This window comes from Oculina patagonica, chromosome 13 (assembly GCF_052425735.1).
Source record: "Oculina patagonica isolate OP01 chromosome 13, crgOcupat, whole genome shotgun sequence".
Taxonomy (NCBI): domain Eukaryota; kingdom Metazoa; phylum Cnidaria; class Anthozoa; order Scleractinia; family Oculinidae; genus Oculina; species Oculina patagonica.
Genome location: NC_135770.1, coordinates 20,461,616 through 20,599,928, shown reverse-complemented (window position 1 = coordinate 20,599,928; position 138,313 = coordinate 20,461,616). Strand labels below are relative to the sequence as shown.

The window sequence follows — 138,313 nt, the reverse complement described above, 5'->3', positions numbered from 1 at the left end:
CAGCTATAAAACTCGACTTAGCTAAATGCAATTGCACACGTCATCTTATATACGCACGGCCGTACCTACATAGAGTTCAGGCACCATGATCGATCAACACGCTCGCTATGTTATAATTATTGTTAAATTTTCTTACCTTTTCCTTAGAACTTAAGATGGATCAGATGGCAATGTTTCTTTCTTCAAGTACTGTCTTTGACTGGCGAGAACCGCTATGCTTTGAACCTTTGGTGGCTGTCTTTTTTTCGTGATTAAAATCACGAGACATTAGAGATAATGAATCATCCTCTCTTCTAATGGCATATACTAAAAGCATTCCTACATGTTAATATTGTTTCACTGACAATGAAACAGTGAAGTTCATTGACAGGTCTTGTTTTCAAATCTTACCCACTGACGCCTGCTTCAAATTTTAAGTTGTCTCGAAACGGAAGGAATGCTATTCCTTTGACTCGTCTTTATTTCAATACTTTATCGGCGTATTGTTTAAAAAATTAGAACCCGGTTTTGTAAACCAACTTACTTCAAATATAACATAAATGGAAATTGTTACATTCCAGTGTTGGTAAAAGCGAATGACAATTATGAATGGCAAAATATAGAAACCGTAAATGATCGATTAAGCGCCGCTACTCGAATAAGCGCCGCGGCGCTTATTTGGCTATTTACAAAAGAGTTTGTTCGTAGTACGAGTCAAGTTCGAGCCCGAGTCAAGTTCGAGTCACGAGTCAAGTTCGAGTCAAGTCATTTTTTTGTCTTATAATTTATTTTCTGTGTTAAAGGTAAAATGATGTACTATAGGTACAAGAACAGCAAGATTAAACTGTTTATCAATGCCAAATGCGAGAGTTGATTCCTACATCGGTTTGCAGCTGTTTTCCAAGTAAACATTCCTTGGCATCCCAGTTAATTTTTAATTTGTCAGAGATTCTTACCTGTATTAATGTACACACAACATTTATGCATGGGTTCCATTTCAACAACACCGTTCTAATTCGACTAAATCGACTAAATCACATCTAAAAAACTCGTTAGGGAGCTGAAACATTGCCTGCGTATTAAAAGTAAAACGGACAAGCGACGTAACAAACACCAATCGTGGCGTGACGTCTAAAACAGGCAAAAGTCACGCTTTTTTCAAAGCTTGCTTGGTTCCTATAAAATTGAAATGTATTACTCAGCAAATGTATGATATTTGTTGTTTCTTTTGACTGGATACGCAACGAGTCAGGATAAAATCAGTTCACTGAAAAAACATTTCCAGCATTTATGAGAGTCCGAGTACTCCGAGACATACCCCTGCACACCAACGGTAATGCAAGTGCTCTATTTCTCTAAAGCCGCAAGCAAGGCAAGATTGTTGCCGAATTCAGAGCCACCTGAGAAAAAAGCTATTCTGAATCGGATAAAAATATTTTTCAACCGAAAAATATACCTATTCCAGCTGTGCGACAAAATAAACACAGATTGAAATAGAGTCGCTCGCCAATTCTCGAAATAGAACACGATGGGTATTTCGCGTGAGGGGAAAATACCAGTATTCCTAGGTATAGCCCTAGAAAAGCCACCAAGAAACTAACAAACTACTGGTATTTATTGTGGAAAAATTATAAAATCACCAGTTGAATGACGGTGCGAGAAATGCAAATGCAAATTCAAAATGAAATGCAATGGGATCTTCGCGATCGCGTCTGTATCGGAAAACTGAGCGGTGTGAAAAACCTGACTGCTTATCATATGACATCTTTATTTTACCTCTGTGACATTTTTTGACAATAACAATTCTAGTCAAAAAATCATATTGAAAAGAAAAGGTGACAAAAAAGCATTTGACTCGAACTTGACTCGTGACTCGAACTTGACTCGGGCTCGAACTTGACTCGTGCTATGAACAAACTCTTTACAAAAAAACGAGAAACAGTGTTCATGTTACCTCTTGTATTTCATTCTAAGTAATTTTATATTTAAGTTGTGCATACCTAGTACGCGCATAACTTAATTCTCTCTATATTTACCTCAGTGTTTTACCGGTATTTGAAATAAGCGTCGCTCTCGAATAAGCGCTGCACCATTACAAGGGAAAATAAAATAAGCACCGCGGCGACGGTTTAATTGATTATTTACGATTTCTTAACGTTGTTTTTTTTCCTTATAAAGGCATTTTAACTCATATTTAGAAAAATGTATTAAGTCGGAGAAACTGAAGTCGCAAAAGCTACTGTAAAATAAACACTGGAACTTTAGCATAATTACTTTTGAGAGATTCAGAGATGTGACAGTGTATTTTGCTCTCGGGAAACTGTTCTCTTCTCGGAACAGATTATGTCCGCTGACAAATATCCGTGCATGTTTTCGCGCTAAATGGTGGCTGTTGTTATGTCGTTGTTTACGTAGCCCAAAAACATTTTTACATTTATTTCAAGAAGAGACTTTGTTCTTTTTTGGGGGTTACATTTCATAACACTAGATCATAGACAAAATTCGATTTTAAAGTTTCAATTTTTCCATTTTACAGATGGCAATACCGTGACACGAAATAGCGAGTTGTGAGCTCGGTACCACTACCTTTTCACGCTGTCAAATTTTGTTGTTTCATGAGCCAAAAAATTTTATTGCATATATATTGAAGAAGTCGTGCTGCTCTTTTATTGAGATATATTTTTATAGTACATCTACATGTATAAAGTTGATTTTTCCGCTCTAACTGTTACCATTTTTGTCGGCAAAGTAAGACGAAAAATTATAAAACCTTGAAAATATCATGTTTGCAGTCAAATTGTTCATGTAACCATTTTTAATCTGTTCAAAATGTCTTCTTTTCGATGATATATTATTAGTTTGACGGCTTTTTGTGTTCATTTGTGGTTGATTTTTTAAGTCGTGTGTTGTATGCCCGTCCTTTGTGTCAAACCGTCATCGTCGTACGCGAGAAAAAGAAAAATCTGATTTTTTAGAAACAGTTCGCAAGACCTGCATTCTGGCCAAGTCTGAGAATTTTCGATTCGTTTTTTTTTTTGTTTGTTGTTGTTGTTGTTTTATTTTTTTTTTTTTTTTCACGCCTCCAGACCATATTTGCTGGCGCCGACTCTTAACAGTAATCATATTTTCAGTTGAAGTACTAGACGAAAAATCATTTTCGCGCGGAAGCGATAACCTCCGGCACAAAGCAAACTGTTATTAACCTGCTAGAATCTTAAAAGACGTTTCTGGACAAACCTTGAGGTATATGGAAAATACTTTAGCAAAAATGTATCGCAAGGTAATTATAAGTAGATTTCAAATACTGTAAGGTTAATTTCATCGCATTTGCGCATGGACAGTCGGCGGTCTTCAGAGATGGCACAATGTAAACTGAATAAGCTTATCGTATATTTTACCTTTCGTAACAAGAAATTTCTAATGCGGGCATGAATCTCCTTACGGCCTTGATCAGGGCGAGGTATGGGGATGTGGGCTAGGTTGAGAGATGTTGCTTAAGTGGCGAAATTCTAAAATCTAAAGGAACCCTTTCTAAGCTTTATTTTGAGAAATGTTTTATTGAAAGTTCGCAAGAGCTGATTACCAAACACGTATCGGTAGTGGATTATTTTAGAAGCAGGTTTAAATAAGATCAGTTGTAAGATCAAATTGTCAATTATACTTATGCACAGACAATCGTCAGTAATCAGTCCTCGTAATAATTGAACGTGAATTTGATTGCAGTTAAAGGCTTGCAGTTGTTACAAATATAAACAACTTATACAACTTATGAATGAATTACACTTTCAGAAACTCCCTATGTCAGACCTCATTTTTTTAATAAAAAATTATGGGGATATATTGGATGTGGATGTGGAAGGCGCGGTGGCCTAATGATTTGCGCGTGTCTGGACTCTAGCCCTGACCGGGACCATTATGTTGTGTTCTTGGGCAAGACACTTACAGGACCCTAGTCAGCCACGCCTTTGTTTTTTGTTTACATACGAGAATTTCGGTATTATATTTTTTGCGGAGTGTGTCTAATTAAAGGAAAGAGATCAATGTGAAACTGCCAAAGGTAATTAAACAGACTTCAAGCTTCGCCATACAGTTTTCAAAATTTCGATGGCATCGAAAATGGCGGAGGCTGGCTAGGATCCTTTAAGTTCAACTGATAAATTTCACTCCAAACAAACAAATGAATGATAGAAAAACTAGTCAAAGATAAGCATCGATAATTTAAAAAAGTATTTATGGCAGTTTAAGACCTCAGTAAAGCAAACGCACGATGATGGACGAGGATTTCTTTTTTTAACATGCGAAATGTCCGAATTTAGATGGCAGAGAAAATGGCAGAGGCTGACTACAATCCCGGACATAACCAGTTAAGACAGACGCATTTCACAGATTTTTGTCGCGAATGTCTTGCCTGGCAAGCTTGTTAAAAACATGTTATCCCCCTCTCCCCCCACTCAATGTTGTTTTATGGGGTTTGTAATTCACCAGGCTTTGTTTCCAAAAATGAGCTGTAGTACCAAAATTGGTGAAAATTAGCAAATGAAAGTGTCTCAACCGTTTTGTCCGGGATTGCAGGATCCTTTAAACCTCACAGTGCCTCTCTCTACCCAGATGGGTACCGGCGAATTTTTGAGTAACCTGCGATGTACTAGCACGCCATCCAGGATAAGGTAGCAATACTCCTGCAGGCTAAAAATGAGGGTGTTTTTAATAGGCTACACTGTTGCTATTGTAACCATTTATGTCAAGAAGATGATCACAATTTGTCCACCAGTGCTTGGGCATTTGTTTCGTACATTACTGTAATAGCAACTGACAAATAGTTATAGTACTGACCTATCAAAGTATAAGGTCTGGAAAATACCGAAAACCTTTAGTACTAGTTTAATCTTCAGTAAACGTTGCAAAGAATTGAATCCTATCTTTCTAGTCCCATCGGATTACTTGAACTTTTCTGTTTCGATCACTTCGTCTCCAAATGCTATCTCGGGACAATTGTCACGCGACTTTTCTATCGTAAGACTCGTCACTGCTTTGCTTAGTATACTGATTTTTGTCTCGTGTTTTCTATCTAGATCTGTTTGGCCACAATTTTGTTTGTCCTGAGATTGCTGAAAGTTGATGTTGTAGCCATTCTAGAGATAGCTGTGTTTATTATTATAATTGCGTTACCAAACAGATAAAACTCTGTTGTGGAACAGAAGGATGTTGCTTGCCCTTGAGAAGGGAACATGAGACAGAAAACATAGGCCTTCTTTGTTGGATCAACAAACGTTTTATTCTTCTGCTTCCAAGTGTACAGCTGCAAACAACTAACTGACTCTCAAATGCAAAAACTGATGATTAAGTTCGCTCACATTGCGTCCTCGCTCTGAGCTGTGATTGGCCAATACGTACATTCTCTTGAAATTCACAAAGTGCCTAGGGACAGCGGCTTTTTTGATACCCAAAGCCCGTACTTCGAAATCAAAGAAAAAAACTAATGATTCTGGCACAAGTCCAATGTTCGCTCAACTAAAAATTAATCTTCAAATCTTTACGTTTTGGTACCAATCACAGCAGTGGTTAGACAGAATGCTTCCGAACCAAGACGAACGTGATCCTATTTTTTAAAGCAACACAAAAGAAAAAAAAATATATTATGAGACTTGAGTAAATACTTTTGCTTTTGCTTACGTACTCATTTTAAGAAAGTTTAGTCTACAAGCAATCACACTAACTTCGGATCATCAATATCACACTAATTGCTTCTTTTTATTAAGACAAGTCCTTGCCACTCGATCTAAAATCAATGACGGTTTTGAAAATATTTGTTGAAAACAAAGATTGACGAAATTTCAACGGAGGCTTCGAGAACACGAAGTAATTACGCTGTCAACTAAGAGATCGTCTATGATATTTTCTGCCAAGTGCGATACAAATCAACAGTAGGAAAGTTTAGCAAAAGTTTATTAAATACGTGAGTGAATTAGAGTGGCAAGGTGTATCCTTTAAACATCACACGCACACATTCCTTTACCTATTACATTTACCCTATCCAGACTGGGGGGGGGGGTGGTGGGCGAAAGTGCCCGCGCTGAATTTGGACGCTTATAACTTTTTCAAGATTCAACCAAACGCTGCCAAACTTTGCGAGTTTATCTAAAATTTATCTGGCAATAATTTTGTAGGATAGATTGTTGTGTCAGAAACTTGACGTCACCATGGCAACAGCATTTTGACAGGAATGTTTTCCCAAATTTGTAATTTCCGTGTTTTTATTAATAAAAATGACTTTAATGCATTTATTTTCAACATTTCACGGTTTTTGAGCACAGTTTTATTGATTTTTAGTAATTTGCAGTAATTTTGGGCCGTTTTCTGACGTTTTGGAAAAAATTTCGAAATCCAAAATGGCGGATCCAAGATGGCGGCTGTTTTGACATTATAATGTAATTGTCACGTGACGTGACGTCATCATCCCACGTGATGTATACCAAAAGATAGATTTTTGAACATACTATATATCAGCTAAGTTTCATTGTGATAGCTTAAATATTCTGGAAGTTACGGAGGGGGGCGGAATCCGCTCCCCCCCCCCCCCCGGTCTGAAACGATCCAAAAAAGCCCGGTCTGAATAGGGTTAAAACACTCCAAACTCGTAAAATTGATAAAATATACTTCAAAATTTTATTCCAGAAGCGAATAATAATGAAGGGACGAAAAAGGTATATAAAAATACGAGTAAATACTTTCCTTTTTTTATATTTTTATATCTTTTTTAATTTTTTTGGGGGGGTTGAAAATACACTAACACTCGAGTAAACCGCATAAGAAAAAAATATAAAATCTATATTAAAATAGATAGATAATGCAAAAGGAGGACCCACTAAGTATACTTCAGTCTGGTTCTCATATGATCGCCCCGATCGTTTCTATCGCATCGATCGTTTGCAACAACTGAGACGATCGTAGGCGATAGAAGCGATCAGGGGGTCCTCATATGATCGTCCCGATCGCCTGGTATGAGCGAAGACCTACGAAATACAGTCATTTTAGCCCTAGATCCAGCACAATGACAGCATTCAATGAAAGAGAAAAACTTGTGACCTAGCTCCTATCTTCTCAGTTATTGCATTTTTACCAGGAGTTTACGGCGAAGAAGGGAGGATAGAACACGGGCGATCCAAACGATCGTAATCGCCCCAATTGCCGCAGCCGTTAGCGATGGTCTGTGTAATGTTCTCATATAATCGCCCCGATCGTAAGAAAACTTTTTGAAGTGACAGAGGCGATAGAAAAGATCGGGGCAATTATATGAGAACCAGGCTTACATTTTTTCCCGTAAAACCGTGAACACCCGAGAAAATTTCTGGAATGTTTATTGTTTCGCGACCGATCAGATGCGAGATGAAACCGCAAAAGATAACCGCCAAACCGCAGCATGGATTAGTCACGACTTGACACGGAACAACAAGCTGGCCTTTTTTCCAGGAGAAATCTTCGATTTTACCGTTTTTCAAATACTGAAATTGTCCTCTTTCTATTTAAGCTTATGTATGAGCAAAGTATAGACATGAACGATATTTTACGGAAAAGTGATGTTGAATCGAGCAGACAGGATCAGACACAGCTAGACAGCGCTTCTGAGAGCAAAAAAAATGTACTCTCCTCTCAATTTTATTTCGGTGTCTACAGTGTTGTGAATTATACGGGTAAGTAATTCTGGGTTTTAGCTTTGTAAAAAAAGAGCTTTACATCGCCTCACATGATAATGTGAATTCTACGGCTCAAGATGTCACGCAAACCGTTAGCCTATAAAAATTTGGTGCTGTACAACGATTCTCAAATTCCACGAGTTGATTTCCTCGGTTCGCAGAGTTTATACCCTTTGGAAATATCGAAAACCACCAATCACAGCCCACTAGCATGACCTTTTGAATTGCACGTGAAACAAACACCGGTCAGCATCGCTTGTGATTGGCTCATTTTTTTGCTCTCAGACGTGCTGTCTAGCTGTGTCTGATCCTGTCTGCTCGATAAATCGTTTTTCCGCATTAAATATCTCGTTCATAACTATTATTTGCTGATACATAAGCTAAATAGAAAAAGAACAATTTCAGTATTTGAAAAACGGTAAAATTGAAGATTTTTCCTAGAAGAAAAAAGCCAGCTTGTTGTTCCGTGTCAAGTCGTGACTAATCCATTTTATTTTGGCCAAGAAATTTGGACATCCAATTTAGCCGTGTCTTTATCAGATATAAAGACACTCATTAAACATTAATTTCCTTTGTATTTTCTTAATGAATTATTGATGAGTTTTTGAAAGAAAACTGAGACTACAGGTTGGTCTTCTTCTAAGAGAAATGCCAGAGAGCGGAAGCATGAAATCTACGTGTTTTTGTTAGGGCGTGTAGCGTGCACCGTAGTGCGCTAAAAATTTAAAGAGAGGGAACGGAACAAAATGGAGTGAGGAACGTAATGATCGTTTGGGAACGTGTCAAAATAATACAACAGACGTAGAGTAAGAACATCATAACCCACTTTCATCATTTCGAAAATAATTTTAACTACGTAGTAATCTACATCCCTGATGTACTCTGGCCGACACGGCATTGAAACGCTGTACACTACAGCAGTAATCCTGTGTAAATGATGTTTGAGGTTTCTGATTAGATGTTCGTTCGTAACGTAGCATTAAAGCGTACGCTTTAGTAATGATTTTCCTGGTCTTGGGTGTTAGGATGAAGAGAAATCAATGTTTAATTACGAAAGAACCAAGTTAAACTACTGTTAACTACACTGATTGAATTGACATGATATGTGAAAAAGTTGCTACCACACAAAACTTTTTAAACGAAGGGTATGAATTCGGATATCAATTCCTGACTTTTTTTTCAATAAATTCGCAATTTCTGTGACCTCTATAAATTACAGATCACAGAAAATGTTTCTATAAACTAAGATAACTACAACGTCCTTGTCAATCTAACACAATGATAAGTTTTAAAAATACTTTGTTTATCCTTTAGCAGCATCATATCACTCGCACAGATTCGTTTATGCACCTATTTCATTAAAACACTCAAACTCTTACAGTTAATTAATACAGATGATATACTTTAACAATATTATGAAGTAAACATGTCAAAAAATGTATTATTAATGGCTAATTTAATCTATCTTGTCTGGCTAACCGTCTTGTAATACTTATGATTATTTGAGTCTCCTGAAGTATTCACCACCATCATACGTTCTAATATGCTGTAGTTGCCCTTCTAGGTGCTCTTAATGGCATTCAACTTGGAGTTGGTGTTCAGTTGGCGGTGGTGGCTCTCTCGAACGTGGTGGCTTTGGCAATCACAACCTGCGGACTAAAGTGGAAAATTGACTCATGAGCATATCGTCGTTGTTTCCTTCCTTAGCTTTTCTTAAAAAACTCTTACCTTTCTACTTCGTGCATTTTCTTACCAGCTGCGATGATTTCATCTACAGGAATAAAATAGTTACAAACGTAATTAAAAATATATGACTTCGCAAACATAAACAAAAACCTTAAAGCCTGTAGCTACTTTAAACTTAGAACAAATTAAAGAGAAAAGCAAGGATTACAAGACCACAAGAAGAAAATTATATTGGGCTTCAACATTTAAGCTATCTTATATTCATTGCTGAAAAATGTCATCATTGCAAATGCACTATACCTAGAGCTTCATTCAGATTTTTGCCATTGTGCTTTAGAGAACAAAGTTTATTTCTCATTTCTTCAATCTTCTCTGTGGAAATGACATCGTTCTTGTCCTCAGAGGCTGACGTGATGTTCATAATGATCTCCTTCTTCTTTTCATATGTCTGCTTGTCCTTCTTCAGCTGCTCGATCCTCTTGTCGTCTCTAATCAGCTTCTCCTTTGTCTCCTCATCCTTGATCAGCATCTCAAGGTACTCGCTGAAGGAGTCGTTGTAGGGGATCAAGGCATTTTCCTTGAGAAAGACACCAAAGTAGCTGGCACTTTCATAAATAAACTCGTGTTCTTCTTTAAGTTCCTCCATGCTTCTCTCCAACTCCGCGATGAAAGCTTCCTTCTTAGACTTTGCGTCGGCCTTCTGTTGGATTATATCCTGCATCTCGGGAGACAAGAATACCTTCTCTACAGTTTTAGCAGTGTAGGTTTGATGCATGTGAAGTCTGTAATTGTGCTTGCATTGTGTGCAGTTTTCACCACCAGCCATTGCCTGACAGCCACGAAGCTGCTCGTTGTTGGTAGTCTGAACTGGAACTCCTTGAAGGTTGCAGTGATGATGGCAAATTTGTGGATAAATCGTATTCCTCTCGGCTGAATTTCCAACATATACATACTGCTTGCACGCTTCATCAGTACAAACGGTCATGGGATAGGGGAGATGCTTTATTTCCAAATCGAACCCCTTGAACTCTAGTTTTTTCTCGAATTTCTCCATGTCAGCATCTGCCACCTTGCACTCGTCTTTAACTTCGTTTATTTTCTTCAGGTTCATTTGAATCAGATGAACAGCTTGAGCCATTGGTTTGCTCATCGCGATTATGCAACTCCTAGCCTCGTTCAGGCTTAGGGTCTTCTTAGCCTCGTGAGGCTTCAAAGTCCTAGCGAACTGGAAAAGTTTTCCAGTTGCCTCACACGACCTGTCCCAGCTCAATGAGCAGAGGTCAACTTCCTCAGGTTTCAACTGTATTTTATTCTTACTGAGGGCAAGACACCTGTCAATGAAAAAAGGAAGAATCAATTTCACAGTGAAGTGGATTGGACTATACAGGGTTTCCAATTTGAGTCCTGACGCCTTCGCTTATCCTTATCTTTCCACTATACCATGCGCTTTGTCGCTCATTGCATTAGTGCTATTTTTAAACATATTGTAATCGATTGCATAATTGACCTTAGGTACCTGAACATAGAGATTTAGGGTACACTAACGTTCCCATCAAAACCGTTTAAATTTCAACTGAGTAAATATGCTTTGATAGAAAGCTTCATAGTCTTAACATTTTGTACAAAAGGATTCTTTAAATACTTAAGTACCTGAAAGCTTCGTTGTCAAAGCAAAAGTAGCGTTTCCGAGAGAGCTTGATGTCAATTTTATACTTTTTGAGGAGCTGTTTCAGAACTCGAAAACTATCTCCTGGTGTGTATGAGGTTCCTCTAGTGTGAGTAAAGGCAAAGATGACGTTAGCCACCACGGACTTGTGGAGATGGGTCAACAACTCTAACACACAGAACTTGAAGGCTACAGTCAGCCGTGAGTTAAATGGCTTTAAAAGAACAACCACGGCATTAATCTTTTCGTAGCTGGTAAGGAAGGCCAAGATGTTGTCGAACTTCTCGTTGTCCTGCTCAATGCCTCTGCTGTCCCCAATTCCCGGGGTGTCAATAAGGTGGAATCTTGTAGTGTCTGTTTCAATCACATACTCCCGAGGAAACTGAGTAGCAGACTGACTATCGGCGAAAATCTCATTTTCAACAGCTATGGAGCCAACTATAATTTCTTTACTTTCATTTTCATCTTCATCTTCATTTTCGTCTTCATCTTCATTTTCGTCTTCATCTTCATCTTCATCTTCATTCGGGACAATGATCCTAAATTGAAATTTTATTTATTATGTGTATTATTGGGTTTCTAAATCCAAGGGTTGTAAATCTCTTACACCCAGTGGTTATAAATCCTTACATCCTGGGTTTATAAATAATTATATGCAAGAGTTGTAATTCTCTCGCATCCAAGGATTATAAAATTCTTACATCCAGAGGTTATAAATCCTAACATCCAGGGGTTCTATAACTCTCTTACATCCAAGTGTTATAGATCCTTACATCCAGGGATTATCATTGTAAATCCGTAGACTATATAAGAGAGATAATCTACATAAGGGTTTTTTTCTTTAATTTTCATGTTTTTTTATCTTTTTTATTTTCAAGATGACGCGGGGGAGACTGAGGTGAAACAGAGGGACCCTGTCTCTGACCCCTCCCACTCTCCGCGTGGCTACACCGCTCGTTGTTCGATAAATCGACGACGTGAGCCACTTGCAATATAGCAATTTTTCATTCGGACTTTTAACGAATCTATTTTACCTTGATGGAATCAAGACAGTGAGTTCTGGATCATCCAAGGCATCTTGGAGGGTGTTATGTTTAGCATAGTTGGCAATAGCGTTGATCAAAGTGGACTTGCCTACTCCAGTTTCTCCCAGTAAGAGAATGTTGACGTCCTCCTTCTTATCCCCAAGCATTTCCTTCAGAATCAAAAACAAGAAGTTAATCAACAGATTAAATTTAGAGATATGAGAATGGCAGTACAGTACTTGCCAACCTTGGCCCGCGGTCAATGCTATTGATGGGTAGGATGGGTACAGTGTCACGAATAAGTGCACCACTGTGGAATTGGCCGTTCCGAAGTTGCGCAGGGAACTGGGGCGAGTTTCAAATTTTAAGTAATCGATAATCTCCTTGAAACATGGTTAAAAATCCATACAAAAGTCTCTAATTGTGAGCCATCGTCCCCCCAAACCATACAAACTCTCTAGAGGTCTAGACACTGCTATAAACATCGTTTTCGTCAGCAATGCTGTGATGTCCATAAATCTCTTAAAATGAAAACCTATGCCTACTTTAGAAAATCGGGTTTTTTTGGACATCAAACGTCCTTAAATCGGCCTAACATTTTGTAATAAATTGTCAGAGCGTCGCTTAAGATGAATAAAACATAATGAAAAATAAGCTGACAAATTTATAACCAATGACAGAATTTTGAACAAGGAATTTTTCACATTTAACTCACATTTGATTTGGAACTTTTTGCTTACTAAATATTCTTTTTTGCTAACTTGTAAAATATATGTAAAATTAAAAAGCATTTAGGTCCCATGTGCCAAAAAAATAAGAAAACAAATCTTGCCAGTATAACAGAACTTGTTAAAAATTCCAACTGGTAGGAGGCAAACTAGTTGTCTGTTATTTTGCAAAGCGTGGAGGAGGTGAAGTTGGGACCACCGGGAAAAAATAACATCTAGTGGCAGAGAGGAGTTTTTGGACATGTGACTTCCAAATACCACTAGTCAAAGCCAACTACACTAATCTAGCGAGAGGCCTTCGACCGAATTTGGTAGTGGCATGGGCTCCTGGTAGTGGTAAGGTAGGGGAGGGGAGATCGTATAGCTGACGATGAAGGGACCCAAAAGATTTAATAACCTTTGGGAAAGAACCTGAAAATCGGATTAAATAATGCGAACAACATTTCCTCACACGAAAGGATTTTTATATTCTTAACCCGGCTAAAACGTGTATGAAAAAAGAAGTTGGAAGTAATCGAGTAACGCTTTGCTAGAACACGAAAGCGAATTCTAAATTTAGCAATTTAATGACGAGAGATAATCCAATAACATCCATCACGGGTTGCATTGAGCATTGCATATTTTTGCTTTCCATGAATGTAGCCCAAGCTTTAGCGTGCAACCTCGTCCTAGGCCTAATCCGTGCATACGGTAAGTCGGTCGGTTAACAGATTTCTGTTAGCTATGGGGCAATTCTGTCTTCCTGCCTTAATCATAGTTTCAATTCCTTTCGTGTTTCGTCACAGGATAGTTAGAAGTAGATAATTCAACGCAACAACATTCAAAACATTCTCGTGACCCGCACCTGTGCATTTCTTTGATTAAACCTGTTCATTACTCTATCTATAGAACAGGTATTTTAAAGATTTAAAGAAGCTTTCTGCAAATGAAATCTCTAGCCTTTGTGTCTGTCTCAATAGTTCCAGGTGTTGCACTCCGGATTCTATTTGTGTCAAAGTCAAAGTGTCATTAAAGATATTAGCGTTAAAAATATGTAAAAGACGAAATCTGCTTCTATGATCATACATTGCAGAATTTCTTCAGTTAACTAACAACAATCGATTAAGCTTTTGTATCAGTTGCTACTTTTCTTTTCTGTTAATAAACATTTGTACAAAGTGCCATCAAGAAGATGTTAAATTGCTAATTATCTCGCTTCAGTAGTAATTAGTGTGACCAATTTACGCTATAAAGATGGATCTTTGTCGAAAAAGACAGATAAACTGGCACATACAAATGGCTCAAAATTTAACAAGTATAAATAGTACAAAGATTTACTGACAACAGGCACGTGCACCGAAATTTTACTTAACAACAGTAGCTGTCTATTATTTCATTGCTAGTCCCTCGAGGAACATTCGGGATGATATTACAATAAATTGTTGTCTTTACAGTTATTTTTTAAGCAACAGCCTGACTCTCACGCACATATCTTCGGAAAAAGAATCCGGTTTCATGTATAGTATGCTGTCTTTTGCTGTGGTTGCAGGAGAGAAGGGAGGGGAGGAGAGCGAAGAATCCAAGCCGGTGGACTGTGCAAGAAACACTCAAAAAGTAGACTACACTGAATTAAAAAACAAACAGAAAAAGTGAACTTGGATCAAGACAAGCCAAAAGTAAAAAATATATATATCCGTGGCTTGATATGGTTTTATCCCGCCTGACAGGGATGAATCACATGATTATGTCTTTTACAAAAACCTTTTTTTACCTTTTACAAAACCTGTGTTATTATCGATACGTTTCCCGTCGCCGACATTTGATTTTTACTTGCTTTTTCCTTCAGTATATACACTGTCAAAGTTCTAACTGCTGTTACATTAAACTTGTCGAAAGTCAATCTCTCTTGTAAAAACCGACACCGACTTTTTAGCAAACATGTTAATTGCGCGCAGTCAGGTTTCAACCAGCCGAGAATCAGAGTAGCGTGCACAGAAAATCAGTCGTACTCCACTTATGATCACAAATGTATAGTTTTATGGCCTCACTAATTTAAAACACAAAAATGGTTATATCTTTGGTAGATTTTTTCTGAGAGTCAGCTGACCAATAGCCGGTTTTATACTCGCATAGACGACAAAACCTTTCAGGTTTCGTGTTAGCGATTGTCGACTCCAAATTTCAAATTTTAAATAAACAATCCAATATTTTTTTAACCGGAGAAATATATTTGAAAAACATTGCAAAATCACGATGAGCTTTTGATCAAACTAATACGTTAGTCCTAGTTACAGCAGAGCTTATGCAAGTCTAAATAAATAAAAGACAACAACTTGCGCTCACGTAAAGGTAAAACACGTTTGCACTCGAAGCAGCACTGTAGGGTCTGCACTCAGCACAATGAGTTTCCGTGACAGATTGGTTGTAGGACATGAAAAAGCTTTGTAAGAAAACAGAACTTCTTTACGCCTTCTTAAGAGTGTTACTTGTTTGTTTCTTACTGAGATTTCACTTAGTTTCCATTAAGTGTGCTCTGTCTTCCTGTTTTGATCGAAGCTCGTGCTATTGTGGTCTTCGCCACGTAACTGGATTTTTAGAAGTAGATAACTAAACGGCACAACATTGAGAACCTTTCTTGTCAGCCGCACCTGTACATTCTTTAAAGAAATTCGATAATTACTATATCTACAGAGCAAGTGTTTTGTGGATTTTAAGAAGCTTTCTGCTAATAAAATCTCTAGCTATCATCTCTGTCTTTATGTTTTCTAACGGTAGTTCCCAGTGTTTCACTCCTTTCCCCCAATCTGTTGTATTTTTCTTTCTTGTGTCAAAATGTTTTGAAAAAAGCGAACTGTGGAGATGTGATAGAAACTTAAGCTGAAGCGACACAAATTACGGTCTTTCAAAAGGAGAGATCCACTTCCATGACCAAGTATTTGACAAAATAAAATTTGAGAAGCATATAGCCAATATATGCAAAAATGTCTCCCAGCAGATTGCTGTACTTAAGCGAATGAAAACGATCCTTCTATTCGAAACATTTTTTTCATTATTCCCTTCATTTATAATAAATTATTACTTTTACAGTTCCTATTTTTAATGAGCATCAGCAAGGACATTGAATGCAATATTTTCGGTAATTTTTCCGTTCTCATGTGTAATATGCTGTCTTTTGCCGCGGTTTAAGAACGAGTTTTAAACTGTTTGGCAACCTTGGGGGAAAGTTGCCACGCGTATAGACTGCGGCATACAGCGAAAAAGGTTCAAAAACGAATCAAAAGATGGACGCATTATTCGCCGCTTTTATAGTTTTTTTTATTTGCTTCTCATAGTTGGCTGTTCAGTGTCTTTTAAGCTTTGAATGTCAAGGAACTTCTTCCTTTAAGAACCAAACAAAGCAACTTTGTGGTTAATAGTTGACGGAAAAATAATCATTCCGGCCTTAAAATTCTGCAGTGGAGATTTAACTTTTTTAACCATGAAGAATGAAAGAGAATTAGTAACCGTAACAAGAAGTTTTCTACGTTCTGTGTTTGTTTTAAATATCTAGAATAGTTGTTTTGGCTCCAGAATTTTTTTTTTCATAAAGAAGAAAGCAGGCAACACTGAAAGACTGCGGAATTGATCTTTAGAATACGAGGCTTCAACATTAACATATTTCTTCCTAAATCTGAGCCAAACAAACAAACGAACAAACAAAAAATAAACATGAGAGAACTTGGTTCAAAGAAAACCAAAAGGAATACCAATTTTTCCTTCGTTACTAACCATATATCCGTAGATTTATATGGTTTTATCAATCTCAGCAGAGCTGAACAACGTGATTATGTCTTATGTGATATCTAACTCTTACAAAACGTTCGTTATCATCAATTTTTTTCCTGTCGCCTACACGACTTACTCGCTGTTTCCCGTGTGTATACATTGTCAGAGTTCTAACTGTTGCTTCATTCAAGCTTATCCAAAGTTAATCTCTTTCATGAATATACCGCCTAACTTAAACAATCATGTTTATTGTGTGAAATGTCAGGTTTTAACCAGCAGAGAATGAGAGTAGCATGCAGAGAAAATCAGTTGTACTCCAGTTATGTAACAAAATGTATCGTTTTATGGCCTTACTCATTTCGAACACAAGAAATAGTTAATTATCTCAAGTTTAGTTAGTAGTTTTTCAAAGGGTCAGGTGACTAATGACCAGTGTTATACATACAAATGCGACAAAACCTTTCAGGTCTCGTGTTAGCCATGTTAGCCATTAACGACTCCAAATTCAAAGATTTAAAGCAGGTTTTGTGGTTAATAGTTGACAGAAAAATCATCATTGCGGCTTGAAAATTCTGCAGTGGAGATTTAAGTGGCAGTTTCTCTTAAAGCGGTCCATGGCATTTCGGGTCGGAAAAAAGTTTTCCCTCAAACTTTGCCCAGTGAACTATCTTAGGTTGTAAGTAAATGCAACGACTTTAGTTTTTGGAAATACGTTAAAATATATTTTTTAGAGCTCTCAACAGTGAAGGCTGCAAAAGGCCTAATTTTGAGCTTGGCCAGAACGAGAAATTTCATCAGTTGACGAGCTTGCCGCTCAAAAACAACCAAACGCACCAAATTATTATTATTATTCCTAAGTTAAGTGGTCCTTCAAAGGTTGGAAACGCATGTTAATTTTGATACATTTTGATTTACGGGTCCGTGAAAATTTAAATATCAGCAACCGTTAGATCGCTTTTTGTAAACATGCAAAAGTATGGTGTCTTCGCCGGCCTTTATTTCACGAGTCCAGACCAGACCATTCTAAATTCCAACTGAATCCTACTAAACAGATGTTAAGAAAGAATAGAAATATAAAAATACCTTGCACTTTTTATCTTCCTTTGCCACAGCGACTTCGAACATTTCGTGCTTATGCGAGTAAGTAAGCTCATTTGCATAATGTGTATGAAATACTCGCATAAGCACGAAATGTTCGAAGTCGCTGTGGCAAAGGAAGATAAAAAGTGCAAGGTATTTTTATATTTCTATGCTTCTTAACATCTGTTTAGTAGGATTCAGTTGGAATTTAGAATGGTCTGGTCTGGACTCGTGAAATAAAAGCCGGCGAAGACACCATACTTTTGCATGTTTACAAAAAGCGATCTAACGGTTGCTGATATTTAAATTTTCACGGACCCGTAAATCAAAATGTATCAAAATTAATATGCGTTTCCAACCTTTGAAGGACCACTTAACTTAGGAATAATAATAATAATTTGGTGCGTTTGGTTGTTTTTGAGCGGCGAGCTCGTCAACTTATGAAATTTCTCGTTCTGGCCAAGCTCAAAATTAGGCCTTTTGCAGCCTTCACTGTTGAGAGCTCTAAAAAATATATTTTAACGTATTTCCAAAAACTAAAGTCGTTGCATTTACTTACAACCTAAGATAGTTCACTGGGCAAAGTTTGAGGGAAAACTTTTTTCGAACCCGAAATGCGATGGACCGCTTTAAGAGAAACTGCCACTTAACTTTCTTTACCATGAAGAATGAGAAATATTAAAGAGAAATATTAAATAGTAAACGTAGCAGGAAGTTTTCTATGTTTCTGTGTTTGTTTAAAATATACAAAATTGTTGCTTTGACCCCAGATTTAAAAAAACAAAAACAAAAAAGAAGAAGAAAGCAGGCAACACTGAATACCAAGCTTCAACAAAAGCGTTTTCTCTTCGCGGCTAAATCTGGGCCAACCAAAAAAAAATACAACTGTGAACTTGGCTCAAGACAAACTAAAAGGAATACGATTTTTCCCTTCACTACTAGTCATTACATCTTGCCTGACAGGGTTGAACAACATAATGCCTGATGAGCCTCTACCCTTTACAAAACCTGCGTTATGATCGGTTCTTTCCTGTCACCGACATTTGATTTTTACTCTCTGTTTTCTCCAGTGTGTACACTGTCAAAGTTCTAACTGTTGTTACAGTCAAGTTTATCCAAAGTTAATCTCTCTCGTGAAAACACCGACCAGCCTTAAACTATCATGTTCGTTGTGTGCATTGACAGGTTCGACCAGCGGAGAATGAGAGTAGCATGCAGAGCGGAAAATCAGTTGTACTTCAGTTATGTATCAAAATGTATCGTTTTATGGCTTCAACCTCAGTGTGGTGTATAATATCCGGTGTTACACATGCAACGACGACAAAACCTCTCAGCTTTCGTGTTAGCCATTGTCGACTCCAAATTTCAAGATTACAAATAAGCAATCCAATCTTTTTTGGAACCGGAAAAATACATTCTAAAAACACCGTGGTCGTAAAATATTGATGTGCTTTTGATCTAATTAATACCTAACCTAAATACAACAAAGCTTAATGCAAGTTTAAATGCGTAAATGACAGCAAAAATTAACTTTGCGCCTACCTTGAGGTAAAGCACGTCTTCACTAAAAGCTGCACTTGGTACAAATGGCAAAAACTTCAAAACTGAAGCTGGTGTTATCAAGGGATTGGGCAACTTACCAGTGACATGCGGAGGGGTAAAATTAAATAAGACCAATATAAGGCATGTTTACAATGAACCATGATTAAGAGACTTAAGGTTACGGTTTACTAAATGATCATGCTCAAATAGTTTCCGTAAAAAAACTCTGTACTTTAAAGTTATACACCGATTCAGCGCAAGCCGGAAGTTTCATGTAAACGAGGCCTAAGGGCCCTCGGCGGCTCAAAATTATAAAGTTTTTATGAGCGTGTGGGGCGTTTCGAGTTGGTAAAAGCATTCCCTTTGCAATTTAGCCACGAATCTTGATCCTTATAACTTCAAAAGTATAAGAAGAAGAAATTTAAGGTCTAGCAGGCTAGAGAAGAAATTCTTACAGCTTACCGGTAAGATTTTGTTGTCATCTTCTTTGGAATCGAATATTTTATATTCGCTCATCAGCATAACCTGAATGTCTGCCGTTCTCTGGCTACACTGAATTGTGGATTTTGTTAATCAATAAAACGAACCACCTTATGATTCACTGAATGGAACTTTTGAAGAACAAATTTGGTTTTGAGAGACCCTTAGGTTTTCAATCCGAATAAAAATTTGCAGGTGTCGACATAGAATCGTACAGAAAGTCACGCGTAAACATGTCTTACAAATAGTTTCAGTTATCTAAATTATGTTAGTTTGTTTCGACAGAGAAGCTCACGTAAACATGTACCACAGTTTGTTGTAACATTTTCCAATCATAATAATTAATAAACAATCGAAAAGCGTACAGTCAACCCAGTTAAATACAGGTATGTCAGATTTTTTTCACTGAATTTCTTTACGGACCTGACTTCATTTGTGAACTGGATCGAATTTGACCAGCAAGAGAAGGTTTCATTGTTTACATGTAAGCTTCCAGGTCGGTATAATTTTACCGGTAATAACAACCGAGTCTGCTTTGAATACACTGCTACATTTTGCTACTACTCTAGAATTTGTGTGTTTAAAAAGCATCGATGACTTTAAACACTATATAATATAAATAAGCTTCCGTGTATACACACAACTCACCCATTGGCGTCGAAAACGACGTTGTGTACTTTATATAATAATTCTTTTGATATGAAAGTTGGCTTTATTTTATTATTAACCTGATGAATCTGCAACTCAAATACATGTACAATTCAATTTACACCTGAAACAGTTCATGCCAATCACAAATTCAACTGAAAAAATCTGTCAAATTCTGTAACAGAATCAGTAGACTGTCTTTAATGATGTTTGCGTGATGTTTACGTAATATATCAAACACGAGACAGCGTTTTTCATCACATTTCCAAACACCGAGAAGAGAGTTGAAAGTACGACGCGCAGCGGAGTATTTTTGACGAACTTCGAGGTGTTTTGAAATGTGATGAAACACTCTGTCGAGTGGTTGATATATCTTCTCAATCGAAACTAAAACTACAACGAAAACGGAAAAATAAAATCGTCAAAATCTATGCTAATTAAGATCAGATTTCCAAACTCCGTCACGGTTCTGATTTCCTTTGTTTTAACTATGTGAATTATTAATGAGTTTGAGAAGCGAGTTTCTCCATTAATACTAGAAAGTTTTCATGCAGATCGAAAACCGAAGGGCTTCCTTCCTACAGAAAAATCTGTTTCTTAAAAGGTATTCTGGATTTTAAAGTGGTTTCATTTTTTTGATTAACAAAATTCAAAATTGATTGTAAACGGATGAAATTCAGCCTATGCTGGCGAGGGAATATTGAAGTTGGCAGCAAAATCTTACCGCTAAGCTGTTAGAATTTCACCTGTCGCCTGGTAGACATTAAAATTTCTTCTCTTTATACTTTAACACTCATAGGGATCAAGATTCGTGGCTAATTTGTAAAGGAAATGCTTTCTTTCGACTCGAAACGCCCCAAACGCTATTAAAAACTTCATTGTTTTTAGCCGCCGAGGGCCCTTAGGCCTCGTTTCCATGCAACTTCTGGCTTACGCTGAATCGGTGTATCGTGGAGCACTCTCTAATGTGTTTCTGTGACAGAATGGTTTGAGTACATGAAAATCTTTGCAGGATGCTGAACTTTTTTGCGTTCCTAAGAGTGGTATTTTATTTTTTTTATTTCTTTTCTGTTGATATTGAGCTCTCACTTATTTTCCATCAAGTGTACTCTCTACCGTTAACACGGAATATTATAATTATGTCTTCCCGTTTTGATCAAAGCTCGTGCTATTATGTTTATGGCCACGTCACAGGATAGTTAAAAGTGGATTATTAAAGGGAACAACATTCAGAACATTATTGTGAGCCGCCCCTGTGCATTCTTCAAATAAACCTGTTCATTAATCCATGTACAAAGCAGGTGTTTAAAGGATTTTAAAAAGCTTTCTGCTAATAAAATTTCTCGCTATCTCTGTCTTAATGTTTTTCATCGCAGTTCCCGGTGTTTCACTCCGCTCCCCGATGTGCTGTATTTTGCTCATGTCTCGTGACAAAATGTTTTCAAAGAAGAGAAGTGGTGTTATTAGACGTAATATAAAGCCGAAGCAGCACAAATTACGGTCTTTTGTAACATGAACATGAAATCCATTTTTATGACCTAATATTGCAGAATTGAGTTAAAGAACTTTAGTGAACTAACAATACTCGTTTTGGCTTTTGCATTGATATGTTGTCTCTTTTCATAACAACAATCAAGTTTTATTGCTAATTCTCTCTCTTCAGTAGAAGATAGTGTGTGTAAGCTGGCGTGTAAAACGCTTGATATTGGGTTGAGTGTTACGTCTCAGTCGAGGTGATCAAGTCGGATTGAACAGTGAACAAAATTTTAAACATTTGAAACAGACTGATCCTAATATTTATTAAGATCAAGTCTTGTGTCAATCTCGATCTACATTGACAACTGACAACTGAAACAGGCAAATAATCCGAAATTTCACTGACTTATGCACCGCGGCTGTCCATTCTTGCATTCTAGTCCTTTCTTTGTAAGAAAAAAACAACTCTTTTGGTCTTTTCAAAAGCGTTATTTTATTTTCCTTGGTTCTTATCGGTTGATACTGAGCTTTCATCTAGTTCCCATTTAGCACGGTTTGCACCAACTTAACCGGCACTACTGTCTTCCCGTTTTCACCAATGGTTTTGCCATGGTAGTTCGGTAGTTCTCAGTATTTCTCTCTAGACCCCGTTCTGTTTTATTTGTTACAAAGTCAGAATGATAAAAGCTGAAGCAGCACAAATAACACCGGATAATATAATTCTGTCTTCCTGTTTTGATCAAAGTTCTAATTGCTATTGTTTTTATTTTTTGCCACGTCACTGGATTGATAGAAGTAGATCTATAGATAATTGAACGGAACAACATTGAGAACATTTTTGTGAACTGCACCTGTGCATTGTTCAAGACAAACCGTTCGTCACTCTATCTAAAAAACAGGTGTTTGGAAGATTCTAAAATGCTTTCTGCTAAGAAAATCTCTGGCTTTTTTCGCCTTTATGTTTTTCACGTTAGTTTTCGGTGTTTCTCTCCAGGCCCCGATCGGTTGTATTTGTCTCAAAGTCAAAGGTGTTTAAATAAAAGATTGGTGTTATATCATATAGTTACATGAAAGCTAAAGCAGCACAACTAACACTTTTAATTCCAAACGGAATCCGCTTTTACGATCATGTATTACAGAATTAAGGTTCTTCAGTTACCTAAAAACACTCGATTTAGCTTTTGCATTAGATTTTCCTTAATAATAATAATAAACGGAAAAATTGCCGTTGAATAAGATGTTTGATTGCTAATTGTCTCGGTTCAATAATAGCCGCTTGTGTCCAATGTAAGCGGCCAGGATGCATCATTGCCGGAAAGTGGATGGACTGTGGACAAACAGCGAAAAGGTACATCTTGATAAAGTTGAGAATTTTTGCTATTCGTTGTCAGGCTGTTCAGTGGCGTTTAGTAAAATGTATCAAGTTCATATTGCTTTTATCGTTGGTTGTCAATGAGTTATTTTCTTGAAGATCCAGAGGAAGCAAGTTTGGGGTCAATAGTCGACACAAAAACAATCATTACATCCTTGGAGTTTCACAGTATAGATTTATTGTGTTAACCATCTGATCAAGATTGAACAAAAATTAGAAAAAGTAACAGTATCTTTTCCATGTTTTGGGTTCGCTACAAAATATCAAAACAAATTTTGGCTCGAGCTTTGCACAAAATAAAAAATTAAAAGAATCGAGAAGGCAGGCAACACTGAGTTAATGGTCAAAAATACGACGCTTTAACATAGGAGTTTTCTCTTCCTAAACTGTGGGCTTGCCAAAAAAACACAATTAGAAATTTGGATCATGAAAAACCAAAAGGAATACCCTTCACTACTTAATATAACTGTGGCTTGGTATGGTTATACCTCGTTTAAAAGAGCCGAACAACCATGTGCCTGATGAGATATCTAACTGTTACAAAACCTGTGCTATCATTATTTTTTTCCTGTCGCCGACATTCGATTTACTCGCTGTTTCCTCGGGTATACAAATTCAAAGTTCTAACTGTTAATCCATTAAAGCCTATTCAAATTTAATTTCCTGTTTAAACAGTGACCGATTCTTTAACAATCATGTCCTGGGTTCAACCAGGACAGAATGAGAGCAGCGTGAAAACAAAAAATCAGTTGTACTCTACTTATCTACCCAAATATATCCTTTTTCGGCTTCACTCATTTCTAACACGAATAGTGGTCATATTTGGTAGTTTTTCAAAAACGCAGGTTTGTAATGCCCTGTGCTATACATGTAAAGACGACAAAATGTTTCAGGTTTCCTGTTAGCCATTGTGGACTCGTGTTAGCCATTGTCGACTCCAAAGAAATAAACAGTCCAATCCTTTTTGCAACCGGAAAAATATACATTCGAAAAACACCGTAAACTCTTGATGAGCTTTTGATTAAATTATTATTTTTTAACTAAAATGGCAATAAAGCAGAGCATGTAAATGCAAGATTTAATAAATAAATTATGGCAAAAATTAAACTTGTGCTTACCTTGAGGTAAAAACACGTCTTCACTTGAAGATGCACTTGACAACGTATGTCATTGGCCACTTATGACCGGCAGGGAAAATATGACCACAAGAGGGCATGTTTATATTGAGATACAATAAAGAGACTTCAGAATTTATAATATAGAAATCGTCTCAGTAAGAAACACTGAATTTTATAGTTATCATTGACAGGTCGCCAATGCGTGTGCATGAAAGATTGGCTGCAGTACATGGGAATTCGTTTTTTATCAGAACTTCGTTCTCCGTTCTTAAAGGTGTTATTTTATTTGTTTGTTTCCTTTCTGTTGATATTGAGCTTTGACTTATTTTCCATCAAGTGTGCTCTCTACCGTTAACACGGAATATTATAATTATGTCTTCCCGTTTTGATCAAAGCTCGTGCTGTTATGTTTATGGCCACGTCACATGATAGTTAAAAGTGGATTATTAAAGGAAACAACATTCAGAACATTCTCGTGAGCCGCACCTGTGCATTCTTCAAAATAGACCTGTTCATTAATCTATCACCACAGCAGGTGTTTAAAAGATTTTAAGAAGCTTTCTGCTAATAAAATCTCTAGCTTTTTCTGCCTTTATGTTTTTCACGGTAGTTCCAGGTGTTTTACTCTACTCTCCGATCTGTTATATCTTCTCATGTTTCATGACAAAATGTTTTCAAAGAAGAGAAGTGGTGTTATGTGACATAAATTACAGCTAAAGCAGCACAAATTACGCCCTTTTATAATTTCTGCTAATGAAATCTAGGCTCTCTCTGCCTTTGTGCTTGTCACAATAGTTCCGGGTGTTGCGATCAGTTGTATTCACCCATAGTCAAAGTGTTATTAAAGAAGTTATTGATGGTATATCATATAAATCAAAGCTGAAAGAGAACAAATAATACTCTTTGTTTCCGACGTAATCTTCGATAAGGCTTTTGTATCAGTTTCTTCTTTTCCTTTTTTTTTTTTTTTGATTACTTATTTATTCGCTTCAGTAGTAGCAAGTGTGGTCAAACTACGCTGTAAAGATGGATCGCTGTTGGGAAGCGCGCACGCACTGATCTTAATGTGTCTTAATGTGATTAACTCGAAGGTCTTAATTTTTTCGCACATGAAAATTTCAGCTAAAAGAGATAAATAGTACGAATATTTACCACTAAATCAAGTTTCAATGAACGGCCGAACGCTAAACTGACAATAGGCCAACCCGAAGTTTACATATTAACTGTGGCTATTGTGTATCACTTCTTGTCTCTCAAGGTACGCTCAGGATGAAATTACAATAACTTATTCCTTTTACAGTTGTTGTTTTTGTTTTTTAATAACCAGCAGCCAGGACTCTCAGTGAAATATCTCCGGAAAAAACTTCCCGGTTTCATGTATAATACCTAGTGTCTTTTGCAGTGGTAGCAAGAGAGAATTGAAAATTCAAAATTTGTAACCTAGGGCATAGCGGGCAAAGTATCCAGGCGGGTAGACCGTAGACTGTAGAAAAATCCAGGAAGCAGGCAACACTAAATTAATCTTCGGAGTAATAGGCTTCGAGAAAAACGTTTCCTCCTTCTAAATCTGCGCCAAACTAAAAAAAAAGCGTTAACTTGGACATAGAAAAATCAAAAGGAATGCTGTTTTTGCCGTCGTTACTAGCCATACTGATACGTGGCTTGATATAATTATATTTCCTATCTTCCTTCTTGAGCTCGCTTGAAAGAGCTTAATAACGTACACAATGCGTACATTGCTAGTGGAATATCTAACTCTTCGAAAGCCTGCTTTAATCATCAGTTATTTTCTTGTCAGCAACATTTGATTTATACTTGTAACTGTTGTTACATAAAAGCTTATTCAAAGTTAACCTCTCTCGTGAAAACCTGACAATCATGTTCATTGTGTGCATTTTCAGAATCAATCAGCGGAGAATGAGAGTAGCGTGCAGAAAATCAGTACTAAGGTAAGGTACCCAAAGTATATAGTTTGATGGCCATACTCATTTCCAACAAAGTGGTTGTTTTTGTAGTTTTTCAGAGTCAGCTGACTAATGGCCTGTGTTATACATGCAAAGACGACCAAACTATGTTCAGGTTTCGTGTTAGCCATTGTCGACGGCAAATTTCAAGATTAAAAATCAACACTCCAATCATTTTTGTAACCGGAAAAATACATTGGATAAACGTTGTAAAATCTTCATGTGCTTTTGATCAAATTAATACGTTAATCCAACAACGACAATAAAGCAGAGCCAAGTTTCAATAAGTAATAGAAAGCAAAAATTAAATTTGCGCTTACCTTAAAGTAAAAACACGTCTTCACTCGAGGCTGCACTTGGCACAAATGACAAGAATTTGACAAATGAAGAAGGTACTATCACTTGAGCGAACAAGTTACGACCGGCAGAGGGAGGGGTGAATTAAATAAGACCACAATAGGGCATGCTCGTTTTATGTTCTTAAGAGTGTTATTTTCTTCGTTTTTTTCTTTTGTGTTGATATTGAGCTTTCACTTAGCTTCCATTAAGTGTACACTCTACCGTAAACACGGAATATAATGTTATGTCTTCCTGTTTTGATCAAAGCTCGTGCTTTTATGTTTTTGGCCACGTCACAGGATGGATAGAAATTGATAATTGAAGGGAAGAACATTCAGAAAATTCTTGTGAGCCGCACCTGTGCATTCTTGGAATAAATCAGTTTATTACTCTTACTACAAAGCAGGTGTTTTAAAGATGTTAAGAAGCTTTCCGCTAATAAAATCTCTAGCTATCTCTGTCTTTATGTTTTTCACGGTGTTTCACTCCGCTCCCCGATCTGTTGTATTTTGCTCATGTCTCGTGACAAACAAAATATTTTAAACAAGAGAAGAGGCGTTAAAATAAAGCTGAAGCAGCACAATTTATGCTTTAATAAGATGAAATCCACTTCCATGACCAAGTATTGCAGATTTGATTGAAGGGTCTTCGGTGGACTAACAATACTCGATTAGGCTTTTGTATTCATATGTTGCTACTTTTGTTTTTCTTTTATAACGAATTGTACAGATTTCCATAAATACGATATTCGATTGCTAGTTTTCTTGCTTCAGTAGAAGTTAGTGCGTGTAAGCTAGCGTGGATCTTGGTCGGAATATAGTTGATGTTGGATAGAGTTTTAGGTCTTTGAAATAGTCGCCTTGAAGAGTGTTCAGAATTATAACTAATTGCAACAAATACTGAAATGATCCTTATATTTAGTAAGTAGTCTTCTCTCAAGCTCAATCTTTATTGACAGTTGACAAACTGTCAACTGTTTAACTTACAACTGGTAAATCAGTAAGCCGAAATGGACCGTATCAGTCCATTATTTCCCGTACAGGATCCATTAACAATAAACGGTTGTTTTAAAAAAAAAAAAAAAACAACAAAAAAAAATAAATAAAAAGGGTCAGCTTCGAGCCAAAGTGGCGCATACTGCCGGAGCTTATCCCGGTTTCCTTAGCATTAAGCAGCTAGGAGTATTTCTACTCCCCCCTGGATGGGATGCTAGTCCATCGCAGGAAACCCCCCAGCATTATTTCGCCGGTACCCATTTATACACCTGGGTGGAGAGAGGCACTATGAGAGTAAATTGTCTTGCCCAAGAACACAACACAGTGACCCCGGCCAGGGCTCGAACCCGGAACGCTCGCTCCGGAGTCCGGCGCGCTAACCATTAGGCCACCGCGCCTCCCACAAACGGTTGTTTTACAGTCCCGTTATTTTTTTAATGAGCATCAGTCACGACACTCAATGCAGTATCTTTGTGCAGCTTTTCCGAGGTCTCAAGAGGAAGATCTTAACTAAAGGTTTCCAAGCGGATAGACTGTGTAAAACATTTCATTGTGTGTGTGTTGTTTGGTTTCAACCAGCTTCAGTGGAGAATGAAAGCAGCGTGCAGAAAATAAGTAATCTAGTTATGTACATAAAATGTAAATAGTTTTATGGCCTCACTCGTTTCGAACAAAGAAAGTTGTCATTTTTGGTAGAGAATTTTCAAAAAATAATCTGACTAATGGCCGGTGTTAATACATGCAAAGAAATCATAACGGTGTTCAGGTTTTGTGTTAGACGATATTTTGTCTCCAAATTACAGCTGATTACAAATAAACAATTCAATATAGCAATGATTGATCAAAAAAATTGGATCAAATCTATGCTATTATCCTTAAAAAATATAGCAGAGTATATGCAAGTATAAGTTAGTGAATGAGGGCAAACATTAATCTTGCGCTTACCTTAAAATAAAAACACGTCCTCACTCGAAGCTGAACTTGATACAAATGACAAGAACTTGACAACTGCCCGTGAGGTGGGTGTACACAGAAGAGGGCAACTTTGTGACTGACAGGAGGAGGGGTGAAATTAAATAAGATTATAACAGGGCATGTTTGCACCAAAACACAATTAAAAGGCATCTAAAATTACGGTTTAGAAAAGGATTATGCTCAAATCGTCTCAGTAAGAAACTGAGAGATGGCTAATGTGTTTTCATGACATATAGCTGCAGTACATGAAAATTATTTGTATGAGAACTGAACTTCTTTTTGTGTTCTTAAGAGTGTTATTTTATTAGTTTGTTTTTTTGTGTGTGTGTGTGTTGATATTGAGCATTCAATTAGCTTTCATAAAGTGTTCCCTCTACCGTAAACACGGAATATTATGTTATAAGCTCGTGCTATTGTGTTTTTGGCCACGTCACAAGATGGTTAGAAGTAGATTCTTAAAGGAACAACAGTGAGAACATTCTTGTAAGCCGCACCTGTGCATTCTTCAAATAAATCCGTTTATTACTCTAGCTAGAAAGCAGGTGCTTTAGGGATTTTAAGAAGCTTTTTGGTAATGAAATCTCCAACTATCTCTGCTATCATGTTTTTCACGGTAGTTCCTGGTGTTTTACTCTGCTCATTGATCTGTTATATTTTCTCGTGTCTTGCAACAAAATGCTTTCAAAGAAGAGAAGTGGCGTTATGTGACAAAAATTAAAGCTAAATCAGCATAAATTACGCTCTTTTTTAAGATGAGATCCACTTCCATAATTAGGTCATTGCAGAATAAGTTCAAGGGTCTCCCCTGGTCTTCAGCTAACAGTGATACTCGATGAGGCTTTTTTATTCAGAAGTTGATACTTTTAATTAGTTTACTCTTATGACGAATTGTAAAGATTTCCATAAACTCGATATTTCATTGTTAGTTGTCTCGCTTCAGTAGAAGCTGGTTTGCGTAAGCTAGCGTGGATCTTTGCCGTAAACTCTTGATATTGGGTAGAGTGTTGGGTCTAGGGTGATGAAGTCGTATTGAACAGTGGTCAAACTTTTAACTAATTGCAACCGAGACTGAAATGATCATATATATATATTTACAAATAAGTCTTCTCTCCAGCTCAATAATTTCTGACAAATGAAAAACTTTCAAACGTGAAACTGACAACAGACAAATAAACCGAAATTCTACTTATGGACCGTACGTTCGACGTAGCTCTTCACTCTTTTCCATCAAGTCCTTCAAGGAACGTTCAGCATGAATTTAACATAAACTGTTATTTTACAGTCCCGTTTCTAAAAAGCATCACGCAAGACACTCAATACAACATCTTCGGGAATCTTTTTCTGTTTCAGGTACAATATGCTGTCTTTTGCCGCGGCGTTAAAAAGGAGTTCGAAACCTAGGATAACCTAGGGGCACATTTTCCAAACGGAGAGGTTGAAATGTCGATTAGTGTACAGTAAAATGCCAACTACGATTTTCGGAAAGGCAATAACAGCTCGCAATTTCACGCCAAAAAGCATTAATAAATTTGAGAAAACGAAAGTTACCCTAGAATGACTGAACAGAGTTTCAAAAGCACTCCAGATAGCTTAAAATAGCGTTTAAAGAATATTGGAGAAAACCATCATTGGGTGTTTCTGTCTACATTAGAGATTTATCTTTGTTAAACAAGTTTATAATATTTTGAAAACCTGATAGGATTTTTTTCTATGTTTCTGTCTTTCTTTGAAAAATCTAAGTTTTTGCCTTATATTGACCTTGCCCCCCCCCCCCCCCCAAAAAAAAAAAAAAAAAAATTCCAGAAAGCAAGTAATACTGAATTATTCGTTTAAATACGAGACCCAAACTCAAGCGTTTCTCTTCTTCAATCTGGACCAGCCAAAAAGACAATCGAGAAGTTAGATCAAGACTGAATACCGCAAATGAAATACTCAATTTTAATATGCTTGAATCTCGCCTGACAGAGCTGCGAACAACATTATGCCTGATATAATACCTAATTCTCACAAAAACTGCGTTGTGATCATTTCTATTCCAGTCGCCGACATTTCATCTTTTTACTTACTGCTTTCTCGATTTTTATACACTGTCAAAGTTCTACCTGCTTACAACACCGACTCTTTAACAAACATGCTCATTGTGTGCATTGTTAGGTTTCAACCAGCATCAGTGGAGAATGAAAGCAGCGTGCAGAAAATAAGTAATCTAGTTATGTACACAAAATATAATAGTTTTATGGCCTCATTCGTTTCGAACAAATAAAGTTGGCATTTTTGGTAGAGAGTTTTTAAAGAATTATTTGACTTATGGCCGGTGTTTATACTGCATGCAATGAAATTATAACGGTGTTCAGGTTTTGCGTTAGACAATATTTTGTCTCCAATTTATAGGTTACAGATAAATAATTCAGTCTTTTCCGTAACCGGAAAAATACATTCGAAAACTATCGTAGTTTTTGATAAAAAAAATTTGATCAGACTATGCTATTATCCTTAAAAAATATAGCAGAGTATATAAGTATAAGTAAGTAAATGAGGGCAAAAATTTAACTTGCTCTTACCTTAAAGTAAAACCACGTCTTCACTCGAACCTGAACTTGACACAAATGACAAGAACTTGGCAACTGCCCTTAAAGCCGGTGTACACAGAAGAGGGTAACTTGTGACTGACAGTGGGAGGGGTGAAATTAAATAAGATTATAACAGGGCATATTTGTACCAAAACACAATTAAAAGGCATCTAAAATTAAGGTTTAGAAAAGGATTATGCTCAAATCGTCTCAGTAAGAAACTCTCTCATATATAGTTATCATAGAGTAGTGGCTAATGTGTTTTCATGACAGATTAAATGCAGTACATGAAAATTATTTGTATGAGAACTGAACTTCTTTTTTGTTGTTAAGAGTGTTATTTTATAAGTTTGTCTTTTTTTGTGTGTTGATATTGAGCATTCAATTAGCTTCCATAAAGTGTACACTCTACCGTAAACACGGAATATTATGTTATGTCTTCCTGTTTTGATCAAAGCTCGTGCTATTGTGTTTTTGGCCACGTCACAAGATGGTTAGAAGTAGACACTTAAAGGAACAACAGTGAGAACATTCTTGTGAGCCGCACCTGTGCATTCTTCAAATAAATCCGTTTATTACTCTAGCTAGAAAGCAGGTGTTTTAACGATTTCAAGAAGCTTTTTGGTAATGAAATCTCTAGCTATCTCTGCCATACTTTTCACGGTAGTTCCTGGTGTTCTACTGTGCTCATTGATCTGTTATATTTTCTCGTGTCTTGCAACAAAATGCTTTCAAAGAAGAGAAGTGGTGTTATGTGACAAAAATTAAAGCTAAATCAGCACAAATTACGCTCTTTTATGAGATGAAATCCACTTCCATAATTAAGTCATTGCAGAATAAGTTCAAGGGTCTCCCCTGGTCTTCAGCTAACACTGATACTATTTATTCAGAAGTTGATAGTTGTAATTAGTTTTCTCTTATGACGAATTGTAAAGATTTCCATAAACACGACATTTGATTGTTAGTTGTCTCGCTTCAGTGGAACTGTCAGTGTGTGTAAGCTAGCGTGGATCTTTGCGGAAAAATTCTTGATATTGGGTAGAGTGTGAGGTCTAGGGTGATAAAGTCGTATTGAACAGTGGCCAAACCTTTAACTAATTGCAACCTGAAATTAGTCTAACTAGAAAGCAGGTGTTTAAACGATTTCAAGAAGCTTTTTGGTAATAAAATCTCTAGCTATTTCTGCCTTTATGTTTTTCACGATAGTTCCTGGTGTTTTACTCTGCTCCCCGATCTGTTATATTTTCTCATGTCTTGCAACAAAATGCTTTTAAAGAAGAGAAGTGGTGTTATGCGACATAACTTAAAGCTGAATTAAGAAACAGCACAAATTACATTCTTTCATAAGATGAAATCCTCTTCCATAATTAAGTCATTGCAGAATAAGTTCAAGGGTCTCCCCTGGTCTTCTGCTAACACTAATACTCGATGAGGCTTCTTTATTCAGAAGTTGATACTTTTAATTAGTTTTCTCTTATGACGATTTGTAAAGATTTCCATAAACACGACATTTGATTGTTAGTTGTCTCGCTTCAGCAGAAGTTAGTTTGCGTAAGCTAGCGTAGACCTTTGCCGGAAAATTCTTGATATTGGGTAAAGTGTTAGGTCTAGGGTGATGAAGTCGCATTGAACAGTCTTTTAACTAATTGCAACCGAGACTGAAATGATCCTTAGGATATTTATAAATAAGTTTTCTCTCCAGCTCAATATTCACTGACAAATGACAAACTTTCAAACGTTAAACTGACAACGGACTAATAAACCGAAATTCTACTTATGGACCGTAGCTCTCCACTCTTTTCTTTCTAGTCCTTCAAGGAACGTTCAAAACTTACCATAAACTGTTATTTTACAGTCCCGTTTCTAATGAGCATCACGCAGGACACTCAGCACATCATCTTCGTGAAACTTTTCCTGTTTCATATATAACATGGTACAATATGCATTTGATCATATTTTTATGTTAATTTCCGCCATACAAAGTCTTTTGCCGCGGCGTTTAAAGGGGGTTCTAAACCTAGGATAACCTTGGCGGCAAAGTTTCCAAGCGGATAGACTGTGGAAAACAGCTTAAAGGAACACGTCTAATAAAATTAAGAGATTTGCAGTTAAAAAGAGTCAGAAGATGCATTTTTGTTTTTGTTTGTTGATATTGAGCTTTTACTTAGCTTTCATTAAGTGTGCCCTCTACCGTGCACACGGCATTTTATAATTATGTCTTACTGTTTTGATCAAAGCTCGTGCTTTTGTGTTTTTGGCCACGTCACAAGATGGCTAGAAATAGATAATTGAAGGGAAGAACATTGAGAACATTCTTGTGAACCGCACCTGTGCATTCTTCGAATAAAACCGTTTATTACTCTAACTACAAAGCAGAAGCTTTTTGGTAATGAAATCTCTAGAAACCTCCGCCTTTATGTTTTCTACGGTAGTTCCCGGTGTCCATCTGTTGTATTTTTCTCGTCTGGTGACAAATTGCTTTTAAAGAAGAGAAGTGGTGTTTTGTGACATAGATTAGACCTGAAGCAGCACAAATTATTGTCTTTTATAATCCATAATTATATATCCACTTCCATGACCAAGCCATTGCACAATTGATTTAAGGATCTTAAGCTAACACTGATACTCGATTAGGCTTTTTTATTCAGCAGTTGATACTTTTAATTAGTTTTCTTTTATAACGAATTGTAAAGATTTACATAAATACAATGTTTGATTGTTAGTTGTCTCGCTTCAGTGGAACTGTCAGCTGCAGTGTGTGTAAGCTAGCGTGGATCTTTGCCGAGAAACGCTTTATATTGCTTAGAGTAAACTAATTGAAACAGATACTGAAATGATCCTATAATGTTTGCCAATGAGTCTGATCTCTGCTCAAGTCTTAATTTAGAATTAATCAACCGTTTAACTGACAAACAGGCAAACAACCTAAATTTGACTTATGTATCGTGACTGTCCTTTATTTCTCTTCCGGTCCTTCACTAGGAACGTTCAGGATGAATTACAATAAACTGTTGTTTTGCAGTCCCGTTTTCTGCGTTTTTAATGTGCATCACCCAGGACAATCAATACGTGCATATTCAATATCTTTGGGAAACTTTTCCTGTTTCATGTATATTGTCTTTTGCCGTGGTTTCAAGAGAAGTTCGAAACACATGTTTGATAACCAAGGGGGCAAAATTTTGAAGTAGGCAGACTGTGCAAAAAGAGTGTAAAAGTACACTAAAATCAAGACAGTTGGAGTTAAAAGAAGAAAAAGATGCACACACTATTGAGATGTTACTTGCTTCTCGTAGTTAGGCGTTCAGTGCCGTAAGTTAATGGCATGTTGCTTCTGCTATAATCTTGGAATGGCAAGGCCGGAAAATCAAGACAGTTGCGGTTAAAAGAGTATTTTTTTTTCTTTTGTGTTGATATTGAGCTTTTACTTAGCTTTCATTAAGTGTGCCCTCTACCGTGCACACGGCATTTTATAATTATGTCTTCCTGTTTTGACCATAAATCGTGCTATTGTGTTTTTGGTCACGTCACAGGATGGTTAAAAGTAGATAAATGAAGGGAAGAACATTCAGAAAATTCTTGTGAACTGCACATGTGCATTCTTGAAATAAAACTGCTCATTTTTCTATCTACAAAGCAGGTTTTTTTATTGTAAACTTTCTTCTAATGAAATCGTTAGCTATCTCTGCCTAAACGTTTTTCTCTTGTAGTTCCCGGTGTTCACTCCGGCCGGATCTGTTGTATTTTTCTCATGTCTCGTGATAAAATGTTTTTAAAAAGGACAGCTGGTATTATGTGATATAAATAAAATAAAGCTGACGAAGCGCAAATTACGCTCTTTTATAAAATGAAACCATTTCCATGACCAAGCCCATTGCAGAATTGATTTAAAGCCGTCTTCAGTAAACTCAAACTGATACTCGATTATTTGACTTACAGTGTAAAATAATAAATTAAAAGAAACATTGTTAATACAGGACTTAAAACCCACCCTCAATGACAACGTTGGCAGTGAAAAGCTGTGGCTTTATTAGCTCTCACCTATTGTTATCATATCACTGTTGTTAATTATTGTTTAGCTCGTTACCAGTACCTCGCTTTGTATTTTTCGGTTTTAAAATCTTTCGCTTTTTGTACACTTTTGTCACTTCTGAGGAAGCGTGCTGTAGCATGCGAAACGTCAAGTAAATTTTAGTTTCTTTTTTCAGACCATGCGTAGTCCATGTGTTATGTTTGTTGCCGCTGTTTGTATTTTATTTCTGGTGAAATTGAAATGGCCAAGAAACAAGAGCGTTCGTGCTATTCTGTTTTTGGCCACGTCACAGGATGGTTAGCAGTAGATACTTAAAGGAACAACAGTGAGAACATTCTTGTGAGCCGCACCTGTGCATTCTTCGAATAAATCCGTATATTACTTTTAAACGTGTTAAGCAGCGGGTGAGGGGTGAAGCAACTTCCCATACATTCTCTTACATCGGGGCGGTAGTCAGCGGATGTCTCTAAGGCGCATGAGCAGCTCCTTTCTTTGTGAACTTGCCAAAACAATAACAACATGGGACCAGTGGGAGAGGTCGATTATTTTTTTATATAATAGTGAAAAAAAGGTTTTCTAAGTTTTGTCTTGTGATGTTTGTTATGAAATAAAACCATCACGGAAATGGTAATGAAAACGTGACGATCGAATGTTTCCGCGCCCGTCGGAGCTATTGTTCCTGCTCTATTGTTTCGAGATTGTTTGTTGACTTGGTCGTTCTTTGTCTTACTTCATTTTCAATCCCCATGTGGGCCAGTTGAAAATCGTGGTATAATCATTTTCATTTCAGTACTAAAAAGTAGCATCACAAAATTCTGCGTTGTTCTTATAACTACACGACGATGACGAAATTTTTGAATAAACATACTGCTTTTAGATTTTTGCATAAACACACTGCTTTTAGATTTTTGCATAAACACACTGCTTTTAGATTTGTAGTTAAGAGAATTGAACCCCTTTATAATAAGTGATTCCACGGCATGGTAGTCGTGATTGCCATAGCTTCCATTTCGCGGGAAAAGATTGCCGGTTGCATCATCGTCCAAAAACCGCTGACTAATCGTGAATTGAGCGCGTTGCAAGTTGTGAGAGCATCGCTTCTCGGTCCCAGACCTCGTTTCTATCCCCCCCCCCCCCCCCCCTGGTGTTAAGTATAATAATTTTATTCAAGTTTTTGAATCGAGAATTAAAAATGAACACTGTCGGTAAATGCTTTCACATTTTTCTTGAAAAAATAGTGTGTCTATTACGGTCAACTGTGAGTATACTACACTAAACAATGTATAATACCACTCAGTGTAATGCACAAAATATCACTGAGGGCCTGTTTATATGGAGGAGAGTTGTCCTTGGTACGAGGGTTACCCTCCATACCGAGCCACCCCGGACGAGAGAGCTTTTCATAGGTTTCTTTATAAATAGCTGCGAACCGTTTACATGAGAAATTGCGAAGTTGGCTCGGGGGATAGGGTGGCCGTGGGTGGAGGGTCACTCGCTTTGAAGGTAGGGTCACCCTGGGGAGCGAGCCAACTTTTCCTCCATATAAACAGTTTGGTTATTTTTGCCTCGCCTACCAGGGGCAAGTTGACACATACGGAGCATGTGCAAACGCTACAATCGGGCAAAACAAAATTGCAGATAAATTGAAATCGAAGTCGGCGATGAATTTGTCCAAAAAATGGTCTTGGTCGATGTTTCAGCGTTCACAATTTTAGGAAAGGCAGCCATGATAGATGTTTCAAAACAACTCTCGCCGGCCTTTTGAACCGAGAGGGCCAAGTTTTGGCTCGGTCAACAGGGTCAACTTTCTTATATAAACGCTCGGCAAAAGATGGCTCGGGGGAGAGGATTACCCTCCTACCAGGGACAACTCTCTTCCATATAAACAGGCCCTGAGTTGATTGAACTGAGAACAAGTGTTTTCTGTAGTGTTGCGCCGCGAATACAATCGAATCGAATGCGTATTGTAAAATTAAAAGCTACATAAACATGGCTGATAAATCAACTATCAATCACGGGGTTATTGTTTTAGGTGTTTTATTTTTCGTTCCATTGATTTTTGAAATAAAGAAATATCGTCCGCCTCCTATATCAGTCGTGTTCTATTGGAAATCCTCGAATCTGATTGGTTCTCCCACTGTTTTTCTTTTTGCTGATAGAACGCGATCGCGCGCTTGTTGGTCATTTAAAGATTAATTTTTCTTCATTTTTGGCTAGAATTTACTTAAAATCGTACGTGGTGGACTGCAATCCTTTAAGAGTTTCTCCTAAAACATACGCCTCGTTGACTATTCGCTCATAGAAAACTCGAGCTCGTAGTCTAAGTGGTGATTACTTGAAAGAATTATTTTAGAGCCTGGATTTGTAAGCCAGCTTAGTTTTAATATAACATGACATTGGGACAAATTATCGATTAGAAGGACGAAGCAAAAAGCAAATTTAATGTACAACCCGAGAGTTTCGTCTTATAATCTACTTGACGCCACCCTTAAGTTATCCTTATATAGCGAAACAAAGAACAGACTATCTAAAGCGAAGCTTTAGCTACAGCGGTGCCCCACTATGGAATGATCTTCCTGAAGAACTAAGAACTGCGAGTTCCTTAAGTAGTTTCAAGAGAGGCATTAATAGGTGGTTTTCTGCATCGTACTCCCACACGGCAAATATGTAAACCAGTAGATAATTATTTTTATATTTCTATACATTACTGATATTTTAACCGTGGTAAAATAAAGCTTTCATTCATTCACATTAATGGAAATCATCTTCTCTTCTTCTGGCATACATCAAAAGCATTGCTGACGACAAAACCCTCCAGGTCAGTACGAGCTTTTATTTTCAAATCCCACCCATTCCTGGTGCATGTTTTAACTTGTGTCTTGAGACAGATGGATGGAATATTCCTCTGACTTGCCTTCATTCCAATACTTTATGATCCTAGTTTTCTAAAACAAGAACCAGCTAAATAATATCTTTATTTTAAAATTTAACTTGCAAGAATTCTTGAAAAAAGAGCAGTTTCTTGCGTCGGCGCTTGGGCTTGCGTTTGCGTTCAGCTAGTTCGCACGTGTTTTTTTCCTTGCCATGCGATTGCATCGTACGTGTGTTGGCAGTGAGCATTCTCTTCCGCCACCAACGCAAAGAGTGCCCTGCTTTCCGTGTCATTTATAAATGAACACTGAATTTCGCAAGGGACAACGAATAACATAAAAATACGAACGCTGATGTAGTGGTTATTTATAGATCGTTTTTCACGTGACGTCATCAAGGACTTAAATCCAAAACTTAAGATACCCTAAAGTTTTTATCCATAATGAGATAAGGCATAAGAGATACAAAAATCATATCTGTTTCTGATAGCGGCCTTCATTTGGAAACCAGCGCTTTTTGAATTTCAGAGTTATGGCGCTGCGTGACCTAAGATTACCATCATATTTGTCAAAAATATATATTAATCTTGTGCTTTTTGAGAAAGAGAGAGCTATTTGAGAAGTTAAAGTATCCCATTTAATTGACTTCATTCACTGAATGTTTTTTTAATTTGCATTTTTGTCGCGTGACAGTGAAAACGGTCAATAAAGTTGGAAATATTGCTCAAAAAAATATAAACTTTCCTTATTGTGTATGGCGACACAATTGGAGTTGTTTACTAGTATTCAGTGATGTGTCTGGATGAAAGGGGAAAGAGAGAGCGATAATTTGAATTTCCTTTTGCGCAACTGCCTCAATAGTAGCTAATATACGAGAATAATCGACATCTCTTCAACCTCGTTCCCAGGGCCCTGTTTAGAAAGCGATCTGATTGCTTCCGCTTTTTTGCTTTCGATTCAGTGCCGCTCTGCTAACTGAGCTATTGGCATCGTACTTGTATCTTCAGCTTCGTTCCAAACCAAGATTTTCAAGGCTGTGGTAAGTAACTATCTGAAACTAAACATTCTGAACACAATCAAAGTTTTTGATTAGTCGTCGAAAGTTAAGATCAGTAGGCAACAGTTTTTATTTGTCGAATTTGAATGATGTAGCTGGGCGTAGAAAGCGTTCAGTTACGTTTTTAATTTTTCCATACATTTGTCTGTATTTTTCCGCATGATTGACCCTGTTCGCGGAAAAAATATAGACAAATGGAAATTAAAAACGTAACTGAACGCTTTCTAGCCCAACTACATCCTCCAAACTCGGCAAATAAAAACGTTTGCCAAGTATCTTGACTTAACAATTCATAAGTTGTCCAGAATTCAGTTTTTGTAAAAGATATTTGCCGTTGGATTCCCACACAAACACTGTAATTTCTACCCGCTTTGCCTACCCGTCCAGATAGCAACAAAAACCGTGATAAGGCCTATTTAATGCTTAGTTAAGCGTTGCGTTTGTGTTTGGGTAATACTCGTCGATCTGCCGTATATAACTAATCAGATTTGTTGATATTCTAGATTCAATGGATCAGTCCCTTGCTTATGCTGAAAAATTTCCCGGGAAACAATTAAATTGCTCGCTCTTGGTTTCTATCGAATTTGATAATTTATTTCCGGGCTTCGCCCCCCAGAATGCCTTCCGTATATATCCCACTCCGACGCCAAGGTTTTGAAGTCTACGCCAACGTGTTTCGTTACTCTAGCCCCAAAATATTCATCTGAAAGTCATTTTTAAAAGACACGCTGTCTACGATCGTACGCCAGTAAGCCGCGCTTTTTTAAAGATCTTCGGCGTAAGCTATAAGTTCTTGACGAATATCTTTGATGTAACCTCTATCATGAAATGCAGGCCTGGTTTACCCATCGACAAATAATCATAACTATTCTTGAACTTAATAATTTATTTACCCTCGGATTGTGAAGTAACCGAGTGTCTTAGGTAATATATCTCCGAGCATTTACCACACCAACTTTTACATTAAAATGGGCAAAGACTAGGCCAGTGTGTATCTTGGGTTAGTAAAATTCGTGGCTATAATCAATCGAACATCACCGAGATAAGTTGAGTCTTTTTGCCGCCTTTAATTATTGATGCCGATGGACTATAATATTTTATATCGCTTTATGCCATCGACGACCAGAAGGATCTCTTGATCTGTTGTCTGTTTCGCGATCGAACAGAAATCAAGTTTAACTTAACAAGACATCGCCGCATAGAACACAAAGGCAAAATATTTCCGTGCAGTTAGAATGGAATTAGTGTCTTGTAGTAGCTAAAAGTGTAGTAACTATTTCACGGGTTTAGTGAAATCACTCTATAGCTATTTCGGTAATGTGACCGCTTCTCTGTTCACCTTAACTATAGTTAGAAAATTTACGCCTCGCTAATCCAAAACAATACAGACTAACAAAAGCTATACCCAAGCAGGGTTCATGGGTTAGCCTTAAGTTTACAAACGAAAAACCAATCAGAATGCGACAATTCTTTTCGCACGTGCAAGATGAACATAAATATGCAAAACAAAGCGCGAAGGGAAAGGAAAAAGAAAAACAAAACTTGAATACTTCGGCGTCTAGCATCCTTACTTCATTTTATTTTGGCTTTTGAACCGAAAACATTTTCAAGAGGTGGTTCTCAAGGCATTCGAATTGGTGCTAAGGGCGGTGGTTTTGGAGGTCGCACGCGGTCACAAGAAACTCCCGATCGCCTGATATGAGCGAAGACCTACGAAAAACAATCATTTTAGTCCTAGATCCAACACAATGGCAGCCTTCAATGTAATAGCAAAACTCGTTGCCTCCTATCTTCTCAGTTTTTGCAGTTTTACGGCGAAGAAGGGAAAGAGAAGCTAGAAGGATGGAACACGGGCGATCCAAGCGATCGTGATCGCCTCAATCGCCGCAGACGTAAGCGATCGTCTGTGTAATGTTCTCATATAATCGCCCCGATCGCAAGAGAACTTTTTGAAGTGACAGAGGTGATAGAAATGATCGGGGCGATTATATGAGAACCAGGCTTTAGTGCGCAGCGCTATTGTTAAGCGAAGAGGCCGAGTTGAATGAACTACATAGACCCGGCTTGTATGATTGCAAATTGCCCACTGAGAACTGAGGTAGTTTTAAATCTGACTCGATGCAGAAAAACCCAATGTTTCGATTTCGTAGCTGAATTTTAAAAACTTATATGTTGAACTATAAAATCGTTCAATTAATTGGATGGTCGTACCATCAGAAATCGAAATATTCAGATGACAAAATTTGATAATTTAGGTCTTTTCAGTAGCAAACGTAACGCGGAATAGAACCATTTCCTTTTTTGGCGAATGATAATTTGTGTGTGACTAGTCGCTGCAACTTAATCAGACAGGAAGTCCTCGATAATCATATTTTCAGTTTCTCCAACCACAAATAACCAAGAATTGAACGGACCTCTTTCGCAAGCATTATGTGTTGCTGATGTAAACAATAAAAGGGTCTCATAATGAATTCCTTCAACTTGCGGGATGCCATATATAAATGGATGATACTCATTGCTAACTAATTCTGTAAAGCTTCATTAAACGAATACGCTTTGGCACTGTTTTCTGTCCTTTTCTCTTATTGCCTTCTCAAGATTTTCGGTTACTGTTGACAAAATTTGAATAGAGCAAAAATTGGGAGAAGCCGTAGGGAGGAGGGGATGGTTCACTTTAAAATTGTCAGGTAGGTAATGCATGGGGGATTGAAATATTTTTTTGATTGCACGACTGACTCGTGAAGACACCTATTTTAGATCACAACTGCCGGGGCCTTCCAAATATCTTTAAAGTCCAGTCAAGATGAAACAAAATGATCAGTATCAATAAATTGTTGCGACTGAATCTCGGAACGGACTGCAAAATAGTTAACACTTTCAAAAAAATTTCAAAGTCGGACTTCGACTCATTTAATAAAGAATTATGATGTAACCCTAATGTGGGACCATTTAACTGTATGCTGTTTTCTAGTAATTGCTGTTCATATTTCTCGATATTTTAGAAAATGAAATTTGGATTTTTTTCCTTTCGGGAGTTACAATCATTTACTGTAAATTCCTTTATTGATCACAAATACGTTCGATCTCGTGACTATTACTGCCCTTATTTAACGAACATTCCGCTCAATGCTATCATATCTCGTACATTACTATTCTTGGCATCGTGTGCGCTGCTTTATTTGGCCAAAGGTAAGTAAACCTTCTGTCCACTATCAAGTTTTTATCAGTTCGCTCCTTGAATTTAATCGATTACTATGTCTCCAATTGTTTCAAAAAGACGTCCTGTGAAAACGTATTTTAAGGTCACAGGAAAGCTCATATTTTTAACAAATGTTTAACCAGAGAACGCTCTCAAAGCTTTTACAATATGTTTAATCCTGGTTACTCGTCCATTGTAATAGGTTTCTATAGTCTAACTAAATAAAAATAACTCAAATGTCTCAGATCGAGACGCAATATGGTGCACTTATTTGCACAATTGTAGTCGTGTTCGTGATCAGAAACCTGGGCAGATAACAATTTATTCAGATTATTTATTCTCGTTGTTACCTTGAATTGTCAACTGAATTAAGGAGACAAATTCAATAAGCTTCATTAGGTGACTTGTATTGCAAGTTGTTACAGATACACTAGCTGTAGACACTGAATTAGTTCTACCTGACTCCATGCAAGAAATCAGCCAATGTTTCAATTTTGTAGCTGAATTTTAATACACTTTTCTATCAACATCTGTTAAAATCAGTTGCAATGAATAGGGCTGAGATTCGCCACATCAGAAATCGAAATCTTAAGATGACAAAATTTGATATTTTTAGGTCTATACAGTGGAAAACGTACAAGGAATCCTATCTTTGTTGTCTTTTTTTTTTTTTTTTTTTTTTTAATTGCAAACACACAAAAGCACATCACTTACAAAAATACAAAAAAAGTATGCCCACTACTCACTACTTATTGTACAAATACTTAAGCTGTACACAATACAATACGACACTTGCGCTTCTTACAATTCGACACTGTATACTATTTACAACACTTTGTTGTCTGATAGTAATTTGAACTTCCTGTTTTACTCAAATGATATGCAAATGTTATCTCGTGACAATTGTTCAGTGCTTTGCTATCGAGTTGGTTTGCTAGAGCTACTGATCCTTGGGTCGTATTTTTGACCGCAGTTTTGTTTAAAAGCGTGTAGGTCATGAAATTGCCGATAGTTTGAGTTGTTAGTAATCTTTCCGTTGCTAATTAAGTCGGTTACTAGTTTATGAAAGTTCGCCTTTCAGGTAAATGCGAGGTATGTTCAAATTTGGGATTTATCGACTACCTTCTAAAGATATCCTCTGCTCGGAAAGTGGTCTTGCCCAGCGTTTGTAGAAACACATGTGCTACGCAGTATGGAGACGACTCGGTCTATAACCTCGTTCTTTCAATCGATTCAAAATGAAACAGTTGAAGAAGCTGAAGCTATAAAATACGATAAATAAAACAAACTCGCGATCGCTTTATGCTTGTCTGAATTTTTTCTCACTTCCTGAGAACTGCTAGTGTTTTTTAAAGGAAGAACGAATGCCACAGTTTTGAAACACTATTTAGAATTACCTCAATGGTCCTCACTTCTTCCCGAGTTAAATAATGGCAATACTTTTGAAAACAGCCGGCATCAAATTTTATCGCTGCCGGGAAATTTTATCGAGTGTGTTACATCTGCTGACGAGAACAAGTGTCCGATTATAAAAGATTTGCTTACAGTTGGGTGTACACTCCCTTCTAGTTTTGCTTCCATTTTGCTGTGCCTCTGTTCAGTCAGCAGATCACAGATAGCGTCAAAATGTAGAAAGAGCACAAAAAAGTGGACCACAAGCCGCTAGGCCAGAGGGTCACTAATGTTCTCACCAATTTTGACGTCTTCGGTTATCTAGAACTAAACAGACCACGGTAATGCAAAATGGAATCTTCTTGTCCTCTACAACGGCAGAAGACTCCAGATCTAAAGCAAGCCGCTACCGTTGAGCTATAAAGCTGTTTTCATTTCACGATAAAGATAATAATAATAACGAAGCACCGTTAAACCGATTAATAAACAGAATGATAGAAAATGAAAACTTAAACGAAGAAACTTACCTTAACTCCTAAAACAACTCAAAAAAAATTATATCTTCGGCTGACGCTTTGGGTAGTTTATTCGAATCGGTCACTGTCTACTAAAAGCATGTTTAGCCCAGATAAATGTCTCAAAAGTTGAACGATATTTGGCAGCCTATTTCTCATCATAGGTTTGTAGTAATAAAGCTGAACTTTCCCTTTTTGTCGTGGATTAAGAACACTCAGGCTGAAATTTGGTCAGAAAAGTACCATATACATAAGAACACATTCAGCTTGAAAAATATAAATTGTTCTTATATATAAAAAAATGTATCACCGGAACTGCTACCCTTCTCCCAATGTAATATTATTGCCTTGATTAATGCAGTTAAGGTTAGTTCCATCCATCCATTAACTAGAATGTTGTGCTTGCACATTGATTCCATCTGTTGGTAGTCTATGCAGTATTTAACTTTTAACCTGATTTTGCAGAAAACACCCGATATATAAGAACAAAATCAGTCCGAACCCCCAAAACACGTGTTCTTTTATGCGGGTTGTTACTGTAGCTTTCACAGGTCCATTGCCGTCCCTGTATTTACAATCCACCCATCAGACACATACCCGTGGCCTTTTGCACTCATATATTTTAGTATTTGACAGTAACCGAACTACAATGCGCGTTGTGATTAGTTAATGCCTGTCATCTATCAAATTACGGATGTACAGATGACGTCACTCTTTGCTGCGACCCGCGCGCGTGATCTGAGCTCATAGTCCAAGCCAGTGATGTCGGCAAAGTATTCAAAACTCGGGGCCATGGTTGTTAAAGACTAAGTCGACACACCATCACTTCCGGTCTTTCATTTTCAAACACAATAGTAACCTTGAGCATTTAAAAAATCCCCGCCTTTTTCTCCTGAATAATAACTACCATAATAATTACCACCGAGATGGGGAAAATAAATTAGCTAGTTACAACAAATATCCCATTTAACCTGCCAAAATATTATTTCATATTTATTAGGTGTGTACTTGACAGAACGCAAGAAAAAATTCGTCACAATATAATTATGTAAAAGTGATAAAAAGTCAGATGGATAACAACAAACAGCAGCTCTGTATGTCAAAAGAACTGGATGAAACGTCTAGAGAAGGAATTTCTTATGACAATCTTGGCCTTGCCTATTTGAGGATGGGTAATTTTGAACAAGCCATTGAGTACCACAACCAAAATCTTAGAATTGCTAAAGAACTGGGGGACAGAGCTGGAGAAGGAAAGGCTTATGCAAATCTTGGCTGTGTTCATCACATTATGGGTCACTTCAAACAAGCCATGGAGTACCACAGCCAACATCTAAGTATTGCCAAAGAACTGCAAGACAAGGCTGGAGAAGGAGCTGCTTGTGGCAATCTTGGCAATGCTTACCACAATCTGGGTGACTTCAAACAAGCCATAGAGTACCACAGCCAATATCTTAGCATTGCCAAAGAAATAGGGGACAGGGAGAGAGAAGGAGCTGCTTATAACAATCTTGGCAATGCTTACGACTGTCTGGGTAAATTCAAACAAGCGATTGAGTACTTCTTCCAACATCTAAGCATTGCAGAGGACCTGGGGCAAAAAAGTGCAGAAGTATACGCTCATGGAAATATTGGTAATTCTTACCAGAATCTAGGTAACCTTAAACAAGCCATTAAGAGCTACAACCAAGGTCTTAGAATTACCAAAGAAGTAGGGGACAAGGCTTGGGAAGGGAGTGCTTATGACAATCTTGGCAATGCCTTCCAAGAACTGGGTGATTTTCAACAAGCCATTGAGTACCACAACCAAGCTCTTAAAATTGCCAACGAAATCGGAGACAGGGCTGGGGAAGGACGGGCTTATGGAAATTTGGGCAATGCTTACCACATTCTGGGTGATTTCAAACAATCCATTGAGTACCACAACCAGCATCTTAGCATAGCTAAAGAAGTGGAGGACAGAGTTGGAGAAGGAGGCGCTTACAGCAATCTTGGCAATGCTTACCAAAGTCTAGGTGATTTTAAACAAGCCATTGAGTACCACAACCAATACCTCAGCAATGCCAAAGAACGGCGGGACAGGGCTGATGAAGGAGGGGCCTATTGCAACCTTGGTAAGGCTTACCAGAGTCTGGGAGATTTTCAACAAGCCATTGAGTACCACAACCAAGACCTTGGCATTGCCAAAGAAGTAGGGGATAGGAATGGAGAAGGAAGAGCTTATAACAATCTTGGCAATGCTCACCAGGAGCTTGGTAACTTTAGGCAAGCGACACATTACCACAACAAACATCTTACAGTTTCCAAAGAACTTGGGGATAAGAATGGAGAAGCGCGTGCTTATGGACATCTTGGCAATGCTTACAATGGACTGGGTTATTTTAAACACGCCGTTGAGTACCACAAACAACGTCTCAGCATTTCCAAAAAACTGGGGGACAAGGCTGGAGAAGGACGTGCTTATGGCAATCTTGGCAATGCCTACCAGAGTCTGGGTGACTTCAAACAAGCCATACAGTACCACGAGAAAGATCTTCGCACTGCAAAAGAAATGAGGGACAGGCCTGGAGAAGGAGCTGCGTACAGCAATCTCGGCAATGCTTACAGGATGCTTGGTGATTTTAAACAAGCCATCGCGTATCACAACCAAGGTCTTAGCATTGCGAAAAAACTGGCGGACAGGGCTTTAGAAGGAGCTTGTTATGGCAATCTTGGCAATGCTTACCAGAGTCTGGGTGATTTTAAACAAGCAATTGAGTACCACGACCAGCATCTTAGCATTGCAAAAGAACTGGGCCAGAGATATGGAGAGGGATGTGCTTATGGCAATCTTGGCAATGCTTGCCATAGTCTGGGTGATTTCGAACAAGCCATTGAGTACCACAACCAACTTCTTAGCATTTCCAAAGCACTAGGGGACGAGGTTGGAGAAGGACGCGCTTATAGCAATCTTGGGAACGCTTACCAGAGTTTGGGCGATTTTAAGCGAGCCATTGAGTACCATAACCAAACTCTTAGCATCACTAAAGAAATGGGGGATAAGGTTGGAGAAGGACTTGCTTATGGAAACCTTGGCATAGCTTTCAGATATCTGGATGATTTTAAACAAGCCATTGGGTGTCACAGACATTATTTGGCCATTGCCCGAGAATTGGGTGACAAGGCTGGAGAAGGAACTGCATGGTATTCTCTAGGATGTGACTTTGAATTATCAGGCTTATTAATTGAAGCTCTCGAGTGTTATCGATCCAGTGTAAAACTGTACAATGATGTCAGAGCCCTTCTTAAGTGCGAGGACGTATGGAAAATAACCTTTAGTAATGCATATCAATATGCTAACACTGCTCTTTGGAAAATTCTGTTAAATGTTCACAAAACTGAGGAGGCTTTGAGTGTTGCTGAGCAAGGACGAGCACAGGCCTTGGTGGATCTCATGAAATTAAAATATGACCCTGAATTACTAGCGTCTGAAGCATTTGCAACTAAAGAAACGATCTTTGACATATTAACTGATATACGTACACAAACAGTTTTCATAGCACTTGAAAGTAACGCAATTTACTTATGGGTACTCAAGGGCACAGCTGTCTATTTTGAAAAAAAGGGCCTCGAAGATGCCAACTTGCTAGTGGAAAAAGCCTTCAAAGAAATTGGCGTTTGCGTTCGTGTTAAATGCGAGAATCGTTCATTGGATGAGCCAGAAGAAAACTTATCGCTCAATGGGGATTCTTGTCAGGAAACAGTTGACTCCAAAAGAAATTCTTTGTCCGATTTGTTTGGTTCTATAATTAGCCCAATTGCAAACAAGCTTGAAGGCGATGAGTTGATCATTGTCCCGGATGGTCCACTATGCTTGGTCCCTTATGCTGCTTGTGTTGATGAGGCCGCCAGATACCTAAGTGAATCTACCAGGATCCGCATTCTGCCCTCACTTACAAGTTTAAAAATGATCACAGATTGTCCTGAGGATTACCACCATAAGACTGGGGCGTTGCTCGTGGGAAATCCATGTGTGGAGGAAATAAAGAGAAAGCGGGGTAAGCGTTTTAGACCATTGTGTTTGCCACGAGCAGAGGAAGAAGTAAAGATCATAGGCGAGATTCTCCACACCAAACCCCTCACTGGAAGGGAGGCAACTAAAGACGAGGTACTTAGGCGAATGAGCTCAGTTGCCTTGGTACACATCGCAGCACATGGCGATATGGAAGCTGGTGAGATTGCCTTGGCTCCCAATCCCGATCGGACATCCAAGATCCCTAAAGATAAAGACTACCTGTTGACAATTTCAGATGTACAAGCTGTCCAACTACGACCAAAGCTTGTTGTGCTTAGCTGCTGCCATAGTGCTCAAGGGAAGGTCACGGCTGAGGGTGTGGTCGGTATTGGAAGGGCTTTCCTGGGTGCGGGTGCTCGTTCTGTTCTGGTGTCACTCTGGGCAATTAATGACGAGGCCACCATGGAGTTCATGAAATGTTTCTACAAACACCTGTGTGGTGGATGTAGCGCCAGTGTAGCTCTTCACCGCGCTATGAAATGCCTTAGAGAATCAGAGAAGTTTGGTGCCGTGAAGTACTGGGCTCCGTTTGTACTCATCGGTGATGACGTCACCATAAAATTTGCAAAAAATAAATCTGAGCATCGTGAGTAGCACTTATGTTTTTAAAACCTTATTTGTGTCAAGTTTCTTCTAGTTTTAATTGTTCCATGAACTGTCCAGTTTTCATTCTTTTAATCACTTTTTTGACGGAATTTTTTGGTGAGTATTTTACGTATGGAATAAAAAAAATAAACATAAGTGTTTTCCACAATGATCGTGATTTGATTCACCTGCGACTTCCCTGTGGCACATTTTCTGTCGCACTCGAAATGAGCATCGCCAAGGAAAAAAAGATGACTTTGTGAATATTAATTGATATTAAATTTTTGGTCAGAAGTGTGTTAACCCTGATGGATTGTTCTCTTCTAGATGCTGAATAATCAATTACAAAGATAACTCGGCGAATAGTTAACAGACCTTTGTAAACCTTTTTACCAGGGAATAAATTCCTCTGCAGCTAGATTTTGCTATTATATGTAATAGAAAATAACACTAAACTGATTCATTTTCGTGTCATTGTATTTTCAAATCAGAAAACAGTTATTCAAGGGTGGAACTCGGCAAAAAGAAACTAGTATTCCTTATCAGGGAAGAATGTGTACTGTAGCCAGTTGTTTTCCTAGCTACCACTGCTTTACCACACGTCAGTGAGGTTTTCAAAGCCGGATTTTTCACTCTAAGTCACTCTATAATCAGTCAATATAACGTAAGTCTTTACAGTTGGTTGGAATTCCCACTATGAATAGATCATGGCTATAGAGTAAGTCAAAAGCTTAATATCAATGAGACTTATTTCTCGTCTCCTTTTCAAAGACAGCTACATTTCTTATATAAATTATGAAACCTGTTACATTTTTAAATTGATTTGATAGTTGAAATAAAAATGCTTCATATTATAAATTACAAATACTACGTGTGTAAAATTAAATGATTAGTCGATATGGAAGGAGCGTCAATCCAACAGTATTTTTACAATCAATATCAAACCAAATACAGCACACACTCCGTAGATTTGCTGCACAAATAGTTCACCAACAATTGAAAAATAACAGCTGCAGCACATACACGCCACTACAACAAGCTGACTAACAATAACAAACTGTTCATATTTCCAGCGGTTCATATTGGCATTGTCAAAATTTGAAACAATAGCCAGTGGCTTCATTTTAAATTCATCTAACAGGTGCATAGCTGCTGTACGTTCTTCAACACCATAAGGCTCCAAAATATTTATATCCTTTATAAAATAGTGCTGCAAATAACCATCATGTACATGTTGTCGGTACATTGATATGATATGCAACAACAGTGCCTCTAGTGTGTCGTTGTTGTCGATTGTATACATGTCAAAAGGAAGCGTGCCATCTAGTTCAGCAATCCACAGGATAACAGTCTTTAAATGGTAAGATTTAAGGGCTGGATAACTTCTGTTCTTCACTCGACTGAACTGCTTGATTGCAAATTTGATGACGACATAACACAATTTCAATGCTGCTTTGTTAGAGTGGTACTCAAAAAGTTTCGTCTCAGCTTTGGCAAATGTCATTCTCCAATCAAAATCGTGCGTTAAATGATCTAATAAACAATGCTTGTGAGCTAGGTAGCATCCTACCGCCCTGACACTGTTGAGAAGTTGACATGGAAAGATATCTTGCACTCGTTCGAACCAATCATAGGCCACATCTGCAGAGTCGATTATCTTGATTCCAAAGACAACATCACTGTTAAAATCAAACTTTCCCCGAGGGCCATCCAATAGAGTTTTAAATGTTATTGCAGGGTAGTTGTATTCTACGCCTCCCCTTGCAAACTCTCTTCCTAGTTTTTGTGAAATTAACCTCCCGGAAAGCAAGGACAGTGATCCACACTTGACAATGCAATCACGCAAAAATACATCATGGGTGAATCCATTGATTACCACTTTGCAATATCCAGGTGTGGTAGGTAACAGATGGTGCATGCTAACACGCAATGGCTTATAAAACACATTCACATCAACATCTTGTATCATCTGAGGATTTGACCACGGGAATATCCCAGAATTTGAGCTCAGCAGAGGAAAAAACCCAAACCCATGATCTGCTGAGCTTCCAGCAAGTTGGTAATGCCATTTGGCTGTATCTTTAGGCAGCAACAACGTTTTTTACTCATCAGGCAAATTACATAAATCCAAGTATCGAGATGTCTTATTCAGATGCCAATTAAGCAACCAGTGGCCACCAAAAAAGCGAAATAAAGCAAATACCAATACAGGAGTGACGATAACTATTGGTGTACAAATAACAAGCACTAGATATAGGTTTACTCCTTCAAATATGGGATAGAACTGATCGTAAGCAATAACTGCAGTGAAGGGAACGACAAAAAATATAATCAAGCATTTTGCAATATCTAATATTGAAGGTTTATGCACTGCTGATATGTGCAGACCAGCCACAATGTCTGCAAATCCAGTGAAAATATGGGCAACCACTTCTTCAATCATGTTCTCTCTAGCAAAATAAGTAAGAAAAAATATTAGTTACACCACTGTCTTCTTAATAAGTTGGGTGGGGAGCCTTAAAACTAGGGGGCTTATATAACTGTATTTCTTTTTCTTGTTTAACCAGACAGATGGTTATTTCAGCTTCTCCTCCCCAAGCCACTCGCGGCTGCGCCGCTTGCTGGTGGGCGCTTTGAAACCCAACAATACCGCCAGCTACGCAGGCTAACATGGGGAGGGGGGTATTCCTTTTAAAGTGGCATTTTAGCCAGGCTTTTAGAGATTGATGGGGACAAATAAAAATTAAGCAATGGGAACACCCGGTGAGGGGGACTCTCATATGAAAGGGACGGGGATGCCCATAGCCCGTCACAACGAACGGGTTGTTAAAAGATCTACGGTATATGACGCCGATCCCTAACGTTGTTGTTTTTTTACAGATCTGAAAATCAAGTTACCACTTAAATTTGGTTGTCTCTGAGAGTCGTTTCTCTGGGAGAGGGGGAGGGTGCTACTTTCAAAGGTTTGTTACTTTTGTATCTTTACCGTACTGTTGTTGAATATTTTAACCCATGAGCTTTAAAACTGGCAACCTCCAGAAGTAATTCTTTCTATTCAAATATAATCTAAATTGCCTTGTTTTCATGCAGGGTGGAGAAGTGATTGACTACGGATAATTAAAGACGTGCATGGACATGGATAATTAAAGACGTGCATGGACCAGAGGCCTGGATTCCAAACAATACAAAGAAGTGAGCTGAATCAAGACAATATAAGTCAAATGAAGCAAACAAAGGATTCAAAAGACTGTAAACAATACCTAATCTACACCACCGATGCCCGATACTAGTCAGTTGTAGTTTTACGGTCGATATATAGTACTATGGAGATCTTATAAGTGACATGTCGTCTCAAAGAGTATCCGCCACACTATATGAAGTACGTTCATTTTGTGCTCCGAGACAAAGAGGACTTTTTTAAAAAATCTAGATCATTAATATTTAACACTTGGTCTTTTAACAACATTTGCTGTAAGTTCTGTTAACTTTGTGTGGAAAAAGCTAAATGACAATTTATTCTTGAACAATATATTGGTAAAGTACTTAAAAATACGCTTCTGAATTTTTTCTTTGAATTACTTTATTTAAATAAAAATGATTATAAAATGAGGACGTTTGCAATAGGTTCTATGGCGTATCCCGTATCATTTTTCCCTTACTCGACTAATTAGGCATTATAGTTTTAGGTATTATGAACTCCTTGAAAATATTAAGATGACTGACAGTAAAAAGGTCGGTGATATAATTTAAAGAACTTTTTGTTCCCGGGAGTAAGGACAGAATCTGCGAAAAGAGCTTTTTTACTTAAACAGATCAAAACTTTTTACATGGAAGAGTCTGCCTATCCAATAAAAAGAGTGCAACTCTGTTGTAATTTAAAGACCGTGTCTTCGTTTTTCTATATGTCGATGGTTTTTAGTTCTTTTTTCTTCCCAGTGCTATTTTGCTTAGTTTTATACGGTTTTTACTTGTAGTTGAGATCGGAGTTTTTAGTGCACGGTCCTTTGTTTTAATGCTGATGATGTCGCCCTGGCAAAAAAAAAAAACATTTTTTTTTTAATTTTTACATAAGCTAGAGTGGCAAAAGTACTGAAGTGTATGGCAACGTTACTTATAACGGGGATAATAATTTAATGAAATGTAATGTTGATAGGAAGGTTGTGTATTGTTGACTTGTTAATATGGAAATTATGGTGAGTTATTCAATAAAAAATATTGGTTGTCCGGTTATTATCGCAATTTTACCAAAATCTTATCCAGAAAATGCTTCTTGTGTTAACACGTTCTTCAAGTCGTATAAACGGTGTTGATAGCAACGATACACGTGAATTATCTTAATTAATTATAAGTGGTTTTAAGACCACATTTTTATGGCGCTGTAGTTAAGACTGCATTCCCGTCAGTAAGTAATTATGATCCATTATGAACAATTGCGTCGGCTATTCCATTGTTATTTGCACATAATTTTCCTGTTTGCGGCTTATTTCATGTCTGTTAAGCCGAGAGATTCGAGAAATCAGCTATTTTAGAATACCAACTGCTGGACCAGAAGTAGAAAATTTGCCTTTTTAATAGCAAGTGGACACGAAAAAACCAAGTGTTCAGTTTAAAAACAATTGCAATCGAATCTCGGAACAGGCTACAAAAGAGATAACCGAAAAAAGAGTTCTAACAATGGCAATTATTTAAACGCCTGACTTGATCGCAAAATCCCGTATGCAAATACAATCGATCTCGTGACATTTACTGCCCATATTGCCGTTCCGCTCATGGTATCACAACCCGTACATTACAACCGTTTTGTAAAATCTGCTGCTCTTGGCATCGTCCATGTTGATTTTTTGATCAAAGGTAAGTTAAACTACTATCCACTATAACGTTTGTATCAGTTCACTCCCGAAATTGAATCGATTACTGTTAATAATAGTTTATAAAGCCTACTAATGAAACTGGTTTTACATTTTTTGTGATTTCTCTCTCAGTCCGAATATTGCTCTCTTGCAATCCCTCATACCAAATTTTGTTTCGAAGGCTGGTAGGATTGAGATTAAGCATTTCGAAATTTGAGTTAGCGTCATCACTGGACAACTTACGAAAAGTTATATTGGACCAGTAACAGTGAACATAAAAACTTCGCACGAGCTTTAATCAAAACAGAATAGAATACGTAAACTAATGCAGTCTATCTCTCAAGAGTTTCATTTGTCAGCCCAATAGCACCCCTAATGTGGTTTACAAGTTGTCTTTTTGAGAGCATGGGGAATTTTTATGGTCCAGTCTCTCGTATAAGAGCGTTATTTAATAATAAACGAGTTTTCGGGACGAGATAGTCTCGGTACGTAACCTTCAATTCGTAAATCGAGCAACAGCGATGAGAAGGTTGCGTGATTTCGTTCAACAATGACGCAAGTGAGGCTCACCCGACCACCTCTGTCTGTGCAGCAGCCCCTGTCGAACATAATTGTTATAACACGTGTTGTAACATATTAAGGCTTCTGTTATCATCAAGAAACTATTATTAACTGACGTATAGAAGAGAAAGAAGGCAACTGGTAGAGAGGGAGTTTTCAGAAAACAAACATGGGCCAAGAAGGCCCAAAGATGGGCTCAATAGATATTTTTCTTCAATTTAACTTTCCTGTGCAAGGTTGGTGGCCTGTTGGTGCCTGATTTACCGGTTTCCACTGAATATGTGGAAGCCATGGGCTTCTAAAGACTTGGAGCACTCAGCAACACTTCACTGCTGCATATTTTATAACCACAAAACACATAACTAATTAAGGGTAATCAAACTCTTCTTCTTTAAAACAAAATCGTCATATTTGCATGCATGTATATCAATCACCCTGCTAAAATGTTAATACACGTTTCATTTTTAATAGGTCCGTACTTCACTGGCAACAAGAAAATAGGTCGCATCACTATATATACGTATAATTAAATGTTAAAAAGGGAGATAGCAGACTATAAACATCTTTGCATTCTCAAAGAACAAAGCTAAAGATGGCGCTGCTGCTGCTTTCAGTAGCATTGGCTTTATCGCAATCTAGCTGATTTCAAACAAACCATCGAATACCACAACCGGCATCTTAGCATTGCCAACAACTGGAGAACATGGCTCAAGAAGGAGCTGCTTATGGCAATCTTGGCGATGCTGATGGTAGTCTAGTTGATGTCAAACAACCCATTGAGTACCACATGCAAGACTTCAGCATAAGCAAAGATCAGGGGGACAGGGCTAAGGAAGAACGTGCATATGCCAGTCTTGGCAATGCGTACCAGTCTCTGGGTGATTTTAAACAAGCCATTGAGTATTACCTGAACTACCTAAGCATTGCCAAAGAACTGGAAAACAGGGCTGGAGAAGGAACTGCTTATGGCAGTCTTGGCAATGCTTATGAAAACCTGGGTGATTTTAAAAAGTCGGTTGAGTACCATAACAAACACCTTAGCATTGCCAAAGAGCTGGGGGACAAGGCTAGAGAAGGTGTTGCCTACAGCGGCCTTGGCAATGCTTACCATAGCCTGGGTAATTTCAAACAAGCCAAAGAGTGCCACAACCAACATCTTAGCATTGCCAAAGAAGTGGGGGACATGACTGGAGAAGGAGATGCTTGTGGTAATCTTGGCAATGTCTATCATAGTATGGGCGACTTCACGCAAGCCATACAGTACCACACTTTAAATCTTAGAATTGCTAAAGAACTGGGGCAGAAAGGTGCAGAAGGTCGTGCTTATGCCAATCTTGGCAATGCTTATGACGGTCTGGGCAACTTCAAACAAGCTATAGAGTACCACAATAAAGATCTCAGTATTTGCAGAGACCTGGGTGACAGGGCTGGAGAAGGAGACGCTTACTGCAATCTTGGTAATGCTTACCAGTGTCTGGGTGATTTCCAACAAGCCATAAAATATCACACTGAGAGACTTAACATTGCCAAAGAACTGGAGCTCAGGGCTAGCGAAGGAGGCGCTTATGGCAATCTTGGCAATGCCTATCAGAGTCTGGGTGATTTTTCACATGCCGTCGAGTATCACAAGAAAGATCTTAGAATTGCAAAAGAACTTGGAGATAGGGCTGGAGAAGGAGAAGCTTATGGAAATCTTGGCAATGACTACTTCACCCTGGGTGATTATAAACAAGATCTTTGCATTGCCAAAGAACTTGGTGACAGAGCTGACGAAGGAGGGGCTTATGGCAATCTTGGCTGTGCTTACCAATGTCTGGGTAATTTTAAACAAGCAATAGAGTGCCACAGGCAACGCCTTAGCATTGCCAAAGAACTGGGGCAGAAAGATGGAGAAGGACGTGCTTGTGGCAATCTTGGCAATGCATACCAAGGACTGGGTGATTTTCCACGAGCCATAGAGTACCACAGGAAAGATCTTAATATTGCCAGAGATCTGGGGCTGAGAGATGGAGGACGAGCTGCTTATGGCAATCTTGGCATTGCTTATTACAGTCTGGGTGATTTTCAACAAGCCATTGAGCACCACAGGAATGATATTAGCATTGCCAAAGAACTTGGTAATAGGGCTGCAGAAGGAGCTGCTTATGGCAATCTTGGGAACGCTTATGATAGTCTGGGTGACCTTAAAACAGCCATTGAGTATCACAACGAACGTCTTAGCATTGCCACAGAACTTGGGCAGAGAGATGGAGAAGGGGGTGCTTATCACAATCTTGGCAATGCATACCAGAGTCTTGGCGATTTTCAACAAGCCATCGAGAACCACAATAAAGCTCTTCATATTTCCAAAGAACTAGGGGACATGGCTGGAGAAGGAAGTGCATGTTACTCTCTTGGAAGTGATTTTGAATTATCGGGTGTTTTGCATAAAGCTCTTGATTATTATCGATCAAGTGTAAATCTCTACAATGACATGAGAGCTCTTCTTGAGTCCGAAGATGTGTGGAAAATAACTTTTCGTAATGCGTGCCAATGTGCCTACACCGCTCTTTGGCGAACTTTAGTAGAACTTCAAAAGACTGAAGAGGCTTTGTGTGTTGCTGAGGCTGGGCGAGCACAGGCCTTGATAGAACTCATGAAGTTACAATATGAGTCTGAAATTTTAGCTTCTGAGACATTCGTACAAAAAGGAACGATCTCTGATGTTTTAACTGATGTATGTAGAAGAACAGCTTTTATAGCACTTGATGGTAACACAATTAATTTATGGGTACTCAAGGGTACAGATGTCCATTTCGCAAGACAGAAAATCGAAGATGCCACCTTGCTAGTAGAAAGGGCCTTCGAAGAAATTGAAGTGCGCGTTCGTGTGAAATGTGAGAATCGTTCATTAGAAGAGCCAGAAGCTGACGGCGGTTTACCATACAATAGGGGATCTTCTGAGGGAATAGTCCATTGCAAGAACAGTTCTTTGCGCCTCTTGTTTGATTCTATAATTAACCCAATTCCAAATAAAGCTTGAAGACGATGAGTTAATCATTGTCCCGGATGGTCCACTGTGCTTGGTACCCTATGCTGCGTTAGTAGATCAGGCATCCAGATACCTCAGTGAATCTACCAGAGTGCGCATTTTACCTTCACTTACAAGCTTAAAGCTGATCGCAGATTGTCCTGACGACTACCACAATAAGACTGGGGCGCTGCTTGTAGGAGATCCATGTGTAGAGGAAGTAAAAAAAAGGCGAGGTAAGCGTGTCAGATTAAAGTGTTTGCCATGGGCCAAGGAAGAAGTTAAAATCATAGGCGAGATTCTCAACACCAAACCGCTCACAGGAAGAGATGCAACTAAAGATGAAGTGCTTAAACGGATGAGTTCCGTTGCCTTGGTGCACATCGCAGCACATGGTGATATGGAAGCTGGTGAGATTGCCTTGGCTCCAAATCCCGAAAGGACATCCAAGATCCCTAAAGATAATGACTATCTGTTAACAATGTCAGATGTACAAGCTGTCCAGCTACGAGCAAAGCTTGTTGTGCTTAGTTGCTGTCACAGTGCCCAAGGGAAGGTTACGGCAGAGGGTGTGGTGGGTATTGGACGGGCTTTCCTGGGTGCTGGTGCTCGTTCTGTTCTGGTGTCACTCTGGGCAATTGATGACGAGGCCACTATGGAATTTATGAAAAGTTTCTACACACATCTGGGCGGTGGGTGTAGTGCCAGTGTGGCTCTTCACCGGGCTATGAAATGTCTTAGAGAGTCAGAGAGGTTCGGTGCCGTGAAGTACTGGGCTCCATTTGTACTCATTGGTGATGATGTCCCCATAGATTTTGGAGAAAAGAAATCAGAGCATAGTGAGTAGCACTTTTGTTTCTAAAATCTTAACTGCGTTTAGTTTGCTTCTTGTTTTAATAGGTGCCTTAAATTTGTTCCATGAACTATTTAACTTTCCGCCTTTTGGTTACATTTTTGACGGAATATTTTGTTGAGTATGTTACGCATGGAATCAGAAGCAAAAATTAAGTTTATTCTGCAATGATCTATGATCATGATTCTAATTACCTGCGATTTCGCTCTTGCAAAATTTCAGTCGCACGCGAAATGAACCTCGCCGAGGCACAGAAAAAAAAATTAATGAAAATTACTTAAGATAGAATTCTTTGTTAGTTCTAATGGATTGTTGTCTCTTGTAGATGCTGAATAATCAAGTACAGAGAAAATTCGGCGAATAGTCAAGGGACCTTTGTATATCCATTTCGCCAGGATGTGAATTTCCCCTGTAGCCATTTTTGCTTCATTACGTATACAGAACCACGAAACTGATTTGCTTCCACGTCATCATATTTTCCAAGCCGAGAACAGTTATTCAAGGGCGGCGTTGGGGGGGGGGGGGGGGGGGGGAGGGGGTCGAGAAAAAGAAACTTTCATTAACGTGCATTCTTGTCCCCAGGCCCCTGTCCTTCTTAGCTGACGGAGCCCCAACAAAGGTATTGTAAAACGGTTGATTCGATTGGCTAGATTTTAAATTCCCTTGCTAAAGATCTAGTTTATCAGAACATGTACGCCGGAGCCACTTGATCGTTGTGCTCCAGGCTACGCCGGCTAAGAGGTTCAAGCGGCATTGGGGACGACAATGGTAGCCATGCAGTTCTTTTTTCTAGTTAGCAGTGCTTTACCTCTTGTGTGAAGATTCTGGGTTGCTTGGGGCTGGGTTTGGAGTTTGTTGTTAATCATTTTCTACAGTTTTTGTTGGCGAATGCTTTATTAATTACTACAATGATGACAGGTGTCCTGTCGAAGCCTTGTGTTTAGAATCTTTAAAATAATTATTTACAAGGCTATCTGATGATGACTTCATTTTTAAGTAGAAAACTTTGCAAGCTCGCTTTTTCCTTGTAAAGGTTAAATCAGTTTTTAGCCTTCAAAACAATTATCTTATTTACAAAGGTAACATCATGAACGTGTATACTATAGACATTAATTTAATACGACAATGTTAAAAAAAATACATCTCTGTTCCTCAATTAACCATCCTGGGTTGACCGTTTTAGCGTAGAATCTGAGCGTAGTGAAGTATAGATTCGAGCGTCTCTGTTGATTTCTAGAGAATGGGTTTTCCCAGGCGTAGTTGCGGAAGAAAAGCGACATTTCTCGGTCTTTTTCTGTTAATTTGTTTTTCGTTAAGGCCATCCCAATAAAATGTTTCGTTTCCGATCGCCCACCCGACCCATTTTTTCGAAATGTAAAAAAAAAATCCGAGCAGATTCACTAGTCAAAGAGGCAAGTACTTTAATTTATAAGAACACGATATTGTTTTATTAACATTAATTGGTATGACGTGATGTCCTTGTCTTTAATTAACATCGATACTAAGTTTTTTAAAGGCTGTTCCGTGCCAAGGGCATTAGCGATTGTTCTAACATTCTCAGTGAGATTGACTGAAACAAAATCTTTCGGTTCTGCATCTCCTGGCTTCTTAAATGAACCCAGACCCCTTAAAGTGTTCATTCAGTCCATTTCAAAGTTCTCTCTCCTCCAATCATCAGTCACACTTTATTGCCACAGTGATCCAGAGTAACTTGACAACAGCGTTCACAAACTGATATTTAATTCCATAAATAACGTGAGAACTAAAATACAAAGGTAAGAAAATTACAAACGGTCGTAAAAAATTAGAAAGAAATACGTTTATGCGCTTAAAGGTTACACAACGAAAAGTAAAATTAAAGATTACAAATAACGGTTAACAGTGTCGTGTGCAACGTTTTCCTTGTCTAGAAACTTAAGTCTAAAATTACAAACATAAGCGATAAAATAAAAACTAAGCGAATAAAGGATGCAAGGCAATTAAAGCGAAAAGGTAAACAAACTAAGATAGCGTAAAAAGCGAAAATATTTACCTTGTGCTGCCTTTGATCACTGAGCAAGATTTGTGCTTCTTGAGTTATAGTTATTACGCCAACTGATCTCAGGAGGCAAAAAACGCAACCTTATAACCAGCAAGTGGCGCGACACTTTCGTGTGCGCTTTCGTGATAAACGGAAACTTTTGCAACGATAGAAGCGCGCGCGCGTATGAATACGTTTTAAATTTCTTTGTATCTATGCGCGCGCTGTTATTGTCACACTCCCACCAAATTATTTATAGTTTTACAATGAAAAAAATTGGGAAATCATGAATAATTTTTGTCTGCTTCCATGAGAAGGACTACTTGTTGTATTGGTCTTTCGATGGCGTCATGTCCGTTCCTTTGGGAGTCCCTAGATCCTAGTCGGATCCTTACTGATCGAACCAGTCCTTGTTTATCTGACCGGGTCTGTATGACCTTTCCAAGTGGCCACTCGTTCCTTGGAACGTCTTCTTTCACAATTACTGTGTCTCCGATTTTCAGGTTTCTCTTCGGCGCGAACCATTTCTGTCTTGAATTCAGATTGATGAGGTACTCCTTTCGCCACCTACTCCAAAATTGCTGCGCCAGAAATTGAACTCGTCGCCACCGTTTCCGAGCGTAAACATCTTCTCTGACGAAATTTCCAGGAGGTGGAAAAAGTGTCTTACTCTTCATTGTTAGCAGATGATTCGGAGTTAGAGGCTCTAAACTCTTCGGGTCGTTCAGGCATTGGCAGGTCAATGGTCGACTGTTGATTATGGCCATGACCTCGTACAAGAATGTACGAAGCGAAGACGTATCGAGTCTTCCTTTGAAATCGTCGAGAACAGTGTTCAGGACGCTTCTCGTGGTTCTAATTTGTCTTTCCCATACTCCTCCCCAGTGACTGGAATGTGGGGCATTCATGACAAATTCACAGCGATTGTTCGTCAAATATGTCTGAATCCTGTCGTTGTCCAACTCGTTCATGGCAGTTGCAAGCTCGTTTCTTGCTCCTACAAAATTGGAGCCTTGGTCGGACCTTAGCTGTTGGACGGGTCCTCGAATTGCAGTGAAGCACCTTAAAGCGTTGATGAAAGCATCGGTCGTCATGTCATCCAGAGTTTCAATGTGTACCGCTCGAGAACTCATGCATGTGAATAGTAACCCATATCTCTTCAACTCTTTCCTTCCTTCTTTTATCGTAAATGGCCCAAAACAATCCATTCCGCAGTACGTGAAGGGCGGAGTTGACTCCACTCTATCTTCGGGAAGGTTTGCCATCTTCTGGCCTTCTGTTGGTCGTCTTTGACGTCTGCATTTCACACACTTGTATATGTGGGACGTTACTGCGGCATTAAGGCCAAGAATCCATATTCCATGAGAACGAATTTCATTCATAGTCATTCCCTTTCCTGAATGTTTGACCTTCTTGTGAAAGTGGTCGATGATCATCTCTGTCACGTGGGAATGTCTTGGCAGGATTATCGGGTGTTTAACATCGAATGGCAAGGTAGAGTTTTCCAGTCTCCCACCAACTCTTATTAGTCCTCGTTCATCAATAAACGGATCCAACTTAACGAGGGAACTTTGTCTTGGAAGCTGTTCCTTGCGAATAAGGCTGAGAACTTCATTCTTGAAGGTATTGTGCTGTAGCTCCTTGAAAATAAGCATTTCAGCTTCTTGTCTTTCACTTACTGTTGTGGCGATCGTTTTTGGCTTGTTCTTCTTGAAGGGTCTCTTCAGGTACGAAACCACGCCAACTGCTTTCGTCCAACTGGAGAATTTTGACACAGTGTCGACGAGGCTGAAGGATTTCTTGACCGCACAAGTTGCTCGTACCGTAGCTTTAACCTCGGGGTCTCCAATTTTAATTTCATGGATCTCTTGCTTGTCAGACGAGATTTCTTTTTCCCAGAGAAATGCAGGTCCACTGAACCAGTTGGATTTCATGAGTTCTTCGGCGTTCAAGCCTCTGGAGGCGTGATCTGCAGGATTGTTCTTGGTGTCGATGTATCGCCATCCCTTGGTATCGGTGTTGGATCTGATTAACTGAACTCTGTTGGCAACGAACGTGTGAAATCGCTTGGCGTCGTTGTTAATGTAGCCAAGTACAACTTTAGAGTCAGTCCAAAAGTACTGTTTCAGATTGGCAAGGTTTAATTCATCTTGCAACATTGAGCCGACCTTCGCTGAAACAACTGCAGCGGTGAGTTCCAACCTTGGTATTGTGGCGATCTTCGATGGAGCGACGCGGGACTTCCCCATTACCAGAGAGACATTCACATTTTCTTTGTCGTCCTTTACTCTGAGATAAGAACACTGTCCGTATCCGAACGTACTTGCATCAGCAAAATTGTGTAACTCGTACTTCCTCTCTTGGCTCATCGTGACTGGTGCGAAACATCTTGGAATTTGCAATTCTTTGAGACATAGAAGATCCCGCTTCCATCGCTCCCACTTTGGCCGGACTTCTTCAGGCAGAGGTTCATCCCAGCTGACGCCCTTTTTGCATACTTCTTGCAGTATCTTTTTAGCTCTTAGAACCAAGGGGGCCAGAAATCCAAGGGGATCGTAGACGGAGGCTACTGACGCTAGTACTCCTCTTCTAGTTAAGGGTTGATCCTTAAGAACAATGGAGAAGCTGAAGGAGTCTAACTCCACTGACCATTGAACCCCAAGAACTCTCTCTATTTGAAGTTGTTCGGATGGCAGGTCCATCATGGCATCCGCTGCTCTTTCGCTCTTCGGTACCGATTCGAGTACTTGACGGTCATTTGAAATGAACTTATGGAGACGAAGGCCACCCTTCTTGCAGATTTCACGAGCTCCCTGAATGAGTTCCTTTGCTTGTTCTGCGGATTCGACGCTTGACAGTCCGTCATCTACGTAGAAATCGTGCGTGATAAACTGAGCCGCTGAAGGGTACGCTTCTTTCTCTTGACTTGCCATATGTTTGAAGCCGTAGCTGGCACAACCAGGCGATGATGTTGCTCCGAACAAGTGGACTTTCATTCTGTACTCCTTGGGTTCTTGCTTAAAGTCACCATTAGGCCACCACAGAAATCGCAAATAATCTCGATCGTTTGGACAAACCATGAATTGGTGGAACATCTTCCCCACGTCGCAAGTGATAGCGTAAGGATATCTCCTGAACCTGCACAGCACGCCTGTCAAATTGTTAGTGAGGTCTGGTCCACTGAGTAGATGATCGTTCAAGGAAGTTCCTTTAAACCTCGCAGAGCAATCAAACACGACTCTAATCTTGTTTTTCTTCGGATGATAGACACCATGATGAGGTATATACCACTTCACTCCTTCTTCTTGCACAAGCGTCGGTGCTTCTTCGGCATCTCCTCTGCTGAATACTTCGTTCATAAACTTGATGTAATCTTCTTTATACTTGGAATCCTTCAGGAATTTGCGCTTGAGGTATTCAAGGCGAGCTAGCGCCATCTTGCGGTTGTCAGGCAATAGAGGCCGGTCTTTGAATGGTAGTGGCATTTCATAGTGTTCGTTTTCGGTCTTTCCGATCCCTTCTTCCATAATTTTGAGGAATTGCAAGTCTTCTTGAGAAGTCTTCTTATCATCTTTGTTTTCCTTAAAGTCTGACTCAAGGACTCGTACGACATCGCTCATAAGCACAGCAGGTAGCTCCTTTACGGCAACTTTGTGGCAAAAGGAAGTTTCACTCTTTACGTCGTTACCACCTACGATGCTCCATCCGAGATCTGTCTTTATACCATATGGCTCATTACTCTCGCCGGTGATAACTTCTCTTGGGGCTAAAGCTTGAGAGCAGTCGTATCCAATTAGCAAACCAACATCGCAGTCCAATAAGTTATGCATTTTGTCTTCAATCGTTTGCAAGTGATCCCAGTTCTTAGCGGTGGTTTTAGTCGGAATGTGGTCTTCATCGGCGGGGATCGACGTACTAGTGTAGGCGACTGGTATTGAGATCTTAAGGTCGGAATTGTATCCTCTTACTTGAAGATTTGTAACTCTTTCGCTGTCGATGACTGACTCTTGGCTAGTGATAGTACTCAGCCGAAGCTTTATCGGTTGTGCTTCTGCGTCGAGCTCGTCGCACTTTTCCTTAAGAATAAAGGTTGCATCACTTTGAGTGTCTAATACTGCATAAACCAGTACTTCCTTATCGGGCTTCGTAGACGATGATAGCCACACAGGAACTATCATTGACGTAGTTGCACTTGAGGTCCCTTGTGATGCACACGAGGTTGACTTGCGAACATCTGTGGGTTCCTCTTCCTCACTTCTTTCTTCTTTCTTTTTCGTTTCTCTTTTTTCTTCGTGAAGACATGTGGGATGCTTTTTGTTGCATGTTGAACAAGTTAACTTCCTCTTACAATCGCTGGACATGTGACCCTTCTTTAAACATCCGAAACAAAGCCTGTTTTCTTTAACAAAATTCTTTCTGTTCTCGAGTGTCTCAGTCTTAAACCTTAAGCAGGCATCCAACTGATGATTCGTTTTCTTGCAGAAGGTACATTGCGGTTGCTGCTTTGGCGTTTCATTCGGCTGTTTAGAATTCTCTTCCGTAGTCTTGGCGGAGTGAACAGTCTTGCTTTTTAAGTCCTTCGACCTTGGCGGTACTTGATGCGTGCTGTCTGATGTCGTTTCTGCCTCCTTTACAGCGTAGCAGGAAGAAATAGGATTGCATACGATATCCGCTTCAGCATTGACGAAAGACGTGAAGGCCTTGAAATCTGGGTATTTCTTCTCTTCTTTTATTCCTCTTGTGGCTTCTCTGTTCCACCTCGAGACAAGGCTGTCCGGTAACTTGGAGAGAAGCTTTTGGTTTTCCATGTAGTCATTCAAGACTTTTAGATCCTCGATTGTTTGCATTGCAGTTTTTACACTTGCTAAGAAGTCGGCAAATCTTCTGAGGCCTTGGTGGTCTTTAATACCGATCTTTGGCCATCTTTGTAGCTTGCCTCTGTACGCTTTAGCTACTACAAATGGGTGACCAAACCTCTCGTCTAGGATGTTCCACGCTCGTTCATAGGCTTCCGATGAATTTTGCAGAAAGAGACCGCTGATGGCTTCCTTGGCAGGTCCTCTCAAATATCTTTTCAAATAGTACATTTTGTCACTTGCCGATAAGTTCTTTCGGTGTAAGATCGCGTGAAAAGATGACTTCCAATCTGGATACTGGACAGGCTCACCGCTGAAGATGGTAGGTTCGGGCGCTGGGAGGCGACTCATGCTGAATGATTCGGTAATTGCGGTGATAATCGCGGCGGTGGAATCGGTGTTTGATGATTCTTGCGGTTGCACTTGATCATATGAAAGACCAGTGTTTTCGGGTGTGATAGGAGACTGATCAATGTTGCGATGCTGTTGAGTGCGCTGCGTCGCAGAATTTGAGGTGTTTGCATCCTTTGTTAAGTGCCTTTGTTCTTGCGGCAGTAGTACTAGGGATTCTGAAGCTGCCTCATATTGTGGCTGAATTGGAGAAATGCGCTGGATATCCTCTTCGACCGAAACTATGTCGTCTGCAAACTCTTCGGCTTCTTGGTAAGCCTTAAGCTTTGCTCTTGCTATTTCCATTTGCTTCTTTACTTCGCTCTGTTCCAATTCCAGTTTTCTTCGCGCCAGTTCTGCTTCAATCCTTGTTGTTTCGGCCCGGAGCTGCGCTTCCATTTTGGCGATGTATTCCTTGTGTTTTGCTTGTTCTTGCAGGGCATTAAATTCGGCTTCCTTTGCGGCTAGTTCTGCAGCAGCATCGGCTTTCTTTACGTCGATGAGGGAAGAAGCCTTTGAGGACCTACTGACTCTTGACCGACTTGACTTTGTTGATGCTTTGCTGGATATTCTACTTCGGACAGAACCTCTATCTTGCTCGTTGCGCAGCGCTAGTTCGCTCTCGATTAATTGTCGTTCTAGTTCATGTTCCAGGGTTTGCGTCAGAGCGTCGCAGGCGTCCATTTTTTGGCGAATTTCTTGACTCGGAGGTCGAACCTTTCGTAATTTCTCGTAATTCTTCTGAGTATTCTCGCGTAGCTCCTTTAAGCGTAGAATGGCTTCTTTTCTTTCTGTTTCTGACGAGGGTAGCTGATTGACTATGGACGACTCGATGTCTTCCGCTTGCCTTTTCCATGCTTCATGGGTTTCGTGGAATTTCCTTACGAGCTGATCTTCTTCTCTCTGTCGATCTCTTTGGAATTTTTCTTGATAGGCTTGGCCCTTTTCGGTAAGTGTTCTAGCCCGAGTAATTCGCGTTTGCTCTTGGATAGAAACTGCGCTTAAACTATCTACACTATAAATTGAATCTACTTGTTCACTTTGTACTTCAACTTGACTTTCTGAACTAGTCATTCTGACTATTCTAACTAAGTAAATCTTAATTATGCTTAAATAGTTTCTTCTTAACTTTAAGATTAGACTACACAACTGTAAGGTATTCCTTAGAGGCCGCGTAACGCGACAAGTAATTATTTATGAAGCGTGAACTTAACTTAAATGCAATCACTTAAACTTATTTCTGCAATGTTGCAGAATCTCTTAGACAATGTCTCTTGTAGTGTTCTTGTAACTAAAAACTCTTAAATTAACTTTACTTATGGTTTCCGTCGCTTGACTTGTGACTTGTGACTGACTTTGTGACTTGTGACTTCGTGATTTGCAACTTGAACTTCACGCTTGACTTGACCTTGGGTTGTTACGGGCTTGACCTTCAGTTGTTTGTCCGCTTGACTTGCTGGTGTCTTCGTTCTTCGGTTCTTGTTGTGGTTCAGCAAGTTCTCACTATTGCCACAGTGATCCAGAGTAACTTGACAACAGCGTTCACAAACTGATATTTAATTCCATAAATAACGTGAGAACTAAAATACAAAGGTAAGAAAATTACAAACGGTCTTAAAAAAGTAGAAAGAAATACGTTTATGCGCTTAAAGGTTACACAACGAAAAGTAAAATTAAAGATTACAAATAACGGTTAACAGTGTCGTGTGCAACGTTTTCCTTGTCTAGAAACTTAAGTCTAAAATTACAAACATAAGCGATAAAATAAAAACTAAGCGAATAAAGGATGCAAGGCAATTAAAGCGTACCCTGGGTGCCAGAGGCTTTTCTTGCGCGGATTCCGGTGTCAGTCATGTCTTCATTGTGACCCGCGCGAAAAACCTCTGGAACAGAGCGCTATTGCTTTGATAGCGCCGAGCCAATGACAAGCCTGTTTATATCAGTTTAGTCCAGAATCTGGACTAGAAAGCTGATTGGCTTCTTATGGCCTCCCATGGGTCTTTTAATCTAACCAACGCTGTTATTGGTGTATAAATATAGCGAACACTGCGTGAAATCGAAAGACGCCTGTGGAATGTCTTGAGGTTTTCATAGTAAGTGCCGCCGAAATGGAGGATTCCGAGGATTTAAAGATTGCGAAAACGTTCGACTAAGATCTATAGGAAGCTGCTTCGCGGGACCCGCAAAATAAACCGCCTGTTCTGCAAGCTAATGGTGCTGATAATCTAAGCGCCGAGCATTTAGGTGGAATTTCAAATTTTATTCGCCGAAAGGATGTTTTGGCGGTCTACATGTAGTCTCCTCAACAGGGCGCCGGTTAGTGAACTCCGTTGACGAACCATGAGACGTTTTAATTACTGGAACAGCGCTTTGAACGCGTATTCTTATTTTTAGCTTCTGCTTTCCAGCAGGCAAGATTTTCTTTGTAACAGTCTTGTTAACACTCAATAGTTGTTATTTCTTTTACTGTAGCTTCGAATTTTTCTATTCGTCGGTCGCACTTCTTACAAAGGACATGCGGCCCTACAGACAGATTGTGCATTTTCCGAAACAAGGCTGTAATACCCGCCATTGCACACAACACTAGCTTCACATAACCGACACGGCAACGAAGACTTTGAATTGGGAACCTTTTTCACGGGAGTTGTTTTAACTCCAGCGAACGCCATCAACAAATACCGCCACTTGACACCTCTTCATATCTTCACGTGCCAGTGCATGTGATAACAGTGGGAGATGTTCACTGTGATTGGTTTAAATGCAATACGAGAAAAAAGATCAAAGTTCAACGAGAACGGTAAATCAAACCAGTCTGCGCCAGAGGTTTTTTCTCGCGGCTTCGCCACTCGTGGCGGCGGCCTTCGGCCGCCGAAGTATTCACCGGGCGCGAGAAAAAATCCTCTGGTACCCAGGGTAATTAAAGCGAAAAGGTAAACAAACTAAGATAGCGTAAAAAGCGAAAATATTTACCTTGTGCTGCCTTTGATCACTGAGCAAGATTTGTGCTTCTTGAGTTATAGTTATTACGCCAACTGATCTCAGGAGGCAAAAAACGCAACCTTATAACCTAATCTCGTACCCAGATCTTCTCAACCCTCGGAGAGAACATCTGGTAAAGTCGGATTTTGCTCGCGTCAAATGTGTCAGAAATCTGACACACGACGCGACTACGCATGCTCGGCAATTAAGTACGAAAAACTCCCTTGGCCGTGATAAATAGGTCATGAACTACTTCCCTATACAAAAAAAGACAAGTAACACAATCTTGAGATACAGTTGGGGAAGAAAGAAATCCGTCACTCATGTTTTGCTGATAAATTAAAACACTCAACCCAGCCTTCAACGGCGGGGAAAAGCGCGCGCTGTGTTTGACGCGTACAAGCCACCTGTACGCGTCAAGTACGCGTCAGATTTGCAAAGTTTTTCACCCATCTTTTACCTACGAATATCGTCATTTTTAAACATTTTGTACTAACAAGCTTGAACTTCAAACTGTATCTGTAGCTTATTCGCATTAGTGACGTTCAAAACACGAACGCATTTTTAGAAAAGTCTTTGAATCCAAATATTTTCTTACTAGCTAACGTGCGGTGCGCGCGTGCGAAACAAATTTTTCATCATTCGCGCGCAAATGCTGAAGCTGTTCATCAACCAATCAGATTGGCGAACTGAACTGACTTTACCAGATGTGTACTACCGTGGTAAGTAGACATCTGGGTACGAGATTACCTTATAACCAGCAAGTGGCGCGACACTTTCGTGTGCGCTTTCGTGATAAACGGAAACTTTTGCAACGATAGAAGCGCGCGCGCGTATGAATACGTTTTAAATTTCTTTGTATCTATGCGCGCGCTGTTATTGTCACACACTTCTCGTGCAGATTAATATAATGATGATTAGGCATGGACAATGTTTCGGTTGATCAACCCTTTTCCCAAGCGCTTTCCACAAAGGAGTAGTGTTTTACAAGGATTTCCAGCCCCGAGAAAAACCGTAATTGAATACACATAAAATAACGATAACTTTACTGTGATGATATCGATGACTTTGACCCTTTAACTTAAATTTGTTGTTGTGTAGCTGAATCATCTTCTGAGTTCCTCGGATGTCTTCGGCAAACTTCGGAAGGTTTTGGGAAACGTTCATATGATCTTCGGGCAACAATCTGAGAATTTTCGAATGCGTAAATCTTTGGAAAATGACAGGAAATCCTTGGAGAATAGTAAAAAACTTGGCTATAAGTATATTTATAAATAAACAAAATAATACATGCATGGCTGCTTGGAGATATGGAATTTCTCTTCTCATGTTCAACTTGATATCTCACTTGTAAGTGCTGCGAACAAGCGAAATTTCATATCTTTGTTTACAATACCCAGGTATTATTGTACATTTAATAATGGCGTCCCCCCTTAAATGTGCAAGAAAAAACTTCCCTCAAGGAAAAAAGGCTGCCTGTATATTTCTCATTCTAAAAACGTGCCCTACCGACGCTTTTAGAATACAAGCAAACATATTCCACTTAAAAATCCTTGGGGTTTTATATGTCAGGGGCATTTTTTGGGGGGAGGGGGGCATTATGACAGGCATTCATTTGGAAGGAACATGGGTATCAATCCAAAAGTATTTTTACAATCAATATCAAACCAAATACAGCAACAACTCCAAAAATTTGCTTCACAAACAGTTCACCAACAATTGAAAAATAACAGCTGCAGCACATACACGCCACTACAACAAGCTGACTAACAATAACAAACTGTTCATATTTCCAGCGGTTCATATTGGCATTGTCAAAATTTGAAACAATAGCCAGTGGCTTCATTTTAAATTCATCTAACAGGTGCATAGCTGCTGTACGCTCTTCAACACCATAAGGCTCCAAAATATTTATATCCTTTATAAAATAGTGCTGCAAATAACCATCATGTATGTGTTGTCGGTACGTTGATACGATATGCAACAACAGTGCCCCTAGTGTGTCGTTGTTGTCGATTGTATACATGTCAAAAGGAAGCGTGCCATCTAGTTCAGCAATCCACAGGATAACAGTCTTTAAATGGTAAGATTTAAGGGCTGGATAACTTCTGTTCTTCACTCGACTGAACTGCTTGATTGCAAATTTGATGACAACATAACACAATTTCAATGCTGCCTTGTCAGAGTGATACTCAAAAAGCTTGGTCTCAGCTTCGGCAAATGTCATTCTCCAATCAAAATCATGCGTTAAATGATCTGATAAACAATGCTTGTGAGCTAAGTAGCATCCTACGGCCCTGACACTGTTGAGAAGTTGACAAGGAAAGATATTTCGCACTCGTTCGAACCAATCATAGGCCACATCTGCAGAGTCGATTATCTTGATTCCAAAGACAACATCACTGTTAAATTCAAACTTTCCCCGAGGGCCATCCAATAGAGTTTTAAACGTTATTGCTGGGTAATTGTATTCCACATCTCCCCCTGTAAACTCTGTTCCTATTTTGTGCAAAATCAACCTTCCAGAAAGCAAGGATTGTGATCCACACTTGACAATGCAATCACGCAAAAATACATCATGAGTGAACCCACTGATCACCACTTTGCAATATCCAGGTGTGGTAGGTAACAGATGGTGCATGCTAACACGCAATGGCTTATAAAACATATTCACATCAACATCTTGTATCATCTGAGGATTTGACCACGGGAATATCCCAGAATTTGAGCTCAGCAGAGGAAAAAACCCAAACCCATGATCTGCTGAGCTTCCAGCAAGCTGGTAATGCCATTTTGCTGTATCTTTAGGCAGCAACAATGTTTCGTACTCATCAGGCAAATTACACAAATCTAGGTATCGAGATGTCTTCTTCAGATGCCAATTAAGCAACCAATGGCCACCAAAAAAGCGAAATAAAGCAAATACCAATACAGGAGTGACGATAACTATCGGTGTACAAATAACAAGCACCAGATATAGGTTTACTCCTTCAAATATGGGATAGAAGTGATCATAAGCAATAACTGCAGTGAAGGGAACAACAAAAAATATCATCAAGTATTTTGCAATATCTAATATTGAAGGTTTATGCACTGCTGATATGTGCAGACCAGCCACAATTTCTGCAAATCCAGTGAAAATATGGGCAACCACTTCTTCAATCATGTTCTCTCTAGCAAAATAAGTTAGAAAAATACTAGTTACATCACTTTCTTCCCAATAAGTTGGAAAGGTTAGATGAAAGGGGGCTTATAACCGCTTCTTTCTTCTTTATACCAGACAGATGGGCTTTAAACTTGTGGGGGAGGTGGGGGGTGTATAAGTTGCTTTTGAAGTGGCTTTTTATTCCCCCAGTGTTGGCCACTATTTAGTGCTACCCTCTCTAAATAAAGATCTTACTTACTGTCTGTCTGTCTGTCTGTCTGTCTGTCTGTGTGTGTCTGTCTGTCTATCTAGCAAGAAGAGAGAAATGCATATAAGGGACCGGTCATTATTTATGTAGAGGGGGGGGAGGGAAAAAAAGAAGGGGGGGGGTCAAGGCTATTTCAGAGTGGCAAGAGGGGGGGGCTAAAATTTTTTATAAAGAAGTTTAGGGGGGGGGATAAGCAGTTTGAGGTGGGTAAAACAGTTAAATAGAACAGTGCAAACACCATATGTGAAACAGTGAGATGCTAAATTGTACAATTTTATGCTATTTCTATTGTTTTCTTTTGTTTAAACTCAACTATTATGTACAACTGTAGTGATTTGTATTTTACAGAAATACTGTTTTCACTCTAAACTCCATTGTTATCTTAAAATTAATTTTAGTTAATAAAGAAACCAGACCTTTATAATCTGCTTTGAACAATATCTGGTTTGACTGAAATTATTTTCTTTTTACAAAATGATTATCACTGCAATAGCCCAAGAAGTAATAAAACATGATATTTATGACAACAAGAATTCAAAGTAATCCCTTGACAACTTTAGGAAAATCATTGGAAAGGAATTATATTTTGCATGGATATTACATTTGTGTTCACCATGAGAGCATAATTTGTAAAAACTACCACTTTTCCAAAGTTAAGGAGTTAATAATAGAGGTATGTTTACTATACACATAACTCATCCAAAAATTTGCCTTATTGCTGGACAAGTATCCATAGCAAAGAAGCCTTGGTTGACTAAGTGTTGATCCAGCCTTTTTGCATTAGAACAAGTGTACGTGCAATTAAGATTGTATGTAACATGCATTTAATAATAAATTACTTGAGGCATATAAAGGGAGAAGGTGGGGGGGGGGGGGGTCATCACGTAAATATTGAATAAAGAAGGGGGGGTCACTTGCTATTTACATGGCCTGGAGGGGGGGCCTTACAGAAATTTTGATCTTTCCAACATATTTTTCCCTCCCCCCCCTCTACATAAATAATGACCGGTCCCTAAGAATAATACACTACTTAAAGTTATGTCTTCGGATGCGGTAGCTAATAAAAGAAAATGAATTTAATGTCCAAGTTTACTATCTAAGCTTAAATATTTTACGTGTGAACAAATGGGCGGGAGATTTTGGCCATGAGGAGTTGACAGTTTGGAAACTTTGCATGTATGTGTAAAGCAGCTTACCTACTTGAACGAAAATTTGCCTGCAGCTAGCTTTTTGTGATTCAGAAACGCGTCCGAAAGTGTAGAACAGCCACCGTATACTTCAATACGTTTCTCTTTAGTGGTTAAATAAATAGAGTAAACAACATCATCGACACATCACTGCACTCTGGGTTGGTTGTGCTATACCACGTCATGTAAGGATCATGAAAAACAACCATCTCAGGAAACCATTCTGTTAAAAGGCGTGAAACCCGCGGGATGTCTCGCAGCGCGTTTGATACAGCAGTTGCTCAATCATAACAGTTTGCTGCATGAACAGCCGGCTGGAATTTGCATCAATATTTATCGCAATTTTTTTTTGTTCATGTGAATGAAATCACAGCAATGACGTAGATTTGCTTTGCATGATCAGATTAATCCCGCTTGACAAAATGTGACGTAAAACGTTGATACATCACGCAAAAAAGTTATCAAAACACGCTGTTATGTGTATCAGCGTGAATTATAAATAATCCTTTGAGCTACGTTCTCTTTGTCACGAAGATCGCTTTTGTTGTCTTGGATTGGAATATTTGTTTTTTCTTTAATCGCAGAGTAAAATTTTTTTACTTTGTGTGCCAAGCATTTTAATCTGTAATAAGAGCAGCATTACGGAGCTTAATTACGTAATCATATCAACGATCGAGCTTGTATTTTTAAAGTAATACAATTTCAAAAACTACTCTTCATTTGCTAAATATTTTCGCCCACTTTTCAGCAAGGCTGATAAAATAATAAGTTTTTTCTTCCGACAACGAAAAGAAAAAAAAGCCTCAGTTTATAATTTTCGTTTGTGAAAGTCTCTTTAGACAATATTTCGGTTGACCAGATACTTTTGCATGTAAAATTCACTGCCGAATTCTTTTTATGAGCGGAAACTGACCGACAAAAGGACTCTCACGCGATTTTGGAAAATAATTAACCGGAATAGGCCCTTGGCCAAAGCAATGCAATTTGAAGCTACACTGAACAGTGAAAATTAAAAGTCAATTATTTCTTTAATAAAGGTTAGCCAATTCAAAATTCAATTCTCAAAATATTACAGCAAAGTCGCTTGAAAAGAGCACGCAACTCACAAAAATACGTGAATCAACAAAAACATAGTAATAAGTTAATTGCCGGCGGGATAATAGCGGGCTTAGCCAATGAGAAAGTGACAATAGCTTGAGAATGAAATTGACACGCACGTCAGTGAGGCCGCATAATTTTACACGAAGTTGCGTTGTGTGTTGCGGCTCTCTCGTCAAACTTGCTTATCTTTTACAAGATGGTTATTTTAGGGAAGTAAATACTAACTTTCGCAAATGACGGACGTTAAGCACAATCGCGGACATTCTAGGAAGCTGAAAGTTGGCGTTGGCGGTCAGCCGGTGGTAAGCGAGCTTATGTTGTTGTTCGATCTCTTAGTTTCGCTCTGACAGCAAGAATTTGAAATCTAAAGTAAACTTTATTTCGTAATGATTCTTTCCGCAGCAAAGTTGGCAGAATGAAGTCGAACTACAGCCTACAACTTCCCTAGCAAAGGCTACAGCTGCACAGAATACAGATTCGCTTCCAGGAGACGTTTCTCGCCACCCCGTTGCACAGGGAACAGTCTCGTCGCCGAAGCAAGCGTTTGCAGCCGCAAACGCGCGCGGTAGAAAAGACGCCACTGCATTCCCGGCGTTTCATTCGAAGAACGCACCAGTGAAAGTCTCCGTAACCGGCGAATGGGCTCTAAAGGAATGCGAGGTACTAAATCACAACTTTATTAAAACTTCATTAAAATTGTATAAACATACGTTGTGATTGAATGCAAGTAAAAACTGTTATTTACAATTAACCAAGTTGTGCCTCGCAGTTGGTTTATACAAGGCGACTGTGAGCCTGTTATAATTTACACTTCAGTTGCTATGCGTTTTGTGTGTAGGTCCTTACCGATTAAGTGTTCATTTGTTGACTCTAGATTGCTCATGTATGTGTTATTACAATGAAAATAATATTTATAAATGCTTTTATCCCAAAGGAGCACACATCCTGGGCTAACCAGTTGCTCAAGAAGGGAAAACGTCGACCGATTTCCGACATCCGTCGTTCGATAGGCGATGGGCAAACTTTGGTATACATTTTGGAAACTCTTGGTAAGTAATGCTGTATTTGAGATCAGAATTACTCTTCTTTGCTTCTTCGTTTGATACCCACCAGATGCATCTATATCGGCCTTACTCTTATAAAGAAAACAAAAGGAATATTACCTTACTGATACATGTTTCCATAAAGGATCTTCATAATGGCATGCAAATCTTTCGCAGTCTACAATGTTTATGTCTGCGGTTCGACGGTTCCGTTCTCAGTAAACTAAAACTCTTCAAGATAAATATTTTTGCCCATATTTCCGTCTCAAGAAAGCTTCTTTTCGACCAAGGTGTGAAATATGTTATTCTTCTAGAGGGGTTATAAGTACCGTGTATTTTTCATGTGGTTTTTGATCGGGTGGTCAAATATTAAAAAAGTCATGCTTCCATAAATTTGATCTGATGTTGGCTATTGTTTGTTGTATTGTTATTGTGTAAAAAGTCAATATATTGTGGATTTATGATCTAAACTAAAACCCATATTGCAGAGAACCATTCAGGCTGTAAGCTTGTAAATCTTAATTCAGTGACCATTTGGAGACTACCTATTTTGGTTAATTCGCCAATGAGAAATTTTGGTTGCCAAAATATAAAAAAAATATATAAAAAAAATATAAAAAATATAAAAGCGTGAATGAAACGAAATTTTACCATGAAATTTTTCCAGGGAAATAAAAAATTAAAAGAACAGTTTAGGATACCCAGAAGTTTCTGGTACTTTTCCCCAGAAGGTTTTAATAGCAGAACGACTAATTTTTCAAAGTGAATCCATAACATTCAGAGCATTTTTCAGCTCAGGTGATACTTTGCTCTTAAAGCTCTGAAGCAGTCTTCTTGTGGTTGCCAGGCTGGCGACTTGCTCCACAATTTAGTCGCCAGTTCCAAAATTCTAGTTGCCATGGCGACTAAAATGGTCGCAACTTGGAGGGTTGCAACATGATCAAGATCGAGATTTAATTTCCCTGTGCCATGCATACAATTGCCATAAAAATGGGTTCTGGGAATAAAAAAATGATACACCTTACAATCCAAAGAGTTAACTGCTTTCTTGAAATCACACTTACATCTGTTGCTTGGGGAGGCAGTTGGAATTCTTGATTGAGTCCATGCCGGGGTCACTGTGTTGTGTTCTTGGGCAAGACCGCTTACTCTTAAGGCCATGTTATATGACACAATTTTTCCTGCAACTTGCAATGCAACATTGACGATTAAAAAACATTGCAAGTTGCAGAGGTGTGACATATGTGCAATTTTTGTTCGCAACTTGCAATGCATCAAACATTGTGTTGCAAGTTGCAGGGAAAATTGCATCGTATAACATGGGCCTTTAGTCTTAGTACCCACTGAGGTGTGGTGGCCTAATGGTTAGGGCACCGGGTTCGAGCCCTGGCCAGGGTGGTGGCCTAATGGTTAGGGCACCGGGTTCGAGCCCTGGCCAGGGTGGTGGCCTAATGGTTAGGGCACTGGGTTCGAGCCCTGGCCAGGGTCATTGCGTTGTGTTCTTGGGCAATACACTTTACTCTCACTCCGCCCAGGCGTATCAGTGGATACCAGCAAATTTACTGCTGGGGGTTACCCTGCAGTGGACTAGCATCCCATCCAGGGGGCTGTAGAAATACTCCAAGTTGATTCAGGCTACTAACCGGGATAAGCTCTAGCCTGATAGGGAACTAGGCTTGAACGCAGACTTTACCTTTACCTTAATTTAGTACCCATTAGCAACATAAGGATTCATAGGCATATGCACAATCGCAAACATAAGTGGTGAGCCTCTCATGTTCTAGTGGGAATAGTCACTTTCCACAACACCTGGCTGCCTTGGTTCCAATGATGCAAACATCTTAAATTGAAACTGACTGGGAAGTACTGGAGATAGATGTTTATTGGCCAAAACAATATGGCCCCATTGCATTATTATGATTACCGGTATGTCCTTTTGATTTTCTGGTTCCCACTATATAAATTATTAAATAACTGTTACCTATCTTCTTCGTGTCATGTGGCACGGAAGACCTCAACACAATTCCGCCAACCATCTCTGTCAGCCGATGCAATTTGTACCTTGCTCCAGTTCTTCCATCCAGCTTTATCCCTTTCTCTCTCTGCTGTTTTCCTCCATGTCGTCTTTGGTCTGCCCCATTTTCGCCGCCCTTCTGGGGTCCAGGTTAATGCAGTTCTGCAGTCGTTATTTGATTCTTTCCTCATTATGTGGCCGGTGAATTTCCATCTTCTCTTTTGCACGTCCCAACTGAGGTTGTCCATCTCTGCCATCTTCAGGACTTCATTGTTTGTAATTCTTTCCTGCCAGCGTATTTTAAATATCCGTCTAAGACATCTGCTTTGGAAGACGTTGATTTTGTTCTCATCACTTTTATTCATCTTCCACGTCTCGCAGCCATACATCAAGACTGGCTTTACCAGTGTCTTATATAGCCTGACTTTGGTTCATCGACCGATGCTATTGCTACTCCAGATCGTTTTCTATTTCAAGAATACCCCTCTCACTTTGACTACTCTGTTGTGGATGTCTTCAGTGCCTCCGCCCTCTTTGGAAACCGTAGCTCCTAAGAACACAAACCTACCAACATCTTCTATTCCTTGTCCATTTACCTCCACCACATCCTTATGCCTCGAATTTATTCGCAGTAGTTTACTTTAGTCTACATTGACTTTCAGCCCCACCCCTTCCACTAGATACGCCAACTTATCGGTCTTAATCTGAATGTGCTGCCTGGTCGATGACAAAAAGGCTATGTCATCCGTAAAGTTGAGATCCTCGACTAAAAATAACTTTAATTGTGATAATGCTGTTCCACAGATAAAGTGTGTATTCTAAGTTGCTTGCTCGGGGTAATGGGCTCCTGACAGGTGTTACCTCTTATAATGTCTGTGGTTTGCATAGTTTAAAGCCGAGTCCTCCCTAGTTTTTAGCAAAGCAGGTGATAGAACTTTGCAGATTGCGAGATGAAACCAATTTTCTAGGAGTGGTGAATGGCCCTGCAAAAAAGGCAAGTACCGCAGAATGTTAGCCAAATTTCAGGGGTCTCGTCCCCTCAAATTTTTCCATGATGCCTTCTCGGAGTCTCAGTTTCTTTTGCAAGGTTAAAAAGGTCTCAAGCTTGCAGAAAAAATATCAGTCTCCCCGTCTTACAAAGTCTCACATTGACCATTCATTGACAATTCAGGTGAATTTTGATTGTTTTCTCGACAGTAAGTTAGCATACCAGGAACAGAATGTTGACTTATGCTAGTCTAATTTTGTCAAGCAATAACTTGAATCAGGCTTATAGTCAGGCTCTAAGTTCCTTAGCCTTGTGTACAGACATCTCCTTTTTCTTTTTGTCTTGGGAAAAGGACTTCTGTGCTTTAGATTTTTTTAGTCATGATCTGACTAACATCTTGACTCTGATCAGTTGTGACCTTACCATCTGAGGAGTCATGTGAGCCACTCGTGTTAGCCCAAATAACACATTGGTTAGCCTAAATAGCACTTTGACTAGCTCAAATAGCACTCAGTTAGCCTACAGTTAGCTTAGGTAGCTCCTATTAGCCCAAATAACACATTGGCTAGCCTAAATAGCACTTCGGTTTGCTTAAATAGCACTATACTCAAGGTAGCCTACAGTTTGCTTAGGTAGCTTGGGGTTAGCTTTTATTGGGATTTATATGGGATTTCTGCCTTACATAGTTCACATGGCTTGCAAGTCATGCAAGCCACTCCTGTTTGCCTAAATAACTCATTGGTTGGCCTAAATGGTACTCCGGTTAACTAGCCTACAATTAGCTAACTAAAGGTAGCTTGTGGTAAGCCTTTTTATTGGGATTAGGGATTTCTGCCTTGCACAGTTCACATGGCTTGGGAGTCATGCGAGCCACCCCTGTTAGCCTAAATAGCACTCCGGTTAGTCTACAGATAGATAAGCTTAATAGGTAGCTTGCGGTTAGCCTTTTTATTGGGATTAGGGATTGCTGCCTGGCGTGCCTCACATGCCTTGCTGCCTCACGTATTTGTAACACTCACTGGTAATAATTCTCAGCAAAATGATTATTTTGTGTTACTAGGAAAAATAGCATTTTTGCTAAGTTGATGATTCTCTTTATTCTTATCAGCTGTCTGCTTGATAATGTTGATAATTGATATTATTATACATTGGTGTCACCAGCTTGATTTTGATTGGCTATAAGCACGCAGCTAATTCTTGCTTGCTGTTTCTCTTACGTCATACCTACAGACATTAGATTTTACATATGTAGAAGTGACGTCATACCTACAGACAATAGTTTTATGCATTCAGTTTTATGCGCTCTTGTCTTTACAAGTGCAGCTCAGGAATGTGCATAATAAAACAATTATTGGATTTGGTTTTCGCATGATAGCGATAATTATCAAGGCCTTAGTTCTGTTATCCGCCTCAGCCTTCGGCTTCGGCAGATAACAGAAACTTTGGCCTTGATATATCGCTATCATCTCAACCTCATCCAATAATTGATAAGTGTTAGGAGAAATTTAGTGTTGATCATGAACTCTTGGGAATTAAAAATGTTAGTAGTTATAATTTTTATTCCAAGTCATTTAATATTTAATAAACAGAAGCACATGCCATGCTATTCATATGTAAATATGACAAGCTGTTGTTAGCATTATTTTAGGAATGTGACACCCTTTTGTTCTATATTACATTCTGTAATTAGCTTGACTGAAAATCAAAACAATCAGAAGCCAATATATACACCATTAATTAACTTTTTGCTCCCATAATCCGGAGTGCATTTATTAGTCTGTGAAGCATCATTTCAGAGTCTTCAAATTTCAAAATTGTGAGCAGAGCTTTCGTTTAGTTATTTGCAAAAATGTGCTTTGTTTATCCTTGGAAATTGCTGTTGAGTGTAATTATCAGTCAGGTCATTCAATTCTCATTGTCTGTAAACACACTAATAATCACTGTATTAGTTATAAGTTAATTTTGGCATTATACAAATTCGGTGAAGTGTGTCACAGCTGTGAATTCACATTAATCTTGCTTTGGTGTATTGACCGGAAGGCTTGCATATTGTGAGCTCAAAGTTTTATAGTTGTAGACTATTCCATTGCACGGATGGCTTTTGGTGTTGAGTTGATAGAGTTGTAAAGCTACCATGATCTCAAAACCATGCTAAAATGGCGGAAAAGAAGAAGTAAATATGCCATTTTTTTCTTTGACGTTAGTGATGTTGGCATCCTTGGGTCTGCCTAATCCTTGTTTGTTGACAATTTACTATACTAAGTGTTACAGAAAAGATTTGCGTTTTTTGTTTGTAACCAGTGTTTAATTCAATGTTATGTCTTGTGATGGTGTTTTTATGTAAAGCATAATTTTGTTGGACATGTTACATCTGTGCAAGATTTGTTCACAGTAAATTTATTTGACGTTATTGAGGAATGCATAGTGTGTTTACTTAAACACGTTGTCCTTGAACTCTGCCAAAAATGAACCTAATACACTTCATTTTGTTACATTCAAACACAAAAATCTCCTGTTATGACGTCTTTATGTGGCTAAGGCAAATTCTTACTGTTTAATGACATGAATTTACAATCATGGTACAACCATAAATCATAGCTTTGTCTTGCTTGCATTTATTACCTTTTCATGCATGTTACGTACTGAACATGCACATTTATAATAGTTATTCTGTGGTGGCGTGGTTTTTACAGGATGCAAACTTTGTTAGAATTTGTTGGTACTGACTCGTTAAGAAAAATGGTCCTCTGTTTATTTCTAAAACACACCTACCAATACATAGAAAGTTCTTACCAAATTGATTAATAGACGGTTTTTGTGTTAGTTCTCATATGACAAATTTGCTTGGAGTGCAAACTCAGTTTTCAGTAATTAATGATGTTTATGAGTTTGTATTAATTGCAAAAAAATGCAAACTTATAAAGATGGTAAATTAAAGTCAAACCATGAGTCCACTAACAGCCACCTCTGTAACACTCTGCTGCCTCGCTTCAACAGTCATGACTGCATCGCTGTGAAATTGTCTGGATCCATAAAATTTTTTTAGTTAATATATACATCTAGGGAATATTATTTAATGTTCTCTGTTCTTTCAGCTGGTCAAAAGATCCCAGGGGTTTATGCTCGTCCCATAACAAGGGCACAGAAGCTGGAGAATCTACAGCTATGTATGAGCTTCATGGGAAACAGAAACATAAACCTACAGGGGATCTACGTTGGAGGTAGGTTACAGAATGTGGATCTCTGCATACAGTTAATTTACAAAATAATACAAGTTACAGAATAACTGCTTCAGGTTCAACCATAATTATTATTATACATGTAATAAAAAGGGGAACTGGTAAAATCTAAAAAAACAATAAAGCAGTGATTGAAAAATTATTGTGGCCAGTTAGAAGCAAATGAGCTATGATTTAAAATTTAATGTTGTTTTAATTCAATAAAACCATGTTTCATATTATACATAAAGAGTTTTTGACTTTTGTAAATTATAATTATGATGCTACCATATCATTAGTCTTGATTTTAAAGTGATAGGTTGGTCTAGCACGTTATTATATTAATAAATTGCATGGAATTGGATAATGGGTGATTTTATATTTATTTATTAATTAAAGTAATATAATGTCAATGTTATGTTTGCTAACCTATACTTTTTGCAGATCTTATTGACGGTAATGTGAAATCTGTACTGAATCTCTGCAGAAATGTTCAGTCACAATTTGAGGTCAGTAGAACTTTAACTCACTTTACCAGTAATTTGTTTTTGATGTAAGTTATGACTGTATATTCTACATGACTGTGTGCATCTAGGATGCCGCATCTACATCCTCCCTTCCCCGTCAATGGCTGCTTATAAGGCTGAACCACATTCCTTTCTGCAGTTTAGCCAATTGTAGCTCTCCTCACATAATCCTGAGGGCGCCGCATCAAAACTCTGACTACACCAATCAGACCCTCACCCCGTATGGACTCTACACTCCCCAGTGGGAGACACAACCAACTTAGTTGTGAGATGAATGTAGATGTAATGTGCAGAGCTAGCATTCAGTAGTGAATGAAATAATATGCAGCTACAGGTATGATTATGAGAAAGGTTGTCCTACAGGAGCATAAAAGCATACAAAACAATTTTGTCTGTTATGCTATTGCAGGGCGGAGGGTGGATGTCCCCCGATGGACCACGCCCTGGTTCTTCTGGATCTACTAAGGAAGAGGATTTCAGATTGATGAATGGAACAGTGCCACATCTTCCTTCAACAAATGGTTGGTTTTGTATCATCATGGATTTAATAAATGAAATGCATGATTATTGAATTTGTTGCATTCTTAACATGCAAGAGTGCAAACGTGTACTAGTTAGTATGATTTTGGGTTGGTTTTTGTTACTGTACACTACAGTGGCGGATCCAGACCTTCAGACAAGAGGGAGGCCTGATCATCCAGACCCTAGAAAAAAAGGGGGGGGGAGTGATCTTGAAAATAATTCTATTTGGTCCTTCGGACCTCTAGTTGTTCTAAAAATAAGAGGGGGAGGGGGGGGGAAGGCCGGGTCCCCTCCCCTAGATCCACCAATGCACTAAGGGTAACGGTTTCTCTTAATCTTGAGTAGTATTTTCCAAAATAAATTAATTACCAGCAGTGATTAATTTTGAAATATATCACTGCTTGTAATCAAAGAAAGCTCAAAAGGGGTTCACTTATCTTTAAATTAACATTTAGTTTTCACATACTTGTATGTGATACACAATTGAATCATGTATCAATGGCATGTTGAGAACCAATCAAAAATGGGCATTTTGTTGTTAATACAATCCTTTTAAGCTAGTTGACTTGCATATTCTTTAAACCACTGTACAAAACTAACTTTCACTTAAAGTGTATGTTGTGGTTTACATTTATCTTTGGTTTTAAATTTTTCAAACCAAAATGATTTTTATTTCATTTTCTTTCAGATTATGATAATGAATATGAGACAATGAAAAATAAAAAATAAAACTTGTTTGAAAAATACCAAAGATAAATTTAAGCCACAATACTATATATATTGCACATAGGAAGAGCTTGTTTTCTTTGTTTTAGGTTATGATATGGACCCACGACCACATGGTAACAGTTCAGGCTACCACTCAGATGATAACTCACCAACGCGGAAGAGTGAAGCATCCCCAATACATGAGTTCCGCATGCCAGGAATGCTTGATCGCCATGATAGTCAGACAAAGAAAGCTGTACAGCCTTCAGATGTTGTTATAATGGTAAGGATTTAAGTTTTTAAGATTGAGAGTTACAGTGCGACTACTCGAACCGGGGCACCCTGAACATTTTTAACCAATCACAGTGTTAATTGAAAACAAAGGATAGGGACATTTTTTTGCAACGGACCAATAACGATTTAGAACGTAAACAAAAGATTACCTACAAAATTTGAACTGTCAACAACGTTACAAACAGATGCGGACCTCTCAGGAAACTTGCCCTCTATTTGATTGGTTACTTTCGAACCTTAGTTTTCCAAAGGTCTTGGAGTTCTCGCGATTACATGTAAAAAGTTTACGAATCAAACCATGAATCGTGAAATTTTGTTCACGGCCAGGACTCCCAGGAGGTGTGAATTGAAGATTCCACGCTGTGTTTACCCTTGCTTACAAAAAAATTCACTCCTGGGGTGAAAATGAAGACCGTAATGCCGTAACTATTTTTTATTTCACTCCGTCTGTTGCCGTAAAATTGATGCGAGTCGCCATGTGAAATGTAAACATTATACGTCAAATTATGTTGCGTGTTCACGGACTTATTTTCTGTTAGCTACTGTTATAACTTTGAAGTAAATTGCTTTTCGTAAAAGAGAAATTTGTTCCGTATCTTCAATGAGTCTTCAATCTTTCTGTGGTTTTATAAAATTTCAACAGACTGAAAACTCATTTCAAGCAGCGATAGCAAAATTGTCCCTATATATAAGGTCAATTGTCGCTCCGGCGGCATCCCAAATCTTTCTTGTCTTGTCTTTCGTCAAAAACAAAAAATAATCACAACAAACACGAGCATATAATAAGAGTGAACTGACTTTTCAAACATGAAGATCTCGAACGTTTCTATTCATGTCTGCTCACAACATGCAATGCCATCCCGTTTACGCGCGTGAATAAAAAGTCAAAAGCGTTCCTCGTTATTCTTTACTGTACTATCACCAAAGAAGAGCGATTTAATTTTATCAAAATTCCTCTGAAGAATTTTTTAGCCCGTGAATGTAGACTTTTGATCACGGTTTTGATCAAATAATAAAACGAGCGCTGAAATTCGGAACACTCAGTGAAAATTTAGGATCGAAAGTAACCAATCAAATAGAAGGCAAGTTTCCTGAGAGGTCCGCATCTGTTTGTAACGTTGTTGACAGTTCAAATTTTGTAGGTAATCTTTTGTTAACGTTCTAAATCGTTATTGGTCCGTTGCAAAAAAATGTCCCTATCCTTTGTTTTCAATTAGCACTGTGATTGGTTAAAAATGTTCAGGGTGCCCCGGTTCGAGTAGTCGCACTGTAAAACAAATTCATGCTGCAATAAGAAGGTGTTAATTGATATAGTTAGCATAGACGAGTATGGAGGGGAAACATTGTTTAAAGTCCTCCCACACCATCCTTGTGGAGGTTTGAGGTATCTATTTAATTGGCCAGTCAGCTGCAGTTAGTGTGTTTGGTGACTGGTGGTCCTCACTCACATATCACCTTGTTAGAAGGCAACAGTTTCAGTTTCTGAGTTCCTATGCTGACCAACAGTCAATGATTGCGTTGTCTGCTCAAGGTCATCAACATCATGTTCTGTGCAATATATACATGTATGTAAGCTGCACAGTTTTTGTCTGAGCATATTGCTGAGAGCAGACCTGGATGTACTGTAGATCTGTAGATGGTATGACATTCTATCAGCTTGAGGAGTGTTGCTAAGGGTCTTGCCTAAGGATGCAACACAAGAGACGAAACTTGAGGGCATGAACTACAACTGTCAGATTGCAAGTCCGATAACTTAGAACCACTACAGATCACTGTCAGGCATAGAAATTCTTCCTGAGCACAAGTCTGTGTAGCCAAAATAATAGCTACCTTGGCTAGTGAAGGAGCAAGTCTTGGATAATTAAGTCAAAAGTACAGTTTGTGACCAGAAACAAAGTTGTCATGAGTGTTACATGGCCTGCTCTAACCAAGTTATTATAATCATAAATTTTAATGCTCAATTTGGTTTTTTTATTGACTTACAAGTGTTTGGTCGTAGTAACTTGATTGATTCTGTGAATCAATGCTTTTTAACTTTAATTTAAACTTGATGATATTTATGCCAGTACATGTACATGTAGATAGCTACTCACCAATAGTCATTAAAAAAACTCTGTAACTACTGTTATAGAGCCGAACTGAGTTGGACAAAAGAGGAGTCCTGCAGACCAGTGAGAGTCCACTCTCCTCACTTGTAAGTGCCTAGCTTGTTTTTTGTTTGTTTGTAATTTTGTAATTTTATAGCTGATTAATTATTCATTCAAGTAGAGAATTACTGACAATTATTTTTTTTTATGTTTGAACTTTCAATGTGTACATGTATGGATTATGTATTTTCAAAATCACAGTAACTAGTACTGTACAGCACATTAGAGAGGTTTAATGCTCCATAGGGCTTTAAAACTCTAAGCCAATTAAAAAAATGCCTGAGGGTGGGTATTGCTATGGTAGCAAAAGAAGAGAACAGCAATTTCCTAAGCGACACGGAGGTCTCCATGGCAACCCAGACAAAGCCCGCATCAATGGACCTGTCAACACAGCACTGAAAAACAAGTGTGTGGAAGGATTACTTACCCAGGAATATTTGCGTGTGAGGAATGGGAGTGATTCCATAACTGAAGAACATTACACTGCTATGCAAAAATACATGCCCCCCCCCCCCTCCCCCACCCTTGAACACCCCGCATATAGTTGGGACTGCTGACCAGCATTGGCTTTGGTTTTAACTTAAATTTCATTTAGCCCATAAAAATTGCATGACCAAAGAACATGTACAACAATGCCCAACTCAATGCGTCCAATTATCAATTTTTAACCACTTGTAAATAATTATTTATGTGCTGCCTTGTTATTGTAACTCTGTTGCCTTTGATTATTTTGCAGATTCGTTCTAATGGGACCATTTCATTAGAAGACCGACTAAGGTCATTACTGAGTTCACCAAATCCTGGAGGACAAGCTGGAGAGGTCAGAACTCAAATAATACCACCTACCATAAAATTCTTGAAAAATAATCCCCCTGCCCCACCAGAAAATGTTTTCCCCAAACCTTAGATGCATAAATCCTTTTGAAAATAAGCCATCCCAAAATACTATAGGCTTACTGACTGACTTACTGTATACAGTATTTAGTATTAGTAAGAAACCCAGCCTTGTTATATTGGAAATCCGTGAGTCTGTTTGGTTCCCCCTTTGTTTTCTATTTGCTGATAGAAGATGATCAGGGCATGCATTGCTCTTTAAAGGGTAAATTTCTCTGGATTTTGGGCTTAAAAGCACATAAAATTGTACGTTTTGGACTGCAATCCTTTAGAGTTTCTACTAAAACAATTAGACTACTCAAACTCATTTTCTATGAGCAACAGTCAACTCGACTGCACCTCGTTGACTATTTCACTCATAGGGCTTGTTTTCTATTTTACATCGTCAGAGAATGCTCAGAATGACTGAACAACTTGTTTTATGCTGTATTCCTGTATGCACCAAAAATCATAAGCTACCTGTACTACAGATAAAAATGTCAGTCAGGCAAAAATTTTCTGACTGAGATAAGTTCATTATCTCCGGAGTTGTTTTAGCTGGTGTTAGTAAAAAAAAAATAAAAGATGTGTTTTTCATTTTTTTTAAAGGTAAAGAGAGATTAGGACTTATTCCCTGATTTGATTTGAAAAGAACAACGTCAAACAGTTAATGGCGTGTTTTTGCAAATACAGTGTGTGTGACGTTTTGAATTTTTGTTTCAGGAAACAGAGGAAGAGATGCTAATTCCACCACCACCAAGGAAAGAGACTTTTGATGATGATGACGATGATGATGTTGAAAGACGACTGCAGTCGCTGCTGGATGACGCTGAAGAAGACAAACCAGATGAGGAGGTGAAAGTCAAGGACTTCAGTGGCTTGAAAGAGCTGGACAAGATTGGTTACGTGGTAAGATTATTCCTCCTAACATTGTCTGGCTGAGAGTAGTTCTGAAAAGAACTGTTGTTTTAACTTAGTGACTGAGACATTTTCAGAGGAACAGCATTTTATGCTGAAAATACAAACAATTAACTGAAAAAACCAGGAGACTCGAAAACTTTTCTGGGAACAAAGATATAGTTATTTGTATTGCATGTACATTGCAAAATTCCCGACCACAATTCGGTAAATGTTTGTTCGTCTTACCGTAAATGAAATGAACAACATTACATTAATTTTTTGCCGTCAAAAGTAAGCTTTTGTTTTCCTTGACATCTGGTCTAATCAAACTGACAGTTAATGTTGACCCTTATTGTGATTGGTCCGCCGATGAGCGAACTCCATTTCTTTTGTTCTGAACTTGTCATGTGATTAGCTAAAAAACGTTGGGTGACCCCGGTTAAGTTTGTTTCACTGTAAAATATAATGCATAATATCGCTTGTTTTGCGTTTTGCGGAGGAAAACAGGTCAAAGGAAGCTGGAAAGAAACTCCGAATTGTCTACAATAGCAATAAAATATTCTCTTCTATTTTCTAGCCAAGTCACCCTTCCCAGAAGATGAGAAATGTCCAGAAAGGGCGTAGTCAAGCAAGAACCAACAGTTTCACAGGCAGTGGCAAATCACCTAGGTAAATAATTTTCTTATAAATTTGTACTTTCAACTACTAAAAGCTCTTGACGAGGAAATTAAAGGAAGGTGTCACCTTCTTTGCTTGAGTGACATGGGACTAAACAATTAATAGGGTTTTCTCTATAGTAAATAATTTATCATGAAGCGTACCTATGATAGCTGCATTCGTGGACGCCTGTTCCTTCGCGCTCCCCGGGCCCTCCCCCCCGGGCTCGCTCCTCGCGTCCTCGGCCGTCTCGCCCTTCATCTCCCCTCGCCGCCGCCCCTCTTGGGCGGCCCCCCCCGGGTCTCATTCCCCCCATTCCCTTGTCCCCTCCCTGCGTCCTCGCCTGTCGGCCCCCTCTCGGCCCCTCCCCCGTGTCGACTTCTCTCCTCTCCTCTCCAAGCCTCCGACTAGCGCAAACTAAGATGGTTGAGTACTAAACGTGTGAAAAACAAAAAAATCACCTGTAAGAAAAAAAAATGTGTATTTACCAGTATTTAACAAGTTTTCTTGACATCAGCGTGAGTCGGCAGCCAAGAAAGAACTGCAACAGAGTAAATAAATTATTTGTACGATCGTCACCGTGAGCCCACTCTAAGCACTTGGAAAGAAGGAGCCTGAAAAAAAAAAATCGGGCCTTCAAAAGGATTCGGGCCTGTGACTTGATTATAGTGAAGACATTGTGGCTATTATTTTCCCCTCGCCCTTTACCAACTAGCGACCATTTTGGACTTCCAAAGCTGGACAGTGACGATTGAACGAACATTTGAACGAACGATTGAATGCAAACTCGTCCCATTAAATACTATACTAAAGAATGCCACTATCATCAACACCAGATAAAAACAGGAATTACCACTTAAATTAAGTTTTGAACACGATTATTTGGTAGTCTTATGTTTTTGGATAGTTGTTAGGGCTGAGTGGCTAATGCCCTTTTTATCGTATTCCTCATCAGGGGAGCTAAATTACCAACAGCCCCTCAGAACAGGAGGACTAGACTAGAGTCTGACTCGCCTGCTCGTTCACCCAAAGTGCAGCGTAAATTGGCAAATTCTTCTTCTTTGCCAACGAGGGCAACAGTCGTATCATCTGAAGTGGTAGCCTCAAGGCCTCCAGCGGTCGCCTCTCAAAGATCAACAAAGGAGAGGTCAAGTAGTATGTACAGCGAAAGCAGCCACTCAAAGAAACTCGTAAAGGGGGAAGGCACGCCACCGAGAAGATTTCAAAGAACTAGCTCTCACTCAGATTTCCTCAAACAAGTGGCGGAGAAGTTGGCAGATAGGTCCACAACGCCAACAGTGTCTGGGTCCGAATCTGTCTCTCCGCCAGACACGCCAATGCTTCCGACACTTTCACCGACATCGTCAGTTGCTACATTTGTGTTTGTTAGTACATCTGACTCCTCTGGGTTAAGCTCTGACGATGAAGATCATCATTGGCGCAGGCGGTCCTCCAGTCGAGGTAGAAGTAGCGGTGGGACACCAAGAGGCAGAAGGGACAGAGGAAGCTCTTTTGGATCAGGTATGATCCCTGACTCAGCACCAACAGGACAAGAAGGTCGCCAAACAAAAGATTTAATGAGCAGAGCAATGGTTTTGCACGTGCGTTATAGATCTTTGGTACATTTCTTAGCTGTCCTCTGCAGAACAATGACTGGTCAAATTCTACGTTTTAGAGAACGTTAACTACGACGCCAGTAATTTTCTATTTAGAGTTCTGAATGTGTCTAGGTAATTGCAAGATAATTCTGATAAACTCTAATCAGTTTATTAAACCCGCAGTCAGAGCTCTCTCAAAACTGAATATGTTAGACAGCGTTAAAAAAAAATCGGCGTTGTGGTTCACAATCTTGCGTTGTTGTTTTGCAGAGGATGGCAAAGAAATGTACCAAGATTTATAACGCACGTGCAAAACTTTTGTTCTGCCCATGAAGTCTATTGTTCAGCGACGTTCCCTTTGTGGTTGTGATTTGGAGATAGGTTCTCCATATAATAATATTATAGAGAGTTCGGGGAATATTCACTGTTAAAGGTTAATAGCTTGTTCGTAATTCTTTCACTCATTTATTCAACTGGTACAGTTATTTATTCAACTGGTACAGTTACTATAAGAATTGATATCTGTAAGGAGATTTTTGTGTTGAGGTCAGCTTTTAAAGGGTTTAATGTTAAAGAGCTTTTGACATTACGAACTACAATCACGGACAATTTTCACTTGTTTGATTTGGGTCAAACTACTGTAGTTTGATTCATAATCTGTGGTATTAGCCAGTCGTTAAGTTAGTGTGACCAAGGAGTTGAACTTGGAATTGAAAAGAACAAATCCAGTAACAAATCCAACTAGTGGCAGGGTGGAGGGCTAAAGTACTGGCCCCGGTTATTCAAAGGTTGGGTAACGCTATCCAACGGAACCATAACTAATCTGTTCGGTTTTCTTTTTCGTTCAGGAAAAGCAAAGAGTACTCCAGATTTACAAGTTATTCGGAAACAGGTAAATTCTTTTAATTTAAAGGCTCTCCAAGAATGTGCATTAATGTATGGCCAGAGTTTTTTTAAAAGTAGAAAAAAAAATCTGATGTTGCTAACTGGCCCACTGCTTATTTATTTAGGCCCTGTTCAGACTTTGTGCCCGAGCACTGGTACCTCAGCACCGGCAAAAAAATAGCGTTATGTTCACACACAGAAAACCGAAGTACCCAATGTACCATGCCCGAGTACAAGGTCTCTCGGACTCAGGCACCGTGTAAGAATTATGGCATGGGCACTTGAAAATATAGTACAATGTATGTTTACATTAGTGCCCAGCGAGAATCGTACTCGGGCACTGTTCCCAGGCACCAAGTGTGAACACAGCCTTAGATTGTCCCTTTAGTCGTACACAAATCAGCTCAATAGAGTTGTATGCTTTAAAAATATCGATTTGCTTTTTCTTTAGAATTTAATGTGCGAAGATAGTAAACTTACATTGTAACAGAATTGTTTTTTTTTTTTTACTTTTTATCCACAGCTTGAATCTTTAGAAGGGATGTACAGTGAAATCTTGACCAACATGGACGTAGAGTCTAAGGATCCCAAAACGCCTCCCAATAAACTCAGTCAAAGAGCGGCTCAGGCTATGCAAGGTGTGTATGTGTGTGCTGAATGTTCCAGTTGTTTCTAAGTTAACAGCCGAAATCACTCTTACAGCATTGTTCTACGTAAATAGTGACACTGGTGGCGGTTTTTTTTTTCAAGTGTACGTGCATCGAAGATCGAATTGAAATTTTGAGTGTTAGTTTTTGTGGAGGGAGGAAAACTGGGAAATCCTTGAAGAAAAATCCTTGAAGCAAGGACGAAAATCAACAACAAACTCAACCCACACAATAACGTCATTCTGGTCGATTTCGTCAAGTCTTCAGTTTGTTTGTTGTGTTTTTCTTTTTCCCCACTCTGTTTAAAAAAAAAAAAAATTATAAAATTATATTTTTTATAATTTTAATTTAATAAAAAAACACATTATTTTAAAAAAATTTTTACCCTCGTTAAATAAAGTTATTATTATTATTATTACTCTTTTAGCATTAACTAGAATTTGATAAAGCGGGTTACCGTCAGCGATTTTGGAAAAGCTGGCGTTTCGGATGTTAGCTCAGCCCCCGCCACTCCCCCCTCCCCCCTCATGAAGCAATGCTGGTGTTTCACAAGTAAGAATAAAAGAATTCTATTGTAATGAAATACCCAAGCTACAGACGTCTAGTGATTGTATCATTCATTTATCCTTTTTTCTACTTTCACAGCGAGCTTGGCAACTTATAAAAAACAGAGGAACAAAGATATCAAGTAAGACTGTAAAAATACTACATATATTTAAATTTATTTCATATGTTAATTTTTGATGTTGGATTTAATCGTCACATTGTGATTAATAAACTCTTCGTGTGTTCTACCAGAGTCGCTGTGCTGTGTTTTTCAGAAAACAATCAACTCTCATAGTGCCTGTCTCCACCTAGGTGTATAAATGGCTATCCACGATACGAACTGAATGCTAGGGGGGGGGGGGGGGGATTACCTGCGATTACTAGCATTCCATCCAGAGGGGGGAATACTCCTAGTCACTCATACTACAGAAAGAGGAGATACGCGCCAGCTGTCTGGGCCACTAGCCTCGGCGTGTGTGTTCTAGCAACAACCTTTATAGATTGTTTAGCTAATTAACCATACTGTCGATTGCATCGATTTCATCTTCCAGTTCCCTCGGCAGAGTCAGTATTCTTATTCTTCGCCCAACTTCGGAAAAAGAATGATCCTGCGCAAGTTCTTTCACTTGATCCCGCAAATCACTTGAAAGTGGGACGCCTTTCTGATAATTTCTTCCTTTCTTTTTAACTGAAAACATACTCCGTTCGAGTTGCAAAACTTCACATTTTGGCACCTGAAGTTTGACACCTGAAACGCAGACGTTTGACGTCACGTGAAAACATGTTTTTAGCGCGTGCGTTCACGGGTTAATGCAATCGACGGTATGTGGCCATACAAGTTATTTCCCCTTTCAATAGAGCTTTTATATGAATGTCTTCTTTCCTAAATGCTCAAACAGGGCAGTGAACAAACGGTTTGGACGTCTGGAATCACATGTTGTCACTTTAGCCAGGAGTGTAGCTCACCTCTCGTCCGAGTTACGATCACAAGCTTCAATCAGTCAAGATGTGGACGACATGAGAAGACAAGTACAGGATCAACAGTTCAGAGCTGATGATAATAGCGACCTGGCAAGAGAGAGTGCTTTACTTCAATCACGAGTCAAGAAGCTTAGAAGGTATTTGCATTTATTGGAAACACTCAGGCGTCTTGTTGTTGTTGTTGTTGTTTTAGGAATTAGCCATAACCCTTGTTGTTCATTTGAAACCATCCCCCACACCCTTTGAAAAATTGCAGTTTAGCTTCATACTTCTATACCTTTAAAATATATCTAAAATTGTTCTGTTCTTATTGTGGTTGTTTTTTCATCTTAAAACAGTTTCTTTGGTGAAGACCCTCCACTTCTTGCAATTTTTCTCAAGAAGCTTGGATACGAGGTAACTTACCATAGAAGAAAGTGAATGTATGAAAGACATGTATGTGAACTGCGGATAAATAATTAAATGAATGAAATTATCCTCGCAGTGTGTTTGCAATTTAAGCAAGCCTTTAATTTTGTAGGGTAGGATTTAAAAAAAAAACCCCCGCAAGCCCAGCAAAACCAACCAAACCAAATACAATAACCTTAAGCCTGGAAAAATTTCAAGGCTAAAATGGGATTTGAACCCATGACCTCAGCGATACCGGTTCGTCGCTCTATCAACTGAGCTATGAAGCATAACAAAAATGGCCACCATTAATATTTTGTTTCCGGCCCAAAAGAAACAAGGGTTTGTCAACAGAATTATAGTCTGATGGATGACTGCATGGGGTTAATGGCTGTATTAGAATTACAGACCGAGTTGTATTTAACGCTTGTTGGCGCATGTTCTTTTAAAAAATCTCGATGATTTGGTAAGTGCAGAATGCAATATGGAACAATTGAAAGTATGATGTTTTATATATGTTCGTGTTTATTTGCTTTATTTTACTTTCGGAAAAACTGTTCACAGGCTACTTTATTCTTTCCCAGGTGTTCCTTACGCTTCTTTGCAAACGTCCCGACACTTTTTTCTTACTTTTTCTTCCTTGGTGAACTTTTTTTTTACGGCGGCATCGACGGCATTTTATAATGCGTGCAGAAGACGATTCTCAATATTATAGCGGTTTTTTAACGAGTAAGCTAGGTTTCCTGGTATCAGTGTTCACGCCGAAAATCCCGGTGCAAGTTTTTGCATACCTAATTACGAAGCGCTGTGAGGCTATTACACGGACCGGTTTCATTGTAACCGCATCGAAAGCGATGCGGTTACGCCTCTTACCCACCGTCGAGCCTACTGTAACCGGGTCGTTTTGAAACGTTCGTGGAGCGTTTTCAAACGATGCGGTTTCTCGTGAAACGGTCAAAACGGCGACGCATCGATTTGAAAATTATTTTGGACCTGGCGCTTGCGGGGTAAACATGGTGAAACAAGCATAGAGAGCACGCTTGCTATACATCACATTCGAAAAGTCGATCGTAAATAGGCTCCGTGTAAAACTTCGAAACCGTGTCGTTTTCGATGCGGTTTCGAGGTCATAAAACCGTGTCGATTGATAACCGTGTCCGTGAACGTAGCCTGAGTCTCAAATCTATTCGTTTTACTTGCGCGGTCTGCGGGCCACGGAAATCGTTCTGTGTGTGATTCTGCGCATGCGTGGTGTAAACGTTGGTGTACGAGAGCAAGTTATGAAAAAAAAACCTTTGGATCTATGTAGGTGCTCCTCTTGGGGATGGTCGTGCTCCCCCCAACCCCTCCAAATATTAAATTAATTATTTTTACCGCGCACTCGGGTTAGGACGACAGCCCCAACACCATCACAATAGTGCATTCTCACTTCTCTTCGGCCCTCATGGTTTGCTTCGTGGTGCCGACCGTCCAATTTTTTTCCATCGTCCAATGTACGCAATTCATTATTACTTCGTTCTACTACGTGACACGAGATGACGTGAACGGAAGAAAACGCTGTGGAGTCGGTGTAATGGTAAATTTTGATAAAAGCGTAACTGCATGTCGTTGCTGCTATCAATACGTCACATCTCACTAATTTCCTTTGAGTTCTTGCGCCATGGGTCATTGATAGTTTTTTTCTTTCATGCGTCCAAATTACTATTGCCTTTGTTCTGTGTTCGCTCCTTTCGCTTGCTGTGTTTCTCGGCGGGCTGTGCGTCGACTCAAGACGGATGGGCGAGATGACGTGCGAAAAGTGCCTGGTCGGTGGGCAAGCATGTATCAGTATACTCTCATATTTCCTTTGTGCGAACGGGTCATGGCGGGGCTCGTCGGCGAAAATTTTTCCAGGATGTGTTTCCTCTCGATTTTTGAAATTCATTCTCCCTGGGAGAGCCCTGGGAACGAGGTTGGAGAATAATTTGTTTAGCAGGCATTGAATGGCGTTTTAAAGAACCTTTCTGTCACACGTTCACCGTTAAATGCTGAATTATTGCGGTTTAAATCAGATGGGTGAGCGAGTGGTCGAGTGAGGGAAACACGTCACTTCGAGAATGATCACTACACCTTCATTACCATTCGGTAAAAACGGTATCTAAAAAAAGAGTAAGGATTGGGACCTCTGGGAAGACTCTGCCTTCATTAAACTTCGTTGAGTAGATCCCCTCCCTCCCTTCCCTTCCCTTCCTTCCCCTCCCCTCCCCCCTTTTGGGATGATACCTTCTTCGTCATCTACATAGCCTGCGAACAGGCTTTCCGGAGATTTCCGAAGAGCCGGCCGCCGGCCGAGCGCTCTCCAGAAAGCCTGTTCGCAGGCTATCATCTACATCTGGACTAAGTTGGTAATGTCCATAAGGACATTATACCAGCTTTTCGAAACGACTAAAAGAAAAAGGGTTCACAAATTAATCCTGTCTTCATACCATTCTTTATCTTATCATTTTCCTGTTGTTCCAACAGAGATTTGCGGACAACTTTGAAGCAGAGCAAGTAGGCATTCTAGAAATGTCGTACATGACTGAAGAAAGGTTACAAAGTTTAGGAATTCCACTTGGGCCAAGGCTCAGAATTATGGAAGAGGTTAAAAAACTTTCCTGGCACCAAACGTAACATTCAAGTCTCCTTTTTGTAATTGCCCTTATTTCTTTTAAATCAAGACAGCTGAAGGATTGCACTAAAAGGAAGATAAAGTCATAGACACAGAGAAATTTGAGTGTCATATTTTATTGACCATATAATAACCTTCACTTGAATATAAAGCAGAGGTAAAACTTTCAAAAAACTTCAATCATTCCTGAAGTAAAATCGCCTCACAAACACAATCACGGCTTCACCGAACGCATGTAGCTGCCACTATTTTCGAAAGGATGCTTGTCTCACAAACTCTAGAATGGTCCGAAAAACGGCTATCCAACGGATGTCGTTTTGTTTATTAAAAGGACCCTAGTCGACCACGCCTTGAAATCCGTAATCCGCGTTTTCGATTCCATCTAAAACGTCGATCCAGCTTTTTGCACCGCCGCAACGGTTTCCATCTTATTGCACCGCCGCAATTTGTCTTGCTTGAACTCTGTTAAATTACCTTTCGCAGTTTCACGGCGATCTCTTTCGTTTAGACAAGCTCTGCGTAAAATATAATACTGAAAATCTCGTATGTAAACAAAAACAAAGGCGTGGCTGACAGGGGTCCTTTAGCTTTGCCCGAATACTTCAGCTGTTTTCACTGTTATATTAATTTTTGTTATTGTTAGGAGTGAGACATCTTGCAGTTGTATAGAACTTATCAAGTTACAGACGAAAGCCTCGGGGCTTTCTTGTTTTGTTCAGTGAGGCTTTTACTTTATGTCAGCTTCTTGAAAATAAACTAACTGCCTTCTTGTATATAAAAAAGAATATATTATTGTCGCTATTTTGGAACAAAAGCAACCCGCTCTTAGGGGAAAATTTATATTGCAATAAGCACATTAAAAGCTTTTACAAAGCCTAACGTCACGTATATTATTTTATAATTCAATAAAGCAAATTATGTAACATATAACTGCTGCGAAAACAGGAAAAAATATGATGAAAACGTTCTTACGTAGTTTTACGTCTCTATTCTAAATCTTTGCGACTTCTCTCGTACTTCGTCGAGTGTTTCCATCAGGCAGTGTAAAGACGCGTGTTATTCCGAAATTATGCCCTGGGCTTATATTTGCTCATCTTCCCTTTAAGGTGGGCTTATTTTCGGGAAGGGCTTCTTTACAGGGGTCTTATATTCGGAAAAAAATTGGAGGATGCCTATTTAGAGCAGTAAACATGCTCCCGGGAGTTGTATTCAAACTTTTGTGGCCCTCCGGGGGTGGCCTTTTTCTGGCCTTCAAACGAAATATATTTGGTGTCAAGACCTGAAAGAATCGAACTGTTTTATGTGCAAAACGAACCTTTTAAAGAAGCTCACGCATCGACTCATCTCAGACTCGTTTTGTTGAATACAACTCCCATGAATTGGTATACTGCAGTGCGTCGGTTAGTGTCACACATAAACTAACCAGCTAAACAAGATAATCTATATTTTTATTACTTCATGCAAAGCTCTTACATTGTAAAGTAATCCTTATTCAAAGTAAACTTAATTCAATTTCCATTTTCGTTCTGTACCATTTTGAGTTTCATTTTGAAATAGGCATGCCTCTATTTAATTACAAAAACCCTGAAAAAATGTATTTTTCATAAGTATCCATTCTTAACAAAACTTTATTTTCTTCTAAGGCGTCTCTCCATTATTACAAAGGATGTATATTTTTATAGTACGCATTTAATAAAGACAGTATTTTGCATTTACTTGTACGAGTTCTATTATCCCTATCCCCTCGTAAAGCACCGAAAAATTACGATATTTATGAAGCCCTACGATTTGCCAAATGCTGAGTCGGATTGCTAATAAAGCTATACGTTGACAAATTGGATATTTGGCTACAAGGGGCAAATTGCAAGTAGAAATTCTAAGACAAGCTATAGCAGTAACAAATATAAAAAGTAACAGATGACCCCCAATTCCGACCATAATTAAGGAAACTCCCGTGCCAATAAAAAAAAGGCTCTATACTTGACAAAAAAAAAAAAAAAAAAAAAAATACAGTGAACGCAGATGACTGCTGGGCATTTGAAAAAATTATATGAAAAATTTTTAAATTAAACCAGGAAAATTCCGGCCAAATAATCGCATAATTCTTCAGATTTGTTACAAAAAAGCCTCGCGCGTGCTTCTATAAATAACAAGAAAAACTGACAACATTCTTCAATTAATCAGTCATATGTAGCTGGGGGTTGTAATCTTGATTCAGTTCAAGTCCTCCATTTCTTTGGAACCCAGGCCTCTGGTCCATGTACGTCCTTAATCATCATTACTTTGTCAATGACTTCACCACCCTGCATAAAAAAGAGGCAAACGTAAAAAAGAAGTTAAGATTATAGCAAAACGGTTGCATTGACAAGACTACAGATAACTAATACGAACATATTGCTTCTATAGCGTCTGGTGAAGTGCTTTGCTGAATTTTTGTGTGGACTTTAAAGTCTACACATTGTTGTCATGCAGTTTTTTCCGATTGGGGGGTCACTTTCCGTGATAACTCGGGTTAGTGCTTTCGGAAGTTTTCGACAGTGATCGGAGGATCCGAAGTTTCGGTGAGATGGGCAGCCAAGGCAGTAAACCCAGAAATTCGATCAGTATCGAGTACGTCGCACTTTATTCTTGAATCTAGAAGCCTTTTTTGACACAGCTTTCGAAGAACGTGTGGTGGCTGGAAAATATACATCAAGGAACAACTTCAAAGGCAGCGGTGGCGTAGATGAAAAGTGAAATAACAATCACGACGGCTGAAATCTTTATATCTAATGAGCTGAACAACTGCGGTCATAGGTCACGTTTCTTGTTTTTCACACTTTTGACTCACTTTCCACAGTTTTTGTTTCTCTGTGCGGCTTGAGCATTTTTGATTCGCATATTAAAACGAATCAAATGTCTCGGGTTATTTATTTATTTCAGCTTTGCCAAACACAATGAATGCACAACGAGTTGTATCAAAACAAGTTCGCTGATCATGTTGTTTTACTTGTCTTGGACTCCGGGATATAATGAGAATTATACTAGGGCCGCCAAGCGGCCTGAAGTAATAATTCGGATTATATAAACAGACGAAGTGAGAAATATATATATATATGGGTCCGCGGGACCTAGGCACCAGGGCCTTATGGGTAGACCCAGGCCCTTGTTTTGCTTTTAAGGGGGTACCCCTTATATTTTTAGCGTTAAAAAGTGGTTTGAAGCACTAACTGGGAAATTCCTACCATTTGTTTTCTCATATATTTCGAACGGAGTCTGTGAGCTCCATTTCTCTCAAGTAGTATATTTAACAAAAGACCGATGTCGAATTCAGAACTGAACTAAAACATTGTCAAGAAAAGAATAAAAATAACATCGAACCGTAGAATATGCATATATCCAAACCTTGCGACAAAATAATTTAATTGTCGGTTCAAATAACGTCCTTCGCCGCCTCTCAAAACACCGACTTCAAGTGAATATTTCGTAAACAGAAAAATATATTTCTCCGCCTTTCTACGCAAGCTACTAAGAAATTATTTGTGAAAGCTTATTGAAAAGTTCTTATTCCAAAAAGGTTAAAAAAGAACTCATTGAAAGAAAATAAGTTTTTCGATGAGTTGTTTACACAAGCTTTACACAAAAGTAAGGGTTGTGTAAACAAGCGATGCGAGACAGTTCACGTACTCCACGCAACATTTCTTTTTTTAATGAAAATAGTATCCTATCTTGCTAGCGGTAAGGAAAGGCTTTTGGTCTAATAACTGCTGTTCTTGTAGGATTCTAGGTTTTTATTTGCATGAAAAAAGGCATTTGTCGTAAACGACGTGACAAAGGGTCACACCACGCTCCTTCACATTGCGTGACATCTGTTGAAGCGTAGTACATAAGACAAGTAATAGTACACTTTGTTCTTCCAACAGTCTTGTAAATAATAAATTGATTGACAAGTTCTTTATTTTTTTCGCCTTGTATCTCGAATTACTCGATTCGAAACTTGAAGTTGTTGACTGCTACAGTAACTCATTGATTAACTCATAATGTCAACTTTTATTCAAATGAAAGTCCACACATGTTCGCATAGCGGACTCACTTTTACTGTTATTTAGTACATCCAGCGCAGTCGTTTTACAACAATACCCTGACCTTCCAAATCACAGACACGAAAACTGGAGTTATAATAATACATTTCAATAAAAATATATCCTGTTTTTATGTTCGTTTATAGCTACAATAGGTTGTTTGAGCTGGTTTATGCTCTTGTTCAAGAGCATAAAACCTATATTATCGTTGAGTGCCATAATAAACTTGAGTGCTGTAAACTGTCCATGAAGGTCCATTTAGACTCAATAAATGCCAAACTACATGTATTTAAATGATGCATTCATGACACTTTACAGGAATGCTTATTGAAATTCACTTAACGACACTTTTGACTTGAGAATGTTTGAAACATTGATTGGAAACCTTGTTCATTGATTGCCTTAGTTTTTCTCAAATTTATTCAAGATTGTACGTCTAACAAATTCTTCGGCTAGGTTGCTCACCCCCACCCCACCCCACCCCCCTCACTCACCAGATCCACACTGACTTGCTCCATGTATAAGTGTGTCGTGTTGTGGATGGTCATTCGTGTGTAACCATAATCTTCTGAGCGATAGGCTGTCCAAGGAGGGTAGTCTTTAGGAAATGGGTCATGGTTTTCCTTACATCCCTGAAAAAATAAAAGTTGTTTACTAAATAGAAAATTTATGGTCCTATTTAAACATCATTAAGCTCTTCAGTTAAGTCTTTGAGAAATATGCTTTACTTTAACTTGCGTAAATTCATGTTACACTAGGCAATTGTTCTCGCAACCTGCAATGCAACAAACGATGCAGTGCCAGTTGTCAACAGATTTCAGGTGTAACACTCCATTTTTGCAAACTGTCATGCTTTCAGTAAAATATTGATCAGTGTCGCAGCGTTGCAAGTTGCAAGAAAAGTAGGACTAACATCTACCTTTTTGCAACAATGTGATACAAATTGATGCGTGTGACATGTCCTGATCAATCACAAGTTGCAAAGCAATTTCATCATAAAAATGAGCTGATTAAAGCGCTTCCTCTGCTACCGGGAGATTTCCATATGACAATTTAGCGGGTTTGCAAGTTGCCAACACATTACGGAGCTTTAGCAAACCACGGCGGCAACAAAAGGTTTAATGAGAAGAATAATAGCTATGCACGTGCGTTTTAAATCCTGGCACATTTCTTGGCCGTTTTCTGCGAAACAACAAGTGAACGTGAAATGACCAAGTTTTGCGTATATTGGAGAACGTGAACAATGACTAAATTTCAGTATTTCTATCTGGGAATGAACGCTTTCTTTACATATTCAGCTGGAGCTAGTTCCTAATAAACCAATAGATACACTGAATACCTCTGGATACTCGCGAGATTCTAGAGTAAAATATAAATTCATTTTGCACCAGGCGTTGTCCTTGGCGTCGCCGTCGCCATTGCTAAAAGCTCCCTAAATTGTGAACGTGTGACATCCCCTACGCAACTTACAATGTTTTTCAGTCATCATAGAACGTTGCATTGCAAGTTGTAAGGACAACGTCACTGAACACAGAAAACGTATACCTTATTATAGGAAATTAACGATACATGTTATTAACGCGAATTTCAAAAATTCGCGTTAATTTTATGTATGTTAACTTTTTTACCATAAGCATTTGACCGGAATTTTTTCCTTAATTCGCGTTAATTTTATTACGAGTAAATTTTGTTCGCGTTGTTAAAATGCCTCGTTATATTCCTATAACTAGTAGTAATCAGCGATTAGGGGAATGCGTTCGAGTAAGGCTTGAAAGGAGGGGTAGTTTTTGGTGTTGACTGGGATTTCCCCTTTTTCTTGTACAATTTGTTGATGATGGGACAAAAGAGGAAGGTGAAATGTTTGTAAGAATAATTTAACAACATTGATGGCGAATAAACTGTGAACAATAACTTTATTAATTCTAAGAATGAATGACAATTGCTTGTCTTTGAATGTGTGTTATGTGTAACACACAAGTATGAAAGTAACTACACAGTTCAAAGTTCAAACTTAAACTCAGCTGGTTGATACATACCGCTGACCCAGTGATTAGATGAACTGGAGCGCAAGGATTTGTGAATGGCTCGTCCCGTGATCCATTGCAAACCTGTAACAAACAAAAAAAACACAATGTTTTACCGTCCCTAGCCTAAAACAGGGCTTGTTCAATAGTGGATGCCGAGAATGGGTTTTGACATCTCACCTGCCTATTGTAGAGAGGCAAGAGTCGTTCGTAAGAGTGCTCATGAGCCCAAAGCATCAGATCAACACCTGTTAAGAAATGAATTGACACAATGAGCACTTTTGATGTAGAAGCCTTTTTTTTTTTTCAAAATGGCGCCCGCGCAAATAGCGTCGTAGGCATGCAATGCATGCAAACCTAAGGCGTATCTGACAAAATTTGGCTACTGTTTTAAATTAATTTTAAGTTGCCTGCCACCTCAGAAATCACGCAGTTAATTTACATACTAGTCAGAAAAGTATGAAAACATCCTGGTGCCTATCATGAATGAATGTGACTAATAACTAGCTACTCACCGTATTTGTAGAATAGCTCTTCCAAAGCAAACAAATGTTTGGAAGTAATTCCAGTACGCACCTAATAAAACAGTGACATCAGGCGGTTAGTAATCAAACTAACTAAGTAAGAAACTTAAGTTTTTATGAGTCAAATGAGTCAGTGAGTCATGAGTCAATGAGTCAAATCATAGACTCATTTGACTCATAAAACAGGGGACCTCAGTAAGAGCACTCAACAGCATCACATCTTTAAATCAAAATGTTCTCTATTTCTTTATAAACGTCAATGGTTTTCACATTCCAATTAAGATATGAGGTACAATGTGTGAAGAATTAAGGTATGTCAACATTTTCTAAAGAAATGTACCAACTGCTGCCTTCAGTTCGTACTAAATAATTAAGGTGGCTCACAATAGTTTTGACCTTCTCGCCTTTGGCATATCATTACAGCTAGCTTTGACCCCTTTTGACATTGCCACAACCATAAATTTTGTATGACAAGCTGACCGCAATTTGTGCCTTGGCCAAACCTCTACGAATTTCTACCATTACAGAAATTCCTTAAGATAAAATTACTGCAGAACAATAGAAGGCTAAAGTCAGAGTTCCTGTGTTTAAACTACTGTTAGCCACCTTAAAAAGAGTTCAAAAATTTAATAGTACAAGAAACATACAATACTATCATGGCTGCTGCAGTCATCGCCATCAGAGTTACTGCAGTACATTGGTCTGTGTCCCATTGTTATGATCCAAGGACGCAGTGCACGGTTTTCAGGAGATGCAGCTTCCTATGAAGTCAACATGTTATTAAAACTGGCTTTACAACTGTGTACACAGTGGAAATACTAAATGTTACATTGTAGTGAGCTTGGACGTTGCAATCCTCTTGCTTCCTGACATGTGTGACGAGGCTAGATGCATATGGGTGGTGTGAGCTGGTCGGTAAAGAGCTGTACAGCCACTAGCCTGAACTGCAGACAAACAAAACCCTGGTTTAGTTCATCTGCAATGCAGGCTATACAGCCACTAACTAATTTACAATGTTCCACAGGCCCGCAAGGTTGGGGGGGGGGGGGGTTCGAGGGGTTCGAACGAACCCCCTAAAATTTTTGACGTTGGCGTTTTCTTTTTTTTTTTTTTTTTTGGGGGGGGGGGGTGCAAAGATAAAAAAATTTACACAAAACAATCAAAAGACTGTGACCAGTCGATTAAACCGACGACTACCTTCCTTGTCAGGATTATCGAAGGAAGCCGCAACATTTTGGCACTATAATGAGAAGTTCTAATCTTTTGGATTGGTTAATTGATGTTTGTCTTGCTTTCTATCCTTGCCGTGGCACCCGCGGCAATCAGAACTAGCGTTAGTTGGCTGGATAAACAAGCATGCGTATTTGTCAGAAACCAAATTTTAAAGATGTCTAACTGCACACACTCATTTCTGAACATTTCAGAATTTTTTTTAGAATGAAATTACTTTCCGAAAAGCTAATGTTGAAGGAAAATCCATGATGTCAAAATGCAGGAAATGGCACTCGAGAGAACCTAAATTTGCAAAATTTCCTGGGGAGGGGGGGCATGCCCCAAGCCCCCCTAGAGGCTCACGCCTTTGGCGCCCGTGTAAGCGCCTCCAGCACGGCACCAAAATCTACCTGCCATAAAATAAAAGAGCCCCCTCTACAGAATCCACCCTACGGGCCTGTTCCAACAAAATCAAAATCGGCAAGGTAAACAAAGTACTTACTAACTGAGTTAGTCAGGGCCAGATTTCTTGTATTTTGTGCCTGCCTTTTTGAAAATGATTTGTGACAACGCCTGTTTTCACAAGTCATGCACATTCATCAGAATAATGTTTGAAGTACACGTGGGGTTTGGGACACTTAGTGAAAACATTACAGCAACATGAAACACAGATAACAGACAGTCTAGACCAGTTTTTTACTAACCTGCAGATCTTTTTCCAGCCATTCATACTGTTGAACAATCTGTTCAATTCCATACTGGTAGAAGTGGTAGATTTCCGTTGAGATGCTAATTATATGTGCAGGTCCAATGTTCCAGCTAATCCACGAACCAAAAACAAAAACAAATTAAAACAGATAGAGAACAGGAAAAGTAAGTACCGGGGGTAGGGTGCAATATTCAAGTGCACAAACTAACTTACAAGTCAACTGTTTTAAACTCACACTAAGACTTAATGATCATAGTACTATTAAATGAAGTCTGTGGAAAGAATTGAAAGTGTCGTCTGTCAGAACTTATTAAACCATTTCTTTAAGCATATAAGTCAGAACAGTTTTCAATTGTCGTAAAACCAAAACAAAAGTAATTACTCTGGCCAATCACAAAGAACACAGACAATCAAGTGAACCAATCAAAACTCGAAGCAAATACATGTAGCTGATATAAAATAATCTCAAATAAGAATTTCCAATCCATTCTGCAGAGAGAGTATGGACTTTTTCTGGAGTTCACCACACATTCAATTTCCTTGCTCCTTAACTAAATAAGTTTACAAAGAAAAAGCAAAATAGTCATTTAACATAACTTTCTTATGCTTTTTACCTGTAGAAGATACCTTCTGTATTTCCTGGCATTGAAAACCTGTTTCTGTAGTTGGAAAAGTTGCTGTAGGAAAGAACATACATACATGAAGGCTTAACAAGCATCAAGTGATGTTATTGTTGTTGAACGCCAGGCAGGCATTGAAGTGTTAGCTACTGTGGAGTTAGGTATTTTAGTAAGTAATGTCTAAACTGGAGGATGAAAATATTTATAAACAAAAAACCTCAAAGGAAAGTTGTATTACTAGTAAAGTAGTTGTAAGTAACTAAAATAAAAAAATGGAATACCCATGGCAATTATTTTTAGTGAAGAGCTTGCAACGCAAACACTAACATGAAGCCTGGGTGTTAAATGGTAAATGCAAGACTTTGCGAAGCGGCGAGACTGATATCTTTTCTGTGACCCCGAGTCCTTTTTAGCCTTGCAAAAGAAATCGAGACTCCCAGTAGGCATCAAAGAAAAATTTGAGATGATTGCTAAAATTTTGCGAGACACACATTTTTTGAAGGACCATTCACCCTCCCCCCCTCCCCCTTACTTATATACAATAAGGGACAGCTTTTGTCTTTGAATTTATTTCCAATGAGAATCAAAATATACCGGTATCCATGGCGTTATTTTTTTTTTAGTGAAGATCTTGCAATCCCTGCATTATGAACAATATATAAATTAAAAAAAGTATTTTAATTACATCTTTTGTCTTCCTAATTATTAGTTCCATTGTTGGCATCTTGTGTGACCTAGCCTAAGCTTTGGAATAATTTACATGTGGACTGTATAGCAAATATTTTCTACATGTATGTGAAATGGACAATGAAAAGACTAGTATTTATTCTTTGTTAAATTATAAATTCAAATTCATTGACAACTTACTAAGCCTGTTCATGATTTCCTGGACATGTCATGTATGGTACATAAGCAGCAATGGACTGAATTTGATTCATGAAGTCATCTCCTACCAATGCATTATTCTGTGCATTTGTGAAGGCAAAAAAAATATATATTAAAAGCCCAGTCTACATATACTAATGCATTCATGCGGCCTGATTAGGTTTTTCTTGCACAGGCAAATCAGTCTTAGGGCAAATGAAGACTGCATCATCTATTATCATGATAATGATCTGACTAGTCAGGAAAAACCTGAAAAGTGTGGCAGTGTAACAGGGTTCGTAATATCCTTTTTCACAAACAATTTTTCAGATTAATTTTGCAGGCGTCCAAAATTCAAATTAATTCTTTCACTCCCAAGATCTCAATATTATTTCTCCTTAGTTCTGAGAATTCAGCAACGTTGTTACTTGAGTTTAACAGATTTCCAGGAACTTTCCAGGACCAACAGTCTTTTCCCAGGAATTTCCACTCCTGGAAAGTACCACAATAAAATTCCAGGACTTTCTAGGTTTTCCAGAACTCGTACCAACCCTGTGTAAGAGAGGGGGGTGGGTGGGGTGGGTGGAGCTGGAATAAAGGAGTTGATCAGTTTACAGAAGGTGGGAGGCATACTAACTTATTTTAATTTCATATAGGAAATTAAGGCACAATGAGACAGGAGCAGCACAGAAGGAGCACCTAGAAACTGTAAGTACAGTAACCTTCCTGCTTACTGTACTCACAGTTTCTGTTTGTAACCCATTGTCCTCTGCATGAGATATAAAGCTGCATTGAGACTGAAATAAAATGTTTTTAAAATGACTTACGGTGTCCATGTCATATGCAAAGTCACCTAAAAAAAGAAAAAAAAAACACCATGAGTCACTGAAACATGTACATAACACTGAGAACAGGTTTTCAATTGAAAAACTTATAGTAATAGACAGTGCACTCAACAAAATTACTGGCTTATTAATTATTATTTATCATTAATCCCAAATTGTCCTGACCCTAGGAGTACCAATTACTTTTTTTCCGAAGATTTTCGAAATCTTCCAAAATTGACCCGAACACTTGAACCGAAGATTTACAAACATAAGGTGACCCAACATTTTCTGAACTTGGCCCCAAGTCTTCCGACAATTTCCAAAGTTGACCTGAATACTTCCGAAGATTTCTGAAGTTGACCTGAAGACTTCCGACATTGATTTGAAGACTTTTAGAGTTGAACCGAGGTCTTACGAACATTTTACTTCACGTACAATTCATGAATAATAGATACTCGTGATGTTTTGAAATTCTCAAAATTGCACAAGCCTTTAGGCAAGGGCAATTTAAGAACTTACAAAACATCATGAGTACCTATTATTCACAAATTGTACTCAAAGTTGTACAATTTCCTATACAATATACTCAATATACATTATATATTCATGAGTCTGATAGGAAATTTCTGGTAACCACTTGGTCTGCAAGGGAGAAAATTTCAACAAACACAGAGGAAAGACAAACTACTGACAGTACATGTATTTATGGTGAAACTTACCAACATGAAGGAAAGCATCATATTTTCCTTGTTGAGTTTCTTCCTGCAGGTAGGCAATAGATTTTGCATTAACACTTCCTAGATCTCCAAAAACAGAAAGTCGAGGACTCCAATCCACACCAGACTTGAGAGCTTTAAAAAAATACAGTGCACTCCAGCCATCTAATCCACCACAACGATAATCTGAAAGAAATGACAAGCAAGTTTAGATGGTGGATTTTTGTTCAAGGCCAGTTCTGGAGATGCAGTGCTGACCTGCATAATAATTTGTATTATCTATATATTTATTAGTTCAATAAGCAGCCCTGGAAGTGTGTGTAATTAAAATTGTTGAAACCATAAACCAAAACTATTAATAAAAGCACTTTCACTACACAAATAGATCAGTCTCTGGCTTAACTGTGCTAACTAGATGGCTTGCTCTCTGTTTCTACCAGTTTTGATAAATGGCTGGTAGCCAGCCTTGGCCTCTTGCCAACTAAATTCAGCCGAGAGAAACCTTGAGCTTGCTGTCTAATAATTTTTTAGTTGTTTATTATTCTGCATTTACATAACATCAGCAATGACATGAAAATCACTTACTAGCTGGTCAACTGTCTAAAGTTACTAAAAAATTCACAACCTAGTCTTGCAAAAAATTCATCCGTATTTTGTCAAGTGGAATCTAATTTATTCAGGAATTAAAATATTGGAGCAGTTCTTACAGACAATGCACATTACACATGACATTTGTACACACATTTATGGTTATTACAGAATTCAAACAAAATTGTTTTCCAAATTGTTTTCAAACTTCCTCGTCTTTAACCTGATGTGGTCAAAGAGTCGAAAATATGCAACAGTTATTTTACATCTGCAGCGAATTCTGCTTTCGATGTCAGCGAGATATTTCCGTGAATGTTTTGGAAACGCACTGTTTTATACCATTATGAACTTGGAACTTTCGGTAAGTAATAAAGATTTTATCATTCGATCGACCAACGCTGTTTTATAATTTTCTCGCAAAGAAACTTTATTTGTTTTCTCCAACAATACAACACAATGAGAACCAAGAGCAATGAATAACAAAGAACTGCGTATGTGCTTACGCTTCATTGCATACGCGCGTCTGCGTATGTGCGTATGTGCGTCTGCGTATGTGCGTATATGCGTATAAGGTGCGTATACGATGGACGCTTATTTCTGAGCGGTACTGTAACTTACTGTATGTTACTTTCACAGTACATGAATATGAATCATAATTTGACTAATATTTTGGCTTGCTGTTAGTCTGCGTTTGAGTTATGTGGCTAATCAGGCCAGAGCTAAATCTGGGTTTCTGTAGAATGAAGTTCAACTAGCCAGGAGTATTTCAGTCTACTCCTCCCTGGATGGGATCATGCTAGTCCATCACAGGGTTACCCCAGCAGTTTGCTAGTACCCATTTATACACCTGGGTGGAGAGAGGCACTATGAAAATGTAGTGTCTTGCCCATGCAAGCACAGAATGCAGTGCCCAAGGCCAGCCAGGGCTCAAACCCTGGGGTGGCACCCTGTACATTTTTGGGTGGGGGCGTGCCGCTGGGAATTAGAAGCCCTTCCCCTATCCCAGACCATAATCAGCTGATTTTTGCAACCCTTTACTATAGACTAGACACCGAAAATCCCTTAACCCTATCCCAGACTTGCATTTTTTTAGAACTGCATCACTATTCAGTGTTTTAATGGCAAACCATCTGTCAACAACGTTACTGCGATGATATTATTTACGTTTAGGAAAGCCTCTTTCTCTTCTGAGTTTCTATTCCTACTTTGGACTTAATTTATCGCACCACCGATCAGTTTCCCGGCCATTGCTACCATTTTCTAGACCAAAACTATCCGATTTCTGTACCCTATCCCAGACTAAACTGCTTGAAAACCATACCCTTCACAGCGGCACATACCTATATAGCTCATGTCTGGGAGTGCCCCCCGGGGGCTCAAACCTAGACCACTAAATCTGGAGTCCAGCACACTAACCACTAGACCACCACCACGCCCACGACTAACTGTTAAAGATTTCATTATTTAACTTCCATGTAAAACCTATAGCTGTAACCTAAAAATGTTTTATAATTATTGTACTGCATACAATCGCAGCATTGGAAAATTAGTCATTGAATGATTTTCATTTTCATTTACTTACTGACTGCATGAACCCTGCATACATACCATACATTTGATCAGGAACCAGTCCTGTCAGTTTGACCCTGTGAATAAACAACACTCTATGTGCTGGCCCACCATCAGTGAATTTAGTCATGCCTCCAGTAGCTTGTAATGTCAGGGGGAAACTAGCTTTATTGTACTGTACAATTGAGTAGTCTGTAGGTGCTAATGTCACCCATGTGATCATCATCTCTGTTGGGTCTCCTGAAATTATAACAATTCATCTGTATTTTTATGTATATACTAAAATAAATAAAATTAGGAAATAAACTTGGTTTAATGAAGAAAGCACATACATCACTTCAAACATCATGTAAACTTATTTACCCTCAAATTTAAAGAGTAGCTTTATATAGCTATTATTTCCAAGCATTTCAACAGTACAATTTATTACAATGGGCAAAGACCAGACCACAACATCGGGAACTTCATGCCCTACTTTTTACAATAAGTGTGCGGGTTCTTTGACTTCCCCTGCTGACTGTGATGAAGATGCTGGAGATGGGGCCTTCGGTTTATCGTCCTGATCCAAGAAGACTAGAATATCAAACCATTTGCAGATTTCATAGCCAAAGCACAATGTTCTCCTGGATTATTATAAGAGTGTTGGTTTTGTTCTGGGACTTTAACTAGAGACGCAAGAACATATTTGGCACTCTAGCTACCAACCGAGCTAACCTGTCAGCATGCAGTTAACATAACAGTCTCATTTCTGAAAAACCTGTGGCCTTGGATTTCTGATCAAATTGGAATTAAGAAATGTTGCCAGTTTACAATGTAGATGGCTGGTTGAAAACCAGGTAACCTGAGAGACACCCTTACGCTTTCCTAAGCAGGGGTAAGAACCCACCTCCAAAGTAGGTCCCTGGGGGGAGGGAGAGAGGACGCCTTCCAAGGGGTAAAAGCGACAAGCGACATGACCCTGAATACTGGCGACAAAGGAACATTTCAACACATTACAAGCGACAACATTACAGCACTGAAATGCGACAGCGACATAATGCAACAGCAACACAATGCGGTAAAAAACGACAGCAACATTTACAGCTGCTAGCTAGGCGACATGGGCCGGTTCTCAGAAATATGCGACATTGCAACACGGCTATCCCCCTTGGAAGGCCTGAGAGAGAGAGGGGATTGAAAAGCCAAGACAAACGAGATGTTCTTTTGATGACAAGTCTACGGTGTTGTGGGGCAATGCTCTTAAACGCAACTTGCAACTTTCAAAAATACTAACTATAGATATTCTGCACTCATTATTGATGAAATGAGACAATAGCGGGACACCTCATGACACATGTAAACCACATAACACTCAGTTCATGTAATGAATACTAACAGCACTGTGGTTAGCCTAAATAGCACTCCAGTTAGCCTACTTTAGCTTAGGTAACTTGCAGTTAGCTTTTATAATAGGGTTAGGATTTCTTTCCAAAAAAATCGGGATTCTGACAGCGGGTCATCAGTGGCCTAGTGGATATATCATTCCTTCTTGGCATGCCGACAACCCGGGTTCGAATCCTCTTGGTCTCAACTTAAAATTTTTCTAATTTTAAAAAAGTGTGATTTATACCTCATGTATGAAAACATAAGAAGTCTCATTGCATGAACTGACTGCTGAATAGTCACTTCCATATTTACCAAGTCCTGGTTTTCACCAACCATTTATTAATAATGCACGTATCAATGTTAAGCTGCTGGGGGAGGGAGGCCGGGCATAGGCCGGGCATTTGAACTTAGCTGAGACTTTCTGATCAAATGCCCAACCCCAGGGCATGTGTGGATGTTCAAAAGAGTCACTAATGTTGTAAGAAAGTCCATTAAAACGGTCAAAAGTCCCCACTACGGGCAAATACTTGCTGTCAAATCCCCCGCCTGTGTCCGCCCCCCCCCCCTTCCAGTGGCTTAACATTGGTAGGTGCATAAATCATTCCTCTTCTGTTTAGGAGGAGGAAATAATTGGCCTCTACCCACTTTCCCATCGTAAACGTACATTACAAGAGGAATAAGTTCTGGAATTCCTCTTTGAAATTCATAGGCGTACGGGCACCTTCGGACCTGGGGGGGCGGAGACCTTACTGCCCGAAAAAAAAAAAAATTGGCATGGGTTGAAAGCCGAATAAAGAGAAATATAAAATGGACAGCAAAACTTGCATTGAAATAGTCGTGTACAAACCTTGCCTACTTGCTTAAAGAAAACAATAGTTCTTGATTTAATTTCGTGGCGTTCCCCGAAGGTGTCAATGCACTGAATCCTCTTTCTTCGGAAATATTTTATTCATTCGCTCTAGCTCAACAAAAATTAAAGTGTTTTGGGGGAGCAAATTTATATGTTTTTCCCCACTTGAAAGTTATACAAAAGCGTGTAAAACATTCAGGAATGAATGGGTTAAAACATTTCGTTGAAAGCTTTGAGCTAGCCCTGAGAACTTAGAATTTGAGTCAAAAACATCACGGCTGGATCCACTGCACGCAAACGCTCAAGCTACTAAGCTGATTGCAACTGAATCAAACTTAAGGGTCACGCAGAATTTGCGAGAAAACTCGAACATGATTATAGCAATTTGTGAGAGGAAACGAAAGCAAATGAATGAGAAATTTGGACTTTTGAACCACAAAGCTCCGTATATTTCCAATCTTTTTTTCTGTTAAGCTAATTCATCTCTAGGCTCGTTGCCCGAATTCCAAGCATTTTGCCCGAAAAAATTTGGCACTGGGGGGGCTGCAGCCCCCCCTCGCCCCCCCCCCCCCCCCCCCCCGCCTCGTACGCCTATGTTGAAATTGATAACTTAGTATTGCTTATTCCCACTGAGTTGTAAGTTGCCTTTTGTAATCAAAAACTTCCTGTAAAAAGAACACCAAGTGCTGACAAACATATCTTCCTTTTATTAATTCAGGTTGGGCCGAAATCCACAAAAAGTACTGGGGTAAACTTCTTTCAATGAGTAAAAACATATTTCAGGTATTTTACATGTAAACGTACATTGTAGAAAACTCAGAAGTTATGTAACGTCAATTCGAACGAATAAAAAGTTTAGAGCGCTATGCTGACTTTCACTTTCAATAATATGCAGAACCAGATCTTCGATTCGATGGAAGATGTAACTCTTAAACTTAACAATCCCTCTCATTTGAAGATGTTTTTGCCTTCAAGATCGACAGTTGTCAAAGATTTTCTGTTCAAAGTGCATAACAAACGAGGGCTTGGGAGCTGAAAAAAAACATGCACCGATGCACAACAATGCACCGGTTACTAATTTTTCATTTTTAGTTTGACAGCTTTTTCTTTCCTTACCTGTACTTGAAAGATGAATCTGCTCGGGCTGAGGATCAGCTCCATGTGAAAAATCCAGACAAATTAGCAAAAGGAACGAAGCAATTTTCAACATGATCGACGCCATGCCGGCTTCTTGACGCAGTTGTGTTATTATTATCCGCTCGCGCGGTGTTCTGGGTAAATGTCACGTGAATCTGATCAGTTTCGACATGCACAAGGTCACGGTATGTGGAAGCTTCTGGAGTCACGAGACGTTTTGTTGCCAAAAATACTTTGAAATACTTGTTTGCAGCTAGAAAAAAATACTTGTTTTCAGCTGGAAATGCGGTGTACTTTGGAGAGAAAGGGTACAGGTTTTCTGTACTGTTGACAGACTGTATATTAAGTTTCTGTCAGAAACTCCATGAAAAGTCGTGCGGCAGGGCAGTGCCAGGGCTTCGTTTGTGCTCTTCGCGCGAAAAAAGGCCTAGGGACTCGAAGAAAAATGATAAAAGATAAGAAGAGAGAAGGGAAAGGGAGAATAATGATTCCTTCTTCAGTAAGAATCTAAAAAAAACTCAAGATCCCATGGACCACTAGTAACAGGCTAAGAAACTGCTACTTTATTTTAATACTAGCTCGATCTGGATATAGGATATGGACAAAAAACAATGCTTTTTCTTCAATCCTGACTGTGAACTGTTTTTGACCTTTCCGTGCAGTTACGAGAAATAAGAAGCCGGGGTGGATCCAGAGTAGCCTCAAGTGATTTGCAGAAATCACTCAAATGTTTCCAAATATTTGCGTTTTTTATTTCTCGGGTTCTTTATGTAGTTCAAGAAATCACTTATCCTTCTTGTGTTATCGTTTATTATAAAATAAAACAAAGAAAAAGTCGTCGTATGTCGTTATTCCGTCGATTACACAGCAAATCCAGCCCTTCCCGAGCGAATTCGACGAGTCTCCGTTTGTGCGCTTTCGTCCTCTCTCGATACTTCCAGATCAACACGAAAAAAATTCGTAGGCACGACTGAAAAAAATTTGTACGTAGTGGGTGGGACTGGGTGGTATATGGATCTATTCACAAATCACTCAAAACCCTCTCCGATTAGCCAAACACTCACATTGTCTTGCAAACTACTCGAACTCGGTTTTAATTGGCTATCCAGGCCGCAAACTACCGTGCAAACTAGTGATAATCGTATATAAAGGGAAGCCTCTCCCCGAAAGTCCCTCGTTTGTTCATGTTTAGATTAGTACAGAGTTCATCGGTAACTTGCTACGGAAGAAGAGGGGATTTCAATTTACAAAACACGTTACTATGGTTCGAGGCGATCCAGTTTGCCGTAAGGAGGACTGCTCTGTGAACGATATCGGCTTGGTTTTCAAGGAAACGAGAACTTATTCCGACCAGGACAAGCTCAAGTTCATAGAGAATGTGAGGAAACCAGGTGAGCTATTTGACTTCCCGGCGTCAGTGAAATGTTCGAATTCTAACCGTGGTTTTGTGTTGAGCTGGCTCCGAGGTAGCCTGAATTTCAGACATCCCTCTGTGCTCGCCTGCTTACCAGAAGGAACGTCTGAACACATTTGAGCCTAATGCCGTCCGGTGACGTCACTACCCGAAAACCGGGTAGTGATTTTGATTGGTTGATTTTAAAATTATTTGCATAATTATGTGAAATTATGACTGAATTTTACCGCGCGAGGATTATAATTTGAAAACGTTTGGAAAGAGTTCGAAGGAGTTACCTTCCCAGAAATGAATTTATTAGTCATTTACCTTGAGTTTATTACTTAATTAGTTTACCTACGGATGAAGAATAGTAATGGAAATCGGTAGGTTTTAAGTTGGCGGCATTCGTCGCTTCGACATGCAGTGTTTTGCCAAATTTATATATGTATTCTTGTTTTGTCAACAAAGCCGCTCGACGCTTATGTCCTGCAGCCTCGATGAGCCAGTGATTTCTGAACTCAGTGCCCATAGTCAAGTAGGATATTTTTGTATTGAATTCCGTTTCTTGATGCCTCAGTAACCGTCTAAATTGATTTATTTAAGTACTCACGAGTGTGTTGTATTTGCTCGCTGCGTAACATATTATATTTTGATCGCTAGATAAGCTTCAGTTCAGATTAAATCGGTTCCGTAGAAGAATATAGCCTGCATGCGATTAAAATCTTATTCATTTGTCTCAAGTTTTCAATAGTTTACTATTAAAACAATTTTATACCCTGTAATCCTTTATTGAAGCGATTTTTCTTTCACAATTTCATGGCCTCGACAGAAACTTTTCCGCATGAATTACAACCAAAGTGTAGTGACGTCACCGGACGGCATTAGGCTCAAATGTGTTCAGACGTTCCTTCTGGTAAGCAGGCGAGCACAGAGGGAGGTCTGAAATTCAGGCTAGCTCCGAGGGTTTTTCTCCGGGTTCTCTGGTTTTCCTTCCTCTACAAAAACCAACACTTCTAAATTCCAATTTGATCGGATAAGGAAATATAAATATATAAAAGTAATTCAAGGAGACTAAGAAAACCCGATTAAGCAGTTTCCTATCATGAGGTATTTGTACCCGTTTCGCATAAACCGGAGAAGGACCTGGGAACGCGTATCGCATTATTTGTATTCCACTGATTAAAGGCCAACTACCAAAATGTGCAAAAAGAAATATTTATTAACACATTTAACGAACGAAACATTTGATTAAAAGAAGTGATAAAAATTGATCTTTGTCGCGTTGTATCAAAATTGAGATGACATTAATTTTTTAACAATATATTACTATTTGTAGGCTTTATTAACCACACAAGTGGGTAAGAGCGGTTTTCACTTGAGCGTCGAAAGTTAATTGCGCTTGCTTTGGTTTTGCATTGCTTCGCTTAGTGATTGGCTTAAAAATCTCGCGCCGCTTTCTCAGCCAATCAGAAGTAAAGCCAAAACCAATCGTGACTCGCTCGCGCACGTTTTCCCGCGCTTCGTGCCGGCTTCATGTATTTGCTTCGAGTTTTGATTGGTTCACTGGATTGTCTGTGTCCTTTGTGATTGGCTAGAGTAATTACTTTGGATTTGGTTTTACGACACTCAATTGAAAACTGCTCTAACAGAAAAAAATCAATTGAAGTAGCATTCGATCTTCCAATGGGCACTAATGCATCAGTCAATTGAAACCCCGGCCTCCCGACCCCCGGGACTTAGCGGGGATTTAACGCGTCCAAAGCCGGGATTTAACGCACTTTTAACGGCGCATTGGCCCCGGTGGCCGGTGGATTTAACAAAATGTCGGTAGACCGGGGCCGTGGAGCGGTGATTTAACAGCACGCGATCACCTGAAGCGGGGACGACAGCTGGGGTTTAACATCAAGGACTGTATTTTTTCCTCAAAATGTTCGTTCCTTCTTATGGAATCTGCCACCTTTGTACACTATCGTCTCGAAGAAAGTAGTTTCTGTTTGTGAGATTTCAGTCGTGAATTATATCGTAGGGTGAAAGTTGTTTGCCTTTTGAAACTGAAAATAAATTTTCTATTTTGTCTCTTTTTATGTCCCACATTAAAAAGACGTCGTCAATGAATCGTTTCCAAAGGATAGGTTTATTGCTACTTTTTCTGAACATATCGTTTTCTATTTTGGCCATGAAGATGTTAGCAGAAGCTACGGCGATTTTCGTGCCATGGCTGTTGGATGGGTTTGAAGATTATCTTTTCCACTGAATTGGAACAAGTTTTCTTGAAAGATCAGACTCGGAGCATCTTCGTCTCAAAAAACCTGTTAGGTACAGGAGAGTTTATGAGACAGAGAAGGCTTTGTTTAAGCAGTGCAATCTTCTCAATAAAATTATTAAAGTCTGTCGCACAAAGCTTGTTTCTTTGCTACCGGCTGAAGTTAACTGTTGATAAAAGCTGAAATACGTTCTTCCGACAGGTGTGTTCATAATAGCTAATTACGGGTTTGAAATTTGGCAAACTTGTGACTGACTACGAAAACTGACGAATTTCTTATAAATATTTTTCTCAAAGTAAAAGGCTATTTGTGGAAACAGGTTTCTTTCCTATCTTATAACTATATATGAAGAACGATAAATAAAAGAAATAGATTTTTCAACTTCCGCAACGAAAGAAATCAAGATTTTTGCCTGGTTTTTCCTGAAAGTCTCTCTTGAGTTGGTTCCTTATTTGGTTCGTATTCCCCCGCTATGCGGGGCTTTTAACAGACGTCTTGGCCCCTATGGCGGGGTAAAAAGCCGGGTTTTAACACTTGGTAAATGTTAAATTCCCCGGTAAGTCCCGGGGGTCGGGGGGCCGGGGTTTCAATTGACTGAAGCATAATAGCCAGTGATCGAGTTCTTTTCCCCACATCAAACGGGGAGAAGAAAGGAGAAAGGGAGAAAAAAAGGAGGACAGAAAGAGGATCTGATCTCCGAGTTGAACCTCATAATAGGTAGAAAAAAATTTGGACTGGTGTTGCAGTACAGGGAATTATTTTCTATACTAATAACAACTTGATTAAAGGAGCTATGTCACGGGCAACTGTTCTGAAATTAGTGGTAGGCAACTAAGGGACTGGTCAATAAGTACAGGGGGGGGGGGGGTGGGCCGGAGCAGAAAGGGGGTGGGTCATCAGTTTTTCAACCCTCGAAAAGGGGTGGGTTATGTAATTTTGATCTACACATAGGGGGTGGGTCATCTTATTTATTCACTAACTTTCAACTGTTATATAGTTCCAAGAAAAGTTGTATTCATTAGTTTAAAAAATTGATAAATTTCTCCATGTGTCAGCAGTTTTAAATGAATTTCTAGTGATTTTTAAAGGCCCAAATATAAAAATTTCCCGGGGGAGCATGCCCCCTGACCCCCCTAGAGGGCGCCTGATCATAACATCAGTTTTGCCTGTCTCTCACCTGCATAGATTCACACTTGGCTTTAGACCTTTTAATACCAGTAAACTCTTTAGTAAAACACTTTGCAAATATTATGAATGATGGACAGTGGTTGTAGTTTCTATCATTAATTTCTGTATAAAAATATGAACTCTTCAATAATTGATTATGAATTAATATTACAAACAGATAATGAGATTCAGTTTTTTGCATATGTTTGTGTCTAAATTTCCCCATGGACTTTACACACAAATTTTTGGGAAACTTACAAAAGGCTAGTATAAGAAGTGATAAATTCATCCTTCTTTGGTGTGTTGAGAACAGCAGGGTCCATCAGAGAAAATGTCTATGTAGGGAATTTCACTTTAAAAGCTGAAGTCAACTCAAAAACCTTCAACCCCTAACTGATGATTAAATAAATGATTGGTCACTTGATTTTTTTTAGCAAAGGGGGTGGGTCATGTAATTTTCAACCCCCAATCAGGGGTGGGTCAGTCAGTTTTGAGCCAGAAAGAAAGGGTGGGTCACAAATTTTCGAGCCACCACTTTTCCAATTGCTCCGGCCCACCCCCCCTGGTACTTATTGACCAGTCCCTAAATCCATAATACAACATTTTCTTTGAATATCTAAAGGAAGATATAACTTTAAATTGCGGATAAAAATCAACCTACAGCTTTCAATTTCGATTTTTTGATGACGCCCAGAAATAATTGAAAACGTTGGCCTAACTTTTTCAAATTTCAATCAATTTCCATCCGGGGCACCCGCAGCCAAACATGCTCGTTAACAGTTTCAGTGCTCTAATATGGCAATTTAAAAAATGGCCCTTTATTTTTAGGTTTCCTGCGACAAATTAAATATAAATTTGGGCTGTTCAAAAATCTGGTAAAACCGTGACATAGTCTCTTCAAAGACAAAAGATCGAGTGACTGGGTATCAAAAAGAAATATTAAAATTAAGAATAGGCCATTTTACAGTTGTCTGCTCAGTGTCCTGGCCCTCCAATGTAAGTGAGGCTGAAGGTGACCTTGTTTTGATACAGACCTCACTGCTTTTGTTGTGTTAATCATGTTGTTCTGATGTTAACTAGTTTGCATTTACATAATAAAGCAGAAAGGTTTGTATCAATGCTAGGTCACCTCCAGCCTCACTACCATTAAAAGGCCTGGTCACTTGGCAGGCAACTGCAAAATGGACTATTCTCGCCAATAAAAATTGTGTATCTACAAATTGAAAATTCCCCAGCGTTATTTAGCAACTGTACGATCGCTTGTATGTAGTCACATAAGCTGGGGTTTATGTTATCTTGATTCAGTTCAATTCTTCATTTTCTTTGGAACCCAGGCCTCTGGTCCATGCACGTCTTTAATCATCATTACTTTGTCAACGACCTCTCCACCCTGCAAGAAAACATGGCAATTTAGATTATATCTATAAGGACTGAACAACAGATCACAAACAGTAAATAGTATTTCGGGAGGGGTATCCGGTCGTTTCAAGACAAAGTCGTTTCGAGACAAGCTCTATTACTTGTTCAAAGTCCTTTCGATATACAAAATACTATACTATATATTAAGGTAAACCTATGTTAATGACCAAACAAACCTTCGAAGACACTAATGACCTGCCATAGCGAACATAAACCTCCGTTGCAAAAAAAAAAAACGAACAAGACACAAAGGGGACCGAGTTATGTTTTTTTTACAAAAGAGTTTGTCTCAATATATTTTTGAGACTTCTTCTATAACTTCAGAACATGTTATGCCTACGATCAAGAAACACAAATCACATCACGACTGTTAACAAGAGTTACCGAGTGAGCTCGCATAAACTATTAGGGGTCACGATTGACAGCCAGCTTACCTTTGACCAACATGTTGAAAATCTATGCACGAAGTTATCGCAGAGAATCGCCGTGTTACGAAAAATAAGACGCTCTCTGCCTCTTGATCAAAGGAAACTCTATTATAATGCTATGATCAAGCAGACAATGCTATATGCATCAACCGTGTGGACATCATGCTCTGCTGAGAATTTACAAAGAGTATTTAAACTTCAGAAACGCGCAGCACGTGTAATACTAAATGCGGATACTAAAGCGAATAGCGTACAACTGTTTAGGGAATTGGATTGGGTTCCATTTTATCATGAGGCAAATTTAAATAGGTTATCAATGGTATACAAACGACTGTCTGGGGACTGTCCAAATTATTTGTCACAGATGCTGATAAGAAACGCCGACATCAATGAAAGATCGAGCAGACATGGACTACTAAACCTTGTCTGCCCCCGATTCAAACGGGAGTCAGAAGGCGGAAGGTCTTTCACAGTATCGACTACACGCCTCTGGAATACTATACCCAGCATCATAAGGAACAAGCCTAGTTTAGTAAGTTTTAAGAAGGCTACGTTTGAATTTTTTAAAGATACATACAAACATTTAGATCATTTTACTTTTTAGTTAATTCTTTTATATCAATTTCGTCATTTTAGAGTAATTTTTACCTAGTTTTTATATTATAGTGTATTTTTAACTAAGTTTTGTAATTTTAGATTGTTAGATTTTTAGCATTATTTTAAGTTCTTGATTGTATTTTCTATTAGAGGGCCACTGGTTTGTCAGTTTTTTACTGTTATGTGTTAACCCTCTATAAATAAAGTTGATTATTATTATTATTATTATTATTATTATTATTATTATTATTATTATTATTATTATTATTATATTATTATTATTATTATTATTATTATTATTATTATTATACCGAGTTACAAAGAGTTATTACAACTTATCACGATAGCGGCCTCTGCGCAGATTTTCTTTACGACGATCGATCGAGTCGCTTCTGCGAATTTTAGCTTATTTTACAGAGATAACAAAACTTACCAAACTTAAACAGTTATACTGAACTTTTCTCGAGTTTACTTCTGAAACGAAGCAATTTCAGTTTGTCTTGAATCTACTTTACATGTGTCTCGAATCAACCTCGACTTGTCTCGAAACGACTTGTGTCGGCTTGCTTACGTTACTCATTAGAAGAAAGTCAGCCGCGTTCTATTCTTTACTATAAGCTGAACATAGTGACTTTACTTACATTTGTACAGTACTGAACACCTAAATTACATGCTACTTTATAGCCCGACACGCAAAAATACCATACACCTTTACTCATCATATAACATATGTTTGACGTTACCATTGTCCTAGAGTTTAAAACTGTTCGAAATCTACGCCATTTTTGCGTATTTTCTGTGGCTACGATTGTCACGGGGTTTTAAAAATACATACGATATGCTACAATTGTAAGCCTGTTGTAAGTTAAATTTACACGAAATAGTTTTTGTGAAAAAAGTTCCACGTTGAAAAATCGGTCTATAGAGTGAACGTCAAAAATACCTTTTTTCTCATCCTACAAAAAGATCCCCATCACCCCTGAAGTCTCAAACGCCAAAATCTCTACTGTGTTTAAGCTTGTTTTTTGGGGTGTGTTATGAAAGTGCTTCGTTTACTTGCAATTTGACATATAGAGCGGTTTTCACTTGAGTGTCGAAAGTAAGTTGTGTTTGCTTTGGTTTTGCATTACTAAGCTTTTTGATTGGCTTAAAAATCTTGCGCCACTTTCTCAGCCAATCAGAACTAAAACCAAAACCAATCGTGACTCGCTCACGCACGTTTTCCCGCGCTTCGTGCCAGCTACATGTATTTGCTTCGAGTTTTGATTGGTTCACTGGATTGTCTGTGTCCTTTGTAATTGTTTAGAGTAATCACTTTGGTTTTGGTTTTACGACACTCAATTGAAAACTGCTCTAATTCCTGGTGTGAAATTCAAGCACTTCTCAAGAGAGCAGTTCTTTTGCGAGGCTATTCAAAATTCCTAAGCTAAATTGCTCACCCCCACCCCACCCCCCTCACTTACCAGATCCACACTGACTTGCTCCATGTATAAGTGTGTTTTGTTGTGGATGGTCATTCGTGTGTAACCATAATCCACTGTGCGATAGGCTGTCCAGGGAGGGTAGTCTTTATCAAATGCGTTATGTTTTTCAAAACAACCCTAAAAAATACGACTTTTTACTTACTGGTACTGACATGATCATTAAATGCGAAACTTGGTTTTAGAAACTCGCTATGTTGTAATCTGGGAGTTATGAAGATAAAAGCTCTCCTATCTGCCTAACATATCGACCCTGAAGGGGGTGCCCTCCAAAAATTTAGAAGTGGGCATTCAGCGCATTGCCAGAAATCCTCACCCTATTCTACTTCAGGTCAAAATATGCAATTCTTCCGAACCAATTAAGGCAAGACCCCAAAATCGATACCCTTTCTCAGACTAGACCCTACCCAGGAAAACGTTTGCGTATTATTAATCTGGTCAAAATCTATACCCTTGTTCACACCCAAACGGCTTCAAAACCACACCATTTGGCGTCACACATACCTAAAAAGTTTAAATCAGGTACATACATACAACATACATCACTTTTGTTTACCCTCCGATTTGTAGAGTCGCTTATACAGCTAATATCTCCGAGCATTTCACAGTACACAGCACAATGGGCAAAGACCACAACACCGGGAACTCCATGCCCTACACTTTACGATAAGTGTGTGGGGTCTTTTACGTCCCCTGCTGATTATAACACTGAAGATGCAGGAGACGGAGCCTACGGTTTATCGTCCTTATCCGAGAAGACTAGAATATCAAACCATTTGCAGATGTCTTTGCAAAGGTACAGTGCCCCCTCCCCCCCCCCCCCTCACCCACACCCCCATAAATGAATTGTCATTTGAGATCTCTCTCCTCCGCAGAGGCCTCTTTTTTCGTAGGGGCTGGGAATAGCAACAAAAGCGTGCGGGGGACACTGGGAGACTCTGCAGAGGAGACAGATTTGAGATGTCATTTAGATATTTTTCCTGTAGCACATAAAACAGAGAGCAACATTGCACACCAAACAAAATTGTAGGCTGTGTCGAACACCCCTTATCATATTATTCATTTTAAATGTTGATACATACCGCTGACCCAGTGATTATATGAACTGGGGCGCAAGGGTTAGTGTATGGCTCTTCCTGTGATCCATTGCAAACCTGCAATAAATGAAATGAATGTTGGATTGATGGCTAAAATAAGCTTAGGGTAGTTTAATTGTAAACTCGAAAAACAGGTTTTTTATCTCTTACCTGCCTGTTGTAGATAGGCAAGAGTCGTTCATAAGAGTGCTCATGGGCCCAGAAAGTCAGATCGACACCTAAAGAGACAATAAGATATTAAACATTAATAGGAAAAAATATTTTACAATTGTCAAAAATATGTACACAGCAATCCAAAACAGTGCCTGCGCACGTAGCATAAAAATTAACTATCCAGTTCTTGTTTCACTTTGCCAACTCTTAACAACGAAATTAAAGCAAGGAAGGAGACTATTGTACACAATGATGGTTTTACAATAAATGCTATTCGTATAAAAATACAACTTCGATTTACAACGTTTGCCAGTCAAGAGTTTAACCCTTGAGTAACCTTTTACTTACCGTATTTGTAAAACAGCTCTTCCAAGGCAAACAAATGTTTGGAAGTGATTCCAGTACGCACCTGAAAAAGTGACGAGACGCAAGGTCGTTATCAAACGAAAAATGTTTCCCTTCTTTCACAAACTATTACTTTGATGTTTTAAAACAAAAATAAAGTACATTGTAGCAAGTCTTTTTCCTACAAGTTGTTCGCATGCATACAACATGCAACTGCATAGCGCAGTCAACTACATGTAAGAACAGTCCAACAAGAACGTGTGTGATTTAACACAAGTTTTTTTCTCTAACAATGGAGACTGCATCTGTGATAATGCGGCAATCATTAGCTGAAGAATCTTCTAAAAAGAGTATTAAAAGTACATTTAAAATCACTGCAAGTAGCCAAGCTTCGACTTGAATGGCCACAACCAACAATCCGATCTGATATGACAAGACAAACATGTTGCTAGGGATAACTCGTTTTCTCTAATTGGTTGTAATTTAATATATTTTTCCGAAATTGTCGCTTCGAGATGAGACTCTCGTCTCTCGAGATGAGTTTCTCGTATCGCAAGGCGAGCAACTCGTCTCACGAAAACTGAAACAAGAGGTGTTACTCCTGACCAGTACATTAAAGCATCTGAAGTTTTCCAAGTGAGTGGAATAGCAACCTCTTTGAAAGAGAGTTGAAAGCCGGCGTTTTTCCACCGTTTAAGGTGGGTTTCATGCGAATGTCTCGTTAGCGTTTCAAGCAATCTAAAAACTCTCTGCTCATTTCACAAATCTATGTTTTGCGGTGTTTTGTGACTTTTTGGGAGGAGATAGTTTTTCTCAGAGGATTAGTAAAATTGAGAGAAATAAGAAATATTGGAGATTTAATGTGATTTTAAAATTAGAATTTGAAGTTAAAAACTGGTAGACGGACACCAGACAGTCCCCCTGAAAAGCTGGAGTGCTCTTGGGTGGAGGTAAACTGTCTGGTAGTGTCTCAAAAGCAATTTTCTTTCTCTTTTCCTTTCTTTAAACCTCCTAAAATTTCACTTAAATTCACATGTATGATGTACCTGGGCTGCCTTAAAGAGTATAGACAACATACCGTACTCTCGTGTTTGGTACAGTCATCACCATCAGAATTACTGCAGTACATTGGTCTGTGAGCCATTGTGATGATCCAGGGACGCAATGCACGGTTTTCAGGAGAAGTAGCTTCCTAAACGTGTCAGAAAAAAAGTGAAGTTGTTTAGATTTTTACAACAAGACCTGTGCATACTCGTATGCATATAGAAGAAATAAAAGTCACACAAAGTGATATTATGAAATAAATATTAATAACATTGTGTTGTTCCAAGAAATATCCATACCCCTCCCACAGGAGGGTTTTTTGGTTTAAATTTAATTCCCCACCCCTCTGAAAACTCCAGTCAAGGCCTACACTATTAAGAGTGACGTGACGTAAGGTTGTAATCAAATGCTCTAAAAATGTTCTTCTTCCGTCAGAAACTATTACTTTGATGTTTCAAAACAAATGTCTCGGAATTTCCAATGACTTTCTACGGGGTTGATATTTTCACATCGTGCAATCTACATGAAGCTGATGCAATCCTTTAGAAAACAATGCCACATGAGGTAGCTAACATAATTTTGTAGTGTGTGCAATGTAATGTGCATTCTTGAAAATAATAACTTCTTATAACCTGCAGATCTTTTTCCAACCATTCATACTGTTGAACAACCTGTTCAAGTCCATACTCAAAGAAGAAGTAGACTTCTGTTGAAAAGCTGATGATGTGCGCAGGTCCAACGTTCCAACTAAACCATGAACCAAAAACATGGGAGTTCACAGTTAGTAGGATGCAATGTACACAAAAGCCGGGGAAGGGAGGGAATATGGAGGATAATACATGGTTGCGCTGAGATATGTGAGTGCAGCAAATGAGTGAGATATTGGTTTTTGACACAAGAACATAAAATTCATATCTCCAAGCAACCATGTATTATTCTGTTTATTATATAAATTAACCTACTAATTACGATGTTTTTGACGATTTTCCGAGAATTTCCGACCATTTTCCGAAGATTTTCAAAATGTTGTCCGAAGGTCATTAGAATGATTTCGAACATTTTCCGAAAATTTCCGAAGTTTTCTGATGATATGAAAAATGATATCACACGTGAAGATATCATTTTTATCTACACGTGTGATACCATTTTTATTGATTTGCTACCACTCTCTATACCAATGCAGTTTAAAACTTTCTATTGCGAATTAGTAGAAACTCAGCTGTGTTCTATTGGAAATTCGCGAATCTGATTGGTCCTCCCACTGTTTTCTATTCGCCGATAGAAAACAGTCGCGTGCGCGAGTAGCTTTTAAGCGGTAAATTTTCTTGATTTTCAAAATACACGATTTGTGGGTTTTGGACTGCAATCCTTTAGAGTTTCTACTAAAACAATTAGACTACTCGCCCTCGTTTTCTATGAGCGATAGTCAACTTCAACTTGGCTGCGCCTCATTGACTATTTGCTCATAGAAAACTCGGGCTCATAGTCTAATTGTTAAATATCACACAATGTTGCAATTTTTCTCAATTTTTTTCCAGTTCCCACTATCTCTGAATCCCACTTCCCATCCTCTCTCTCTCTTCCTGAGTCCTATTCTCATTCATTATTATGACGCGGAATTCACAAGTGCATGGATTACATAACCCTGTTTGTTTATAGATAGTTGTGTTATGTTATGCCAAATCAGCACGTGCACTATCGCCGTATTTAAAGATCCTTTGCTTAGTTCTGGGGCATTTCGAAAGAGATAGGCAAGCAGGGAAGTCCGGGCAAATTTTCGTCTTTCCCACCTCCCCTCGGCGATGTAATACACAGCTATAGTGTTTCTCACCCAGTCGCTCATTGCCTCGGCCACAATCTTTTCCCATATCTTATCCATGCCGGACAATGAGCGGCATAATAATAATGAGTGAGAATGGTATACTATTCACCTGTTCAACCGTTACCTCACATAAATTAGTTCTCTATCAATTAAAATAAGTAACTTTCTGTGGATAAACCCAAGCATGTGAACATTCAAATCACTTTTTGAGCAATTTGACAATTTACTTTCCTAGTTCTTTGCTTTGGATGATGTTTCTAAATACTGAAAATTAACAGTCTGATGCATTTTACCTGTAAAAGATACTTTCAGTGTTTCCTGGCATGGAAAACCTGTTTCTGTAGTTGGAAAAGTTGCTATAAGGAAAGAAATAACAAATTAAAGTGAATTAAGGTTAATACATGCATGTACATGCTTTAATTTCATTTCAAGTTATTGATCATTACAAAGTCTTAGAGTTTTGTTACAAATTTTGCAGCATGTTTTCTGTTTATACTGGGTGGTACATTGTATGGCATCTCAATCCATTGAACCCTGTTTCTTTTTTCAAAACAAATGTCAATTTAACACCTAATTTTAGCTGATATCTCTCAGATACATGTAGCAGCTAGTTGGTTTTGGTCAGTTTAGAAGTAAAGTTTGCAAGCAACACATTTGTTTGAAATTCACTTCCTTGACAACTTACTAAGCATATTCATGGTTTCCTGGACACGTCATGTATGGTACATAAGCAGCAATGGTTTGAATTTGATTCATAAAGTCATCTCCCACTAGTGCATTATCCTGTTTGTGTAAAAAAGAATCCAAAACATTTAGATTCCAGCCGGTCTAGATCTATTGTTTTTAGTTTTTCTCACACAAAGAGCATAGTAATTATAATATTATAATTATAATTGCCAACGAGTCAGGCCTTCTGGAAGACCAGAAGGCCTGACGAGGCGGCAGAATATAGAGCCGCGAGAAGATTTGTACATGCGAAAAAAATCTCAGAAACACTCCAAATGTCGAGAAATGTAAGTAATGTAATGTAATGTAAGGTAGTGAGACGACACAATTCAGCACGTGCACACTTTGTTGTAGTTTGGCCAATCAGCGCGCTACTAATTTGTTCAGCACGTGCATGAGTCATTGGCAACTTTAATTCCAGACACGATGCGTCTCAGATAACAAAGAGGTTTCAAATCTGTTCGCTTCAAAAAGCTAAAATTCCCGAACTTGAGATTGAAATACGAAAGAAACTTAAACTAAACTTTGTTTAGAATTTAATTTCATTTAAGATGAAGGTAAGAAATGCATTCCAAAGCTTCAAGATTTCCAAAGCTTCGAAAATTTCGAAGTCATACAAATTTGCATGCGTAATTAAGTTAGGTCTGCAAAGTAAACAACACAGATTTTATCAATCAGAAGAGAGTTTTATTTCGTTTCTCGAATTTATAAAATAAATTCCCTATACTACATTTTTTTTCCTGGATACTTCGGCGTTTTTTTCCTCGGGAAACAGGGCCTTTAATTTTCCTAAAAAGCTGGTTGCCCGAACGCAATTTTTTTTTTTTTGCAAATCTTTGTAAAAGTTTGCTTTTTGTTTCGTAATTTTATATTTCGTGTTCAGTGGCTCATAGCCATTTTGATTAAGACCTATACGACTTTAAAACAGCGGAAACCTTTCCAAAATAGCGGCTTCGGACAACAATGGCTTGAAACTCGCAAATAGCATGAAGTTTACAAGATTTCTCACTAAATCTTCACTACTTTGGTATTATTTTAGAACTTTTTGTTAGCCTTCATAAAATCGCATTTTATTCCATAAACATTGAAGATTTTCAAAGAAAACGCGCAATGTTTATTGATCGACCAAAATCATAAAGCGTCCCGTTGTACTCGTTGGCATTTCTACCGATAGGTATCACTAGTATATATTAAGTGATAAGTATCCGAAAGATTGAGACAATATGGGTTTGTAAAATTTTTGAGAAGATCCTTGGTGAACTGTGCCACGCCATTTGCTTGCTACAGACGTTAAGTTTGTTCGTGGAGGTTGATACCCATCCTTTCAAATCCAACCTTAGAAAACTTTCAAGGAATAAATATTTAGGCAGGGTAAATAAAGTTTGTTGTTGTTGTTGATAATCAATAGTAATATATAAGTTGATAAGCGTCAGGGTGTATTAAAAATTATACCTGGCACGAAATTGGATAGAAAATTTTGGTGGAGTTTTTTCTGTATGTCGACTAGCTCGACTGCCTTTACAGTTATTCTGTACGTTATTAGTCCTCTTTTAGTAACATTCCGGTTGATCTGTAAGTACTCAACTATACTCGATTCACTCTCAACCACAATAAAGTCTATTAGACCATCAAAACTCTTCTCATTATCTTGATTGAACCCTACCACATGATAATAGGTTTTCTCAACTCTACGCAACTACTAACATCACGTCTTTACTCTTACCATCTTGAGTAAACTTTCTACTCTTATCCCTCAAGGCAAATTTACCACATAATAACAACTTTTCTCAACTCGACTCAACTCTACTACACCATCACAATTTTTTCAACTTGACGCAAGATGTGAATACCCAACTGTTGTCCCCTACTCTGCTGGACACCACTTGAATCTGCTTTACTATCATGTACTCTACTCCAGCATCTACGTACGTTACTTGACTGATCTCGTCTCTACTAGATTACACTCTGTTCTACTCTACTCTACTAACAATATTCTAGTGGTCTCTACTTTACGATTGTCGATTGGACTGGTCTCTACTCTCAACACTTCTTTATTCGTCTCCGCCACGCTACTGTACGTTTATATAAGCTTATGTGACTGTTCTCGTCTCTATTCCACTCGACTCAACTGTACTCTACTGTACTGTACTCTACTTTGCTCTAGTCTACTATACTTGATTCGAGTCTACTATACTATTACGCTCCTTTACTCTACTCTACTCTAGTATAATATACTTTATTCGAGTCTACTCTTCTGAACGCTGCTCGACTCGACTCGACTCTGCTATATTTCATTCAAGTTTACCCTACTGTAGGCTACTCGACTCAACTAGACTAGACTCGACTCTACTGGACTCGACTCCACTTCACTTGACTCAACTGTACTCTTCTCCACTCTACTCTTCTCGACTGTACTCGACTCGACTCGACTCCACTTAACACTACTCCACTCCACTCCACTCGACTAAACTTTACACTTCTACGGCTTTCATTCTTAACTGTACATTTCTATGGCTCTACGTTTTAATTCTAAACTTTACGCTTTTACGGTTCTACCTTTTCATTCTAAACTTTACGCTTTTACGGCCCTACGTTTTCATTCTTAACTCTACATTTCTACGGCTCTACGTTTTTATTCTGAGCTTTAAGCTTTTACGGCCCTACGTTTTCATTCTTAACTGTACATTTCTACGGCCCTACGTTTTTATTCTTAACTGTACATTTCTACGGCCCCACGTTTTCATTCTAAACTTTACATTTTTACGGCTCTACCTTTTCATTCTAAACTTTACATTTTAACGGCGCTACGTTTTCATTCTAAACTTTACATTTTTAGGGCTCTACCTTTTCATTCTAAACTTTACGCTCATACGGCCCTACGTTTTCATTCTAAACTTTACGCTTTTACGGCCCTACGTTTTCATTCTAAACTTTACGCTTTTACGGCTCTACTTTCTCATTCTAAACTTTACGCTTTTACGGCCCTATGTTTTCATTCTAAACTTTACGCTTTTACGGCTCTACTTTCTAATTCTAAACTTTACGCTTTTACGGCCTACGTTTTCATTCTAAACTTTCCGCTTTTACGGCTCTACGTTTTCATTCTGGCTAAACTTTACACTTCTTCGGCTCAACGTTTTCATTGTAATCTTGACACTTCTTCGGCTCTACGTTTTCATTCTAATCTTGACACTTCTACGGCCTTATACGTTTTCATTCTAAACTGTAAACTTCTACGGCTCAACGTTTTCATTCTAATCTTGACACTTCTTCGGCTCTACGTTTTCATTGTAATCTTGACACTTCTCCGGCCCTATACGTTGTCATTCTTAACTGTACACTTCTACGGCCCTACGTTTCATTCTTAACTTAACGCTTTTACGGCCCTACGTTTTTATTCTTACTGGTACGCTTCTACGGCTCTTCATTTTAATTCTTACACTTTCACAGCTCTACATTTTCATTCTAAACTTTACACTTCTACGGCCCTTCGTTTTCATTCTAAACTTGACACTTCAATGACTCTACGTTTTTATTCTTAACTTGACACTTCTACGGCTCTACGTTTTAATTCTAAACTTGACACTTCTACGGCTCTACGTTTTCATTCTAAACTTGACACTCTTACGGCTCTACGTTTCAGTTCATTCTAAACTTTACACTTCTACGGCTCTACGTTTTCATTCTAAACTTAACACTTCTACGGCCCTACGTTTTCATTCTAAACTTGACAATTCTACGGCTCTACGTTTTCATTCTAAACTTTACACTTCTACGGCTCCACGTTTTCATTCTAAACTTGACACTACTACGGCTCCACGTTTTCATTCTAAACTTGACACTTCTACGGCTCTACGTTTTCATTCTAATCTTGACACTTACACGGCTCTACATTTTCATTCTAAACTTTACACTTTTATGGCTCTACGTTTTCATTCTTAACTTTACACTTTCATTCTTAACTCTACACTTGTACGGCCCTACGTCTGAATTCTTAACTGTACACGTCTACGGCCCTACGCCGGTTTTCCTCCTAAACTTTACGCTTCTACGGCCCTACGAGTCGTGTCGAGTCGAGTCGAGTCAAGGTGGAGTAGAGTACAGTAGTATAACGTAGAGTCGAGAAGAGTAGCGTATAGTAGAGTGAGTAGAGTAGAGTGGTGAAGAGTACAGTAGTATAACGTAGAGTGGAGTAGAGTCGAGTTGAGTCGAGTCCAGCCCAGTCCAGTGGAGGTGGAGTCGAGTCGAGAAGAGTAGAGTAGAGGTGGAGTAGAGTAGTACTTGAGTCAAGTCAAGTCGAGGTGGAGTAGAGTAGAGTGGTGTAGAGTACAGTTGTATAGAGTAGAGTCGAGTAGAGTAGAGTAGAGGTGAAGTAGAGTAGAGTGGTGTAGAGTACAGCAGTATAAAGTAGAGAAGGGTAGAGTAGAATAGAGTAGAGCAGTGAAGTAAAGATTGTAGCGGAGAAGATTGTAGCGGAGTTGAGTGGTGGTAATAGATCCTTATAATTCTCTCTGTGGACTAGTATTCCTATATCCCTTTTATATAGGCCTTGATTGGCCGGTCGAGTTAGTCGAGGCAGAAAAAACTCCACCAAAATATCATATCCAATTTTGGGACACATTTGTTAAAAGTAAATTGCATGAACTATGTAGTATAGCAGTAGCCTGACGTTGTTCTCTCATTGTTTGAAACCTGCAAAGTTCGCAGTGACAGCTAAGGACTTCTCCTGCTGCTTTGCTTTGTTTTCTTTCACATTACGTTACGTTCTGATTTATAATGGTAAATTAAGGACTGAGGGGAGTTCAATTAGGTCTGTAAACTAATCATACGAGTGATTAACAAATCAGACGACTGCAAAGCAGGAGCCTGATTTTTTAATCACGAGTATGATTACAGAATGGAATTGGACAACACAAAGTCCCGTTACAAATTAATCAAAACTATAACAAATTTCAAGAAACAAAATAACATACTTTACTGGCGAAATGATGAAAAGCGTAACAGTTTACTCAACAAAATGCACAACAATAGCACGCGCAAAATGATGCGTAACTGTCCAATTACACAGGCATGATGCGTAAACTGTCCTATTACATTGAGCAATTACAAGCATGACATGTTGTACACTGTTCTTTTTAGTGCTCAAATCGGCCTGCTGATAACCAATCACGCTCGGGAATTTTGTTATAGTTTTGATTAATACAGTATTTTAGAACTGTATTGTTCCATTTTCACCTGGCTTCTCTATACTCTAAATTTGTTTAAAGTGAACATTGTATGAACAGAAAAACGAAAAACTCTGTTTTTTTCCTTATTTTGGGTCATTTGTTCTCAACTTCCGATAACTCGAACTCCCGATAACTTGAACCTTTTTCAATTTCCCTTGGGGGGGGGGGGGGTCGAGTTAATGTTTGATTCAAAAACAATATCCAATATTTTGTTTGTGGCTGGCCTGCAGAAAAGGTGTCTCAAGGGGTTCCCAGACTCAATTTTAAGTTGCTAAGAATTCAAGACTTTGCTAAGATATTTCTATGTTTTCTATAAATAATATATGAATCATTAGAACTACACCCCTACAAAGGATGAAACTGAAATAAAATGCTGGAAAAATGACTTACAGAGGCCATGTTGTATGCAAAGTCACCTGAAAAAAAAAAAAATATAAAAATTGAGTGTCAAAAAAAATACAAACAAACTATTAAAAACATGAGTCACAGATGCATGCCTGGGAAAGGGAAGTGGGTAGAGACATCCTTTGGCATTTTGCCCCTTTCAATTGATCTTTGTTTTCAAGAGAGAAGGGAGAAACTGTTTTTTCTTGTACTGTAAAATCCCTGCGACGTAGCTCCTTTAAAGTTGTTCAAAAGCTAATGCTAACCCAGATCTGCCAGACATTGATTGAGGGTTCACGTTCTCTTGTATAAGTTTTTTTATTGCTTTAACGTTAATTTGTGGAGTTTGAGATTAGTCGGCACTTTAAATTGGGGGACAGACAATAAAATGTCACTGAAATCAAGAACAGCTGGCCTTGGTTTCTAAATTTTCACTTGAACACTTACCAACATGAAGGAAAGCATCATATTTTCCTTGCTGAGTTTCTTCCTGCAGATAGGCAATAGATTTTGCATTAACGCTTCCCATGTCTCCAAACACAGCCATACGAGGACTCCAATCCACACCAGACTTGAGAGCTTTAAACGAATACAGTGAACTCCAGCCATCATATCCACCACAATGATAATCTAGGAGAAATGACAAGCAAGAATAATTATTACAGTAGAATGAAGGTCAGCGCTTTATTCTACAGACACACTATCACTCAAAATCTCTCAACTACAACCCTGTCAGATATTTCTGAGAGCACATTAGATAATGTTTTTGGCAGTAGATCTAGACGTGATGAAAACATTGCTGCAATTTCCTGTTTACGCATGCACACTGCATGGAAACTACTGTTGGAAAACCAGTGAAAATTTCAAAGAATAACAGCTCTTTTCATGTTAAAACATTTCTTCATGTATTTGCACTTTGAACAATACAATCTGGAATGAATGAAATAATTATATTCATGAGTGTGGACAATATGCAAGTCAGTGAACCATGCAAACCAGAAATCCAAAATCCCTAATTAGTTTTAAAGGCTACCTGCAAGCTACCTATTGTAATTAACTAACTGTAGGCTAACCAGAGAGCCTTTTCTATAGTAAACAAGAATGGCTACCATAATTTGCAAGTCATGGGAGCCAGAAGTCCCAAATTTCTGATAGAAAGGATAAGCTAACTAGCTTAAGGATGACCAGAGTGCTTTTTAGGCCAACTCGAGTACTACTTAGGCTAACCGTTAATTCTCCAGGATTAGCAAATTAGCCACCAACAAAATTTTTCTATACTTTTTTCTAGATTTTCTGACTCCGATCAATATACAGTAAGTAACCCTGGTTACGGAGTACTTACCATACTGCTGATCAGGAACCAGTCCTGTCAGTTTCACCCTGTGGATATACAATACTCGATGCTCTGATCCACCATCAGTGAATTTAGTGACACCACCAGTAGCTTGTAATGTCAGGGGAAAACCAGCTTTATTGTATTCTACAATGGAGTAGTTTGTGGGAGCTAATGTCACCCATGTAACCATCATCTCTGTTGGGTCTCCTGAAATACAAATAATGCATCTGTCAGAGTTGTAGGAATGGCCCATCTTAAAACAATAAATGGCATGCAGTCGGCAGTTGCAGTCGGCTAGTCTCCCTCGCAGCCCTTTTTGAAAAAACGGCTGCGAGGGAGACTACTAATTGGTTTGACGTCCTTTAAATTGAATTGTCAGCCCACTGTATCACAATTTCCTGTATGCTTGCTCTGTCAGTAATTTTTTTTTTTCACTTTCAAGACGATCGATGGTCACAAAAGTGAAATCTTCAGAATGAACAACCTGTGTGTATTGTTTTAAAAACAGATTTACAGATACACGTGTCCATGCAAGCTTATGTAATGTTGGCTCTTTCCCTAAATTATCATTTATAACCTTGGTTTAAAACCGGTCTAACATGCAGAACATGTCTTAAATTTCCCATTGAAATCGAGAAGTTCATATCGCATATCTCATTGAGTGAACTTGGGAATTTTTTTTGAAAACAAAGACTTCCTGTAAAAGACCACCGCAAACTTCTTTTTGTCGTTTTTCCTATTAGATCAGTTTGGACAAATATCCACTGAAAGCGTGCGAATTTTGGAGTCGGCAGCTTCTAGATCCTCGATCGCCAGCCAACAACGATCGCGAGCATTATGTTATGTAATAAACAAACAAAAACGTTCTACGTGCTTTCGATATCTTTCTTAGCACAATCTTCAATTCTATGGAAGATACAACTATCAAACTCAGGAATCCTTCTAATTTCAAGACATTTGCACGATCATAATCGATGTTTGTCATGGATTTTCTGTCCCATCTGAAGTTTACACTGAGTTTAAAGGAGATTTAAATAGGCGCAACAATGCATCATTTGAGACCCTTGATTTCCAATATGTTTTCAGTTTTTTTTTTCCTTACCTGTACTTGACAGATGAATCTGCTCGGGTTGAGGATCAGCTCCATGTGAAAAATGAAGACAAATCAGCAAAACGAACCAAATCACCTTCAGCATGTTCGACGCTATACCGGCTTCTTGAAGTTTGTTATTTATCCGCTCGCGCAGTGGTCTGGGTACAGGTCACGTGAATGCATCATGTGAAGAGAGCGTCCTTTCGCATGTAACCTGAAATCATACAAAAGAGTGAGGCACTGTTTACACGGACACGGTTTCATTTGTAACCGCATCGCTTTCAATGCGGTTACGCCTTTCGTTTACGCGGCGCCGATCGAGACCACTACTGAAACCGGGTCGTTTTGAAAACGCTGTCAAAAGTGGAGCGTTTTCAAAACGATACGGTTTCGTTGGACGTGTAAACGGTCAAAAACGACGAAACCGCATCGATTTGAAAACGGCAACGTATTTTGGCACGAATTGGCTGGCTCACGAAGGGTAAACACGGTGAAACACGCATAGAGAGCAGCGCTTGCTTTTACAATCACATTCGAAAACATTCGGAAAATGGTTAAATAGGTTCGGTGTAAACACTTCGAAACCGTTTCGTTTTCGATGCGGTTTCGAGGTCATGAAACCGTGTCGATTGATAACCGTGTCCGTGTAAACGTAGCCTGAGTGAGGATCACGCAGTTGTTCAAAATTAATGGTTTCGACCAACAAAGAGTCACAAGCCTTTGAAGTTTCTAGTCGCATTTTTATTCACTGCTGCGACTTATTTAACTTCACTGTACCGATCTTCCCGTTTATGAGGCTCAACGGGCTTTTCAGTTTTCGCTCATTCCAATAGGCCATAGTTAGTATGAATAGGCCTTATTGCGGTTTTCGACGCCATTTTGACGAGTTGGCAAAGTGGGAAGAAATTACAGTGTTGGTATGGGAATCCGACGGCATTATCTTCTACAAAAAAATAATTCTGGACAACTTATGAATTGTAAAGTCAAGATACTAGGCAAAAGTTTTTATTCGCCAAGTTTGAAGGATGTAGCTGGGCTAGAAGGCGTTCAGTGACGTTTTTAATTTCCCATACATTTGTCTTTTTTTTCCGCATGATTGACGCGGTTCGCGGGAAAAAATTATAGACAAATTGAAAACGTAACTGAACGCTTTCAGCCCAGCCGCAACCTTCAAACTTGGCAAAAAACTTTTGCCAAGCATCTTAACTTTACAATTCATAAGTTGTCCAGATTTCAATTTTTGTAGAAGGTATTTGCCGTCGGATTCCCACGATCCTTATTTTCCAGGAAACCTCAATTGATTGCATAACTGCAAACGAAAGTCACAACACTGTTCTTGTCCCCGACACTTAAGAAGTCCTTAAGATATACAGGTGCTATGTTATTAAGGCATTTGAATAATATAATAAGTGTATCTTGGATGCGGCGTCAACCGAAGAAGGCCCTGGGAAGGAAACTGCGTTTCGCGCGTCATTTGAAATTGAATTTTAGTGATCTAGTGAGTGGAGACGAGACACCAAAATGTGAAAAACGAAATATTTATTAACACATTTAATTTTGAAACAAGATATGTTTCGGTGCTCAACGAGCATCTTTTGTTGCAAGTAAAAAAAAAATGATCTCCGTCACGTTTTATCCAAAATTGAGGTGACATGTGTATCATAACTGTGTATTTTTGAACAATATATTATTTTGTAGGCTTTATTAACCACGCACTTGGGCGAATAAAAAAACATTAAGGTCAAGTTACCACAAAACATGGCTTTCGACCTTCCACTGGGCACTAACAGCCAGTGATCAAGTTCCCCTTAGCTTCCCCACATCAGCGGGGAGAAGCGAGGGAAAAGGAGAATCAAAGGGCTCCTGAGCCAGCTCATTCATGTTTTCTTGGGTTTTTAAATAAACTGAATGTAAACCGTGCTAAAGGGAGGCAAGTAACAGTTCGAAATAGCAAGGGCCAAGTTACCCTGGGTGCCAGAGGGTTTTTTTGCGGCGACATAGCAATCCTGCAAAAAAGAAAAAACCCTCTGGCACCCAGGGTAGGGCCAAGCTGGAATAGCCAATCAGTAATCACTGAAGAAAATCTTTAAAAGGTAATTGATTGGATTGCATGCCTTCTTGAATTAGTTTTAATTGGATTAGTTTTATTTAGTCCGGTATTTAGTTTGCCATGGCCTGACACACAAACCCCTAAAATCCAACAGTTGGGCAAAAAGGATGGTGAGACCACCACTATTGCTAATATTTTATCTTTGGGGTTTCAAGGCATCTCTTATCTTACTTAAGATACATTGTAAATGAATGTCTGCAACTCAGTCATGATGAAGATCGGCGAGAAGAGTCGTCTCTGCTGCAAGAAGACGTTTAGCAGCAGGTGGGGTGCCTGTGGAGATGAAGGGGCTATGGGAGGAGCACTGCTACCTCTTCCACTACCCTGATCTGGTGCCATAATTATTTTTCCCCTTTCCTGATAGATGTTGTTCTGGTCGTTTTGCATTATCATAAAAACCAGGGTTCATTCCTCTTCACTAGAATTACCCCCAGAATGTAACATCCTTCACATAATCTGGGTGACTGTAAAATAAGACATTTACCATTTCAGCTTTCATTACCTATTCCCATAAAGCATGACGAAGTAATAACAAAATCTGCAAATAAACCATTTGTTGGTGCACAAGCTATAGGAGGATTGTGTAAAAAATGTACTGAAGACACTCCTGTCATGTATCTGTGATACTGATCAAATGTTATGATCATGATCACGCGGAAATTGTACAATTGCGACATAATTACGAAATACACCAAAATTGCTAACAGTTGATTTAATTTGCACTGAAGCAGCTAAAACATTGGTAAGTAATAATTCAAAAACGCGAATGAAGAGTAAAAGAAATGGTGCGTAGGTGATTTTCTTGGGAAAGTCGACGTCAAACAAAGTAAGAACACGATACGAGGCCAAGTGGAACGTGACTACCTGAGGTACGCGTTGTTGTGTTACACTAGTAGGTGGTTTAGAATTAAGCGCTCCAAAGACATCATGATTGTATGGAGATAAAAATAACGCGTAACAAAATAAAATTTTACCTTCTGTTCAAAAATAGGGAAAATGTACTCAACTGCTCCGTTTGGGTTATTTGGTCGTTTTAGGGGGTTGGAAGGTTTTTGTCGAACCCTTATTTTATGCCCACGGAGTTCGACACGGTCTACAACTTCCGTCCAGGTTTGGTTGATTTTAATTATCTCGTTTATTACGTGCTCCGCAGCATGAACGAGCTAAAGGAATGTTTTACCATTTTACGGGCTTAAACAGACCGTATTTTGGCTCGTGACGTTTTCAGTTGGCGAACACGCCGACGTGTATGTTTACACGTACCATGAACCGAAAATAAACATACGTCAACAATGTTTATAAATACAGTATGTCTTTTTTCATCTAACTTACGGATCACATTGTGTGACCGGAAAAACACACTCACCAGCCGGCAAGTCGTTAATTTTCGATCGTGCCTTAGGGGAAATGTCACTAACAAGGGAATGAAGAATAAATTACTATGGTTTTGAAAATGAAAACCTATTCCTCCTTTGAAATAGCTGCTTTTTTAATTACTTCCGTCTGCCACGAGGGAGTTTAATAATTGCGTGTGTCAGCGCATGTTTAAACAAACCCGTTATGGGTCTTCCA

General features: G+C 38.8%; 8 protein-coding genes, 1 long non-coding RNA gene and 1 pseudogene across 11 annotated transcripts; 3 read left to right on the top strand and 7 right to left on the bottom strand.

Annotated features, from left to right (window-relative positions):
* Window positions 1–9,113: 9,113 nt before the first annotated feature.
* On the bottom strand, window positions 9,114–13,652 carry LOC144637014 (uncharacterized). Its single transcript, XM_078496191.1, has 6 exons — window positions 13,623–13,652; window positions 12,060–12,220; window positions 11,010–11,564; window positions 9,660–10,690; window positions 9,402–9,444; window positions 9,114–9,329 (listed from the first exon to the last, which is right to left on the bottom strand). The coding sequence occupies exons 1-6, from the start codon at window positions 13,650–13,652 to the stop codon at window positions 9,272–9,274; spliced, it is 1,878 nt and encodes a 625-aa protein (XP_078352317.1). The 3' UTR covers window positions 9,114–9,271.
* A 28,535-nt stretch (window positions 13,653–42,187) lies between these two features.
* LOC144634227 (uncharacterized) lies at window positions 42,188–58,550 on the top strand. Of its 2 annotated transcripts, none has more exons than XM_078493122.1 (3): window positions 42,188–42,227; window positions 45,145–48,781; window positions 58,380–58,550. In XM_078493122.1, exons 2-3 carry the CDS (start codon window positions 45,214–45,216, stop codon window positions 58,388–58,390), a joined length of 3,579 nt encoding a protein of 1,192 aa, XP_078349248.1. In that variant the 5' UTR covers window positions 42,188–42,227; window positions 45,145–45,213; the 3' UTR covers window positions 58,391–58,550. The 2 variants fall into 2 exon arrangements, with proteins under 2 accessions (XP_078349248.1, XP_078349250.1); XM_078493124.1 differs by lacking the exon at window positions 58,380–58,550 and adding an exon at window positions 49,108–49,171.
* Window positions 54,895–58,048, top strand: LOC144635470 (uncharacterized; annotated as a pseudogene).
* A 1,187-nt stretch (window positions 58,551–59,737) lies between the features above and the next one.
* On the bottom strand, window positions 59,738–61,367 carry LOC144635663 (uncharacterized). The gene is made up of 2 exons (XM_078494746.1): window positions 60,087–61,367; window positions 59,738–59,816 (listed from the first exon to the last, which is right to left on the bottom strand). Exon 1 carries the CDS (start codon window positions 61,337–61,339, stop codon window positions 60,359–60,361), a length of 981 nt encoding a protein of 326 aa, XP_078350872.1. The 5' UTR covers window positions 61,340–61,367; the 3' UTR covers window positions 59,738–59,816; window positions 60,087–60,358.
* Window positions 61,368–61,448: 81 nt separating this feature from the next.
* Window positions 61,449–66,394, bottom strand: LOC144637013 (uncharacterized). Its single transcript, XM_078496190.1, has 2 exons — window positions 61,595–66,394; window positions 61,449–61,529 (listed from the first exon to the last, which is right to left on the bottom strand). Exons 1-2 carry the CDS (start codon window positions 66,392–66,394, stop codon window positions 61,449–61,451), a joined length of 4,881 nt encoding a protein of 1,626 aa, XP_078352316.1.
* A 172-nt stretch (window positions 66,395–66,566) lies between these two features.
* On the bottom strand, window positions 66,567–69,184 carry LOC144634251 (uncharacterized). Its single transcript, XR_013567172.1, has 3 exons — window positions 69,058–69,184; window positions 68,291–68,387; window positions 66,567–66,900 (listed from the first exon to the last, which is right to left on the bottom strand). It is a non-coding gene; the product is annotated as an uncharacterized LOC144634251 (long non-coding RNA).
* A 6-nt stretch (window positions 69,185–69,190) lies between these two features.
* On the bottom strand, window positions 69,191–73,165 carry LOC144634234 (uncharacterized). Its single transcript, XM_078493135.1, has 2 exons — window positions 72,909–73,165; window positions 69,191–71,470 (listed from the first exon to the last, which is right to left on the bottom strand). The coding sequence occupies exon 2, from the start codon at window positions 71,463–71,465 to the stop codon at window positions 69,933–69,935; it is 1,533 nt and encodes a 510-aa protein (XP_078349261.1). The 5' UTR covers window positions 71,466–71,470; window positions 72,909–73,165; the 3' UTR covers window positions 69,191–69,932.
* A 641-nt stretch (window positions 73,166–73,806) lies between these two features.
* On the top strand, window positions 73,807–96,870 carry LOC144634229 (uncharacterized). 2 transcript variants are annotated; one of them, XM_078493128.1, is made up of 18 exons: window positions 73,807–74,302; window positions 74,403–74,660; window positions 74,935–75,049; window positions 81,141–81,266; window positions 81,708–81,772; window positions 82,200–82,311; window positions 83,128–83,303; window positions 85,446–85,508; window positions 86,198–86,281; window positions 87,058–87,243; window positions 87,812–87,903; window positions 88,847–89,412; window positions 90,338–90,381; window positions 90,898–91,012; window positions 91,667–91,709; window positions 92,467–92,685; window positions 92,887–92,944; window positions 95,438–96,870. In XM_078493128.1, exons 1-18 carry the CDS (start codon window positions 74,234–74,236, stop codon window positions 95,585–95,587), a joined length of 2,541 nt encoding a protein of 846 aa, XP_078349254.1. In that variant the 5' UTR covers window positions 73,807–74,233; the 3' UTR covers window positions 95,588–96,870. The 2 variants fall into 2 exon arrangements, with proteins under 2 accessions (XP_078349254.1, XP_078349255.1); XM_078493129.1 differs by lacking the exons at window positions 73,807–74,302; window positions 74,403–74,660; window positions 74,935–75,049 and adding an exon at window positions 79,583–80,218.
* Window positions 96,871–97,016: 146 nt separating this feature from the next.
* LOC144634237 (acid phosphatase type 7-like) lies at window positions 97,017–112,774 on the bottom strand. The gene is made up of 13 exons (XM_078493137.1): window positions 112,631–112,774; window positions 109,339–109,539; window positions 107,146–107,328; window positions 106,427–106,452; window positions 105,603–105,700; window positions 104,730–104,792; window positions 104,111–104,225; window positions 102,842–102,955; window positions 102,186–102,246; window positions 101,851–101,918; window positions 101,683–101,754; window positions 100,141–100,278; window positions 97,017–97,888 (listed from the first exon to the last, which is right to left on the bottom strand). The coding sequence occupies exons 1-13, from the start codon at window positions 112,734–112,736 to the stop codon at window positions 97,805–97,807; spliced, it is 1,329 nt and encodes a 442-aa protein (XP_078349263.1). The 5' UTR covers window positions 112,737–112,774; the 3' UTR covers window positions 97,017–97,804.
* Window positions 112,775–117,188: 4,414 nt separating this feature from the next.
* Window positions 117,189–134,771, bottom strand: LOC144634245 (acid phosphatase type 7-like). The gene is made up of 13 exons (XM_078493148.1): window positions 134,641–134,771; window positions 133,545–133,745; window positions 132,650–132,832; window positions 132,209–132,234; window positions 126,550–126,647; window positions 126,158–126,220; window positions 124,675–124,789; window positions 124,077–124,190; window positions 123,002–123,062; window positions 122,651–122,718; window positions 122,486–122,557; window positions 121,386–121,523; window positions 117,189–118,868 (listed from the first exon to the last, which is right to left on the bottom strand). The coding sequence occupies exons 1-13, from the start codon at window positions 134,732–134,734 to the stop codon at window positions 118,785–118,787; spliced, it is 1,317 nt and encodes a 438-aa protein (XP_078349274.1). The 5' UTR covers window positions 134,735–134,771; the 3' UTR covers window positions 117,189–118,784.
* Window positions 134,772–138,313: the final 3,542 nt, after the last annotated feature.

Excerpts from the sequence above, each read along its gene's own strand:
- LOC144637014 (XM_078496191.1), bottom strand. The coding sequence starts at position 13,652 with ATGAACAGGTTTAATCAAAGAAATGCACAG. Across the intron at positions 10,691-11,009 it reads TTTGACAACGAAGCTTTCAG|GTGTCTTGCCCTCAGTAAGA; the intron begins GTACTTAAGTAT and ends TTTCATTGACAG. Across the intron at positions 9,330-9,401 it reads AAAATGCACGAAGTAGAAAG|TCCGCAGGTTGTGATTGCCA; the intron begins GTAAGAGTTTTT and ends TTTCCACTTTAG.
- LOC144634227 (XM_078493122.1), top strand. The coding sequence starts at position 45,214 with ATGGATAACAACAAACAGCAGCTCTGTATGTCAAAAGAACTGGATGAA.
- LOC144635663 (XM_078494746.1), bottom strand. The coding sequence starts at position 61,339 with ATGGCAAACCTTCCCGAAGATAGAGTGGAGTCAACTCCGCCCTTCACG.
- LOC144637013 (XM_078496190.1), bottom strand. The coding sequence starts at position 66,394 with ATGACTAGTTCAGAAAGTCAAGTTGAAGTACAAAGTGAACAAGTAGAT. Across the intron at positions 61,530-61,594 it reads ATGAACGAGGACTAATAAGA|ACATTCCCACGTGACAGAGA; the intron begins GTTGGTGGGAGA and ends AATCCTGCCAAG.
- LOC144634234 (XM_078493135.1), bottom strand. The coding sequence starts at position 71,465 with ATGATTGAAGAAGTGGTTGCCCATATTTTCACTGGATTTGCAGAAATT.
- LOC144634229 (XM_078493128.1), top strand. The coding sequence starts at position 74,234 with ATGACGGACGTTAAGCACAATCGCGGACATTCTAGGAAGCTGAAAGTT. Across the intron at positions 85,509-86,197 it reads AGAGTCCACTCTCCTCACTT|ATTCGTTCTAATGGGACCAT; the intron begins GTAAGTGCCTAG and ends ATTATTTTGCAG. Across the intron at positions 92,686-92,886 it reads CGAGTCAAGAAGCTTAGAAG|TTTCTTTGGTGAAGACCCTC; the intron begins GTATTTGCATTT and ends ATCTTAAAACAG.
- LOC144634237 (XM_078493137.1), bottom strand. The coding sequence starts at position 112,736 with ATGGCGTCGATCATGTTGAAAATTGCTTCGTTCCTTTTGCTAATTTGT. Across the intron at positions 101,755-101,850 it reads TGCCTCTCTACAATAGGCAG|GTTTGCAATGGATCACGGGA; the intron begins GTGAGATGTCAA and ends TGTTTGTTACAG. Across the intron at positions 97,889-100,140 it reads AGCAAGTCAGTGTGGATCTG|GGTGGTGAAGTCATTGACAA; the intron begins GTGAGTGAGGGG and ends TTTTTTATGCAG.
- LOC144634245 (XM_078493148.1), bottom strand. The coding sequence starts at position 134,734 with ATGCTGAAGGTGATTTGGTTCGTTTTGCTGATTTGTCTTCATTTTTCA. Across the intron at positions 126,648-132,208 it reads TTGCATACAACATGGCCTCT|GATAATGCACTAGTGGGAGA; the intron begins GTAAGTCATTTT and ends TTACACAAACAG. Across the intron at positions 122,558-122,650 it reads TGCCTATCTACAACAGGCAG|GTTTGCAATGGATCACAGGA; the intron begins GTAAGAGATAAA and ends CATTTATTGCAG.